This window comes from Lacerta agilis, chromosome 5, assembly GCF_009819535.1.
Source record: "Lacerta agilis isolate rLacAgi1 chromosome 5, rLacAgi1.pri, whole genome shotgun sequence".
Lineage (NCBI taxonomy): Eukaryota > Metazoa > Chordata > Lepidosauria > Squamata > Lacertidae > Lacerta > Lacerta agilis.
Window position 1 is genome coordinate 32,081,951 of NC_046316.1, and position 126,670 is coordinate 32,208,620.

At 41.0% G+C, this 126,670-nt stretch overlaps 8 protein-coding genes across 8 annotated transcripts; all 8 read left to right on the top strand.

The window, feature by feature from the left end:
- Window positions 1–3,673: 3,673 nt before the first annotated feature.
- On the top strand, window positions 3,674–8,555 carry LOC117046258 (lipase member M-like). The gene is made up of 4 exons (XM_033148057.1): window positions 3,674–3,733; window positions 6,885–6,978; window positions 7,244–7,442; window positions 8,366–8,555. Exons 1-4 carry the CDS (start codon window positions 3,674–3,676, stop codon window positions 8,553–8,555), a joined length of 543 nt encoding a protein of 180 aa, XP_033003948.1.
- Window positions 8,556–9,862: 1,307 nt separating this feature from the next.
- Window positions 9,863–12,961, top strand: LOC117046793 (putative lysosomal acid lipase/cholesteryl ester hydrolase). Its single transcript, XM_033149199.1, has 5 exons — window positions 9,863–9,979; window positions 10,984–11,130; window positions 11,966–12,037; window positions 12,287–12,352; window positions 12,690–12,961. Exons 1-5 carry the CDS (start codon window positions 9,872–9,874, stop codon window positions 12,915–12,917), a joined length of 621 nt encoding a protein of 206 aa, XP_033005090.1. The 5' UTR covers window positions 9,863–9,871; the 3' UTR covers window positions 12,918–12,961.
- Window positions 12,962–15,669: 2,708 nt separating this feature from the next.
- Window positions 15,670–25,086, top strand: LOC117046791 (lipase member M-like). Its single transcript, XM_033149196.1, has 9 exons — window positions 15,670–15,771; window positions 17,737–17,854; window positions 18,809–19,007; window positions 20,593–20,702; window positions 21,518–21,654; window positions 21,870–22,016; window positions 22,600–22,671; window positions 24,091–24,156; window positions 24,853–25,086. Exons 1-9 carry the CDS (start codon window positions 15,670–15,672, stop codon window positions 25,084–25,086), a joined length of 1,185 nt encoding a protein of 394 aa, XP_033005087.1.
- A 2,283-nt stretch (window positions 25,087–27,369) lies between these two features.
- On the top strand, window positions 27,370–44,931 carry LOC117046790 (putative lysosomal acid lipase/cholesteryl ester hydrolase). Its single transcript, XM_033149195.1, has 10 exons — window positions 27,370–27,395; window positions 28,008–28,098; window positions 34,258–34,351; window positions 36,285–36,483; window positions 37,618–37,727; window positions 40,680–40,816; window positions 41,833–41,979; window positions 42,793–42,864; window positions 44,270–44,335; window positions 44,659–44,931. The coding sequence occupies exons 1-10, from the start codon at window positions 27,382–27,384 to the stop codon at window positions 44,884–44,886; spliced, it is 1,158 nt and encodes a 385-aa protein (XP_033005086.1). The 5' UTR covers window positions 27,370–27,381; the 3' UTR covers window positions 44,887–44,931.
- A 2,700-nt stretch (window positions 44,932–47,631) lies between these two features.
- On the top strand, window positions 47,632–57,218 carry LOC117046259 (lipase member M-like). Its single transcript, XM_033148058.1, has 9 exons — window positions 47,632–47,733; window positions 49,610–49,727; window positions 50,669–50,867; window positions 51,550–51,659; window positions 52,213–52,349; window positions 52,577–52,723; window positions 53,299–53,370; window positions 55,187–55,252; window positions 56,985–57,218. The coding sequence occupies exons 1-9, from the start codon at window positions 47,632–47,634 to the stop codon at window positions 57,216–57,218; spliced, it is 1,185 nt and encodes a 394-aa protein (XP_033003949.1).
- A 2,348-nt stretch (window positions 57,219–59,566) lies between these two features.
- On the top strand, window positions 59,567–74,008 carry LOC117046795 (lipase member M-like). The gene is made up of 10 exons (XM_033149201.1): window positions 59,567–59,583; window positions 64,645–64,753; window positions 65,034–65,151; window positions 67,185–67,383; window positions 69,129–69,238; window positions 69,437–69,573; window positions 69,771–69,917; window positions 71,219–71,290; window positions 73,015–73,080; window positions 73,775–74,008. Exons 2-10 carry the CDS (start codon window positions 64,652–64,654, stop codon window positions 74,006–74,008), a joined length of 1,185 nt encoding a protein of 394 aa, XP_033005092.1. The 5' UTR covers window positions 59,567–59,583; window positions 64,645–64,651.
- A 3,641-nt stretch (window positions 74,009–77,649) lies between these two features.
- LOC117046260 (lysosomal acid lipase/cholesteryl ester hydrolase-like) lies at window positions 77,650–92,713 on the top strand. The gene is made up of 8 exons (XM_033148060.1): window positions 77,650–77,768; window positions 85,973–86,171; window positions 87,060–87,169; window positions 87,630–87,766; window positions 88,088–88,234; window positions 90,412–90,483; window positions 91,255–91,320; window positions 92,471–92,713. The coding sequence occupies exons 1-8, from the start codon at window positions 77,747–77,749 to the stop codon at window positions 92,702–92,704; spliced, it is 987 nt and encodes a 328-aa protein (XP_033003951.1). The 5' UTR covers window positions 77,650–77,746; the 3' UTR covers window positions 92,705–92,713.
- An 11,071-nt stretch (window positions 92,714–103,784) lies between these two features.
- Window positions 103,785–116,519, top strand: LOC117046796 (lipase member M-like). The gene is made up of 9 exons (XM_033149202.1): window positions 103,785–103,958; window positions 105,019–105,136; window positions 106,352–106,550; window positions 108,043–108,152; window positions 108,799–108,935; window positions 110,510–110,656; window positions 111,323–111,394; window positions 112,158–112,223; window positions 116,265–116,519. Exons 1-9 carry the CDS (start codon window positions 103,857–103,859, stop codon window positions 116,496–116,498), a joined length of 1,185 nt encoding a protein of 394 aa, XP_033005093.1. The 5' UTR covers window positions 103,785–103,856; the 3' UTR covers window positions 116,499–116,519.
- Window positions 116,520–126,670: the final 10,151 nt, after the last annotated feature.

Genomic DNA, 126,670 nt, shown 5'->3' on the forward strand with positions numbered 1-126,670 from the left:
GTGCAAAACTCAGAAATGAATGGGAATGCCACCAAAAATGTCATGATAAAGGCGGAATGGGGGCAGTGCGGTACAGAATGGGACATTCTTATATGCGCTGCACTGACATGTATGGGGCTCGCGAACAGAACCCCAACATGAAATGCGTGCAGACTGTAATAGAATTACATGTTTGGGTAGGTCTGCTTAAGCCAAGAGCGTGGAACTCGACGTTGTTGTATGGCGGACCTTCCAACTGCTTCAGCATTTCAGATTGCCAGAGGGAACAATATCCCCTATCTTCTCCCCCTGTGTGTTGTACTTGGGCTTCTCTGGACCTCCACACACCCCATGCCGATTTTGGAGGAGGGCAGAGGGTCGAAAGCCCCATCGCACAAGTGGAAGGTTTTTTTTTTTTGCATGGTTTCTGCCGATGGTGCCTGTAAGGTTAATACCACCCAGCGTTTTTAGCAGGCTCTGAAAACAATATGCTGAAGGTGCTTGCCTAATATTAATGAGCAGGATGTTCTAGAATATAAATGCTGGCAAACAGAAACCTTGCAACCATGGAATGAACATATGTGGTACTTGTAAACTGTGCTCCTAAGCTGTTAATGTTAAACCTTGAATTTGACCTGGAAATACATCAGCAGTCAGTGCAAATCTTTGAGCTGAGGTGTAACATGCAGACTCATTCTCATTCTTGTTTGGCAGCATTCTGCATTACATGCAGTTTTTGCATCAAGTAGAAGGCCCCACACAGAGTACATTGCAGTAATCCAGTCATGAAGTTACCAGTGCCTGAACTTCTGTGGCCAAGCTATCTCCGTCCACAAATGACTCTAGATGTTGTAACAGCTGAAGCTCATGAAAAGCTTTCCTAGTCACCGTATCACCTGGATCTCCAGTGATAAAGCTACACCCAGAAGCACCCTCAAGCTACGTAGCCGTTCCTTTAGAATAATTAGTCAATTTCTGAGAGGCAGGAACCCTCGTCTTGCTCACAGTGTCCTCATCTTTCCAGATTCAAGCTCAGTTTATTTTCCCTCACCAGCCCACATCTGAACAAGAACACTACAGAAGATGTGAATTGTTATTTAATGATATACGCATTAAACACCACCAGGACTTGAAGTAAAACTTGCTACTTCAGAGTACACCAGATGTTCATGGGACAATCTGAGAAAACACCATGTGTGGATACACTCCCAGGCTGCAATTCTATGCTTAGGTTCTAGGGAGAAAGCCCAATAAAACTCTGTGGTCTGGGTTGCATGTCAGGCAATAGTCTGCTAGCTTAAACAGGTACATCTGATAAGTTCACCCCACTGTTAGGTACAACACACACACCAGAAGCTGTACACATAATGAAAAAGAAAGATGTTGCACCCAGTAAATGAGCACAGCTGGATGACTTGAGGTATTTATGAAGGAAACTTTCAGGTTTCCTTTTGCATTCATCAGAAACGCTCACCTGAAGGCGCATCAACACCTGCTCTTCTATTTGGGCAGGTGTGTGTGAAATGAGAACAGTGGAAGGAAGGAAAGGATCGTTCATGTGAGTTCTGCGTTGGATTTTTAAAAATGCTAGATGTATGGAATCTAATTCCAGGGCTTCTTTTGAGGTCTAAAACTATCAGAGTCCATATTTAAACAACAAACAGTCCTGTAGTGCCTTAAAGACTTAACAAACATAGACTTTCACAGACAAAAATCTTCTTCATGAGATGCATGAAATGTTGTCCTGAGTGGCTGGGAATAAATAATAATTATTATTGCAGGTACATATATGCATGCTTTCTGTATGTGATTATATAAAAGCAGGGTCAGAGGGGAATCAAAGTACAGAAAGTGACAATTATGTTCTTAACAATACTAATTCCGATTTGCAAAGCTTTTGATGACATTCATACTGGCTTATTCAAACAGTTATTGGATAAGGTGCTGCTAAGGAATCTGGTTGGTGTGATTTTATTAAATCTGCTTAAAAAACCAAAGAAACCTTTATCCTCCAAACCCTCGGAAAGCCATCTTACTGCATTTCAACCTGCCTGTTTTTCTTGTTTAACTTTTGGGAACTCATTTTTTGTTAAACAGAAGCTGCCCTTCCTATGAAACCAACACAGAAAGCCAATAATATATGTATAAAGGTTTTTCTGAATGCTGAAGGAGGAGAACATAAAGATTAAATGCTAATATGCAATGTGAGATATATTTTCAGAATATTAACTTTGGCATATAGATTTGAAAATATTTCCCTTTCTTCAACCCTCAAAGTAGTATTGTGTGTTCAATATCTTCTTTTTTAAAGGAGACTTTTAAAAATTCGGATTTATAGCAAAACTGAGAGATTTTACTGGTTCTTAAGAAAAGGTAAAGTGGCAACAAGCAAGATTGGTTTTGGAAATGAGGACCCTGTTATCGCCAGTATTACAAAGGCATGACATACTGGAGTTCCTCAATTTTGTACTCTTCCTCCCCCCCCCCTTTTCTTTTTGCCAAATGCTTACTCAAAAAACTCCTTAGTATTTCAGGCACAAGGAGTCAGTCAGCATGCTTCTGCACAAGTTTTATTTTATTTTTTAACATGGCTAGATCTGTGTGCATGAGAGAGAGAGAGAGAGAGAGAGAGAGAGAGAGAGAGAGAGACAGACAGACAGACAGACAGACAGACACAGAGAGATTTAATTATACACTCCCCTCTCTGCACCCATAGCCTAAACCGGTATGATCTAAGAAACTTTGTAGCTCTTGATTTTATTGACTGCATAAACTGACCCAATATATGGACATTTTTATTGGGTATGGGGGTGGGGTGGGAGCCCTGCAAACACTTTATGTTAACAAAAACTACTGACACTAAAGTGGCGTATTATTTAGAAGCAGCAAAGAAGTGTTTTCTGCCTACGAATGTTGAACATATGTAAGCTTCTACTATCACGGCTTATCTTAAAACTGCCACAAAAATGAAATGTTCAGGATTTCAAAAGTCAATGCATGTTTGCAAGGTAAAGTTGTCATAGTCAACTAGGTTTGCTCTACACTCAGGTACTCTTTCAGTACTACAAACGGTCCATGCAAGTTACACACAACACTGGTATTAACTCTGTTCTCTCCAGTTTTGAATGGCACAAGTGATTATTATTATTTAGATAAAAAACCCTCTTCCCTCCTCTCTTTCCCCTTCCTTAGGTATTCAGAAGCACACTGCCTCTGACTGTGCTGAAAGCTTCTGGCATTAAGAAGCATTCTGACTTATTTTTTCTTTTTAAACAGGATCTAGGTGCCACATGCTCTGAAATGGGGCTGGAAATGCCCCTGTGAGAGATGATGTGTGATGACATACCCATAGATATTAGGCAAGCAAGTCTGCTCTGCTGTTTTCAGTGCCTGTTAAAAAAAACAACCCTTTATTTAAGCACCACTACCCAAACATGCATTGTAACATGTAATTTTATTTTATTACATTTTTGTTTTTTGAAATTCCGAAAGGTCAACTTGTTTTTAATATCTGATTTTAACAGGGTTTTAATAGATATTTTTTATTGGTTTTTGTAAACTGCTTTGCGGTTTTGATGACTGAGCTGTATAAAAACCCTCTTAAATAAGTAAGCGCAGTAAATCTTTCCCCTATATTATCTAAAATATCCAGTTGTTTTGCAGGTTCTCAAGGATGTGGCCACTGCTTATCATGATGGCAGTACATGGAGCAGTGAGCTCAGAAGACTTGAATCCTGAACAGTTTATGAATATTGTAAGTTGAATATTGTAAGTTGAATATTGAATGAATATTGTGAGCCGAGTTCTCCCAGTGTAATCTTATCCCTATTTCTTGCACAGTGAGCACCACCCTGTCCAGCTAGACTTAGGAGTGTGTGTAGAATTGCAGCCAGAAGCACTATCTTAGAGACTTAACCCTCAGTCATGCATTTGACCAAGAGTGTAGAAAAAAGCTCTGCGAGCCCTTCCCCTCTGCTATGGAGATTGATTCCTGAGTGATTTTGATGAGAAAAGGGCACAGTTGCCTCTCCCATCTTTTTCAAATGGAAGAAAACACATAAACTGTCAGGAACTCCTCTGGAAGGCCCAGCTTGTAACTGAGTGCTACCAGCACGGTGCTGGAATTGCAGGGCCATCAAGCATAGAAATTGGGGCTGTGTTGGGCTTATTTAAGAAACTCATGCATGCTTGGGGAATTATTGCCATTGATTACTTGTTTCGGAGAGCGAACCTATATCAGCTGCTTCACAAAAGAGAATGCTCCAGGGCAATTGTCAAGCCCGGACACTGAGGTCTACCTCCAAGGCCCTCACTGCAAGAAGAGAGGTTACACGGAACCTGGCAGAGTGCCTTCTTGGTAGTGCCCCCCCCCCCCCGTGGAACGCCCTCCCATCAGATGTCAAGGAAATAAACAATTATCTGACTTTTAGAAGGCATCTGAAGGCGGCCCTGTTTAGGGAAGTTTTAAATGTTTGATGTTTTATCATGTTTTAAATATTCTGTTGGGAGCCGCCCAGAGTGGTTGGGAAAACCCAGCCAGATGGGTGGGGCTATAAATAATAAATTATTATTATTATTATTCCAAAGGCATTCTTCCTCCAAATTCTGAGACTTGCTCTCTGCATACTTCTGAATGCATTTTGTTATAAAATTATTCATGAGAAAACATAACACTATGAATGCTAAATGCTGCCCATGATGGTCCTTCCTATTAGTAGATTCTGAGGGTGAGATGTACAAATGTGTTGATAAAGGTGTCCTTGTTTCTTGGAATGTTTTCAATGGGCCAATAAGAAAAAAAAGACTATTTTCTGTTTATTCATACAAGCCCCTTCACAATGGTTGAGTACCCTTTTACCACAGCACACCCTCCTACATTCCGCTGATAAAAACTGGGGTGATTGTCTTTGGGAGCCCCACACTCTGCGAGGAGCATGAGGTGGTGCTGGCACTTGCATTGATGCCGTGCTCTCTCTCAAGTCAGCTGCCACACATGTCCTTTGGTGCCTCACTGTCATGGGAACCAGCTGACTCGCACAAGAGCACGGCACCACTGCAAGTGCCAGCGCTGGCTACAAATGCTGGCTCACCCTCCTCACCGAGTTTGGTGGTGGCAGTGGAAGGGGAAAATTCAGGGATCTAATCAGAAACGAGAATAGCTTCCGTAATTATGGGGATGTCCTGGGAATGTCCAGCATTTATCCAATGAAAATAGGGACATCCTATGTAATACAGTAATAAGAATAAGAATAAGAAGAATACCCGACACATCTGATTGGGTTGCCCCAGCCACTATGGGCAGCTTCCAACATATAAAATAATAATAAAACATTAAACTTTTTAAAACTTTCCTATACAGGGCTGCCTTCATATGACTCGGGGTTTGCATAACTCCATACCCTCCAATATTTCTCCAATGAAAACAGGGACATCCTAAGGGAAAGTGGGACATTCTGGGATCAAATGAGAAACTAGTACAGCTTCTGTAAGTCTGGGACCGTCCCTGGAAAATAGGGACACTTGGAGAATTTGGGGTATGTCTCAGTTGCTTCACATGACCCATACATGGGAACATTCACTTCTTAAGCTGCCTTGGTAGTTAATCTCCTTTGAGATACCATGAAAAAATAATATGTGTGAATTAGATACCAATCCTCCCCCTATTTATGCAACTTTAATTAAGGGCAGTTGATTTGATTTTTTCTTGGTGCACTCAGCACCTCATGTGACTGCTTGTCTGAGGTACAAAACTGGGAGACTTCAAAAAGTTTCAGTTAAATTATGTATTATAAAGGAGCACCTGTATGATGAAACCCAACTTGTCTGAGAATAATTGTTCTTTCTTGGTGACAACAGCTCGTTATGTAACCTTATGCACATGTTCTGTTCATAAAAGCATGTCAGTGTAATTTGCAATACAATTTGTCCACATCGTAAACACTAGTCCCTCAGATTGGAAACTTGCCAACTCTTCAACTTAGAAAAGTTGAAGACTGAGAACATGCCAGAGCTCAAGCTGTGTTCCAAGATGGGTGGCAGCCTGAGGCATGTCTGAACACAGCAAAATAAGCCCAGTTATAATTACTTCATGGTGCTGGCAAAGCTTCTGTAAGTTTAATGCTATCTGCTGGCAATGGGTGTGTAGCTCTGGCACTGGGTATGTGGCTCTGGCATAGCTATCCTCCTCTATGTGAAAGGATTGGTCCAGAAAGCACTCAAACAGGGAGTCAATGTTGTGCTCTCCAAATCATGTTAGACTACAACTCCCATTATCCATGTTGGCTGGGACTGATGGGAGTTGGAGTCAAGCAACAACTGGAGTGCATCTCACTGGCTATTCTTGCACTGGAGCATCTCCATTGTCTTGTAAACCAATTTAAAATGAACCACCCCTAAGGAGTGGAAAAAAAAAACCATATATTGGAATATTACTGTGGTGTATTGGTCCTCTTGGCTTGCGGTATTGGGAACTATCTAAGTCATTTCTCAAGGACTGTGCTTTTAGTTTCTATTCTATTGACAAGCAGCAAACAGTTGCATGTTTTCCTCCTCAAATAAACTGTATTAAAGTTGCTTTTGTTTTTGCATCCTCTGTGTGGTCTCCCCTTCGTACTTTCCAGGGATCTTTTTGTTTCCACCTTTCTTTGTGCTGCCTTTTCTCCCAAGGGGTTGCTGATACACTTTGGAGGTATTGGCTCATTCTTCCCCAAATATCCAAAGAGATACAAATATAAATATTCAGTCTTGTACACGGCTCTCCTGGGCCATTCTGATCATGTCAGGAAGGATTCATGCTTAATGCTTAGAAATGAGCCTTTAGGTGAAAACTTCCAGCTTCCAGCTATTACTTTTAAACCTCTACTGGTGAAGAAAATGGTCTAACATGTGGCTTTCTATCCTTACAGAGTCAGATAATCCAGTACTGGGGATATCCTTCAGAAGAGTATGAGGTTCTTACAAAGGATGGCTATTACTTGAGCCTGAACAGGATTCCAGGAGGTACAGAAAAGCTCATGAGACCCAATGTAATGTAATATTGAGACTTTAGCTTCCCAACTGAACAGGAACTAGAACCTATCTTCCTTGCATCCAAACCCAACATTTAGACCCAAGCCTACTGCTTCATGTTAGATTAAGTTTTAATTGTGTATCTTGTGTTGTGTTTTGGAGGTACTAATCAGTCAGTCAGTCAGTCAATCAATCAATCAATCAACCAACCAACCAACCAACCAGCCAATCAATCAATGTCTTTTTTTACTTTCAGGCTCCAAATCATCTGTACTGCTGTTGCACTGTTTGACCATGGAAGGCAGCGTCTGGGTCACAAATCTGCCGCATCAGAGCCTGGGCTTCATACTAGCAGATGCTGGATATGATGTTTGGATTGGAAACAACAGAGGAAACTCCTGGTCTAGAAGACACCAAAACCTTTCAATAGAAGAAGAAGCATTCTGGGATTTTAGGTAAGTTCATTTGGTGTGTAATCACTGGAATTCACCATTCAATTAGATTTCTTCTTTTTCAGTTGAGTGACTGGAATTTGGCATTCAATATTATTTTGTAGTTCAAAGCATGCTCACCCTTGCCTAGCTTATTATGCATAGAATAGACTTGATGAAGGCTAATGTTGAGCTATATTCAGCCAATTAAAATAATACTATATGTGTGCCAAATGGATTTTAGTACTTATCCAGACCATAAAATTTATGGACACATCCATGAAATGATTTCACTGCAATCCCTTCATTGGCAGTCTGATTTATGGTCCAGTAAAAGTTTTACCATCTGACTTTGCTGTGATTCTGTAAAAGGAAACCTTCTTCTTAGTAAATGTGCTCATGCTTTTAGTGTTAATTTGTTGTAATGCAGCCTGGGCACAGCTGGCCCTAGTAAGTATCTCTTTCTCATCATCTTATCGCCTAATTTTAGGTATTTGACGGTAAAGTCTGCTTAATCTTCCCTTTTGTTCCTTAAATATACTTAGTAGTGCTTTCTAGAGAAAGAGTTTGTGCTTGTAACCAAAGATTATGAGTGCACTTAGAATCATAGAATCATAGAATCATAGAGTTGGAAGAGACCACAAGGGCCATCCAGTCCAACCCCATGCCAAGCAGGAAACACCATCAAAGCATTCCTGACAGGTGTCTGTCAAGCCTCCGCTTAAAGACCTCCAAAGAAGGAGACTCCACCACACTCCTTGGCAGCAAATTCCACTGTTGAACAGCTCTTACTGTCAGGAAGTTCTTCCTAATGTTTAGGTGGAATCTTCTTTCTTGTAGTTTGAATCCATTGCCCCGTGTCCACTTCTCTGGAGCTGCAGAAAACAACCTTTCTCCCTCCTCTATATGACACTTAATTCTCATTTACTTTGTTTTGTGGTTTTCAGTTTTCATGAGATGGGCACCTATGACCTTCCTGCCATGGTAGACTTCATTCTGCAGAAAACTGGACAGAAGAACATCTATTATGTCTGCCATTCTCAAGGATGCACTGTGGGTATGATAACTATAAACCTTGGCATGCACTCTATAGAATTGGACAGTCTTTTCTACAATTGGCTATGTATGCAAATTTGATTGCTACAGCTCAGATCCTGGAAATACAGAGGAAGTTAAGCCAGGGGCCAGTTTGGCATGGGATGGTCTAATGTTGAACTAGTTCTTGGTCATATGCAGAATGCAGATAAAGGCACAAAAACCACATCATTTTTTGATGGCACCAGGTATCTACTGTAGATGGCACCAGATATCTACTGAAGTTTTAGTTATCCAAGAACCTGTGATAGGTTTGCTGTCTTTATAAGAAGCACAGTACTCTTTGGATATTTATTTGAATGCACGAAAGGGGGAGTTGGATTGTGTGTTCCTGATCTCTTGCATAAGCCTTTTATAGAGCCTGAAAGTGTATGTGTGGGGAACATTTTCTACATAATTGGGAAGTGTGAGGTTTCAGGGGCATGGTTACATTGAGAGAGCCTTCCATGCGGGCTTGCTTAAAAAAAATATTTCTAATTGATGTAGAAATGAGGAGAACTGAATTTAAGATTGGAAAAATGAGAATCTGAGAGTAAATGAAATTGATATATAGGATAGAGGGCTTTCTAACTCTGCCCCATCGCAAAGCACTTAGGCTTCAAACATGCATATATTCATCTGACATAAAGCCTATGTCATTTTGTTGCAATGGTGGGAATTATGTCATTTAGTGGGGTTCCAATTCCATCCTGGGCTCTTTCCTATAAAGTAGCTGTGTATATTGCATGTAGTCTAACTCTTCCATTTTGAAAAACAATTGCGCCACATGAAATGAATGTTAATTTTGCTCAATTAAGTTTTAAAGTAAGAGTCTGCCTATAAATGCTGCTGTCAGGGAGGTCTTGTCGATGTACTGAGAGCCCAGACACCTCCTCAGTAGTGAGACTTCCTCAAGTGGGAAGAGCGGCATCTCCTCCAGTGGGGAGGGGCAGGCTGGAAACAGCCAGGCGAGACAAGGGCTTGGAGATGCTGCTGAGAGCCCCAGCACGCCTCATGAGTTTCGCTCTGAGGGGAGCACGCCACTTCTGTCACCCCAGTTGCACGGAGGGGTCAAGAGGAGATTGGGGAGGCGGCACTTTGGGGTGCCGAAATTCTTATGTTGGGGTCGCAACCGGAAACCGGCACGCCCGGATTCTGCAAGTGACCAGGACGGTCATGTTTTCACGTTCTCTGCACTGTAAACAGTCTGCACCAATAAACTGTTACAAGACAGTTGAGACTCTTGCCTGATGACTCGTGAGCGACCCTAACACAGACCTGACAGCTGCATTACTTAGATTCAAAACTATGGGATGCTAAACTGAATCTCCATTTCCCCCTCCTCTCTAGCTCTTGTGGCATTTTCTATTTTACCTCAAATGGCTGAAAAAATTAAGATGTTTTTTGCCTTGGCCCCTTCCTATACATTGCAGTACACTGTCAGCATCCCACTACAAATCATACGCTTGCCAGCAGCACTGGTGAAGGTATGTGTGCAATCATTATCTTTTCTCAGTTTTCGTAAGCTCTACTTGACATTTTGACATAATGGGAAATGTCTAATTTTATGGCTCAAGACCAGTTTTTTTGTAGTAAATTAGCTGAAAAAAACCATGGGGTGTTTGGGGGTGGGGTGGAGTAGGAGAAATTAATGATTTAGATTCCAACACCCTTAAATTTTCAGACATACTTGCAATTTGTTTTTGACTAAAATGTTACCATGGCTATCAAATGACAGAAAAGAAAACACGAAGGATAAACAATTTTTTAAAAAGTACCCTCTTGAGACTAGATATATAGAGTCCAAATTAAGAAGACTCAGGAAGACCAGAAGACCAGGCAAGATGTTTTGGTTCACCTTATAAGGATATAAAATGGGAAAGCCTGGAGGAGAATTAATAGATTTGTGGAAATGGCAGGAGTGTCTGGTCTACTGTGTGGTCTGGTGCCATTGAGCTTCTGTCACAACATTAGTGTCACTGCAGTTTACCGTGATGTGCAAGACAATCAATGGCAAGGTTTGAGCTTCATGGATATATTAGCAGAGCCAACCCACACAACACAAACCAAATCAATCAGTCAAATCAACTTGCACCTAACCTTTCTGAAGTTAAAACCTATAAAGAGTCATAGTTTTGACTTTATCCTTATTTAACTGCTCCATGGATTTTTCAAAGAAACCCCACACAACCCCCCCCCAAAAAAAACCAGTGCAACCAATCATTTGGAAGATACGTATAATATTTCTACCTTTTAACAAATAACTTATAAATTATATTAATCCAATAGATTCATCATTTTCCCCCTTGTTTTGTAATGCGAAAACTTTGCAATTTTTATATTTGGCGATTACGGTAAAACCTTTTTACAAATCAGCAACAACAACCCCCCCCCCCCTTATTATGAACCAGCTACAGGGACATTTAAACTGCCCCATTTAAGAAATGCTTTTGAGAGATTGGGATTATGAAGAATCTCTGGCTTTTTGCAGGCTATATTTGGCACAAAGGAATTTTGTCTGCTGAGTCCAAAACTGAGAGCCCTTCTGGCCCGAAAGTGCAGCTGCCGCCTGGTAGATGAGCTCTGCAAACAAGCTCTTTTTCTTGCCAGTGGATTCAATGAAAAAAATCTAAATGCGGTATGTCTCTTCAGTGTTTGATATTTATTTATTTATCATATTTATGACTGGGGTGTATGGGGTGTTAAAGGAGAGGTAGTACCTCTGTTGGGGGACACGCCATGCTCCTTCTGGGGTAGTTTGTCCACCATCGGCCCACCCCACCCAGCAGTCAGCTTTCACCTGGCCAGCTAAACCAGGTGAGGGTAAGCAATGGGTCTCAAACCCTTGGTGAGTTAGAGATTCCCCCTGCATGCGTAGACAGGCTGTGGCAGACTGAGTGGACAAGACCAGTCTTGGGTCCAATGCTCAAGAAGGCAGTTTCTGCACGTGCTGAAGAGGGAAGTGAGGGGCAGATGGGACTTGTCAAATGTAAGAAGGGGCTCTGCAGGCCCACAAGCAAGGATGGGGGAGACCCTGGCCGAATCAAGACTCCATATAACGTCAGGGAGCTCTAGACATGTAGGTCACTATGTGCACTTGGCCTCTTTTCACAGTCACTGAATGGGCAGGTGGGTGGTGGTGGGCACAGAGAGCAGGTGTGTCCTGGGTGGGGAAATAGGCCAGATAGCCATGAGCCAACTCCTTGTGGCACATAAGGGCTGTTCATTTGAAGGGTTGTTCACAGGTATCTGAATCACAAAATCCTAGAACTGTGGAGTTTGGGCAGCCAGCTGGTTCACACATCCATGATGTCCCAGTTGCTATGAACTGCATGTCAAGGTTTCCTCAGCATCAGTTTTGCACTTCAGAAACACATGTAATAACATGTATCTGCTTTTGGCCTCTGCCAACAGTCCAGTACAAAGAGTTTTTGTTAAGTGAAATGACTTCTAAATTTACCATTCCCTTACAGAGTCGGACTGATGTATATGTATCACGATTTCCAGATTATACCTCTGTGAAAAATATGATCCACTGGGGCCAGGTAGAGATACTAAGATCTCCCTTGTCTCTCTCGTTCTCTCTTTGTTGAATGTTGCCTTCCTTATAACAACTTAGATATTGTTTGAATAGAAGGGAGCCAGAATATACTGTTGGTGAGTTTCCAGTGCAAAATGACTAGACACATATGTGCCCTCTCCTAACATCTTCCTCTTGGGTTAGCTTTGCTTGCTGTTCTCTTTCGTTGGAGGGCTGTATACTCACCTATCTATTGTTCTCTTTCGTTTTCTAGACAGCTAAGGCAGGTCAATTCAGATATTTTGACTATGGCTCAAAGAACATAGATATATACAACCAGGTAGGAATTTGCTGGGTTTTTTGTGTTGCCTGCAAAGGGAATGAAAAGTGAGGGTTTGTACAAAGGGGCAGTTTAAATTGGGTTGGATCCATCCCTTGTGTCCATGTTTTGTGCATCATCCACACAACACCCTCCTTGTTCAAGTAGCAGTCCACAGTTCCCTCAAATTACTTCTGATTTTCACAATTTATTGGTAATACAATAAAAGAACCCAATTTAAAATCACTCGGTTTACTTTGGTGAAAGTTTGTTGCGTGCTGTTCCACAGATTATTTTTTTTAAGCTGCAGATGTGTGCATGTTTCTAGGTGACATTCAAACTATCTGTTTCTTCCTAGACGACTCCTCCCTTGTACAGAATAGAAAAGATCACCATCCCAACAGCGATGTGGAGTGGAGGACAGGACTGGGTTTCGCAGCCCAAGGAAATTGCAGAATTGCGGCCTCGAATTACTCATCTCATTCATGACACAGAGTTTCCTAAGTGGAACCACTGGGATTTCATTTGGGGCCTCAATGCTTTTCAGCTGATGTACCCAAAAATACTTGACCTGATGGAGAAGTAGCTGGGAAACTGTTTGGTTATTGTTGCTCTATTAATAGTGAAATCAAGGGGGTTTTCTGAGATCCCCAAAATCTTCAGAAATAAAGTTTAAATATATGTCACCTCATTTTGATTATTAAATTAGCCTTGCTTGCGAACCTCCTAGAGAGCCTTTCTCCAAGGTAGCCAGAAAGGATCCCAATGAAAATCAGCTCCAAAAAGGACTCAAATGAAAATTAGTTTTTTTAGACCCAGGCCCAGGTATGAGCACCACTAGGTATTAATGTAAGATCAGCAAGGAGATTTTATTTATTTATATATTTAAATCAAACTAGTGCTTGATTTAAATATATAATAATGTGACAAATATATGTGCCACATGTATGTGATAAAACAAATAAGCTATAATGGTTAGACATTTACAAATGTCTAGTTAGACATTTACAATGAGTCACTGAGATTTATCGCTTTGTCGGTAAATTCAAGTACATAGTCAAAATTAAGTTGCATTTGTGTACATAAAAATGCAATGGGTACATTGTGTTCTGTTTCTGCCAAAATGGAGATGTGAAGCTTTTTGAATTCATGCATCGATCACACTTACAGATCCATTGCCAAAAAGTAAACAAACACCAAAAACTTTTGAAATGTGAAGAACACTTGCTTCCTGCTGAATGCAGTTTTCCTGTCTCAAAAAAATCAATTTAACTTTTTATTATCCAAAACATTTCTATTTTCTAAAGTAAAGGAACAGGTTTTCCAACCAATACATGAAAAAATGATGGTTTCATTTGAAGCGGAGCACATCAGAACACATATGCAAAGCATGCTTCAGTCCTGAAAATGTGCAGTGATAATCTCTACTTGTGTAGAGTACATCATACTAGACAAGGCACCCCCAAACTCAGCTCCCATCATCCCTGACCACTGGTCATGTTATCTAGGGATGATGGGAGTTGTAGTCCCAAAACAGCTGGAGGGCCGAGTTTGGGGATGCCTGTACTAGACTAATCATAATTAACCTCTGCTGTGTCTGAGATTAGGGAGCACATCTTCCTCATTTGGGGACAATGTGGAGTTATATCCAGGGCAGTGTTGACCCCAAGTGGTTCGTTTCAAAAATTCACAACACTCATAAAAAAAACTAAGCAAAAATAGCAGCACCAACATTTTCCTCCATTCATTTACATTGGAGGTACTTTGAACGTAAGCTAGGTGAGGGGCTTGTTTGTAGAAGATCCACACAGCGGACAGTGCCCAGTGCAACTCCCATGGACATGGGAATGCAACCAGCATTCGGGAACGAATAAGAGTGGGCTGGAATACAGCCAAAGCTCTCCGAAAGATCAAATAGGCATGAACAGGCAAGGAGACAGTCTGTCAGAACAGGAAGAGGCTGGAGCAAACCCAATAAGTCCGAAGAGCTGACGAATGGGAGGGCTGCTAAAATAGGAAGCAAAACAAGAGAAGCAAAGGGTGATGGTTCAGTATATTTTGTAGACACCGGAAAGAGTCTTCAGAAGGGTCATCTTGAGTGATAATGCTGGCGGCTGCGTTAGAGCCATCTGGAGCTATCTGATTGTTTTTGCAATAAATCCTCCTTTTTAATTACCTACACTTACTGTGTTATCAAGCTGGGAACCTGGACTCCTGACAGAAGACTAATTTACCTCTTAAGTCCTTAAGTCACAACATAGCATCCAGAAATTCAAATGGATTTGCTGTGCCTCTTTAGTCAGCTATTATGTTCCAGGCAAATCTGGTCTAATGAATAGGCCCTGCTTTCACCTCATCATTTTTAATGCCACCACACCTGTTGTATAATTAAATGCTGCACTGCTACATTGACTTGCTTCCTTGCAGTTTGTTACATTCTAGATCTTTTGCAACATTTATTCAAGGTCCCAGCTCCATCTGAGTACCAAGGACAGGTAAGCAAAGGGATATTTTTATTTTAAAAGACGGATCTTCTTAATTTAATTATGGTGATATATTGGTTATCTTACCATTTTAGGCTGTTCTCTTAATGAAAATATAACTGATTATTAATTATCATAAGGTTCAGTTTTTGTGATGTTGAATCTCAATGAATGAATAGAATGTCATACTTACATGTTTAAGTCCCATTGAAATTTGAAGGATTAAAACACTTCACACTGTGAGATTTACAGTGGAATGCTATGCATGTCTCTACATAGAAGTAAGCCCCCTTGAGTTCAGTGGAGCTTGCTTCTTGGTAAGTGTATGTAGCATTGTAGCTCTTTGCTTGCTAACCTGTACTCACCTGTAAGTCCCATTGAACCCAGTAGGGTTTACTTCTGAGTACAAAGAACTACATGCATTATTATTTTTTTAAAAAAAAGACTGACTCAAAGAAAGCAACTGGAATTACATTTCAGTGCATTGTTTGGGCTTCCAGAAAAGAATATAGGGAAAATCTCATGCAGTTTTGTATTTCTAGAAATAAAATTAAGTAATCTATAAAAAGCATTTCTATACCGGCCTCTCACACAATGTAAGGGCAATGGACAGCCACATAAAAAACATTGAAAAGCAATACAATGCAATCATTAAAAGAATTATTTATGCCTGTGTTGTTGTATGTTACATTCTGCAAAATGATAGGATCCTCTAGAAATATTTTTAGGGAACAGATGAAGTCCCACAAGTGGAGTACCTGAATGAATGTCCGATTATGAAGTGCAAATATGATAACTGGATTAAGTATCATTGGATTCTTTGAAACTACTGGTATTGCTTTACCCAGGCCTACAATGTGGCTCGTTTTGGTAGTGACCTGCTTAATCCGAGAGGCTTCCGCTGCGGAAGAAATTATAAGTGGAAGACACTTGAATCCTCAAGAATTTATGACTATCGTAAGTTGCTTATTCAGATACATTTCCTGCAGAATTTCAGATCCTGTGTGGGTTATCCCAAAGAAACTGATGGTTCATTTGCAAGTGTTTGACACAAGCCGTCTTTTCTGGTTAGGTGAATGACTGAGTCAGGCTAATTTATGCCCTGTGGAAAGTTCAGAGGGCCTAGCTGAATGTAAATGTTGACTTTGAGCCTGCCTATGTTTACAGGACATTATTTTTTGTTGTTCAGTCATTCAGTCGTGTCTGACTCTTCGTGACCCCATGGACCAGAGCACACCTGAAGGCAAACATCAATCCATTATTAAAAGCTTGGCATACATTTTATGCATTCCTGTGTGCTGGTTTACCACACAGATTAAGCAATTTGCCATAAAGTAGCACAAAATTGTTCTTCTTTGACTTTTGCCTCAGCATGGAGAAAACCAGCAGTGATCAGCATGCCGGGTCGCTGAACACAAAAATATTGGCCAAATGTTGATTGATGCTGTTATGACAAAGACAGCTAAAATGGATTCCAAGTCCCATCAGTTCTAGCCAGCATGACTAATGATCAGAGATGATGGGGGTTGTAGTTCAAAATAAAAATTAAAAAATGGAGGGTACCATGGAATTGAATCAAAACAAGCCTCTTTGACAGCTCTAATGTGTGAACTGGGCTTTAGCTTTGATCTTTTTGTGCTTACTGTTTCTACACTTTCCCTCTTGTATTGCTGAATGTGGGGCTACCAGGGTGATGGTGGAGGAAGACCGCTAGTGTATTTCTGCTCCTATATTCATTGAATACATGAAAGTGTCCCCATGAACACCTCTCTGAATTTTGCCAAAGCTAACCCCTGCTCTGCTGAACTCCTGAAGTACACTCATACGGAAGGAAACAAGTCTAGAATCTGGAAATGTTGAGCTTGTTTCCAGCAGGAACTCACTGGAACTCAAGTGGGCACCATTGCCATTCATGGTGATTCCAGCACCTCTTTCCAGAAAAATAGTACTGTTGAGACTGTTGGCAATACCTAGCAATTAAGTTAGGGTTTAAACTGACACCTGGGATTTTTTTTTTTAATTTAATAGTAGATGTCTGGGATTTTGTCTGTACCCTGAATTTGAAATATGTCAACCCTAAATTAGATAGAACCATAGCATCATAGAGTTGGAAGGAACCATTGAGATAATCCAACCTAATCCAAACCCCCTTCTTGATGCAACAAATCCAGAGCTATAGCCCATCCTCTGCTTAAAGACCACCAACAAAGGAGATGCCACTCCCCTTCTAGGTAATTGCCTTGTTCTTGAATATTGTAAGCCATCTTGAGACCTGATGGTGAAGGATGGGTACTAAATTGAAAACAACAGCAACAACTGAAACCTGCAGATCTAATTCTGCCCTCTGTGGCAGCAGAGAACATTTCCTTTCCTCTTCTCTGTTAGCCCTTCAGTGCTTTTGAATCTTCAAAGTCTTTTAAACATGCCTTTTCATTATTTCAATAAACAACCCTTACTATAATCCTATGAGGTGTGTTAGTATTACTACCTGCTAACTGCTGGTGCAAAAACCTGATGCTGAGAGATTACCTAAAACTACCTAGTGATCTGTGATTAAGGTGAGATTTGAACCTGGCACTTTCTAGTTCAATGAAGATAGCACAGTTCTCAAAATTAAGTTCTTGAATCAAATTAGAAAGTGCTTTCTTTTGTTTTAAAATTTGTTCATTTTTAGGGGTTTTTTTTTTTTTAAAGAAAGCTAAAAGCCGGGTTGGGAAACCTGTTGGCTCTGCAGATGGAGGACTCAACAACCTCAACCAGCATGGTCCCTGGGCAAAGATTATGCAAGTTGTAGTCCACCCACCAACATGTGAAGGGTGCCTGTGGCTTAGGGGCTGGCTCGTGGAATTATTTATCTTGGCTATGCTTATATGCCTTGGGGTGTGGGATGGGGTAATGATTTCTTTTCCTCCCAATCTGCAGAATGAAGTCATTCAACATTGGGGATACCCCAGTGAAGAGCATGAAATTCTGACGGAGGATGGCTATTACTTGCAAGCAAATAGAATTCCTTGTGGAATGCACTGTTCTGGCAAGACAGGTAATTTTGGAATGTAACAGCTGTGCATTTGGATTCATATAATACCTTAACTTTTTATTGTAAGTTGTTTGAATTTCATTTTTTTTTTGGGGGGGGGGGGAGGCCCCAACGAATTAGTATAATTAAGAAATAAATAAGCTAAACTGTCCCTGTTCACTAGGGAGAATTCTTGTCTTCTCAAACCTTACCTTGTTAAAAACTGTTTCATTTATTTTATTGTATGGCCTTCTGGATCAATAATGCTCATTCCTTTGTCATGTTGTATAAAACGGGGTAATAAAAATCACACTCTGCTGTGGATTACAACTCCCATCATCTCTGACCATTGGCTCTACTGACTTGGACCCATGGGAGATGGAAGCCACAACATCTAGAGAGCACCAGGTTGGCTATCCCAGTTTAAGATTGATTTTAGCCACATGTACTTATCCTGGAATGAAAGAGAAATGAGATGTTTCCTGTTTAAATATTATGTGATATTTACTTTCTGAGTGGATGTGCATGGGATCGGGCTATAAACATTCATTCATTTAGACATGCTTAAGATAAAAACAAATATTTACTAACATATCTTGATTCTGAAGTCAGGCTATAGCTGAGTAATCTCTGAAAGACATCAGCAGCAGTATATAATGTGGTATGTGGGGCACAGGGCCAGGTTGTGTGTATGTGGGTGGGGGGGGGAGGCAGTGGTCCTTGGTGTATGAGGAGTACCATAAGAATATCCCTATTTTTATCTGTGAAATGTTAGGTGGTAAGAAGAGTTGCAAAAGAATTACAGGAACAAGTAACCATGTCTGGCCTAGAAAAAGTGACATTTGTTCAGTAACTCTGGAAGTTCAGATTTGTCCAGCTGGAGTCATCACTACAGAGCATCACAGTGGGCAGTTTTGATTCTTCAGTATAAGGCAGAGAGGTCACCCCCAGATTATATTTCTTTGCTTTCTTTTCCAGGGCCTAAACCCGTTGTTTTACTAGTACATGGCTTGCTTGCTGAAGGCAGGTGCTGGATTGCCAATCTTCCCAACAATAGCCTGGGATTCTTCCTTGCAGATGCTGGCTATGATGTTTGGATAATAAATACTAGAGGGAGCAGCTGGTCTAGAAGGCACAAGACCTTGTCAATTGACCAAGAAGAATTTTGGAATTTCAGGTATGCTAAAAGGATGTTTTGGACAATAAGGACGCTTTTCCTGGGTGCTGTTGTTGACATATAGCTATAGCAATCTTATGTTGTAGGAAAAGTGCTTCACTCTTGGACAGAGCTTTAAAGCAGTGTTTTTCAACCACTGTTCCGTGGCACACTAGTGTGCCGCGAGATGTTGCCTGGTGTGCCGTGGGAAAAATTGTGTTTATTTGATTCCTATTCAAGAGAATTACTTTATATATAGTCAATATAGGCACAGAGTTAAATTTTTTAACATTTTCTAATGGTGGTGTGCCTCGTGATTTTTTTCATAAAACAAGTGTGCCCTTGCCCAAAAAAGGTTGAAAAACACTGCTTTAAAGTATGGTAGAAGATGTTCCATTTGAGGTCTTGTAGCAATATGTATGGTTCTGTATAACTTTATACAGGGGTCCCTCTGGTTGTGAATGGGATCCGTTCCGGAGTCCTGTTCGCAACATGAGCATCACGCAACCTGAAGCGCCGCGTCTGCGCATGTGCGTGATGCAATTCAGTGCTTCTGCGCATGTGTAAAGCACCATTCAGAACTTCTGCACATGCACAAACTGCCGAACCCGGAAGTAACCCATTCTGGTACTTCTGGGTTTGGCACATTCGTATCCTGTGACAAACGCAACCCATAGCGATCGTATCTAGAGGTATGACTGTACTGTTAACCCCGTAGCAATTTCTAGACTACTCCCCTGTTACAGAATTACATGCAATATAATTGTATACACAATACATATAAAAGAGCCAATCCCCATGAGTGGTACAGTTTTTCTATGCATAATTTTATAAATATTAATACCTAAGTTGCATGTATTGTTGTATGTGTTTATGCACTGGTTACTTTAGGAAATCTGGTGTGTATATGCATATGATATCTGTATGTTATTATACATATAACCCCAGTCACTTAAGAGTAAGCCGCACTGAGGGAGGGCAGGGTGGGAGAAGTTCTGGAGCCAACTGAGGACTCCCAGGTAAGTTCCACCCTCCATTGTGTGGGCAGGGGGGAGTCCCACCCTACCTGGCCAACTCCCCTGGCAACACCCCCCGCCCCACCAGGATTGGTTAACTGTCTGAGGTTAGGCGGGAACCTCCAGGTATCCAGCGTGGGAGGGGGCAAAGCCAGGTTGTATATTAGGGAGCCGTGTAGGATGGGGGGGGGGCTGCGCACGACCACGCAAAAAACGCCACCCATTTGATGTGGGGAGTGGTCATTTCCTACTTTCCCTCAGATTTGCAGTGACCTAAGTTAAGTGCCACAAAACTGTCTGGGTTTACATAAGAACCAGTTCACTCTCTCCTTTTAAGCCGGGGTAGTGAACTTGTGGCTTTCCAGATATAGCTGGACTACAACTCCCATCACTCCTGACCTGTGCTGTCTGAGACCTATGGGTGTTTGAGTCCAGCAACATTGGAAGGTCCACAGGTTTTCCCATCCTTGGTTTACACTGTGGCAGTTGTTTGTCTAAGCGAGAAAGAGGTTCTTCCAGGATCTTCTGTTTCTGTATCTAAGTGTAGGTGGGCAAAATGCCAACTGTGTTTTGTATTGTCTGTATTTTAGTTTTCATGAAATAGCAATATACGATATTCCAGCAACTATCAACTTCATCCTAAAGAAAACTAAGCAAGAAAAATTATATTATATTGGCCATACCCAAGGTGGGACACTAGGTAAGTTATGATCAATTTATTGAAACTTAATTCATCCTTTTATCCTTCATTATTTAAGTTGGGAGTAGAAGGTGAATATGCAGTACTGGGTCTCTAGGAAGACTCATCCACTGAAACTAAGCTGAACCATTCTGTTGTTGAATCCTGCATGTATGTTTTCTTGCAAAAAGTTGGCAACTGAGGGACAGCATAAAGAGCCACTTACTCACTAGAAAGTGATAAATGCGAAAGCCAATTAGGGTTGCTCTGCTGATTAAAAGCATCTATTCGTGGAATAGGGAGGGAGAGAACTGCTGATAACCCCTCCTTTCCCTCTGCTCTGTAGGGACACCCTAAAATCCCAGAATGGCTAACAATTGCCTTCTTCTCCATCCATCAGCAGAGTTAAACCAACCACATTCTGCCCCCAGAGAAAATTGCTTCCAAAAACATGACCACCCACCAGAACTGCATACAAAAATGTGTACATTAGAATTGCATACCAAAATGCTGACAAATTTTCACAAGGACAAGCTCTGCTCATTAAAAGCATCTATTAGTGAAACAGAATCACAAACTGATGTGGAAGTGTGGAAAACTAAATTTTGGACTGAAAAAATTAGGAAGAGGGAGGAGAGAATCTGAAATTGACCAATTGGTTAATCCCTAGTGTGAGCCCCATTGCATTCTGTAGGACTTCTGAGTAGCCAGGAAAGGGGTGCACTGTTAAGGATTCATAGGGGCACAAGAACAATGCAAGTATTGTTCCCCACCCCAATGCACTGTCCCAAATATTTACTGTTCCCATTTATGGAATTCTTTGGGTTTCCCCCCAGATTTTATTACCTTTTCCATCATTCCTCAGCTTGCTCCGAAAATCAGTCTCTATCTGTCATTTGCTCCTGGCTACACATTGGTAAATGGCAAAGGGATTTTCTATAAACTTTTCATAATTCCCGAAGGACTCAGAAGAGTAAGTATTTCATATATGATTTAATTACAGTGGACTCAATATCATTTTGCTGAACAGTTTTGAATGTTGGGTGATTCTCCTTTATCCAATTTGTACTGTAAGTGAGCTGGATGAAAGAACAGATCTCCAAACACTCATCCATTTTTGTGGTATGACTGTGATAAAGACATGCTTCTATTCAGATTTGAAATTATTTGCACATTTTTGTATTTCAGCTTATATGGGGCAGTAAAGAATACTGTCTTCTTAGCAAGGAATTGAAAGCCCTCACAGCCAAGATATGCAGCTACCCAGTTATAGACAAATGGTGCCTCCGGTTCCTTTCCCTTGGGGTAGGATTTAATGAGAAAAACTTAAATGTGGTAGGTGCTTTCTCTTTATATCTTTTGACAAAGGAAAAAGAGAAATGAGCTTCTACACATGAATGCATTATAGCAGCCCAGTGCACACTACACAATTGTTTTCATGTTATATTTTGAATATTGAAGTCTAATAAAGAGCCTGGGTCCTGAGGTCTGCAGGGGAGGTCAGGCTTGCAGTTCTGCTGATTATTGTGGCCCGTTGGGTGAGCCTTCTCTATAGTGTACCCCAAGTTGTGGACCGCCCTCCATTTAGATGAGATTTCTCTGTATGTTGGAAGTTGCTATTGAATATTTATAGGATGGTGCTCTGCAACGTAAAATAAGCTATGAAAGAGGTTATTTATGAGTTCAGAATGTAAAGCATATGGGTATCATATTAAGCATCGGTATTGTGCTGGTTCATGTTGCAGTGTTGCCCCTAACCAGTCAAGGAAGAGAATTTGGAATGAGAAACCCAGGGGGAGGTTGCTACACAAAAGCTTCATTGGAAGGGGGGGGGGACAATAAGAGAGACTGTGGAATGTGTTTGCTGCTCTCACACAGCATGTAACTTAAGGCAGGACATCTTACCTTGTTTTTCCAGAGTCGAGCAGACGTGTATCTTGGAATCTTTCCTGATTTTTCTTCTGTCAAAGCAGTGGACCACTGGGGCCAGGTAGATTTTGATAACTGTCTTCAGAGCAGTGCCAAAGCCTTAGTCCAAAGCCTGGTATTTTACTGAATGTGCCATTTAGAGTAGGTGTTTATTAATAATCAAGTGGACAGGGCATACCTTCCAAATGTCCCAATTTTCCAGGGATAGTCCCATTACAAAAGCTATTCCAGCTTCAGATTTGATCATGGAATGTCCCTCATTCCCTCACCAGTGCTGCCACCACCGAACCTGGGGAGGTGGATGAACAAGTGGTTGTACTGAGTGGCAGTGGCTGCGGCTGAGAGGGAGCACCCCGATGTCTCTCCACGGTTGCTACAGCCAGCCTCCTACCATGGGCAGTTGATAGCAGCTGCTAGAGAGCAGCGAAGAGGAAGAGGGGCTGCCACTGTGGCGCCCAGCCTTGTGTGAAGTGCCTGCACTGAGGGGCAGGCAGAGGGCAGGGCTACCCTGGGTTGGAGGAAAGGGGGTTTGGAGCATAGCACAAGGAAAGGGGGTTTGGAGCATAGCACAAGGAGTCTCTATTTGCTTATTTTATAAAAAGCCCCCCCCCCAATCTACATCTTGCCCCTTTTGAAAGCTTATATTTTAGTGTATATTTTTCTTTTTGTGAATATACCAAAGAATAAAATAAAATTAGAATGAAGGGATTTTTCCTGCGCAGTAGAGGGCATGTGTACTGCATTCCATTGGTGCAGTTCTGGCACTCATCTTTCTCCTGGTAGGAAATGCTCTGCAGTGGCGAGGAAGGGCCACAAAAATGGGACATCGAGGAGGGTTGGGGGAGAGTGCGAAATATCTTTATTTTTATCTGAGGAATGTTGGAGGGTATGCAAGGTTAACCAGTGGAGTCCTTAGTTATACATATATCACACCAATATTTAAAGATCAGCACAGGCCCTAGATAATTTGGGACTAGGATACCTTTATATGCCTTCAAATGATTGCTAAGATTTCCAGCAGAGGCCTACCAACTATACCATGATCAATGGAATGGCAATTTGTGACATCTAGGAAGTGATACTAATCCTCTGGAATGCGATCCACATGCCACTTTTCTGGTGGAAACAATAGTTACAAACAATAGTTTGGCTTTTGTTGATATATGTTAAATGTTTTATTGTTTTAGTTTGTGATCTATCTATCTATCTATCTATCTATCTATCTATCTATCTCTATCCTATGTAAACCACTTAGGGATCATGCATATTTAGTGATATAAAATGTTATATATACATTTCTTAAATAAATTAAATATATTTATATTGTTTTCTAGGGGGTCCACTATTTTAGCAAGAGGTTTCATGAATATTGCATGAGGAGGAATTCTAGCTATTTACATCACCAGATTTTGAATTTGCACATGACTATGTTTTAGAATTAAGATTTTCAAACTTTGCATAACTCTTGTCATTCTTCTAGATCACTAGGACACATAAATTTAGATTTTTTGACTATGGATGCAGGAACAAAGTTGTATACAATATGGTAAGGAGAAGTATGGGTTTAATTCCACGTTAAAAAAATGCTGTAATGTTTGAATTCTTGCACACTTCCTTCAGGAACTCTAAAAGACTGAGAGAACATCAAAGAAGCACACAGAATATGCTGAAATGATGGGATGTAGCCAACACTGTGCACACAGAGTTCCACTTGCATAATTATAGACCCCCTCAATCTATAATTATGGGGGGCTCCCTCAATCCTTGGCACAGATTTTGAGAGTGTGCTGGTTGGCAGAAGTTCAGTAGTGGATGCAGAGGTCTATAGCACAACCAGATCTTTCTATGGGAGCAAACAGACAAATAACAAATACGCATTCCATTCTGACCTTTGCTTGTTTTCTTTTGATTTCTTAAAAATAACCAAACCACATCATATTTCTTTTTGAGTAATCAGTTCTTTAATTTTTAATATTGTAACATGTTTTCACATGATTAAATATGCATAAATTTACTTCATGTAACTAACATTTTAACACAGGAGGTTTTGCTATGTATTAGTGGCCCTGGGAAAGCATTCAAGTACTAAAGAGGAGGAAATGGATAAATGGAAAAATAATAGTTTTTCTGATGTCATATATCCCAGAACACTGAAGGTTCTGAATGAGGAAATGTCAGAAAGGTAAGAAAATATGTCAGCGCCATCACTGAAACCTATTTCTGTTTTATTTTTCACCCACAGACCACACCTCCATTTTATAAAATAGAATGCATGGAAGTGCCAACAGCTTTATGGAGTGGAGGACAGGACATTTTGGAAGACGAAAAGGATATTCAACTATTAATCCCTCGAATCCCTCATTTAGTTTTCTACAAGAATATCCCTGATTGGCAGCATCTGGATTATATCTTTGGTCTCGATGCTCCAAAGCAGCTATACCCTGGTGTGCTTAAATTGATGCAGAAGTTCAAATAAATTCTAAATTTAAAGTATATGTTTCCTATATTCCATATTAAAGTTGAAACTTCTTCTTAAAAAAGCTGATATAGTTACATAAGAATATGTCGACAAAGTGTAGGATCCTGTGTTTTCAGCTCACAAGCAGCACAAGGTCTCCATCCAAAAGCAAAACAAAGCAGTGTTTTGCCAGTGGTGGCAGCAAGCAGGACTCCTCTTTACTGCTGCCTTTTTTCTTCCATCCCCATCAAGTGGCCAGAAGGGGGAAACAAGCCCTTTCCCATCCCTGAGCTCTGACCTTCCCATAGTGCCAGACATGGGGCTGACAACACACTATGGGTGTGGTTCCCAAGCACACTTGAGAAAAACCTATGTAAGGGATTTTGTGCAGTTGGATGGGACAACCCACCTGCCAATTTTAATCCCATAGCACGTTGTCTTGTGTCATTATTCCGCTCGGGGGTTGCCTGGGGTTTGGGGGACTCCACCTGTGCACGCAATACATTAGAATCCAATAATAAACACTAGAATTAAACACCAGCAAGTAATAATTAAACAGTTTACACGTATTACAATAAAGAATTACTCATCTATAATTGGTAAAAAAATAACAGTGTTATCACAATATAGAAAATAACACAAATCATACAAAACAATGTAAAAGGATTAAATTAAGAAACAAGTACACATGGCTTATAAAATTATATTTTTAACTATCCCCGAACTCTCCTCCCAGCTGCTTCTGCTGTTCTCAGAGTCATGGTCTGGTAAAGGCTCCTGGGACTGGAGGGTGGGGCAAGGCAGGTGGATGCCATTGCCTGCAGACAGTCTCTGCAGCAGAGTGTAAATCAGCAATCCTTGAAGCTATCCGAGACCCAGGAAGAGGATTTCATGATTCTCTTTCCTCACTGAAGGTGAGGTTGTAATGGTAACATGGGACAGCTGAAATAAACGCTGGGTCCCTAAATTTGGATGCTGAGCTGGAACATAGTTTCCTTGGTTCTATGGTTTATTCAAAAGGTGGTTGTTCCTCACCTGGGTAACAACAAGGTGTTGCAGAAGTGAATTCTTACCACATAGACAACTTTCTCTACTCTATGTTTTTAGCTTAGAGTGGTTTTTTTGAATTTTTTATTTCCAGTTATTAACTCTGTCTTTTATTGACCATTTTAATGTTAGTTTCATTTTTGTAAATTATTATTATTATTAATTAGATTTATATACCACCCCTTCATAACAAGATCTCAAGGTGGTTCACTCGGGAACCGGGTTCGTGTCTCCACTCCTCCACATGCAGCTGCTGGGTGAACTTGGACTAGTCACACTTCTTTGAAGTCTCTCAGCCCCACTCACCCCACAGAGTGTTTGTTGTGGGGGAGGAAGGGAAAGGAGAATGTTAGCCGCTTTGAGACTCCTTTGGGTAGTGAAAAGTGGGATATCAAATCCAAACTCTTCTTCTTCTTCACACTTTCTATAGACAATAAAGCAATAGAAATTTTGTTTAAATAAATAAATAGATACATACATGCATACAATGCAGTACACCCTGTCCACTGTATAGAAACAACCCTTTTGAATTAAAGGATTTAGCCAACAAAATTGTCCTGTTCACACAAAGACTTCTGCTTGTGCAATGGAGTTTCCCCCCATGCTCCCCCAAATCTGTACTTGATCTCCACCCAACTTTCCAGAGCAAATTTCAGGGGGGGGGGGCAGGGATGCAAGGGAAGGGGGGAAAGAAACGCCGCTGGAAAGGCAGAAATCCTTGCAAAGATGAGATGGCTTGGTTGGATACGTTAGTGAACATGGAAGAATAATTTAAATATCCTATCATAGAAGATTGTGAAAGCCATGGCTGGCATGGTGAAACAAGCATTGCGTATTAAACTAGTTATACCTGACTTCTTTATGAGAATATGTCAAAACAATGAAAGCAAGTTAACATCTAACTGTGGGAAACTTTTTATATGTACTTTAAAGGTTTCCACACAGCAATCAGTATTGTTTTACATCTGTGCATGGAGAGTCGATTGGCCTTTCTCGGTCCTTATTTTGTCTTTTGGGACAATGAATTTTTTTTAAGGCATTGGAGATTTTTAGGTTTTTGCTCCTCTTGTAGCTCTTCAGAGCCTAAATATTATTGTCAGTGTATACAGTTAATAATTTGTATTTGTATTTGTACTTGGATTTGTATTTGTTTTTGGCATCCGTCTGTCTTGGGAGACAATTTAAGAGCGCACTTTTAGGAGTGAAGTCAAACTGCTGGAGAGTTAATGCACCTGCTGTGGCTGTAGAGACAAATACAGGAGAGACATGTTTTATCACAGGTAAGGCAGATGAAAGCGTCAGATTCTGTTGCAGCAGATGCACTGTGGTTTTTCTTCTCTCTGTGCTCCTCTAATTGTCATTTTCCCCTCTGGTCACTGCTGTGGATACATGACATGACTGTCTCAAGGATTTGTAGGGGGCAGCTATTGTCTGGTTTAAAACCTTTTCTGTCATGTAAAACAGAAACAAAGATAATGTGGAAAATAAATAGGGCTCTGTAAATGAAGGTTTTGGGAATACTTGTGTTATATGTGATTATTACCAATAATGTGTTATATTTAATTAAGCCCTGAAGAAAATTCCCTTCTCTAACACTTCTCTGAAAAGTGTGAGTTTATATATAGTGACAGTTCCCATTTCTCTGCTTTTCTGTAAAACTTTCATTCTTCAGTAACATGTAATTTTATTTTATTACATTTTTGTTTTTTGAAATTCTGAAAGGTCAACTTGTTTTTAATATCTGATTTTAACAGTGTTTTAATAGATTTTTTTATTGCTTTTTGTAAACTGCTTTGCGGTGTTGATGACTGAGCTGTATAAAAACCCTCTTAAATAAGTAAGCGCAGTAAATCTTTCCCCTATATTATCTAAAATATCCAGTTGTTTTGCAGGTTCTCAAGGATGTGGCCACTGCTTATCATGATGGCAGTACATGGAGCAGTGAGCTCAGAAGATTTGAATCCTGAACAGTTTATGAATATTGTAAGTTGAATATTGTAAGTTGAATATTGTGAGCTGAGTTCTCCCAGTGTAATCTTATCCCTATTTCTTGCACAGTGAGCACCACCCTGTCCAGCTAGACTTAGGAGTGTGTGTAGAATTGCAGCCAGAAGCACTATAGTGTTCTTAGAGACTTAACCCTCAGTCATGCATTTGACCAAGAGTGTAGAAGAGAGCTCTGCGAGTCCTTCCCCTCTACTATGGAGATTGATTCCTGAGTGATTTTGATGAGAAAAGGGCACAGTTACCTCTCCCATCTTTTTCAAATGGGAGAAAACGCATAAACTGTCAGGAACTCCTCTGGAAGGCCCAGCTTGTAACTGAGTGCTACCAGCACGGTGCTGGAATTGCAGGGCCATCGAGCATAGAAATTGGGGCTGTGTTGGGCTTCTTTAAGAAACTCATGCATGCTTGGGGAATGATTGCCATTGATTACTTGTTTCGGAGAGCGAATCTATATCAGCTGCTTTACAAAAGAGAATGCTCCAGGGCAATTGTCAAGCCCGGACACTGAGGTCTATCTCCAAGGCCCTCACTGCAAGAAGAGAGGTTACACGGAACCTGGCAGAGTGCCTTCTTGGTAGTGGCACCCGCCCTGTGGAACGCCCTCCCATCAGATGTCAAGGAAATAAACAACCATCTGACTTTTAGAAGGCATCTGAAGGCGGCCCTGTTTAGGGAAGCTTTAAATGTTTGATGTTTTATCATGTTTTTAATATTCTGTTGGGAGCCGCCCAGAGTGGTTGGGAAAACCCAGCCAGATGGGTGGGGCTATAAATAATAAATTATTATTATTATTATTATTATTATTATTATTATTATTATTATTCCAAAGGCATTCTTCCTCCAAATTCTGAGACTTGCTCTCTGCATACTTCTGAATGCATTTTGTTATAAAATTATTCATGAGAAAACATAACACTATGAATGCTAAATGCTGCCCATGATAGTCCTTGCTATTAGTAGATTCTGAGGGTGAGATGTACAAATGTGTTGATAAAGGTGTCCTTGTTTCTTGGAATGTTTTCAATGGGCCAATAAGAAAAAAAAGACTATTTTCTGTTTATTCATACAAGCCCCTTCACAATGGTTGAGTACCCTTTTACCACAGCACACCCTCCTACATTCCTCTGATTAAAAACTGGGGTGAGTGTCTTTGGGAGCCCCACACTCTGCGAGGAGCCGAGGAGCATGAGGTGGTGCTGGCGCTTGCATTGATGCTGTGCTCTCTCTCAAGTCAGCTGCCACACATGTCCTTTGGTGCCTCACTGTCATGGGAACCAGCTGACTCGCACAAGAGCACGGCACCACTGCAAGTGCCAGCGCTGGCTACAAATGCTGGCTCACCCTCCTCACCGAGTTTGGTGGTGGCAGTGGAAGGGGAAAATTCAGGGATCTAATCAGAAACGAGAATAGCTTCTGTAATTATGGGGATGTCCTGGGAATGTCCAGCATTTATCCAATGAAAATAGGGACATCCTAATAACAATAAGAATATATGAAAATAGGGACATCCTAATAAGAATAAGAATAAGAAGAAAACCCCACACATCTGATTGGGTTGCCCCAGCCACCCTGGGCAGCTTCCAACATATAAAAAAAACATAATAAAACATTAAACTTTTTAAAACTTCCTATACTCCTATGTTGCTGTGCAATGCCAGGTCAATGTTGAATAAAACCACTGCCATCCACAACTTGATTGTGGATGGAGGACTTGACCTGGCATGTGTAACAGAGACTTGGTTGGACGAAGCAGATGGGCCTGTCCTTTCCGCTGCTTGTCCACCAGGTTTCTCTTACGCACAGCAACCCAGGCCTTGTGGGCGGGGAGGGGGGGTTGCAGTGGTTTTTAGGAAGTCATTATTTTGCACCAGGCATCCTATTGGGAAGACCCAGTTCCCCGAGTGCATGTTCTGGAAGTTGGGCAATAGGGGCAGTACAGGATTCCTTTTGGTGTACTGACCTCCCCGCTGCACCAAGGATTCCCTGCCCAAGCTGCTTCAGGTCGTGGCGGATGTTCTCCTGGAGACACCTAGTTTGGTCATCCTAGGGGATTTTAACATCCATGCCAACACGACCTTACAAGGGGCCGCTCGGGACTTCGTGGAAAGCATGGCTTCCATGGGGCTGACCCTGAATAAGTCTGGTCCAACTCATAGCTGAGGACATGCCTTAGACCTGGTATTCACCTCTATGGATATTGGTGAACTGACATTTAAAAAAAGCGAAACTAAAAAAGTGCCATGGTCAGATCACTTCCTGGTGCAATTGGACTTCTCCGCAACCCTTCCCCTCTGCAGGGAGGTGGGACCAATTCGGATGGTCCGCCCCCGCCACTTAATGGATCCAAATGGTTTCCAGAGAGTGGTAGGGGATACTTTATCCCATGTTGATGACCTTTCAGCCGATTCCCTGGTGGCCCACTGGAATGTGGAGCTAACCAGGGCTATTGACTGTTTGGCTCTGAAGCGCCCTGTCCGGTTGCATGGAGCCCGGACAGCCCTGTGGTTTTTCCCAGAGCTAAGGGCGATGAAACAATCGTTGAGACGGCTAGAGCGCCGGTGGCAGAAAACCCATTCTGAATCCGACCGGACACAGGTTAGAGCTCAACGTCGAGCCTACCAAGTGGCAATAGCGACGGCGAAGAAGACTTTCTTCACCGCCTCTATTGCATCTGCAGAAAATAGCAGCAGGAGACTCTTTCAGGTGGTTCGGAATCTATTGGAGCCACATTCGTCATTGGGGCCTGGTAGGGACCCCAAGATCTCCTGCAATGCGTTCGCAAAGTTTTTTTGCAGATAAAATCGCTCAGATTCGGAAAGAGGTAGACTCCATCGTGGGAGCAGGGCCAGGGCGGGAGAGTGCCAGAGTCCTGTCTAGTCCAGTTGCGTGGGATCAATTTCAGTCTGTTACCTCCGAGGATGTGGACAGGCTGCTTGGACGAGTGAAACCAACTACCTGTCTTCTTGATCTTTGCCCATCCTGGCTTATAAAAGCTAGCCGGGAGGGGCTGGGCGATGGGCTCCACGGAGTGGTGAATGCTTCCCTCTGTGAGGGAGCATTCCCAGACCCGCTGAAAGAGGCGGTCATTAAACCACTTCTTAAAAAAAATCTTTAGACCCGGCCAATATGGCCAACTATCACCCAGTCTCAAATCTACCATTCTTGGGCAAGGTGATTGAGCGGGTGGTTGCTGAACAACTCCAGGCATGCCTGGAAGAAGCGGACCATTTGGATCCCTTCCTATCGGGATTCAGGCCTCATCATGGGACTGAAACTGCCTTGGTCGCGCTGGTCGATCTCCGGCGGGCTTGGGACAAAGGTGAGAGCTGTTTCCTAGTTCTGCTGGATCTCTCAGCAGCCTTTGACACCATCGACCATAACATCCTTCTGGACCGGCTAGAGGGGTTGGGAGCTGGAGGCACTGTTATACAGTGGTTCCGCTCCTTCCTCCTGGGCCGTGTTCAGAAAGTGGTGGTGGGGGGTGAGTGTTCACTTGTGGGGTGCCTCAGGGTTCTGTCCTCTCCCCCATGCTTTTTAATATCTATATGAAGCCGCTGGGAAAGATCATCAGGGGGTTTGGGCTGGGTGTTCATCTGTATGCGGATGATACCCAGCTCTACCTCTCTTTCAAATCAGAACCAGTGAAGGCCGTGAAGGTCCTGTGTGAGTGTCTGGAGGCGGTTGGAGGATGGATGGCGGCTAACAGAGTGAGGTTGAATCCTGACAAGACAGAAGTACTGTTTTGGGGGGACAGGAGGAGGGCTGGTATGGAGGACTCCCTGGTCCTGAATGGGGTAACTGTGCCCCTGAAGGACCAGGTGTGCAGCCTGGGAGTCATTTTGGACTCACAGCTGTCCATGGAGGCGCAGGTTAATTCTGTGTCCAGGGCAGCTGTCTACCAGCTCCATCTGGTACGCAGGCTGAGACCCTACCTGCCCGCGGACTGTCTCACCAGAGTGGTGCATGCTCTGGTTATCTCCCGCTTGGACTACTGCAATGCGTTCTATGTGGGGCTACCTTTGAAGGTGACCCGGAAACTGCAATTAATCCAGAATGCGGCATCTAGACTGGTGACTGGGAGTGGCCGCCGGGACCACATAACACCGGTCCTGAGAGATCTACATTGGCTCCCAGTACGTTTCCGAGCACAATTCAAAGTGTTGGTGCTGACCTTTAAAGCCCTAAACGGCCTCGGTCCTGTATACCTGAAGGAGCGTCTCCACCCCCATCATTCAGCCCGGACACTGAGATCCAGTGCCGAGGGCCTTCTGGCGGTTCCCTCACTGCGAGAAGCTAAGCTGCAGGGAACCAGGCAGAGGGCCTTCTCGGTAGTGGCGCCGGCCCTGTGGAACGCCCTCCCATCACAGGTCAGGGAGATAAACAACTACCGACATTCAGAAAATACATGAAGGCAGCCCTTTTCAGGGAAGTTTTTAATGTGTGATATTTTTGTATCTGATTTTTGTTGGAAGCCGCCCAGAGTGGCTGGGGAAATCCAGCCAGATGGGCAGGGTACAAATAATAATAATAATAATAATAATAATAATAATAATAATAATAATAATAATAATCATTATTATTATTATAATACAGGGCTGCCTTCATATGACTCGGGGTTTGCCTAACTCCATACCCTCCAATATTTCTCCAATGAAAATAGGGACATCCTAAGGGAAAGTGGGACATTCTGGGATCAAATGAGAAACTAGGACAGCTTCTCTAAATCTGGGACTGTGCCTGGAAAATAGGGACACTTGGAGAATTTGGGGTATCTCTCAGTTGGTTCACATGACCCATACATGGGAACATTCACTTCTTAAGCTGCCTTGGTAGTTAATCTCCTTTGAGATACCATGAAAAAATAATATGTGTGAAATAAATACCAATCCTCCCCCTATGTATGCAACTGTAATTAAGGGCAGTTGATTTGATTTTTTTCTTGCTGCACTCAGCACCTCATGTGACTGCTTGTCTGAGGTACGAAACTGGGAGACTTCAAAAAGTTTCAGTTAAATTATGTATTATAAAGGAGCACCGGTATGACGAAACCCAACTTGTCTGAGAATAATTGTTCTTTCTTGGTGACAACGGCTCGTTATATAGCCTTATGCACATGTTCTGTTCATAAAAGCATGTCAGTGTAATTTGCAATACAATTTGTCCACATTGTGAACACTAGTCCCTCAGATTGGAAACTTGCCAGCTCTTCAACTTAGAAAAGTTGAAGACTGAGAACATGCCAGAGCTCAAGCTGTGTTCCAAGATGGGTGGCAGCCTGGGGCATGTCTGAACACAGCAAAATAAGCCCAGTTATAATTACTTCACGGTGCTGGCAAAGCTTCTGTAAGTTTAATGTTATCTGCTGGCAATGGGTGTGTAGCTCTGGCACTGGGTATGTGGCTCTGGCATAGCTATCCTCCTGCATGTGAAAGGATTGGTCCAGAAAGCACTCAAACGAGGAGTCAATGTTGTGCTCTCCAAATCATGTTAGACTACAACTCCCATTATCCATGCTGGCTGGGACTGATGGGAGTTGGAGTCAAGCAACAACTGGAGCGCATCTCACTGGCTATTCTTGCACTGGAGCGTCTGCATTGTCTTGTAAACCAATTTAAAATGAACCACCCCTAAGGAGTGGAAAAAACATATATTGGCACATTACTGTGGTGTATTGGTCCTATTGGCTTGCGGTATTGGGAACTATCTAAGTCATTTCTCAAGTACTGTGCTTTTAGTTTCTGTTCTATTGACAAGCAGCAAACAGTTGCATGTTTTCCTCCTCAAATAAACTGTATTAAAGTTGCTTTTGTTTTTGCATCCTCTGTGTGGTCTCCCCTTCGTACTTTCCAGGGATCTTTTTGTTTCCACCTTTCTTTGTGCTGCCTTTTCTCCCAAGGGGTTGCTGATACACTTCGGAGGTATTGGCTCATTCTTCCCCAAATATCCAAAGAGATACAAATATAAATATTCAGTCTTGTACATGGCTCTCCTGGGCCATTCTGATCATGTCAGGAAGGATCCATGCTTAATGCTTAGAAATGAGCCTTTAGGTGAAAACTTCCAGCTTCCAGCTATTACTTTTAAACCTCTACTGGTGAAGAAAATGGTCTAACATGTGGCTTTCTATCCTTACAGAGTCAGATAATCCAGTACTGGGGATATCCTTCAGAAGAGTATGAGGTTCTTACAAAGGACGGCTATTACTTGAGCCTGAACAGGATTCCAGGAGGTACAGAAAAGCTCATTAGACCCAATGTCTCAAGGACTCTGTTGTGACTTATTTCATTGTACAGTAATGACCACTAGCATGAAGTCTGGCCTGGGAAAGAAAACATGGGGAGGAATGTACCCTTCTGATCTTTCCAACAGCGTAAACATTTCTTTTCTTTTTTTAATTTTTTATTTTCAAAGTTTCAAAAATAAAACACAGGGTGTTTTTTACCCACACATACACACACACTTTTTTTAAAAAAAAAACCATAATCAAATCCTCACCTTTATGGGGTTCCCTGAACTCCGCCCTTGTCTTTCGAAGTTCTTCCTCTTTTAACTGCATCTAATTAATTTATCCCAATTTGTTATACTTCATTTTTATCCTTTGTTGTTTTAAATTACAAGTGTTATGTGAATCCTACTACTATTTTAAAACTTTTACAGTGTTCTTTGATATATTCAATCAAATTGTGCCATTCTCTGCTAAATTTGTTATCCTCTTGGTGCCTGATCTTCCCAGTTAGCCTTGCTATCTCTGCATAGTCCATCATCTTCAATATCCATTCTTCTTTCGATTGGGCTCTTTCTTCTTTCCATCCCTGGGCGTATAATATTCTTTTCGCTGCTGACGCATACATAAACAATACTTTCTTATTTTTCAGTAATTCTTCTCCTACTTTTTATCAAAAGTTATTTTGAACATTTTTTCCAGTTCACTATAAATCATTTCCCAGAAGGCCTTAGCTACTTTACACGCCCACCTCATATGATGGAATGTGCCCTCTTTAACTTTACACTTCCAACGTATGTTGGTTGTGTTCTTATACATTTTCGCAAGTCTTGTAGGGGTCAAATACCATCTATACACCATTTTCATGAAATTCTCTTTAACTCACAGAAAGCAGTAAATTTTAGGTCCTTATTCCATAACTTCTCAGCAACGTAAACATTTCTAATTGTCAGAGAGAGCAATTTCTCCTCCCTCTCTCCCTGTGTGCTTTTCTTGAGGTTCTCCACAGATGATTTTGGGAAGACACAGAGTGTTTGGGTGGGGAAAACCCCATTATGCTAATTGGATGCCTTGAGCTGGCTTACACAAGCATGCTGGGTTAGTTGATTCCAGCCCAAATGCTCTATCTGCAGTTGTGAGCAGGAAGAGAGCCTGATGGCTAGAATGTGTGGCAAGCCTCCTTCAGTGAACACTGATTTCCTGTGCCTCATCCTCTGCTAACTCTGTGTGCCGCAATGGTTAGCGCTTTGGCCCAAGATTGGGTAGACCCAGGTTCAAATCCCCAACTGGCAAAGAAGCTTTCTGGGTGACCTTGGACACTCTCTCTTACCCTAAACGACTTCATTGAATTGTTGTGATTCTAATACAAATGCGGGAGGCGGGACTTTGACAATGCCTAGAGCTCTTCAGAAAAAAGGTGGCATATAAAAGTTTTAAAGAAATAGATAGCTGCTTCAGGAGGAAGTGGTATATAGATAATTCGTCCATGGTATTTGTGGGCAGCAGAACTGGGGAAACGAAGATTTTTTCCAGAAGGACTAAAATTCTCAAACTATTTATGAGGTGCTCTAAAAAAGAAAGAAAGAAAGAAAGAAAGAAAGAAAGAAAGAAAGACAACAACAGATTGAACGTTCTTTCCTGAGAATTTTTGGGTTAGCTCTTTTTTTATATATAAGGGGTGATGGTTTGGATTTCAAGGTTCAGTTCCAATGTTTCGCCATGTAATATTGAGACTTTAGCTTCCCAACTGAACAGGAACTAGAACCTATCTTCCTTGCATCCAAACCCAACATTTAGACCCAAGCCTACTGCTCCATGTTAGATTAAGTTTTAATTGTGTATCTTGTGTTGTGTTTTGGAGGTACTAATCAGTCAGTCAGTCAGTCAGTCAGTCAGTCAATCAATCAGCCAATCAATCAATGTCTTTTTTTACTTTCAGGCTCCAAATCATCTGTACTGCTGTTGCACGGTTTGACCATGGAAGGCAGCATCTGGGTCACAAATCTGCCGCATCAGAGCCTGGGCTTCATACTAGCAGATGCTGGATATGATGTTTGGATTGGAAACAACAGAGGAAACTCCTGGTCTAGAAGACACCAAAACCTTTCAATAGAAGAAGAAGCATTCTGGGATTTTAGGTAAGTTCATTTGGTGTGTAATCACTGGAATTCACCATTCAATTAGATTTCTTCTTTTTCAGTTGAGTGACTGGCATTTGGCATTCAATATTATTTTGTAGTTCAAAGCATGCTCACCCTTGCCTAGCTTATTATGCATAGAATAGACTTGATGAAGACTAATGTTCCCTGATGTTGGGGAAGATGGAGGGCACAAGGAGAAGGGGATGACAGAGGATGAGATGGTTGGACAGTGTTCTCGAAGCTACTAACATGAGTTTGGCCAAACTGTGGGAGGCAGTGAAGGATAGGCGTGCCTGGCGTGCTCTGGTCCATGGGGTCACGAAGAGTCGGACATGAGTGAACGACTGAACAACAACAACAACAACAACAACAACAACAACAACAATGTTGGGCTATATTCAGCCAATTAAAATAATACTATATGTGTGCCAAATGGATTTTAGTACTTATCCAGACCATAAAATTTATGGACACATCCATGAAATGATTTCACTGCAATTCCTTCATTGATTTTATGGTCCAGGAAAAGTTTTACCATCTGACTTTGCTGTGATTCTGTAAACGGAAACCTTCTTCTTAGTAAATGTGCTCATGCTTTAAGTGTTAATTTGTTGTAATGCAGCCTGGGCACAGCTGGCCCTAGTAAGTATCTCTTTCTCCTCATCATATAGCCTAATTTTAGGTATTTGACGGTAAAGTCTGCTTAATCTTCCCTTTTGTTCCTTAAATATGCTTAGTAGTGCTTTCTAGAGAAAGAGTTTGTGCTTGTAACCAAAGATTATGAGTGCACTTAGAATCATAGAATCATAGAGTTGGAAGAGACCACAAGGGCCATCCAGTCCAACCCCATGCCAAGCAGGAAACACCATCAAAGCATTCCTGACAGGTGTCTGTCAAGCCTCCGCTTAAAGACCTCCAAAGAAGGAGACTCCACCACACTCCTTGGCAGCAAATTCCACTGTCGAACAGCTCTTACTGTCAGGAAGTTCTTCCTAATGTTTAGGTGGAATCTTCTTTCTTGTACTTTCAATCCGTTGCCCCGTGTCCACTTCTCTGGAGCAGCAGAAAACAACCTTTCTCCCTCCTCTATATGACACTTAATTCTCATTTACTTTGTTTTGTGGTTTTCAGTTTTCATGAGATGGGCATCTATGACCTTCCTGCCATGGTAGACTTCATTCTGCAGAAAACTGGACAGAAGAACATCTATTATGTCGGCCATTCTCAAGGATGTACTGTGGGTATGATAACTATAAACCTTGGCATGCACTCTATAGAATTGGCCAGTCCTTTCTACAATTGGCTATGTATGCAAATTTGATTGCTACAGCTCAGGTCCTGGAAATACAGAGGAAGGTAAGCCAGGGGCCAGTTTGGCATGGGATGGTCTAATGTTGAACTAGTTCTTGGTCATATGCAGAATGCAGATAAAGGCACAAAAACCACATCATTTTTTGATGGCACCAGGTATCTACTGTAGATGGCACCAGATATCTACTGAAGTTTTAGTTATCCAAGAACCTGTGATAGGTTTCCTATCTTTATAAGAAGCACAGTACTCTTTGGATATTTATTTGAATGCACGAAAGGGGGAGTTGGATTGTGTGTTCCTGATCTCTTCAAGCAGTACCAATGAGACGAAAACATGGAAGGTGCATAAAGAAGCCAGGGTGGCTATCTAAAGAACTTTTAACTGATTTAAGATTTAAAAGGGATATGTGCAAAAAAATGTAAAAAGGGGGAAATCACCAGAGAGGAATTCAAACAAATAGCCAGCACGTGTAGAGACAAAGTCAGAAAAGCTAGAGCACAGAATGAACTCAGGCTTGCTAGAGAAGTTAAAAGCAACAAAAAGGGCTTTTATGGGTATGTCCGTAGCAAAAGGAAGAACAATGAAACAGTGGGGTCACTTAGAGGAGAAAATGGTGAAATGCGAACAGGAGATAGAGAAAGGGCAGAACTCCTCAATGCCTTCTTTGCCTCAGTCTTCTCCAAAAAAGAAAACAATGCCCAACCTGAAGAATATGGAGCAGATGAATCAGCAGGGGAAACACAGCCCAGAATAAGTAAGGAGGCAATACAAGAATACTTGGCTAGTTTAGATGTATTCAAGTCTCCAGGGCCAGATGAACTACATCCAAGAGTATTAAAAGAACTGGCAGAGGTGATTTCAGAACCACCGGCAGTAATCTTTGAGAATTCCTGGAGAACAGGCGAAGTGCCAGCAGACTGGAGGAGGGCAAATGTTGTCCCTATTTTCAAAAAGGGGGAAAGAGAAGACCCAAACAATTACCGCCCAGTCAGCCTGACATCAATACCAGGAAAGATTCTAGAGCAGATCATTAAGCAAACGGTCTGTCAGCACCTAGAAAGGAACGCTGTGATCACTAAAAGTCAGCATGGGTTTCTGAAAAATAAGTCATGTCAGACCAATCTGATCTCATTTTTTGACAGAATTACAAGCCTGGTAGATGAAGGGAACGCTGTGGATGCAGCCTATCTTGATTTCAGCAAGGCCTTTGACAAGGTGCCCCATGATGTTCTTGTAAAGAAGCTGGTAAAATGTGGGCTAGACAATGCTACTATTCTGTGGATTTGTAACTGGCTGACTGACCGAACCCAAAGGGTACTCAGTAACGGCCCTCTTTATCCTGGAGAGAAGTGACTAGTGGGCTGCCACAGGGTTCTGTCTTGGGCCCAGTCTTATTCAACATCTTTATCAATGACTTGGATGATGTGCTTGAGAGCATCCTGATCAAGTTTGCAGATGACACCAAATTGGGAGGGGTGGCTAATACCCCTGAGGACAGGATCACACTTCAAAATGACCTTAACAGATTAGTGAAGTGGGCAAAAGCAAAAAAGATGAATTTTAAGAGGGATAAATGTAAAGTACTACACTTGGGCAAAAAAAATGAAAGGCACAAATACAGGATGGGTGACACCTGGCTTGAGAGCAGTACATGTGAAAAGGATCTAGGAGTCTTGGTAGACCATAAACTTGACATGAGTCAACAGTGTGATGCAGCAGCTAAAAAAGCCAATGCAATTCTGGGCTGCATCAATAGGAGTATAGCATCTAGATCAAGGGAAGTAATAGTACCACTGTATTCCGCTCTGGTCAGACCTCACCTGGAATACTGTGTCCAGTTCTGTCCAGAAGAGGGCAACCAAAATGGTCAAAGACCTGGAAACGATGCCTTATGAGGAACGGCTTAGGGAGCTGGGTATGTTTAGCCTGGAGAAGAGAAGGTTAAGGGGTGATATGATAGCCATGTTCAAATATATAAAAGGATGTCATGTAGAGGAGGGAGAAAGGTTGTTTTCTGCTGCTCCAGAGAAGCGGACACAGGGCAATGGATTCAAACTACAAGAAAGAAGATTCCACCTAAACATTAGGAAGAACTTCCTGACAGTAAGAGCTGTTCGACAGTGGAATTTGCTGCCAAGGAGTGTGGTAGAGTCTCCTTCTTTGGAGGTCTTTAAGCGGAGGCTTGACAGCCATCTGTCAGGAATGCTTTGATGGTGTTTCCTGCTTGGCAGGGGGTTGGACTGGATGGCCCTTGTGGTCTCTTCCAACTCTATATTGCATGTAGTCTAACTCTTCCATTTTGAAAAACAATTGCGCCACATGAAATGAATGTTAATTTTGCTCAATTAAGTTTTAAAGTAAGAGTCTGCCTATAAATGCTGCTGTCAGGGAGGTCTTGTCGATGTACTGAGAGCCCAGACACCTCCTCAGTAGTGAGACTTCCTCAAGTGGGAAGAGCGGCATCTCCTCCAGTGGGGAGGGGCAGGCTGGAAACAGCCAGGCGAGACAAGGGCTTGGAGATGCTGCTGAGAGCCCCAGCACGCCTCATGAGTTTCGCTCTGAGGGGAGCACGCCACTTCCGTCACCCCAGTTGCACGGAGGGGTCAAGAGGAGATTGGGGACGCAGTGCTTTGGGATGCCGAAATTCTTATGTTGGGGTCGCAACCGGAAACCGGCACTCCCGGATTCTGCAAGTGACTAGAATGGTCATGTTTTCACGTTCTCTGCACTGTAAACAGTCGGCACCAATAAACTGTTAAAAGACAGTTGAGACTCATGCCTGATGACTCGTGAGCGACCCTAACACAGACCTGACAGCTGCATTACTTAAATTCAAAACTATGGGATGCTAAACCGAATCTCCATTTCCCCTCCTCTCTAGCTTTTGTGGCACTTTCTATTTTACCTCAAATGGCTGAAAAAATTAAGATGTTTTTTGCCCTGGCCCCTGCCTATACATTGCAGTACACTATCAGCATCCCACTACAAATCATACGCTTGCCAGCAGCACTGGTGAAGGTATGTGTGCAATCATTATCTTTTCTCAATTTTCGTAAGCTCTACTTGACATTATGACATAATGGGAAATGTCTAATTTTATGGCTCAAGCCCAGTTTTTTTTTTTTTTTTTTTTAGGTAAATTAGCTGAAAAAACATGGAGTGTTTTGGGGTGGGGTGGGGTGGGGTGGGAGAAATTAATAATTTAGATTCCAACACCCTTAAAATTTTCAGGCATACTTGCAATTTGTTTTTTACTAAAATGTTACCATGGCTATCAAATGACAGAAAGGAAAACACGAAGGATAAACTATTTTTTAAAAAAGTACCCTCTTGAGACTAGATATATAGAATCCAAATTAAGAAGACTCAGGAAGACCAGAAGACCAGGCAAGATGTTTTGGTTCACCTTATAAGGATATAAAAAGGGAAAGCCTGGAGGAGAATTAATAGATTTGTGGAAATGGCAGGAGTGTCTGGTCTACTGTGTGGTCTGGTGCCATTGAGCTTCTGTCACAACATTAGTGTCACTGCAGTTTACCGTGATGTGCAAGACAAGCAATGGCAAGGTTTGAGCTTCATGGATATATTAGCAGAGCCAACCCACACAACACAAACCAAATCAATCAGTCAAATCAACTTGCACCTAAGCTTTCTGAAGTTAAAACCTATAGAGAGCCATGGTTTTGACTTTATCCTTTTGACTTGCTCCATGGATTTTTCAAAGAAACCCCACACAACCCCCCCCCAAAAAAAACCCAGTGCAATCAATCATTTGGAAGATACGTATAATATTTCTACCTTTTAACGAATAATTTATAAATTATAATAATCCAATCGATTCATCATTTCCCCCCTTGTTTTGTAATGCGAAAACTTTGCAATTTTTATATTTGGCGATTACGGTAAAACCTTTTTACAAATCAGCAACAACCCCCCCCCCTTAATATGAAGCAGCTACAGGGACATTTAAACTGCCCCATTTAAGAAATGCTTTTGAGAGATTGGGATTATGAAGAATCTCTGGCTTTTTGCAGGCTATATTTGGCACAAAGGAATTTTGTCTGCTGAGTCCGAAACTGAGAGCCCTTCTGGCCCAAAAGTGCAGCTGCCGCCTGGTAGATGAGCTCTGCAAACAAGCTCTTTTTCTTGCCAGTGGATTCAATGAAAAAAATCTAAATGCGGTATGTCTCTTCAGTGTTTGATATTTATTTATTTATCATATTTATGACTGGGGTGTATGAGGTGTTAAAGGAGAGGTAGTACCTCTGTTGGGGGACACGCCATGCTCCTTCTGGGGTAGTTAGTCCACCATTGGCCCACCCCACCCAGCTAAACCAGGTGAGGGTAAGCAATGGGTCTCAAACCCTTGGTGAGTTAGAGATTTCCCCTGCATGCGTAAACAGGCTGTGGCAGACTGAGTGGACAAGACCAGTATTGGGTCCAATGCTCAAGAAGGCAGTTTCTGCACGTGCTGAAGAGGGAAGTGAGGGGCAGATGGGACTTGTCAAATGTAAGAAGGGGCTCTGCAAGCCCACAAGCAAGGATGGGGGAGACCCTGGCCGAATCAAGACTCCATATAACGTCAGGGAGCTCTAGACATGTAGGTCACTATGTGCACTTGGCCTCTTTTCACAGTCACTGAATGGGCAGGTGGGTGGTGGTGGGCACAGAGAGCAGGTGTGTCCTGGGTGGGGAAATATGCCAGATAGCCATGAGCCAACTCCTTGTGGCACATAAGGGCTGTTCATTTGAAGGATTGTTCATGGGTATCTGAATCACAAAATCCTAGAACTGTGGAGTTTGGGCAGCCAGCTGGTTCACACATCCATGATGTCCCAGTTGCTATGAACTGCATGTCAAGGTTTCCTCAGCATCAGTTTTGCACTTCAGAAACACATGTAATAACATGTATCTGCTTTTGGCCTCTGCCAACAGTCCAGTACAAAGAGTTTTTGTTAAGTGAAATGACTTCTAAATTTACCATTCCCTTACAGAGTCGGACTGATGTATATGTATCACGATTTCCAGATTATACCTCTGTGAAAAATTTGATCCACTGGGGCCAGGTAGAGATACTAAGATCTCCCTTCTCTCTCTCGTTCTTTCTTTGTTGAATGTTGCCTTCCTTATAACAACTTAGATATTGTTTGAATAGAAGGGAGCCAGAATATACTGTTGGTGAGTTTCCAGTGTTTCCAGTGCAAAATGACTAGACACATATAAAAAAAAACGCTGTGAAAATGCTTTAAAAAAAAACACGTTTTGAAAAATGTACTGAATTTGACATAAGCTCACCATTGTCATCTAGTGTCAAATTTGTATAATGCACTTAAAACACACTTTAAATGTTATATTTGCAGCTGTATAGCTGAGTCCCCAATTTAGCAGTGACAAAACCAGAACCAACAATCCATTGTAACCCTGACACTGCCTAAATTGGCCTTACCATGAGGTAAAGTGAAGCTGTCAACTTAGGTGGTGGGTGCTGGAGGTGCAGCAGCAGAAGCCCACCCCATGTTTAAGCCAGTGCCCCTCTCCTGAGCCTGTGCCCCAGTATCAGTAATGCTTGCTTATTGCTAAACTGGGCGGTATGGAAGTCTTGCCTATTTACTTTCTCCTATCACATCAAAGAGAACACCATTAAGAAAGGTCCTTGGCTGAGTGAGCAAGAAAAGAGGCAGCTATTAGCCTGGCCCACAGCACTTGTCAGAATGGGAAGGGTGCAAGAATCAAGCAAAGTGCTGGAGGAGAGAGCTGTGTGGGCTGCCTTGTGGCCCTTAAGCTAGCCTGCTGCCCTCATGTGCAGCATAAGTTGCTCTCCATTGCTAGTGTTCCAGCAAGATTCAACTGCCAGTGCAGTCACTACCGTTCCACCTGCCTTGCCCCACCCTCCAGCCCTTGGAGTCCTCATAAGGGAGGAAGAACTGTGAGGGGAGAGACTTCCAGCCATCCACCAGGCAAGGCCTTCTTCCACCTGCCTTGCCCCACCCACTAGTCTCTGCTTCTCAATTTGTATTGTATTATTTTATGCACTGTGACTTGTCATTGTTGTTTTTATTATTATTATTATTATAGTTTAGAAATTATTTATTGTAATTGTTAAGAGTGGATTTCTGTTTAATTTTTATATGCTGATATTTAATATTCGATAATATCCTAATGGATTGCTGAATATTACTTTATTTGATATTAAGTTGCTTATTTTAAAGTTATGTTTTATTATCACATTTTTTGTATTGGATTAGATTGTTATAAGGTGAACATTCTTTGTTTCTTCAGCTTGTAAACCGCCTTGGGTATAGTAAAATAGAAAGGGGGTATGCAAATTAAATGTGAAACGAAATGAAAGTGAAATATACTCTCAGTGAGTGCCCTCTCCTAACATCTTCCTCTTGGGTTAGCTTTGCTTGCTGTTCTCTTTCGTTGGAGGGCTGTATACTCACCTATCTATTGTTCTCTTTCGTTTTCTAGACAGCTAAGGCAGGTCAATTCAGATATTTTGACTATGGATCAAAGAACATAGATATATACAACCAGGTAGGAATTTGCTGGGTTTTTGTGTTGCCTGCAAAGGGAATTAAAAGTGAGGGTGTGTACAAAGGGGCAGTTTAAATTGGGTTGGATCCATCCCTTGTGTGCATGTTTTGTGCATCATCCACACAACACCCTCCTTGTTCAAGTAGCAGTCCACAGTTCCCTCAAATTACTTCTGATTTTCACAATTTATTGGTAATACAATAAAAGAACCCACTTATTTTACTTTGGTGAAAGTTTGTTGCGTGCAGTTCCACAGTTGTTTTTTTAAGCTACAGATGTGTGCATGTATCTAGGTGACATTCAAACTATCTGTTTCTTCCTAGACGACTCCTCCCTTGTACAGAATAGAAGAGATCACCATCCCAACAGTGATGTGGAGTGGAGGACAGGACTGGGTTTTGCAGCCCAAGGAAATTGCAGAATTACGGCCTCGAATTACTCATCTCATTCATGACACAGAGTTTCCTAAGTGGAACCACTGGGATTTCATTTGGGGCCTCAATGCTTTTCAGCTGATGTACCCAGAAATACTTGACCTGATGGAGAAGTAGCTGGGAAACCGTTTGGTTATTGTTGCTCTATTAATAGTGAAATCAAGATGGGATTCTGAGATCCCCAAAATCTTCCGAAATAAAGTTTAAATATATGTCACCTCATTTTGATTATTAAATTAGCCTTGCTTGCGAACCTCCTAGAGAGCCATTCTCCAAGGTAGCCAGAAAGGATCCCAATGAAAATCAGCTCCAAAAAGGACTCAAATGAAAATTAGTTTTTTAGACCCAGGCCCAGGTATGAGCACCACTAGGTATTCATTTAAGATCAGCAAGGAGGTTTTATTTATTTATATATTTAAATCAAACTAGTGCTTGATTTAAATATATAATAATGTGCCAAATATATGTGCCACATGTATGTGATAAAACAAATAAGCTACAATGAGACATTTACAAATGTCTAGTTATACATTTACAATGAGTCACTGAGATTTATCGCTTTGTCGGTAAATTAAAGTACATAGTCAAAATTAAGTTGCATTTGTGTACATAAAAATGCAATGCGTACATTGTGTTCTGTTTCTGCCAAAATGGAGATGTGAAGCTTTTTGAATTCATGCATCGATCACACTTACAGATCCATTGCCAAAAAGTAAACAAACACCAAAAACTTTTGAAATGTGAAGAACACTTGCTTCCTGCTGAATGCAGTTTTCCTGTCTCAAAAAAATCAATTTAACTTTTTATTATCCAAAACATTTCTATTTTCTAAAGGAAAGGAACAGGTTTTCCAACCAATACATGAAAAAATGATGGTTTCATTTGAAGCGGAGCACATCAGAACACATATGCAAAGCATGCTTCAGTCCTGAAAATGTGCAGTGATAATCTCTACTCGTGTAGAGTACATCATACTAGACAAGGCACCCCCAAACTCAGCCCTCCAGCTCCCATCATCCCTGACCACTGGTCCTGTTAGCTAGGGATGATGGGAGTTGTAGTCCCAAAACAGCTGGAGGGCCGAGTTTGGGGATGCCTTTACTAGACTAATCATAATTAACCTCTGCTGTGTCTGAGATTAGGGAGCACATCTTCCTCATTTGGGGACAATGTGGAGTTATATCCAGGGTAGTGTTGACCCCAAGTGGTTCGTTTCAAAAATTCACAACACTCACAAAAAAACTAAGCAAAAATAACAGCACCAACATTTTCCTCCATTCATTTACATTGGAGGTACTTTGAACGTAAGCTAGGTGAGGGGCTTGTTTGAAGAAGATCCACACAGCGGACAGTGCCCAGTGCAACTCCCATGGACATGGGAATGCAACCAGCATTCGGGAACGAATAAGAGTGGGCTGGAATACAGCCAAAGCTCTCCGAAAGATCAAATAGACATGAACAGGCAAGGAGACAGTCTGTCAGAACAGGAAGAGGCTGGAGCAAACCCAATAAGTCCGAAGAGCTGACGAATGGGAGGGCTGCTAAAATAGGAAGCAAAAGAAGAGAAGCAAAGGGTGATGGTTCAGTATATTTTGTAGACACCGGAAGGAGTCTTCAGAAGGGTCATCTTGAGTGATAATGCCGGCAGCTGCGTTAGAGCCATCTGGAGCTATCTGATTGTTTTTGCAATAAATCCTCCTTTTTAATTACCTACACTTACTGTGTTATCAAGCTGGGAACCTGGACTCCTGACAGAAGACCAATTTACCTCTTAAGTCCTTAAGTCACAACATAGCATCCAGAAATTCAAATGGATTTGCTGTGCCTCTTTAGTCAGCTATTATGTTCCAGGCAAATCTGGTCAAATGAATAGGCCCTGCTTTCACCTCATCATTTTTAATGCCACCACACCTGTTGTATAATTAAATGCTGCACTGCTACATTGACTTGCTTCCTTGCAGTTTGTTACATTCTAGATCTTTTGCAACATTTATTCAAGGTCCCAGCTCCATCTGAGTACCAAGGACAGGTAAGCAAAGGGATATTTTTATTTTAAAAGACGGATCTTCTTAATTTAATTATGGTGATATATTGGTTATCTTACCATTTTAGGCTGTTCTCTTAATGAAAATATAACTGATTATTAATTATCATAAGGTTCAGTTTTTGTGATGTTGAATCTCAATGAATGAATAGAATGTCATACTTACATGTTTAAGTCCCATTGAAATTTGAAGGATTAAAACACTTCACACTGTGAGATTTACAGTGGAATGCTTTGCATGTCTCTACATAGAAGTAAGCCCCCTTGAGTTCAGTGGAGCTTGCTTCTTGGTAAGTGTATGTAGCATTGTAGCTCTTTGCTTGCTAACCTGTACTCACCTGTAAGTCCCATTGAACCCAGTAGGGTTTACTTCTGAGTACAAAGAACTGCATGCACTTAAAAAAAAAGAAAAGACCGACTCAAAGAAAGCAACTGGAATTACATTTCAGTGCATTGTTTGGGCTTACAGAAAAGAATATGGGGAAATTCTCATGCAGTCTTGTATTTCTAGAAATAAAATTAAGTAATCTATAAAAAGCATTTCTATACCGGCCTCTCACACAATGTAAGGGCAATGTACAGCCACATAAAAACATTGAAAAGCAATACAATGCAATCATTAAAAGAATTATTTATGTCTGTGTTGTTGTATGTTACATTCTACAAAATGATAGGATCCTCTAGAAATATTTTTAGGGAACAGATGAAGTCCCACAAGTGGAGTACCTGAATGAATGTCCAATTATGAAGTGCAAATATGATCATTGGATTAAGTATCATTCTTTGAAACTACTGGTATTGCTTTACCCAGGCCTACAATGTGGCTCGTTTTGGTAGTGACCTGCTTAATCCAAGAGGCTTCCGCTGCGGAAGAAGTTATAAGGGGAAGACACTTGAATCCTCAAGAATTTATGACTATCGTAAGTTGCTTATTCAGATGCATCTCCTGCAGAATTTCAGGTCCTGTGTGAGTTATCCCAAAGAAACTGATGGTTCATTTGCAAGTGTTTGACACAAGCCATCTTTTCTGATTAGGTGAATGACTGAGTCAGGCTAATTTATGCCCTGTGGAAAGTTCAGAGGGCCTAGCTGAATGTAAATGTTGACTTTGAGCCTGCCTGCCTGTGTTTACAGGAGATTATTAACTGAAGGCAAACATAAATCCATTATGAAAAGCTTGGCATACATTTTATGTATTCCTGCGTGCTGGTTTACCACACAGATTAAGCAATTTGCCATAAAGTAGCACAAAACTGTTCTTCTTTGACTGTTTTGCCTCAGCATGGAGAAAACCAGCATCGATCAGCATGCCGGGTCACTGCACACAAAAATATTGGCCAAATGTTGATTGATGCTGTTAGGACAAAGACAGCTAAAATGGTTTCCAAGTCCCATCAGTTCTAGCCAGCATGGCTAATGATCAGAGATGATGGGGGTTGTAGTTCAAAAAATAAAATAAAAAATGGAGGGTACCATGGAATTGAATTGAAACTAGCCTCTTTGTCAGCTCTAATGTGTGAACTGGGCTTTAGCTTTGAGCTTTTTGGTGCTTACTGTTTCTACAATTTCCCTCTTGTATTGCTGTTAGGGGACTCCTTTCTCACAAGACCTGAATGTGGGGCTACCAGGGTGATGGTGGAGGAAGGCCGCTAGTGTATTTCTGCTCCTGTATTCATTGAATACATGAAAGTGTTCCCATGAACACCTCTCTGAATTTTGCCAAAGCTAACCCCTGCTCTGCAGAACTCCTGAAGTACACTCATACGGAAGGAAACAATTCTAGAATCTGGAAATGTTGAGCTGTTTTCCAGCAGGAACTCACTGGAACTCAGGTGGGCACCATTGCCATTCATGGTGATTCCAGCGCCTCTTTCTCCAGAAAAATAGTACTGTTGAGACTGATGGCAATATCTAGCAATTAAGTCAGGGTTTAAATTGTCACCTGGGAATATTTTTTAATTTAACAGTAGGTGTCTGGGATTTTGTCTGTTCCCTGAATTTGAAATATGGCAACCCTAAATTAGATAGAACCATAGCATCATAGAGTTGGAAGGAACCATTGAGATAATTCAACCTAATCCATACCCTTCTTAATGCAACAAATCCAGAGCTATAGCCCATCCTCTGCTTAAAGACCACCAACAAAGGAGGTGCCACTCCCCTTCTAGGTAATTGCCTTGTTCTTGAATATTGTAAGCCATCTTGAGACCTGATAGTGAAGGATGGGTACTAAATTGAAAACAACAGCAACAACTGAAACCTCTTCTCTGTTAGCCCTTCAGTGCTTTTGAATCTTCAAAGTCTTTCAAACATGCTTTTTCATTATTTCAATAAACAACCCTTACTATAATCTTATGAGGTGTGTTAGTATTACTACCTGCTAACTGCTGGTGCAAAAACCTGATGCTGAGAGATTACCTAAAACTACGTAGTGATCTTTGATTAAGGCAAGATTTGAACTTGGCACTTCCTAGTTCATTGAAGATACCACAGCTCTCAAAATTAAGTTCTTGAATCAAATTAGAAAGTGCTTTTTTATAGATATGTTCACTTTTACGTTCTTGTCTTAAATCTAAAAGCAGGGGTGGGAAACCAGCTGGCTCTGCAGATGGAGGACTCAACAACCTCAACCAGCATGGTCCCTGCGCAAGGATTATGCAAGTTGTAGTCCACCCACCAACATGCGAAGGGTGGCTGTGGCTTAGGGGCTGGCTCGTGGAATTATTTATCTTGGCTATGCTTATATGCCTTGGGGTGTGGGATGGGGTAATGATTTCTTTTCCTCCCAATCTGCAGAATGAAGTCATTCAATATTGGGGCTACCCCAGTGAAGAGCATGAAATTCTGACGGAGGATGGCTATTACTTGCAAGCAAACAGAATTCCTTGTGGAATGCACAGTTCTGGCAAGACAGGTAATTTTGGAATGTAACAGCTGTGCATTTGGATTCATATAATACCTTAACTTTTTTTGTAAGTTATTTGAGTTTCATTTTTTTGGGGGGGGGAGGCCCCAACGAATTACTATAATTAACAAATAAATAAGCTAAACTGTCCCTGTTCACTAGGGAGAATTCTTGTCTTCTTAAACCTTACCTTGTTAAAAACTTTCATTTATTTTATTGAATGGCCTTCTGGATCAATAATGCTCACTCCTTTGTCACGCTGTATAAAACGGGGTAATAAAAATCACACTCTGCTGTGGATTACAACTCCCATCATCTCTGACCATTGGCTCTACTGACTGGGGCCCAAGGGAGATGGAAGCCACAACATCTAGAGAGCAGCAGGTTGGCTATCCCAGCTTAATATTGATTTTAGCCTCATGTACTTATCCTGGAATGAAAGAGAAATGAGATGTTTCCTGTTTAAATATTACATGATATTTACTTTCTGAGTGGATGTGCATGGGATCGGGCTATAAACATCCATTCATTTAGACATGCTTAAGATTAAAACAAATATTTACTAACATATCCTGATTCTGAAGCCAGGCTATAGCTGAGTAATCTCTGAAAGACATCAGCAGCAGTATATAATGTGCTATGTGGGGTACAGGGCCAGGTTGTGGGATCGTGGGGGGGGGGAATAGTGGTCCTTGGTGTATGAGGAGTACCATAAGAATATCCCTATTTTTATCTGTGAAATGTTAGGTGGTAAGAAGAGTTGCAAAAGAATTACAGGAACAAGTAACCATGTCCAGCCTAGAAAAAGTCACATTTGTTCAGTAACTCTGGAAGTTCAGATTTGTCCAGCTGGAGTCATCATTACAGAGCATCACAGTGGGCAGTTTTGATTCTTCAGTATAAGGCAGAGAGGTCACCCCCAGATTATATTTCTTTGCTTTCTTTTCCAGGCCCTAAACCTGTTGTTTTACTAGTACATGGCTTGCTTGCTGAAGGTAGGTGCTGGATTGCCAATCTTCCCAACAACAGCCTGGGATTCTTCCTAGCAGATGCTGGCTATGATGTTTGGATAATAAATACCAGAGGGAGCAGCTGGTCTAGAAGGCACAAGACCTTGTCAATTGACCAAGAAGAATTTTGGAATTTCAGGTATGCTAAAGGGACATTTTGGAGTTTAGACAAGGTATGTTAAAAGGACGTTTTGGACGAAAAGGACGCTTTTTCTGAGTGCTGTCCCTGACATACAGCTATAGCAATCTTATCTTGTAGGGAAAGCGCTTCACTCTTGGACGGGGTTTTGAAGCATGGCAGAGGATGTTCCATTTGAGGTCTTGTAGCAATATGTATGACTCTGCATACTGTTAACCCCTTAGCAATTTCTACACTACCCCCCTGTTACAGAATTACATGCAGTATAATTGTATACACATTACAAGTAAAAGAGCCAAGCTCTACGAGTGGTACTGTTTTTCTATGCATAATTTTATAAATATTAATACCTAATTTGCATGTATTGTTGTATGTGTTTATGCACTGGTTGCTTTAGGAAATCTGGCGTGTATATGCATATGATATTACACAGATAACCCCAGTTACTTAAGAGTAAGCCCCACTGAACTTACTTTGAATTGACATGGTTAGTATTATGCTGTTAGATTTAAAAAGGAAGGGGCAGAGTAACATGGGAAGGCCTACAGGTTTCCCCATCCTTGTTTTATACAGTGGCAGTTGTTTGTCTAAGCGAGAAAGAGGTTCTTCCAGGATCTTCTGTTTCTGTGTCTAAGCGTAGGTGGGCAATAGAACAACTGTGTTTTGTATGTCTATATTTCAGTTTTCATGAAATAGCAATATATGATATTCCAGCAACTATAGACTTCATCCTAAAGAAAACTAGGCAAGAAAAATTATATTATATTGGCCATTCCCAAGGTGGGACACTAGGTAAGTTATGATCACGTTATTGAAAAATATTTTATCCTTGTATCCTTTGTTAATTGAGTTGGGACTAGAAGTTTAATATGCAGTACTGGGTCTCTAGGAAGATTCATCCACTGAAACTAAGCTGGACCCTTCTGTTGTTGAATCCTGCATGTATGCTTTTTTGCAAATGGTTTGCAACTCTGGGACAGCATAAAGAGCCACTTACACACTAAAAAGAGATAATTGCTTAAGGTGAAAACCAATTAGGGTTGCTCTGCTGATTAAAAGCATCTATTCGTGGAATAGAATCACAAACTGATGTGCAAGTGTGGAAAATTGAATTTTGGACTGGAAAAATTAGGAAGAGAGAGAATCTGAAATTGACCAATTGGTTAATCCCTAGTGTGAGCCCCACTGCATTCTGTAGGACTTCTGAGTAGCCAGGAAAGGAGTGCACTGTTAAGGATTCATAGGGGCACAAGAACAATGCAAGTATTGTTCCCCACCCCAATGCACTGTCCCAAATACTTACATCTCCCATTTATGGAATACTTTGGGGTTGGTTTTTTTGCAGGTTTTATTACCTTTTCCATCATTCCTCAGCTTGCTCCGAAAATCAGTCTCTATCTGTCATTTGCTCCTGGCTACACATTGGTAAACAGCAAAGGACTTTTCTATAAACTTTTGGTAGTTCCTGATGGACTTAGAAGAGTAAGTATTTCTTATATGATTTAATTACAGTGGACTCAATATCATTATTTCTGAACAGTTTTGAGTGTTGGTTGATTCCCATTTGTCCAATTTGTAAGTGAGCTGGATAAAAGAAGGGATCTCCAAACACTGATCTATTTTTGTGTTATGACTGTGATAAAGAGCTAAAGGTAATTAGACATGCTTCTAAGCTGATTTGGAATTATTTGCACATTTTTGTATTTCAGCTTATATGGGGCAGCAAAGAATACTGTCTTCTTAGCAAGGAATTGAAAGCCCTCACAGCCAAGATATGCAGCTACCCAGTTATAGACAAATGGTGCCTCCGGTTCCTTTCCCTTGGGGTAGGATTTAATGAGAAAAACTTAAATGTGGTAGGTGCTTTCTCTTTATATCTTTTGACAAAGGAAAAAGAGAAATGAGCTTCTACACATGAATACATTATAGCAGCCCAGCGCACACTACACAATTGTTTTCATGTTATATTTTGAATATTGAAGTCTAATAAAGAGCCTGGGTTCTGAGGTCTGCAGGGGAGGTCAGGCTTGCAGTTCTGCTGATTATTGTGGCCCTTTGGGTGAGCCTTCTCTATACTGTACCCCAAGTTGTGGAACGCCCTCCATTTAGATGAGATTTCTCTGTATGTTTAAAGTTGCTATTGAATATTTATAGGATGGTGCTCTGCAATGTAAAATAAGCTATGCAAGATGTTACTTGTAGAGTATAGGTTCAGAACATAAAGCATATGGGTATAGTGCTGGTTCATGCTGCTGTGTTGCCCTTAACCAATCAAGGAAGAGAATTAGGAATGAAAAAAACCCAGGTGGAGGTTGCTACACAAAAGCTTCATTGGAAGGGGGGGGGGGACAATAAGAGAGACTGTGGAATGTGCTTGCTGCTCTCACACAGCATGTAACTTAAGGCAAGACATCTTACCTTGTTTTTCCAGAGTCGAGCAGACGTGTATCTTGGAATCTTTCCTGATTTTTCTTCTGTGAAAGCAGTGGACCACTGGGGCCAGGTAGATTTTGATAACTGTCTTCAGAGCAGTGCCAAAGCCTTAGTCCAAAGCCTGGTATTTTACTGAATGTGCCATTTAGAGTAGGTGTTTATTAATAAACAAGTGGGCAGGGCATACCTTCCAAATGTCCCGATTTTCCAGGGATAGTCCCAGAATTACAAAAGCTATTCCAGCTTCAGATTTGATCATGGAATGTCCTTCATTCCCCCACCAGTGCTGCCACCACCGAACTTGGGGAGGTGGATGAGCAAGCGCTTGTACCTAGTGGCAGTGGCTGTGGCTGAGAGGGAGCACCCCGATGTCTCTCCACAGTTGCTACAGCCAGCCTCCTACCATGGGCAGCTGATAGCAGCTGCTGGAGAGCAGCGAAGAGGAAGAGGGGCTGCCACTGTGGCGCCCAGCCTTGTATGAAGTTTCTGCACTGAGGGGCAGGCAGAGGGCAGGGCTACCCTGGGTGGGAGGAAAGGGGGTTTGGAGCAGAGCACAAGGAGTCTTTATTTGTTTATTTTATAAAAAGGGTCCCCCCCAATCTACATCTAATCTTGCCCCCTTTGAAAACTTATATTTTAGTGTATATTTTTCTTTTTGTGAATTTACCAAAGAATAAAATAAAATAAAATTAGAACGAAGGGATTTTTCCTGGGCAGTGGAGGGCATGTGTAGTACATCCCATTGGTGCAGTGCTGGCACTCATCTTTCTCCTGGTAAGAAATGCTCTGTGGTGGCGAAGAAGGGCCAATAAATAAATAAATAAATAAATAAATAAATAAATAAATAAATAAATAAATAAATAGGTATCAAGGATGGTCAGTTAGGGGAGAGTGAGAAATGCCTCTATTTTCATCTGAGAAATGTTGGAGGGTATGCCAGGGTGGTTAGTGTAGTCCTTAATTCTACGTATATTACACCCAGTGCTTTTTTCGGGGGGGGGGAGCAAAGGTATGCATACCCCTAAACATTTTGTGTTGCCCCGAACGACTGACCGACAGACAGACGGACCGACATGACAGCTGTCTCTGCAGTAAGAGCGCAGAGCTCTTTCATTCTCCCCATCGGTGCCTGGGGAGGGGAGTTTGGGGTGGCAGTGGTGGAGGCAACGGTGGTCGTCCTCCTCCTCATGCCAGGCTAAAGCCAGCTGGTGAGCGCTCACCCCTACTCACTTAAGCTGACCCTCCCACCGCCGTGGGCTTTTCCCATGTTCTCAGCCTCGTTGCCTCAAGTCCCTCGTTTGGGGGTTGGGGGGGGGGGGAGTTGTAGGAGAGGAAGGGGGCTGAGGGGGAGAGGGAGCAGCCAAAATGAGAGTACCCCTAAATATTTGTTAAAGAAAAAAAAGCACTGATTACACCAATATTTAAAGATCAGCACAGGTCCTAGACAACTTGGGACTAGGATACCTTTATATGCCCTCAAAAGATTGCTAAGATTTTCAGTGATATTCACCATCTGGAATATGCTCCACATGCCACTTTTCTGGTGGAAACAACAGTTACAAAAATAGTTTGCTTTTATTGATATATGTTAACTGTTTTATTGTTTTAATTTGTGATAAATATTTCTATTTATCTATCTATTCTATGCAAACCACTTAGGGATCATGTATGTTAAGTGATATAAAATATTATATATTAATTCCTTAAATAAATTAAATATTTTTACACATATTTTTAAGGGGCTCCACTATTTTAGCAAGAGGTTTTATAAATATTGCATGAAGAGGAATTCTAGCTATTCACATCACCAGATTTAGTATTTGCACATGACTACGTTTGAAAATTAAAATTTTCAAACTCTACATAATTTTTTGTCCTTCTTCTAGATCACCAGGACACATAAATTTAGATTTTTTGACTATGGATGCAGGAACAAAGTTGTATACAATATGGTAAGGAAAAGGATGGGTTTGGGTTCTCTTTTATAATTCTGTGTTTAAAAAATGCTGTAATATTTGAATTCTTGCACACTTCCTTCAGGAACTCTAAAAGACTGAGAGAACATCAAAGAAGCACACAGAATAGGCTGAAATTATGGGTCGTATCCAACACTGTGCACACAGAGTTCCACTTGCATAATTAGAGACCCCCTCTATCTATAATTATGGGGGGCTCCCTCAATCCTTGGCACAGATTTTGAGAGTGTGCTGGTTGGCAGAAGTTCAGTAGTGAATGCAGAGGTCTATAGCACAACCAGATCTGCAGGGCTGGATACGATCCAATGGTTTTATTTCTATGGAAGCAAACAGACAAATAACCAATATGCATTCCAGTCTGGATCCTGACCTTTGCTTCTTTTAATTTCCTTACTTGATGTCCCTCTTCTTTCTTACAAAAAAAACAGCAACACCCCATCATATTTCTTCTTGAGTAATCACTTCTTTTATTTTTAATATTGTAACACGTTTTCACACGATTAAGTATGCATACGTACTCTACTTTTGCATTCTGTACCTCCCATGATTGTTATTCTCATTAATGTCTTTAGAATTCTTTTCATCTTGTCAGCAGCATCATTTTAACTGTGATGTGTTCACTAAATAGACCTTGTTTGTGGGAATCAACAGAGATTCTTGTACCATTTGTTAAGAAGCTGTTTTCCCCCATTGGGGAGCAGAGATGGTTTGTTTAATATGACAACTTTTGTTGAATTCAGCATGCAGAAATTATTGTGTGAATCTGATTGGCAGCCTTAGAATGGTCCCCTCTGCATATTAGAGAAATCATTTTCTCTTCTAAATATTAAAATGCAGAATTTCCTGAATAGAGGAGCCAGTAAAATTTCATAATGTCCTTCCTCATGTTGTAGTAAACTAATGTAGTATATTCTTAACTGCCATTAAGTAAATGTTGATCAAATATGAAATACAGTGGTACCTCGCGTTACATACGCTTCAGGTTACATACGCTTCAGGTTACATACTCCGCTAACCCAGAAATAACGCTTCAGGTTAACAACTTTGCTTCAGGATAAGAACAGAAATCATGCTCTGGTGGCACAGCAGCAGCAGGAGGTCCCAGTATCTAAAGTGGTGCTTCAGGTTAAGAACAGTTTCAGGTTAAGAACGGACATCCAGAATGAATGAATTACGTAACCAGAGGTACCACTGTATGTAAATTAAATTCTTGCACTGTAGAGGATGAGATGGTTGGACAGTGTTCTTGAAGCTACTAACATGAGTTTGGCCAAACTGCGGGAGGCAGTGAAGGATAGGCGTGCCTGGCGTGCTCTGGTCCATGAGGTCACGAAGAGTCAGATACGACTGAATGACTGAACAACAACATTTATGGGATCATAATGACAGACATTCCTTTCTGATCTTGATTCACAGGGTCCGGAGCATAATATATACATTAGAGTAATTAATCTTCAACTACCAAATTAATGGATCTGCAAAAATGTACTTCATATAACTAACATTTCAACACAGGAGGTTTTCCTTTGTATTACTGGCTCAGTGCAAACATTCAAGTACTAAAGAGGGGGAAATGGATAAATGGAAAAAATCCCGATGCCATACATCCCAGAACACTGAAGGTTCTGAATAAGCAAATGTCCGAAAAGTTTGAAAAGATGTCAGCACCATCATTGAAACCTATTTCTGTTTTATTTTTCACCCCCAGACTACACCTCCATTTTATAAAATAGAATGCATGGAAGTGCCAACAGCTTTGTGGAGTGGAGGACAGGACATTATGGAAGATGAAAAGGATATTCAACTCTTAATCCCTCGAATCCGTCATTTAGTTTTTTACAAGAATATCCCTGATTGGCAGCATCTGGATTATATCTTCGGTCTCGATGCTCCAAAGCAGCTATACCCTGACGTGCTTAAACTGATGCAGAAGTTCAAATAAATTCTATAGTTAAAGTATATGTTTCCTATCTTCCATATTAAAGTTGAAACTTTTTTTTTAAAAAAAAGCTGATATAGTTACATAAGAATATGTCGACAAAGTGTAGGACATAATCCTGCATTTTCAGAATGGCTAACCAGATGCATCTGAACAGCTCACAAGCAGCACATGTTGCTTTGGTCTCCATCCAAGGGCAAAACAAAGCAGTATTTTGCAAGTTGTGATAGCAAGCAGGACTGCGGAAAGAATTTGCGCAACATACCTACACACTGCAGCCAACACAATAATGTGTCGCAGCACACAGTTTGGAGAGCTCTGTGTAGTGTTTATAATACAGAATAGAGCCATTGCTATTTGGAGATAAAAGAAGTTACAGTGGTGTGAATCATAAACTGCTCTGCCAACAAGTTGCAACCAGAAATTCAGGTTTCACAGATATTCCACTGCACATGTCATCACTGATTTCTCGCACAAGTGACAATAGCCATATGAGGTCAGCTCCACTGAGAGCTGTCAGTGTGAACTGAGGCAAATAAGAAATCGATCAAAAGCTTTAAACTGATCACAATGATGGAACAGGTAGGTGCACATCTGAAAAGTACTTTCATGTTCTGTTTATCAGTGTTTGTGAAATCCCTGCTGGTTTCATACACATTTCGGGGCCCAGCCTGAAGGAGCGAGTGACAGAGTTCAGGAGTACATCTCTAAAACATTTCAGCTTCTGCATATGACACATGTCTCTAGGATAATATAGATGCCAAATGTAACCTCTGTAGTAGAGAGGTTACTAGCATGTAAAAATGCAAACTAACACAGTTTATGTAGTCAATTGCATAGTGTTAACTTACTAAATGAAAGGAAAGTATTGTGTCAGTAGATGAATCCTCAAAGAGACTCCTGTTCATCATCCAAGACTCTTCAAAGCTTCAAAGTATGACTTACCCCACTACTCCTCTGGATTGGTGGGTGGGAAAATGGAATTCTGGCAATCCTATACATGGAAAGGATCACTTGTATGAGTAACAATAAATTAATCAATATAGTAAGGGACCACAGGAGAAAATTTGGGGCCAGCAGACAAAGACTGGTGGAGAGGAGCTGGAGAGGGAGTTGAGAGGTGATGATGAGTAAAATGAGAGTAATGTAAAAAAGGGCTTCTCAGAGGAGAAAACAAATTGCAGGAAGGTGTGATTGCTTATGGAAATTGTTAGAGTAGGTGAAGAAAACTCTTTGTTTTGCCAATAACTTTGATGCCACAACACCACCCGTGAATATAGCATTCAATAATTCACATTATTATAATTTAAGTTGCACTATTAATTGTGAACTTGGTTAATGGGGGGGGGGGGATGAAGCCAACTGCATAAATTTCACAAAAAACCCCCAAACATGTTCAGGTCAAGTTAAAAGCTTGTTTGTGAGGATAATGAAGAAACCAGCTGATTTTGCCCTAGGAAATTCTTTAGACAAGCAAACAGAAATTCCAGTGAACCCTGAGTTCCACTCCTGAAGCTCTTAGTCTGTGTGAGAGCTGCCTCCCTATCCTCATACAAGTGTGCACACAAGAGCTTGCAAGCCATGAATCTTCATAAAGTAACAGGCCTAATTAAGACACACAGGTTACATAGGCACAGGTTTTGCTTAAAGCAGGACAGCAAATTCTAAATCACATAGTCCAGGGGAAAACACAGTATCTATAATTGCGTTTTGTTTTCCCCAAATGTAAACTAGGGTCAAGAAGGATTTAAAGCCTGCTTCATGGGGGCTTGGAGATGTTGGGAAGAATATTGTTTGTTTGTTTGTTTATTAAATTTGTATGATACGCTATACCCGCAGGTCTTAGGGCAGTTCACAGGATAAAATCACAATATTAAAACACAAAATACATAAAATAAAAAACAATTTCCTCCACATTTTGTATTATTTAAAATACGCTCTGCTTGGTCCAGGCAAGTGGATATTCATGTTGTGTGGAATCTACAATTCTTCAGAACTTTCTAACTTACAAGGACTTTGTTCCTCTAGTTCTCATCTAATTTGAATCTAGAAAGGAACAGTAGTGAATTAAAGCATGCACACAAAGCAATCATATGAACGCCAACCTAAAAGTAAGATCAAGCAGATTAGGGTGGCCTAAAGGATTGTAGAATTACACCCACATTTACCAAATCCATGTATGTCTCATAAGTTGGAGATGTAACTAACATATTTCAGAGGTACAGTGTGTAATAGTATCCAAGATACTGTGTTCTCAGCGTATTGCTAATAGCATCACCATAATTATTCATGGAACATAGGCAGCCAAATTCCCTTCAAGCTTCTGCAGCATTCAGTTGCGATTCAGACGCTGTTGGGAGAGGAGACGGTAAGCAATACCCTTCAATTTTATTTTGGTGGTGTATTCCCCCCCCCCCCATAGCGACAACTTTTTTTAAAGCCTGTGTTTTAATATAGCCTGCATTTTGAGCAGAGCTCTCTATTAATGTACTGTACAACTGAATAATAGTTATACCTGCACTATCCTATAAATTGAACAATAAGAATATAATATATTCTCACTTGGATCAGGCCAAAGGACCAGAGGTGGGGAATCTATGACACTCCACGTGTTGCTGGTTTCTGGCTCTCCTAGTCCCTGGCCAGCCAGCTTGAGGTTGATGGGAGTTGGAGTCTAACAACATCTGGTTTCCCACCCCTCTCATTAGATAATAAGCTAAACATGAACAGGTTTTTGAAGGACTCTCTAATTTGATTCAAGAACTTACTTTTCGAGAGCTGTGAAATCTGCATTGAACTAGAAAGTCCATAGTTCAAATGTCACCTCCATCATAGATGATTTTAAGTGTCTTTAGGTCATCTCTCAGCATCAGGCTTTTGCATCAGTAATAATAATAATAATAATAATAATAAGAAGAAGAAGAAGAAGAAGAAGATACTTCACAGGTTGTTCATTGAAATAACACAATTGAAAGACTTTGAAGACTGGGGAGGGCGGGGGAATGAAAGGTTGTCACAGAGAAGATGGAATGAATCCAGAGAGCAGGATTAGATCTATGGTCTTAAATTGGATGAGGATTATATCCTAGTTCCCCCTTCTTTTTTATTCATGTGGGTACAAATAATACTGCCACACATAGCCTGCAACACATAGCAAGGGACTATGAGACACGGGGCAGAGAGCTGAAGAGACATGGAGCATAGGTAGTCTTTTTATCACTCCTTCCTGCTGAAAGTCACGGACAAAGAAGAGAGAGGAAAATACAGAGGTAAGCCACTGGCTGCGCAGGTGGAGTCGTCAGGAAGGATTTGGCTTCTTGGAGCATGGTCTCTGCTTCCTTTAGTTAGGACTTCTTGTGAGAGATGGGCTGGACCTCACAGCAGTTGACAAGAATGTGTTTGCCAAGAGTCTTGAGAATCTGATCAGTAGAGCTTTAAATAGATATTGGGGGGAGGGAGAAAACAATACGAACAACAAAAGAGCACCTGGCACTGGGGATAATAGCTTCATTGATGCACAAAAAACTGAGGTGGTGGTCCAGAAACCTGCTAAAGGGCAAGAAACTGCAAGAAGAAAGCAGCTTCAGAGAACAACTCATGGTTTCAGTTGTCTCTACACAAATGCACATGGGAAACAAACAAGATGAATTGGAGCTTTTAATACAGGATGGCAAATACGACCTGGTGGGCAAAACTGAATAACTGAAACCTGGTGGGATGAGACTCATGGAGTGTAGGAATTGAGGGGTACAACCTGTTCAAAAGGAAAAGACCAAATAGGAAGGGGGGGAGCAGCATTGTATATAAAGGATGTGTACACTTGCTAACAACAAGGCCAGTGGAAGTGATGATATTCCAGCTGAACTATTTAAAATTTTAAAAGATGATGCTGTTAAGGTGCTACACTCAATATGCCAGCAAGTTTGGAAAACTCAGCAGTGGCCAGAGGATTGGAGAAGATCAGTCTACATCCCAATCCCAAAGAAGGGCAGTGCCAAAGAATGCTCCAACTACTGCACAATTGCACTCATTTCACACGCTAGCAAGGTTATGCTTAAAATTCTACAAGGCAGGCTTAAGCAGTATGTGGACCGAGAACTCCCAGAAGTGCAAGATGGATTTCGAAGGGGCAGAGGAACCAGAATTATGGTGCTGGAGGAGACTCTTGAGAGTCCCATGGACTGCAAGAAGATCAAATCTATCCATTCTCAAAGAAATCAGCCCTGAGTGCTCACTAGAAGGACAGATCCTGAAGTTGAGGCTCCAGTACTTTGGCCACCTCATGAGAAGAGAAGACTCCCTAGAAAAGACCCTGATGTTGGGAAAGATGGAGGGCACAAGGAGAAGGGGACGACAGAGGATGAGGTGGTTGGACAGTGTTCTTGAAGCTACTAGCATGAGTTTGGCCAAACTGCGAGAGGCAGTGGAAGGATAGGCGTGCCTGGCGTGCTCTGGTCCATGGGGTCACAAAGAGTCGGACATGACTGAACGACTGAACAACAACAACAACACTTGTGAAGAAATCCATGGCCTGGAGCATGAAAAGCAGATTGCGAGTATATGGGTAAAAATTGTAGGAGAGAGAATGAATAGTGACCTTACTGTGGGTGTCTGCTAGAGACCGCCAAGTCAGACTGAAGACTTGGATGATACCTTACTAGAGCAGATTACTAAACATTCAAAAAGGAGAGAAATAGTAATCATGATGGGAGACTTCCCTGATATCTGTTGGGACTCAAACTCTGCCAAGAGTGTAAGGTCTGACATATTCCTCCATTGCCTCACTGACAATTTCATTTCTCAGAAGGTGGAAGAACCAACAAGGGGATCATCTATCTTGGACCTGGTCCTCACCAATAGCGAGAAACTGATTTATAAAGTGGAGTACTTGGAAACTTGGGAGGAAGTCATCATGTTCTCCTGGGTTTCAAAATACAGAGGCAAGGGAAAATTGAGTGTAGTTAAGACATGCACTCTGAATTTTAAGAAGGCCAATTTCAAAAAGCTGAAGGAGCTACTGGGTGTGATCCCATGGTCAGAAATACTCAACGAGAAGGGAGTCCAAGAAGGATGGGGTGTCTAAAAGGAGAAATATTGAAGACCCAAATACAGACAATACCAACAAGAAAGAAAAGTGGGAGGCATCTAAGGAAATGGGTGTGGCTGCATAAGGAGCTTACAGATGAGCTGAGAGTTAGGAAGGGCATGTATAAGAAATGGAAGAAAGGGGAAATCACTAAGGAGGAGTATACACAAGTAGCCAACAGTTGCAGTGGTCCCTACAGACTGGAGGTGGGGAAATGTTGTCCTCATCTTCAAAAAGGAGAACAAGGAAGAACCAGATAACTACTGACCAGTGAGCTTGACATCGATATCAGGGAAGGTCCTAGAACAGATAATTCAACAGTTGATCTGTGAGTATTTAGAAAAGGCTGTTGTGCTTTCTAAGACCCAGCATGAGTTTCTCAAAAATAAATCATGTCAGACTAATCTGATTTCTTTTTTGGATGGAATTACAAAATTGGCAGATCAGGGAAATGCTGTGGACATAGTGTATCTTGATTTCAGTAAGGCTTTTGACGAAGTCCGTGTGATATTCTTGTGAAGAAGCTGGCAATATGTGGGTTGAATGAGGTAACTGTTAGGTGAATTTGTAGCTGGTTGACTGATTGAACCCAACGAGTACTCATTAATGGTTCCTTGTCATCATGAAAAAAGTGACAAGTGGGGTCTGCAGGGTTCTGTCCTGGGCCCATTGTTGTTCAATGTCTTCATAAATGACTTGGATGAAGGAATTGAGGGGATGCTTATCAAATTTGCAGAAGACATCAAACTGGGAGGGGTAACTAATGCCGCAGAAGACAGAATCAGAATTCAAAATGACCTTAACAGACTGGTGAAGTTAAGACATCACTGAGCTAGGTGGACTGATAGGAACATAAAGCAGTCTTCTATGTTGCTAAATTACAGGAATCATACCGTAGAACTGTAGAGTTGGAAGGGACCCAGAGGATCATCTAGTCCAGGGTTTCCCAAACTTGGGTCTCCAGCTCTTTTTGGACTGCAACTCCCATCAACCCTAGCTAACAGGACCAGTGGTCAGGGATGATGGGAACTGTAGTCCAAAAACAGCCAGTGACCCAAGTATAGGAAACCCTAATGTAGTCAAACCCCCTGCAATGCAGGACTATGCAGCTGTCCCATATGAGGATCAAACCTGCAACCTTTGTGTTATCAGCATACATAAGATCAGCACAAACAGCATACACAAGAACAACACCCTAGTGTGTTATACTAAAATATACAGCCAGGCAATTATCCCTGGAGTTATCTGGCAAATTAGGGAGATGCAGCTGTATATTTAACAAAGCCATCATTGAAAGCAATTTATTCTGGCATATAAACAGTATGCAAATTACAATAATCATAAAAACCACTGTGGTGCATGATGCAATATAATCCTGGTGATGCATGAGGGTATCTAGTTGCACAGCCTTCTCTTGCAAGGCAGAGATTAGTCTCACATCCAGGGAGTGGCAGGCTTCTGCCAATCAAGGTTCTTACCCCAAGAGCATCTGCTAGTTTCCTCCTATTGCATGATTCACTGCATAGGCTTTTATTCATGCAGGAAAACGTACATCTTTATGTCCTCATAACGCCTCACTATCCAGCCTCCAGCTGTTTCAAATGAACTAAGATAACACTACTACCCTTGGAGCTTCCATGGAAGCAAACCTGATTCACCCAGGCACTGATGTAAGAGCCTGCCATATATCGCTCCCATGGGCAGCTTCTCTGGTCTGGGTGAGGGAAGGTCACACACAGATGGTCAGATACTGTATCCCTCAGTGTTATGCAATTTACTGAAATGCAAACTACAGGGCTACTATGTTAAGTTGCACAAAGCCTGAAGCCTAACAAAAATGTTTGCTTCAGTTTGCTAAGCAAACTGGCTCCTTATTTTTGAAAGCTTTTTATAGAAGAACATTTTAAATCCCAGCAGGCAGGTATAGACAAATCTGGTTCAGATTGGGGAGCTGCCTCCAGAAGCTCAGAGCCAGAGCCAGCAACTAACAAAATTATTTTTCCTTATATGTCTGAAGCACCTCAAGAATGCCATGTCCAGCAAAAACATATCCCCCCCCCCAGTGATCAGGAAGCTGCTTCCCTCAGAATACAGCATGCTTTCACTTACATCAGAGATAGCCATACTTTTCCTCATGGGGCAGATCTGTTTTCATTTTTTCCTCACAAACCATCCATCTCAGTTACTAATACTTCTAGAAGACAGAAACATTATTTCTTCCCTGCACAGCACCACCCAAACTAAAATTGCACTCCCTGCCCTCAACCCTTATAAAAACTTTTTTTTTTTAAAAAAAACTTCCCATCTTTGCTAAGGAGTTTGAAACAAAATTGTTTTACACAGGTCAGCGATGTGGCTGTTTGTGGCAGTGGTGTGCTTAATGCAACAGACAACAGAGTCAGAAGAATTCCTCAGGAAACGGCACTTGAATCCTCAAGAATTCATGACTGCTGTGAGTTGCTTGTTCAGTTGCATTTGAAAACAACAGGCTATTGATAGGACAAAATAATTTGGTTATTATGATTTGTACATATTTCTTTTAACTGATATTCCAAAGCATTTGCTTTTCACAGAAGGATTTCCAGGCCTGCCTGAGTTACTCCAAAGAGGGCTTGATGGATTACAATGGATGGATTTAGCTGACCCCAAGGCTAAACATCTAGACTTAGGGGAAAAAAGTCTCAATTTGCTGAGGGTTTTTTTTTTTTGGTTTTGTTTCGTTGTTCTTGCAGAATGAAATAATCCAATATTGGGGATACCCCAGTGAAGAGCATGAAATCCTGACAGAGGATGGCTATTACTTACAAATAAACAGAATTCCTTATGGAATGCACAGTTCTGGGAAGACAGGTAATTTTGGAATATAACTGACATTTTTGTAGCATTTTTTTTTAAAGTAAGAGAAGGGGCTTAGAACTCTTCACCCTCTGTTCCCCAGTCCTCATCATCAACGGGCAGGTACTCTCATGCCAGGCAGGGGCGGTTGCAGAAGGCAAATGACAGGGATCTCTGCGTAGGGTGCCTGGTTTGCAATCCCCAAGATTGTGTGCCAGGCAATCCCTCCCACCCCCACCCCCCGTGCTACGCCACTGAGGAAGAGTATTGGCAGGATTCCACATAGCCCAGAAGAAACAAATGTCTGTGTATAATTGCTCAGAATGAGCTAGTTCAGTTTAATGAAGTTCACTGAATTAGTTCAAAAATCTTTGAATCACACCTGGCAGTTGTTGCCATAATTGCTGGGTGAACTTAATGCGAATTAACTTTATAGGGGGGTAAAATTTTGAAAGAAATTCCAATTAATATTCAAGTTCATAATGGTTAAAGAAAGGAAGAAAGGAAGTCGTATCCCACTGTGTGTGTTTTGATGTCTCCTTTACCTATTTGTTATATGTCAGCGTAGCAGTTTATAACATTCTGAAAGCTGAGGAGAATTTCAAGATAATATGAATTTAACTCTGAAATGAACATGAACTGAACAAGTTCATTTTGTAAGTGGACAAATGTGAATTGGAACTACAGTCATACCTCAGGTTGCGTTTGCTGCTGGTTGCGTTCGGCACAGGTTACGAACGCGCCGAACCCGGAAGTACCGAAACGGGTTACTTCCGGGTTCAGTGCTTTGTATATGTGCAGAAGCGCCAAATCACGCCACATGCGTGCACAGATTCGGTGCTTCAGGTTGCAGACCTTTCAGGTTGTGAATGGGGCTCTGGAACGGATCCCATTCTCAACCAGAGGTACCACTGTAGTACCTTTCTGGTCATGTTCAACCTGAACTAGAATTAGTTCCTTATCTAAAAAGACTTTCAAAGCTCTGATATCTATTTCTCTATGTGATGTTGTGTAAGAATGAAGTGCTTGGATTAAGCTTTAGTGTGCAGAAGTGGTGAATTAATTGTAGAAACAGGGTACAATCTTCTGCCCAATTTTTCCTATCTGGGCACATCTAATCACCTTTGTCTTTCACTACCTTGCCATGATGAGGTGGCATGAATAAATGATTTATTTATGCCATTGAGTCAGGCCCTGCTCAAGACATTTCGCTGCTTGATGTGAAGGCCAAGAGCCCTCTCCAATCCATTCCATGAACAGAAGCCATCCAGACAAGTCAAGGGACAGCATCCTCCATTCATTTTAGGATAACAGGGTTGGGAGCAGCAGAGCAAGTCAGATGGCAATTATGCCACTCTGTCCTCACTCTGCCTATCAGTAGGGCCAGCCCTGTATGGAATCTTGCCATAGGAAAGCAGCTACTGATTTTCAGCAATGGAGCTGAAGAATTTGCTGCTTTCTCATCTGATCCATACTGCCTTTGTATTGGCTATGATTTCCAGGAAGCATTTGTTCATATTTTTTAATAGTGCCTAAAGGTAAACCACAGAGCCTAGGGCTTGCTGATCAGAAGGTCGGCAGTTCTAATCCCCGGGACGGGGTGAGCTCCCGTTGCTCGGTCCCTGCTCCTGCCAACCTAGCAGTTCGAAAGCACGTCAAAATGCAAGTAGATAAATAGGTACCGCTCTGGCGGGAAGGTAAATGGCATTTCCGTGTGCTGCTCTGGTTCACCAGAAGCAGCTTAGTCATGCCGGCCACATGACCCGGAAGCTGTACGCTGGCTCCCTTGGCCAATAAAGCAAGATGAGCGCCGCAACCCCAGAGTCAGACACGACTGAACCTAATGGTCAGGGGTCCCTTTACCTTTTAAAGGTAAGACAGCCATGGGACACCACCTAATTACAAGCAATTATCTCTGTCCTATATATAATTATGCCTTTCCTGGAACAGATGAAAGCATCACAAAGAACAATGTTGATGAAGTGAACACAAATAAACTAAAAGGTAGATTGCCCATTTTGTTTCTGTTTCTCCCCCCTCCTCCCCAGGTCCTAGGCCAGTTGTTTTACTGGTACATGGTATTTTGCTTGAAGGTAGGTGCTGGATTGCCAATCTTCCCAACAATAGCCTGGGATTCTTCCTAGCAGATGCTGGTTATGATGTCTGGATGATAAATACTAGAGGGACCAGTTGGTCTAGAAGACACAAGACTCTGTTAATTGACCAAGAAGAATTTTGGAATTTCAGGTATAAAGAGGCAACTTGTAGCTTGGATAGTTGAGACAATTGTAGTGACTGCTGTCTCTGAAGTACAACTGCTAACAACGTATCTTTTTTTCCTTTTGTTGTGTCAGAAGTGCTTCAGTCCTGGAAAGACTTCCCAAAGATGGGAAATGGTGGATTGTGGTTCCTTTTATTATTATTTTTAGAGACAATGGCGACATTATAAAATTCACGACCTTCTCTATCTTCATGCTGACTGAATTTGTGGGTCTCTGATGATGATAACTGGGACTGTGCACCCACTCTGCACAAATACCAGATCCTGAACTGAATCAGGCTAATCTGAGATTTTCTGGGAATGTGTAGATGAAGTCCTCAATTGCCTGGGCCTCATTCCACCTGGACCGCTACCAAAATATCAAAGGGTTTGTTGTTGGTGGAGAACCACATGTTTAATTAGGGGTTTAAACCATTAGTTAAATGTGTTTGGCAGCAAGAAGAGGGTGGGTGAAGAAGGAGATGCAGGCAAAGGCTCTCACCTGTCCTACTTCCCCCTGCCTCTGCTGATGTCACAGGAGCATGCTTGTCAGTAATCACACAGTTCAAAGATAGAGTTAACTCTTTATTAGCAAAAATGCTGGGAATGTGTAGATGAAGTCCTCAATTGCCTGGGCCTCGTTCCACCTGGAGCACTACCTAGATACCAAAGGGGTTGTGGTGGGTGGAGAACTCATCTCTGCCTCTTTGCCTTCCTCATCACACCCTGCTGCTACAGCTTTTGCATCTGATCCTGGACTTCTTTCTGCCACAGACTCTCACAGCTCACTAAGCCTTCTTACTGCTTCAGAGTCTGACACCTCCTCTTTCCTGTCCATCTTCTCCTTCTGACCACTCGTTGTCATTCCACCACCACTTCCCGGGCTCTGAGCCTTCTTCCCTGGTGACTCCCCAGCTGGTTCCTCGCACCATTCCTCTGCATCAAACAAGTCCATGGAAGCTGACTACATGCTTATTTAAAACATGACTGAACATGAGGTTGGGGAGGGGGAGAGAAAGAAATGATGAATTCCCTGTTGACCCCTGAAGACTGTACTATTCTTTTGGAGCGGGTGGGAGCAAGGAAACAGAGCTAGTTGGAATTTCTTGCATTTCCCCCTTACAATTTATATATCACTTGATTACAATTCTCACGAAGTGGTGACATACTAAGTAGTTAACATGCATTTTTAATGGCACAATCCCGTATAGCAATGGGGAATCACAGCCCAAATCACCTCATTATTTGAGGCAAAGTCCATGCATACTTCTAATAGTGTGCTCTAGTAATGAAACAGAAGGATAAGTGGAGAAAACTTCACCTACATTTTGAATGTTTAACGACTACACAGCAGGTGGCGCTGTGGTCTAAACCTCTTGGGCTTGCTGATCAGAATGTCAGTGGTTCGAATCTCCATGATGGGGTGAGCTCCCATTGCTCGGTCCCTGCTCCTGCCAACCTAGCAGTTTAAAAGCACGCCAGTGCAAGTAGATAAATAGGTACCGCTGCAGCGGGAAGGGAAACAGCGTTTCCATGTGCTCTGGTTTCCGCCACAGTGTTCTGTTGCTCCAGAAGAGGTTTAGTCATGCTGGCCACATGACCCGGAAAGGTGTCTGTGAACAAACACTGGCTCCCTTGGCCTGAAAGCAAGATGAGCGCCGCAACCCCATAGTCACCTTTGACTGGACTTAACTGTCCAGGGGTCCTTTACCGTTACCTTAATGTCTTACAGCTTCCATGAAATTGCAATATATGATATTCCAGCAACAATAAATTTTATCCTGCAGAAAACTAAGCAAGAAGGATTGTATGTTATCAGTCAGTCTCATGGTGGGACACTTGGTAAGTAATATGAAATGAATGGAATGTGTTTACTGCCTGAGGCCCCCCCCCCTTTTAAAGCCTTCTTACAATCAAAAATTCCCATCACTGGTATAGTTCAAACCTAAAAAAATTGATTGAAGGAACAATAAGTAGGGACTTTTGACTCCCATGTGTTTGGCACAGCTGCTGAATTTTGGAATTCTTTCTCTTTGGCAGGTTTAATTGCCTTTTCACTCTTGCCACAGCTTGCTCAGAAAGTCAAGCTCTTTATAACTTTTGGTCCTACCTACACACTTGTTGGCACCAGTGGACCTTCTGTGCTATTTCTCAATCTTCCTGATGCATTAATAAGCGTAGGTATTTCTTATAAGTTTTTTATAGTGTGTTAATGTGGCCTTCTAACATAATCAGTTTAGTGATATGGATTGTTCAACCCTCAAGTTTATCCATTTGTCATTATTTTGGGGGAGGTCATGCAATACCTGGCTTAATTAATCCTCGCATATTAATCCTAAAGAGAATCACAAAGATCTCTGTGTTTATTTTACAGCTCATATGGGGGAAGAAAGAATTTGTCTTTTTAAGTAACAAACTGAAAAGACTGAATGCCAAGCTGTGTAGTTATCCATTGATAGACAAGTTTTGCCTCCAAATTATTTTCCTTAGTGTTGGACGCAATCAAAATAACTTAAATGTGGTAAGTTGAATCTTTATTTTTCTACATATATTGACAAAACACAGTACTCCATGTTTTCTCTCCAACCAGCAATATAGTTTGTAGAAAACTGAATTCATTTTAATAGATAAAGATAAATTAGCAATGGAATCCAAAATATATGTATTCAGAAATTAATATTATGGAGTCCAATGGTACGTGCTCCAAGATATGCATGTATGGGATTCTAGCCCTAAAGGTGCAATTGACTAACCAAGTCTGTAAATGTTGCAGCTAGAATTGAGAATACTCTTTGTGGAAGAGACCCTGGTATATTACAGAAAGAATAAGCTTTATGGTTTTTGTTGTAATTTTTATTGATGAAGTTGATAACAGATGAAATATGTTAACAATTTTTTTTGAATATTTATAACATTTTTTTTAATTCCAAGAAATTCACAAGATGGCTTTCAAGCAAACAATAGAAAAAAAATATGCACCATTAAAATAGTATAAAAATAAAAAAGCAAATGAGCACAAAGCTCCCAAACTCTGCTGCCACATCTTTCCTGAGCTGTATGCAGCCTCAGTCCAGTATACCTGAAGGAGCGTCTCCACCCCCATCATTCAGCCTGGACACTGAGGTCCAGTGCCGAGGGCCTTCTGGCGGTTCCCTCACTACGAGAAGCCAAGTTACAGGGAACCAGGCAGAGGGCCTTCTCGGTAGTGGCACCCGCTCTGTGGTACAGCTTCCCACCAGATGTCAAAGAGGAAACCAACTACCAGACTTTTAGGAGACATCTGAAAGCAGCCCTGTTTAGGGAAGCTTTCAATGTTTAATAGATTATTGTATTTTAACATTCTGTTGGAAGCCGCCCAGAGTGGCTGGGGAAACCCAGCCAGATGGGCGGGGTATAAATAAATAAATAAATAAATAAATTATTATTATTATTATTATTATTATTATTATTATTATTATTATTATTATTATGCTTTCCTATGTAATTTCCCTTTCCCTTTCTTCAAGGTTTATATATATATTGTATTGCTCTGGGCTGGATCTAGACACATCGAAGAAGCATTTCAGTTAAACACCTTGTAAACTTTGTATGAGAAATTGGGTTGGCAAAAACGGAACTCCACAGCGCCATCTGGTGTCACAGTGTTATAATGCATATACAACACATATAAAGCGCTTTTTCTTTGCCAATGTAGTTGAGTCCCAAATGCTTGTGACCTTTTTGCTAGTGTAATTCATCCCTTTCCCTAACTCACTGAATATTCAGAGAGGATTCTTAAAAAAAAAAAAAAAAATGTTTCCATGCCTATTATTTCTCCCCTAGAGTCGAGTAGATGTGATTCTTGGAATTTTCCCTGATTTTGCTTCTGTAAAAAACTTGATCCACTTGGCCCAGGTACGGTTTAATGCATGTTTTTCCTTATTTCAAAATTCAGAGGTCATTTGATATTCAAATGCATGTTTAATGTGTGTGAATAAGGGTTTTCTTTTTTAATTTTCAGAAGGTGGCAGGAAAGTTACAGTAAATGAAAAACAATATAGCAATAAATGGTACATGCTATATATGATATATATGCATCTACAGGGGTCAAAACTGGCAAGAATAACATGCAAATGAAAGCAAAAATATCCTTAAATAGGTTGCATGAAAGAAGAACGAAAGAGAAAGTTTTCTATTGCATTGTCTAAAGAGTAGTTCTTAAATTAAAACATCAAGCAATTTTTTTGTTCATTCTGTTTGATGTGATAGTTAAGTTTGAATTTTCACACTGCAGTTTCTCATTACCAGGGTGTTTCCCCCCCCTCCCGGCCCCACTTTGTTGCATTCTGCCACCTCATTGGTGCGTTCTGGCTGATCTGTAATGTTCTGGTACAGTCCCTTGCAGAGGGCTGTGCAACGGTGGTGTTGGGCGGCATGGCGATTTGGGCTGCTTGGCGGAGGCGGCGGTTGGCAGGATGATTTGGGCGGTGTGGTGGAGGTCGGTGGCGAAAGTTTGTATTTTTTCCCTGCAAGGGTGCTCCGCCTAAAAAAAAGAGAGAGAGAGTTCTGGCACCTCTTTTTCTTGAAAAATAGCCCTGCTCATTACCTTTTACAATTTGGCAAGAAATGGCATTGTGAATATTGCAAATTATTCCTCCCTGTGGAATGCCGTCCCTTCAGATATGCAGGAGATAAAGAACTATGCAACTTTTAGAAAGTATCTGAAGGCAGCCCTGTATAGGGAAGTTTTTAATGTTTCATGTTTGATTATGTTTTTATATATGCTGTAAGCCGCCTAGAGTGTCTGGGGAAACCCAGCCAGATGGGTGGGTTAGAAATAATAAAATTATTATTATTATTATTATTATTATTATTATTATTATTATTATTATTATCATCATCATCATCATCATCATCATCATCATTAAACCAATTATATGACTAGAAACAGAAAAATACGTAATGGACTCAAATATTTAGGGTGGATCTACACTCATAGTTTTTAACGTTAAGGAAGGGTTAAGGAATTGGTTTTGGTAACACAATACATCCTACTTTTTACATTCATAATGCATTATTGCCTTGTCTTTTTATTGCTTAATTTGTAACTGTTTTATGCTGTTTTATCAGTGAAAAACTGCTCATATATCTCTATGTAGCATTTTACATTTTTTTTAAAAAATGCATTCAGACTCTGCTCCCCTCCAATGGAATTTGAGAGGTGGTGTTCAGTTTCATTTAAATTTGAAAGGCTTACATGCACAAATAACAAAGGGCACAGAGGGACGTAGGGAGGGAGGATTAAATTGTGACACGAGGGTGGATCAGAGCAACCAGCAACCAGCAGCAAGGAAAGAAAAAGCATTTTGGAAAATTGTGTAGTTAGGTACTACTTACATTTGGGGAAGGAAAAGAAAACACCAACCCAAGGTAAAAAATGTTTTAATTAATAGGTATGCCCTGTGGCATTTTAGAATGACATGTCTAATATTGTTCCAATAGGTGGAAATAACATTAAAGAGGTCAGTGTAGATGCAACCAAAGAAATCATCAAGCAATTTGTTATTCATTATGTGCAAGTTATAAATATGTCAAAATTAAAAATTCAAATATTCAGTCCCTTGCCTCATCTTTTTTAGGTTTTTAAATCAAAAGAACTGAAATATTTTGACTATGGCAGTAAGAACAAGGCTATATACAATACGGTAATTATAAGGGTTGTGGTGATGGGGATTTGTCATAGATTTCAATGTGTTAAAGCTGCATATTTATTTGGGACCAGCTCTCATTGAACTTAGTGGGTCATGAAAAGAAAAGAAAAGGCTAAGGAGTAAACCCTGCACAGATGTGGAGTGGAGTCCCTGAGATGGTTGGCTGGCACCTTGTATGCATCCTTCCAACAACTTCTGCAGCCAAGCTGGTGCCAAATGTATTGTTCTTATTTCCTTTGGAATTTCAGAAATAGACTGGAAAGAGAAGTTACTGAATTGCAACTCATTAACAAACTTAAAACCATTGAGAGACCTGGTCCAAATAGAGACATTGGATTCTAATCTCATTATACATGACAAAGCTATTTTTAACCTTCTCACCCCTTGGCTTTTCCTGTAAGACCAATTGCAGTCATTAACAGTCGTCAACAGGTTTACCACAGCTATCAGCCTATCACCCATTCCCACCACCCTTCTGAGTCATACCCCTCCCCACCCTCTCACTATATATAAGGGTCTGGTGACTTCTGTTTCAGTGTATCTGAAGAAGTGTGCATGCACACGAAAGCTCATACCAAGAACAAACTTAGTTGGTCTCTAAGGTGCTACTGGAAGGAATTTTAAATTTTTTTTAATTATGATTGATAGGTGAAACCCATTTTAATCACTCTAATCTTTTCATCCACAGACCACTCCTCCATTTTATAAAATCGAAGACATGGCTGTGCCAACTGCTGTGTGGTATGGTGGACATGATATTATAGCAGACATAAAGGACATTAAGCTTTTGCTTCCTCGGATCCCTAATTTAGTTTTCCATAAGTATATTCCTGAATGGCAGCATTCAGATTCTTTATGGGGTCTTGATATTCCAAAGAAAGAATTCCCTGATGTATTGTATCTGATGCAGAAGTACAAATAAAATGTTATAAAAGTCACTAACTGCATGTATTCCATATGACTGTAGATGCTTCAATGGGTTTGCATAATGTGTATTCATGATCAATTTGTAAACTGAGGTGCCCCCCCATTACCTATTGCTCATCATCAAATTAATTCTACCTGCTAGCAGTGAAACAATTGATAGTAGAATTCCTTGATCTTGCATCTCTCTTCTGACATTCCAATCTTACTTCCCTGTTCCCAAAATATGTCAAGGAGCTTCAAGGAGAGATGCTGGATTAAGATGCAGGCGCTAACTCAGTACAGCAGCCAAGTGACATGGTGTCTCTGGAGAGTATGCTAGGGCTCCCTCCTTCCCTCAGGTCTCAGAGTAGAAAGCTAAACAGGCACAAAGGGATTTCCTTAGAAGCCACCGTAGACGGCAGGAGGAGTCTGAGGACTAGGAGGTAACAGCCAGGTGGAAGGCAGAAGCATCATTCTGAGCAACTTCGGTTCAAGTGTTGAGGTTTACATTCCATGTCTCCGTGTGTGTTCATTGGTTGAAATTGTTAGGAGTGTCCTACTCTCATCTAGGACCCTGGCAGAGACATATGCCCGGCTGGCATGTTCTCTCCCTCCTGGTCGATTGTTCAGGAGCTTCAAAAACTTTCTCCAACCCAAACATCACAGTGACTGATGCCTTGGAGACATCAGCACACTTAGGGATCCGCAGAGTCTTTGCAGTTTGCACAACAAACCCAATAGCACAGCATTTTGTCTAATCTACTTTATTTACATATAATACACTCGGAGCATTCTGACTTAGCTCCTGCCTCTTTCTCATCAGACAGCAAAGAGAGAAAGAACAAAGGACAATAGTCCCACTTCACGGAACACAGTAACACAAACATCCTGTCTCCGTCACTTCCCACTCTGTGGAATGAAAACATACACTGTCATGTGATAGACAACAATCCCATGACTGAAGACACGGGGAATGAATATCCAACAGAAATAGAGCACTGAAAGAAACTCTCCGGGTCTCTGATTTTGCTAGGTACCTAGCCTGTGAGCTGTTGCAGGGAAGCTCCTGTCAGCCACTGGCCTAATCCAGCAGGCTTTTATTATGTTCTTATTAAATACAGGCATCTCTATCCCATTTAGAGGTTACACTAGGAGGCAGGATTTTGGCTATGTGCCCATGGCTCAATGGGCATAAACAAGTACTGTGGGTTCTCTTCTGAAGACTGGAGTGGGTGCAGCTGACTCTTGCATTTCTGCCAAGGCTTTCAACATGACCACAGTCCATTTCTTTTTGCCATATAATTTTTTATTAATTTTATAACAATACACTATTAAGATCTATCATATTATTTTCCAAATCTTAACATTTTGACCATTTATGGCCTTGACTTCCATCAAACCCTACATATGATATCCTAACATTCATCTCTAACATCTATATTTCACAAATCAATCACTGCTTGACCACAGTCCATTTCAAACAGGGTTTGGGCCTGGGTTTGGCACAGATACTGCTTTGGTTGCCCTGTATGATGACCTCTGTTGAGAGAGAGACAAGGGACACCTGTCCCTGTTAATTCTTCTCAACCGCTCAGCAACTTTCGCTACCATCAACCAACATCAATCACCAAACTAAGGCTGGGTGGCACTGCTTTGTGGTGGTTCCAGTCCTTCTTGGATGGTCGTTCTAAGAGGATGTTGCTGGGGGAATGCTTTTCAGCCCCGTGGAACCTTCAATGTGGGGTCCTGCAGGGCTCAATCCTACCCCCCACATTGTGTAACATCTACATGAAACCGCTGGGTGGGGTTATCTGGAGGTTTGAAGTATGTTATCAGCAGTATGTTGATGACACTCAGCTCTATTTCCTCTTTACATCTGCAGGTGAGGCAGTGGAAGTGCTGTACCAGTGTCTTGCCTCAGTAATGGACTGAATGAGAGCCAACAAACTGAAACTCAATCCAGTTAAGACCGAGACACTGTTAGTGGGTGTGAGGAGATGGGTGGGAGATTGCCTGCTCCTGATGGGGTTACACTTCCTCTGAAGAAGCAGGTTTGTGGCTTGGGGGTACTCCTGGATCCTTTGCTATCACTCGAGGCTCAGGTAAAACTTAAGTGGATACAAAATAATGACGATGACACACAAAGGACGAAAAAAAATGTAGACATACAATTTATATACCACTTAGTATAAACATAAATCTCTAGGTGGGTTATATTTTTTTAAATATGCAAGGAAGTGTAATCTACATTTCAATGCTTTGTAGAGACTTGCCTTGCCACTAGGCATATGATGGTCCTTTTGTCATAACCATTTTGCTTACTCTGCATCTGTTCCATAATTAACAATGCACCCAGAAAGACACGTGTTGCATAATTATATAGTAGTTGATGAAAGTGATCATATTTTCTGCAGTTTATTACAACCTAGGTCTTCTTCAGTGTGTATTAGAGATGTGGTTGCTATTGACGAACAGGAACAGGTAAGCAAAAATCTTTTCTTCCCTGTATCTTTTTTACATTTTAATAGTTTGCATTTAACAAAGTTTGACATTACTATCATAAAGTACAACCTAGTAATCCAGTAGAAATTAAGGCTACTTGCACAAAGTCTGCTGGCACGGAACTGATGCAGCCATGGGGGAATCACAAACTGCATAAATGTGTACAGAATCATTTATACATTACTTTCTTCATTGCATTTGTAGCCTGCCCTTCCTCCATAAGGAAAATACAATTTTAAAAAATGTTTAAAACATTCAAAACTGCTAAAAATATCTAAAAAGCAAAAAATATTTTTAAATCAAATTTAAAAACAGGTATAACAAACAAAAATGTCTTATATTTTGGAATACTTGCTTGTTCTTTCCCACCAGCGTAATGGTTTCATTGTGGGGCAGAATTGAGCCTGCTTAGCCTTTTTTCCAAGATAGGCATGACTTTTCCTCATGGGGCAGATCTTTTTTCAGTATTTTCCCACAAACCATCCATCTCAGTGACTAATATTTTCAGAAGATAGATACATTATTTCTTCCCTGCACAGCACCACTGGAACTAAAATTGCACTCCTTGCCCTTAGCAAATCTAGAACAATTTTTTTAAAAAGACTTCCCATCTTTGCTAAGGAGTTTGAAACAACAGATATTGTTTTGCACAGGTCAGCGATGTGGCTGTTTTGGGCAGTGGTGTGCTTATTCCAACAGACAACAGAGTCAGAAGAATTCCTAAGGAAACAGCACTTGAATCCCCAAGAATTTATGACTGTTGTAAGTTGCTTGTTCAGATGCATTTGGAAACAACAGGCTATTGCTAGGACAAAATAATTTATACAAATTTCTTTTAACTGATATTCCAAAGCATTTGCTTTTCACAGAAGGATTTCCAGGCCTGCCTGAGTTACCCCAAAGAGGGCTTGATGGATTACAATGGATGGATTTAGCTGACCCCAAGACCAAATCACATGTTCTTTTTAATGTTTAATACATGGTGTGTAAATAGCTCCTCCTGTTTGCTTTTGTTCATTACAGTCAGAAGGGGAGGAAGGCAGGATCCAGGACTTTTTTCTCTTCTCCTCAGCACCATTGTAACTAAAATCCCCTGCCACACATCAAGATTTAGAATAAAGGTCTCAATTTGCTGAGCATTTCTTTATTCTTGCAGAATGAAATAATCCAATACTGGGGATACCCCAGTGAAGAGCATGAAATTTTGACAGAGGATGGCTACTACTTGCAAGCAAACAGAATTCCTTATGGAATGCACAGTTCTGGGAAGACAGGTAATTTGGAATGTAACTGAGTTTTATAGGGTTTTGTTTTTTTAAAGGAAAAGTACTGGCAGGATTCCACATAGCTCAGAGAGAACAAATGTGTGCATATAAATGTTCAGTATTAACATAGTTTCTGGGTTCGGAATGGTTGAAGACCATAAGTCACATCACACTGTATATGTTTTGATGTGATCTTAGTCTTCTTACCTATATTTTAAATGTCAGCACAGCAGCTTGTAATATTTTGAAAGCTAAGAAAAATTGTGAAGGATAATTTGAATTGAACTCTGAACCAAACATGAACTGAACTACTTCATTTTGCAATTGGAGAAATGTGAGCTGGAACAAGTTGTTTTCTGGTCGTGTTGTACTTGAACTAGAATTAGTTTATTTTCTAAAAAGACTTTCCAAGCTCTAGTGTCTATGTCTCTGTGTGATGTTGTGTAAGAATAAAGTGCTTGGGTTAAGCTTTCGTGTGTGTGGATAAATGGTGATTTAATTGCAGAAAAGAGATATAATATAAATGGTGGATTGAGTAAAATATTATCTAATGTCCTTTTTTGTTTTTCCATAAGTTTATTCCTGAATGGCAGCATGCTGATTTTTTATGGGGTCTGGATGCTCCAAAGAAACTATACCCTGATATATTTCATCTGATACTGAAGTACAAATAAAATGTTACAAAGGTCATATATACGGCATATATTCCATTAGGACTTATGGCAACCCATGTCGGAGGTGTCATTTTTGGTGATTTTCCTTCAAAATAGCTATCTATGCGAATTTGCGGAAAAAAGCTCAACAACTTTTCTGCCTGGATTTTCACTGTTGGAAATATGCCAGCCCTAATTCCATGTGACTGTAGATGCTGCAATAGGTCTGTACAACATGTATATATGATCAATTGGTTAACTGAGTTTTGTTTCTATTACTTATTGCTTGCCATCAAATTAAATCTATTTGCACTGACACAATTGATGGTAGAATTTCTTGATCGTGCATTGCAAAAGCATATTTCTCTCTTCAAATGCCTCATCTTTTAGGCACAACATAGATATTACCTGTTCTAATTTGACGGAGTTTCTTGTAGATTAGAGGTACTTAACCTTTCAGTGGAGGGGGTCATAGGCCCTTTTGAGAATCTGATGGAAGAAATGTCTCCCCCTTGCAGAATTCTCTTCACAAAGACAATTTTCTAAGGCACAAGAAGGAAATAAAGGGAGGGAGAATAATTTTTTGTGCCTGGTTCACACATGGAAGCCTAGGGATCCATGGACCCCAGATCAATAACCCTGCTGTGGATCATTGTCCTGACAAAGAAATCATGATACCAAACGTAGGAGAATGTACACCATTTCTTCCGACAACTCCTGAGCTTTGCACCCATGGAAGCACCAGAAGTACGGTGCTTTTTTTCCAACTTTGTGCTCATAATAATCTCACCAATCCACCAGGCAATTGTTGGGCAGCTCAAATGTAGCCCAGGAAGTGTTCTCTTCCAAGTCACAGTCACAATTGGAAAGTGGTTCACGTTGGGGTTCTGGTTTCAGGCATAGCCCAGGACACGTCCAGGGATGAGCAACCTGGTTCCCACCACTTGTTGGACATCAGCCCCAGCCAGCATGGTCAACCGTCAGGGATCACAGGAAATGTAGTCTAGCAATAATTAGCACAGGTTGCAGACCACCTCTGATTAAGATTCAGAAACCAAGGCATAGGACTGTCTATGTTATAACATAGAAAGTGTTAAGTATCTGTTCCCTGGGATGTTTCAGAAGATGTTTCACTCTTATTACCTATATACGCCATTTACCTTAAAACCCCCGAAAGCTCTTGAACAATTGGAACAGTTGGAAATAATGATTATCACCAACAGCAAGCTCAACAGATCCAGCAGGAACCCAGTTTATTAAAGCTATTGCAACAGGACAACCTCACTAACCAGCAGAAGTGCTGGTTGGAAAAGACTGCCACAAGTCACACTAGAGCAAAGCTTATATAGCAGTTTCAAACACAGCACACAAAGAGCCATAAAACTTAAAAACATCCTTCTACATACAGCTCATAGTATGTAAATGTAAAGGGGGTGTCTCCCCTTCGCATTAACAGCCCGACTTAGTCAGCTTGATATTTACAGTCTTTATTACATATGTGTAAGTGTGTTCAGTGGCTGCTCATGAGTAATCAGGCTGATGCAGTCTATCTGCCAATCAGGCTGATGCTGTCTATCTGCCAATCTTAAGATTCTCGAAACAGTTCAATCAAAATTTCTTAGAGCCTTATTTGGCACTCCTAAGAGTACTTCTAATGTAATATTAAGACAAGAGGCAGGCCTTCCCAGAGTTGAACTAAAAGTCTGGGAACAGGCAATATCCCTCTGGTTGAAAATTCATTATAACCCAAAGGGAATGCTGTCTCATTTCCTGGCTGCAGCCCCTTATCCACCTTGGCTTTCGCAAATTGCTAACAAGATCAAACAAATTGGTCTAAACCCCGAAGATCTCTTTAATGGCACCCTGAATAAGGCAAAAACAACGATCACTCAGAGGCTCCTTGACACTGAATTGCAAAAAGAAGATGCGTTAATCCCTGAGAACTACAGGTGTCTAAAATCTTGGCCCAGCTTTTCAGCTGCCCCTTATTTATCTAATATGACTTATGAATCTTATAGATGGGCATTCTCCAGAGCCCAATTTGAGGCACTACCTACAGCTGTACTATACGGTAAATTCCTGCGGGTTCCAATTCAAGAGCGCTTATGTCCATGCATGACCAATAAGGTGGAATCTGTTACTCACATTCTCCTATTTTGTTAACTTTACAATGAAGAACAGTCTCGACTCATATTACCCCTTTTATCAAAATTCATACCTTTGCAATATTATTTGGAATTCAGCCCCGAAATTTTACGCAAATTCCTTTTGGAAGACTCTATGAGCTCAGTATCTTACGCTGTGGCCAATTTTTGCACCTTAGCTATTAAAAAACGTAAATCTCTTTTAATGAAAAATACATTATAAACTTTTTTTGCGCCATTGATCTTTTGTCCTGGCTCTTGGGATTTTGATTTCTTGTGGGGGTGTTGCTGTTGTTGTTTTTTAACTTATGTTGTTTTGTATTGCTGGCTCTTGCTGTAATAAAATTGATTGGTTGAATTTATATACCACTTAATATAAACATAAATCTCCAGGTGGGTTATTTTTTTTTTAATATGCAAGGAAGTGTAATCTACATTTCAATGCTTTGTACAGACTTCCCTTGCCACTAGGCATATGATAGCATGTGACGATTCTTTTGTCATAACCATTTTGCTTGCTTCCTGTTCCATAATTAACAATGCACCCAGAAAGACACGTTTTGCATAATTATATAGTAGCTGATGAAAGTGATCTTATTCTCTGCAGTTTATTACAACCTAGGAGATGTGGTTGCTATTGACGAACAGGAACAGGTAAGCAAAAGTCTTTTTTCCCCCGTACCTTTTTCATTTATTTTCTTGTGACATACCTTGGTCTTACATTTTAATAGCTTGCATTTAACAAAGTTTGACATTACTATCATAAAGTACAACCTACAACCCAGTAGAAATTAAGGCTACTTGCACAAAGTCTGCTGGAAAAGAAAAATAAGATTTTTTTAAAAAATGTTTAAAACATTAAAAACATTTAAAAACATCCATAAAACAAATTTTAAAAAGCAAATTTAAAAGCAGGTATAACCAACAAAAATATCTTATGTTTTGAAATTCTGGCTTATAGTTTCTCACCAACGGAATGGCTTCATTGTGGGGCAGTGGGTGTGGGAAAGAGCTCAGCATTGACAGGTATGTGTGTATGTTTCAATGTTGGACAGTTTGCTCATGACAGAGGCTCTGAGTGAGCTCAGGTTTGTGGGGGGTTCACTGTGCGGTGGGTTGCATAAGTGCTGTTCCTCCTAATCGTGAAGAAAGCTGGAAACAGTTACAAACTTATGACATGTTTAATTTCGTTTTTAAAAATACATGACCAACCTTCCAGCTTCTGCTGTTTCTAACTCTGCTCTTGCCACACCTTTTCAGTCCTTGTTCCTTCCAGCCCAGCTCTAAATAAAATAAAATAAAATAAAATAAAATAAAATAGTAATAAATTAATCATTTATATGCCACCCATATAACTGGGTTGCCTCAGGCACTCTGGGGGCCTCCAACAAAATATTAAAAACACAATAAAACATAAACCAGTAAAAACTTCCCTAATAAGGGAAGCCTTCAGATGTCATCTAAAAGTCAAATAGTTGTTTATCTGTTTGACATATGATGGGAGGGTTTTCTACAGGGTGGGTGCCACTACCAAGAAAGCCCTATACCTGGTTCTTTGTAACTATGTACACTTCTCCCAGCAATGGCTGGATCTGTTTAGGGCTTTAAAGATCAGCACCAACACTGAATTGTAGTCAGAAATGTACTGGGAGTCAGGGTAGATCCTGTAGGACCGGTTATTTTTGGCCCCAGTGGCTTTTGTATGGCACCAGTCTGGCTGCTGGATTCTGCATTCGTTATGGTTTCTGAATCATCTTCAAAGGTAGCCCCAAATAGACTCATAGCAGCAATCCAAGCGGGAGATAAGCAGAGCATGTACCACTCTGGAGAGACAGTGCGCAGCCAGTTTGTGTTTCAGCTGGCATAGAAAATGGAGCTCTTACTGTTACCTGAGAGGTGACAGAACCACACTCTGGTGTGCTCTGACTGGGGGGGAAAGCACCGCTTTTAAAAAAGAACTATTTTTAAAAACTTCCCATCTTTGCTAAGGAGTTTGAAACAACAGATATTGTTTTACACAGGTCAGCGATGTGGCTGTTTTTGGCAGTGGTGTACTTAATCCAACAGACAACAGAGTCAGAAGAATTCCTAAGGAAACGACACTTGAATCCTCAAGAATTTATGACTATTGTGAGTTGCTTGTTCAGATGCATTTGAAAATAACAGGCTATTGCTAGGACAAAATAATTTGTATAGATTTCTTTTAAGTGATATTCCAAATCATTTGCTTTTCACAGAAGGATTTCCAGGCCTGCCTGAGTTACTCCAAAGATGGCTTGAATGGATTGTAATGGATGGATTTAGCTGACTCCAAGGCCAAATGACATGTTCTGTTTAATGCTTAATACATGGTGTATGGGTAGCTCCTCCTGTTTGCTTTTGTTCATTGGAGCCAACAGGGGAGGAAGGCAGGATCCAGAACTTTTTTCTCCTCTCCTCAGCCCCATTGTAACTAAAATCCCCTGTAGCAACTCTAGATTTAGAATAAAGGTCTCAATTTGCTGAGAATTTCTTTGTTCTTACAGAATGAAATCATTCAATATTGGGGATACCCCAGTGAAGAGCATGAAATTTTGACAGAGGATGGCTACTACTTGCAAGCAAACAGAATTCCTTATGGAATGCACAGTTATGGCAAGACAGGTAATTTGGAATGTAATTGGGTTTTTGTTTTTTAGTTTTTAATAAGAATTTATTGGATTTTAATAATAATAAGCATACACAAAATACAAATACAAACACTACAAAAATACAAAACAAGATACACACAAACAAAACACTTATTCATCCATTCTTATCCTTTTTATAATCCTAAATTTGGGACTTCCTCACGTCCTCTCTTCTGCGTTCATTTCTAATATTCTTTAGTAACTTTGTAACCTTCTAAAATCTTTCTTACACCTAATCTTAATCTTACAATTATAATCAACATATCTTAAATCTTATTCTTATCAAACAAAACATCAAATTCCACATCACAACTTCTTATATCCTCTCTTAACTTAACTTTCTAATACTGTAGCCTATATTCCTTCTGATTCCAATTTCAGATATTAATAAATCACATCTTAACAAATACCTAAATGTTTCTTCCAGTCTCATACACCGTTTTCCCTCTGGTTTCGGAGTGCGGTCAGCGTTTATAATATCCCCTTTAAATAATCATCCTTTACCCCACCCCCTCCTATCCATCGCAACCCCTCCCATTACCTTTCCCATCCCCCACAAGTCCCCCCCACCCAAAATCCACCCTTTCCAACTCTTTTTTCTTCTTCCATTATTTCCTTCATGCTCAATTTTATACTTAGTATTCTTCGTTGTAGCTTCTTCTCCTCCAGATTGTAGCTTTCTTGGTAGTTGCTCTGGCATCATCATAAAGTATCTCTCCTCCACTCTCAGCTACATATTGCATTTTCCATGGTTGTTGTTCTTGAGCCCTTGGGCTCTCACCCCCAGAGCTCAGTGTAGTGTCCAGACTATAGGCTCCCAGTCTCTCACACCAAGGGAGCCTTTCTTGTTTTCCAACTTCTATGTCCTCCTCTTCCAAAAATTCCTCTGGATCTGCCTCCTTTCCATCCTTTCCATCGAGTGGGTTTAAAAAGCAGTTCGCTAAAACAGCTCCAATCTGGGTGAATTTATCTGAAACTCTCTGCTGAAGCAATTGACATTCCAACAATAGCCTTTGCTGAAATGGTGTCAGTGTTGAGTCTAGCATTCTTTAAGCTTCGGGGACACCGTGGGATTTGAATAAGCAGGAAGTGGTGAGATCTCAGCAATTTTCTAACTGCGCAATCCAGCCCGAAGCCACCATTCCCCACCTGACCCAGTCTCCTTAGCCAGGGGGATTAACGGTATCTTCCCTTTTAGTTTGTAATCCACAAGAAGAAATAAATCAAACTCTCAGACTACCCCTCAAGCAGGGGTTTTCTAAGGTATACAAAATCAGCTCTCCACTTGAAATAAACAAATCTTTCACAGCTACAGTTTCTAGGTGTTACTTTAAACTTGCCACTGTCAGAGAGAGACGGACTTCCTCTTTTGATCTCTCTCTGTAAGCCGAATTTCAATAGAATTTGCAAATCAATCGTTCTCAGTACTTACAGAGTCCTTCTTTTGTAATCCAAATTAGGGAAAAGCAAAGCGCTCATCTAGCCATCAGCCTCCGCCACTTTGTGTTTTCAGGCAATTGATAGGTCTTCAGAGCCGTGCCAGAGCCCCACTCGCTTGAGCAAACTTTACTAAGTTTCCTCAAGAGCAAGGAAAGCACTTCTGGCTTCCGCTAGACCCCAAGTCCTCAGGACGCTCTTCCTGAGGTTTAAACGGAGCCCACAGCGCGGTTGTGGTCGCTCCTGACCCAAAAACACCGGACCCCCCTCAGAGCTGAGAGAGGTCCCGACTGAGCGGAATGGCGCTCCACCGGAAGTCCGGAATGTAATTGGTTTTTATAGGGTTTTTTTTTTTTAAAGGGAACGTATTGGCAGGATTTCACATAGCCCAGAGAAAACAAATGTGTGCATATAAATGCTCAGAATTAACTAGTTCAGTTAAATGAAGTTTACTGAATTAGTTCAAAAATCATTGTACTACACCTGACAGTAGTTGCCATAATTGCTGGGTGATCTGAATGTGAATTAACTTCATTTTAGGTAGGGTAAAATTTTGAAAAAAATCTAATTCATATTCAAGTCCATTCTTTTACTTGTGTTTTTTATGCTTTAGACTCTTTGGACTCTAAAGTTTGGCATGCTTGAAGACTGTGTGTTCTGATGTGATCTTCTTTCACATACCTATATTTTATACAAGGTGTGACCGAAAAGTTTGGTGTGCATAAATAGTGATTTAATTACAAAAAAGGGATACAATCTTCTGCCCAATTTCTCCTATCTGAGCTCAGTTAAACACCTTTTTGTTTTTCCCTACCTTATTTCTGAGCCAATCACAACGATGTGGCATGAATAAATGATTTATTTCTGCCATTGAGTCAGGCCCTACTCAAGACATTTTGCTGCTTGATGTGAAGGCCAACAGTCCTCTCCAATCCATTCCATGTACAGAAGCCATTCAGGCAAGTCAAGGGACAGCATCTTAGGATAACAGTGTTGGGAGCAGCAGGGCAAGTCAAATAGTAATTATAAAACTCTCTCTTCAAACTTCCCGCTCCAGATCCTCTGCTACCTGAAGCAACTGCCTCACTTGCATATAAGTAGGGCTAGCCAAACTATGTTTAAATAGTGCAAAAAGGTGGGGCAGCCATGGCACATCACCAAATTACAAGTAATTATCACTGCCCTATACATAATTGTATCTATCCTGGACTAGAGGAGATCATCATGAAGCACAACATTGATGAGGTGAACTTACATGAATGGTAGAATGAGTACAATATTATCTAATCTCCTTTTTTGTTTTTCCTCAGGTCCTAGGCCAGTTGTTTTACTGGTACATGGTATTTTGAGTGAAGGTAGGACCTGGATTGTAAATCCTCCCAACAGTAGCCTAGGATTTGCTCTAGCAGATGCTGGCTGTGATGTTTGGTTAATAAATACTAGAGGGACCAGCTGGTCTAGGAGACACAAGACCCTATCAATTGACCAAGAAGAATTTTGGAATTTCAGGTATAAAAGGACAACTTGTAACTTGGATGGTTGAGACAATTGTAATGACTAGTGTCTCTGAAATGCAACTACTACCAACATATCTGTTTTCCTTTCGTTGTGTCAGATGTATTTCAGTCCTGTAAAGACTTCCCAAAGATGGGACATGGTGGATTGTGGTTCTTTTTCTTCTTATTTTCAGAGACAACATCAACATGACAATATTCATGACTTTCTCTGTATTCATGCAGGCTGAATTTGTGGGGCTCTGAGATGTAGACAAAGATCCTAACTAGGACTGTGCATTTGTTGTAGACAAGTCTAGATCCTGAACTGAATCAGGCCAATCTGGAATTTGCTGGGAATGTGTAGATGACGGCATAGATTGCCTGGTCCTTTGTATTGCTCCTGGTCTGGAGCAATACAAAGATGTCAAAGGGGTGCTGGTGGGTGGACAACAATATGTATAATTAAAACCCTTAATAAAACATGTGTTTGGCAGCAAGGAGGCACTGGTAGTGGGTGGTTTCCTAGACTGCTCTTGATGGGGTTATCCCCATTCTCAAGGAGTGGGTACGTAGCTTGGGGGTACTTCTGGATCCTTTGCACTTGCTTGAAGTTCAGGTGGCCATGAGTGCCTTTCACTAGGTGTCCCAGCTGTGCCCCTATGTGGACAGGCATAGCTTATCTTCTCTTGTCTACGTTCTGGGAACCTATAGGTTGGATTACATCAGTGCATAATATGTAGGGTTACCTCTGAATATGGTTTGGAAGCTTCAGCTGCTGCAGAATTTGGCAACCAGGGTGCTCACTGGGACAAGATGGTTTGAATCTAATTCTGGATGAACATGTCCTTCAATGACAAAGTGGAAAAAGTCACCTGCGTTTTGTTCGTGTAATGTCTTACAGCTTCCATGAAATTGCTATATATGATATTCCAGCAACAATAAATTTTATCCTGCACAAAACTAAGGAAGAAGGGTTGTATTATATCGGTCAGTCTCAGGGTGGGACACTTGGTAAGTAATGTAAGTGAATGGAATCTATTTACTGCCCGTGTCCCTTTTTTAAAGCCTACATACAATTCAAAACACTGCTATATTTCAAATCTAATAATTCAGATTGAAGGAACAACAAACATTGACTGAAGAGCATTTTTTGGTGTTGATTTTGAGACATTTTGCCAGCTGGATGCAGATAAGTATATAAGAACATAGAGAGAGAACATAGTACCAAGTCAAACAGTTGATCCCTCTAGCTCAGGATTGTCAACACTGACTGGCAACATCTTTCCTGGGTATCTGACAGGACTGTTTCTCAGCCCTACCTTGAGATATCTGGATTGAGCACACATGAATGTGCTCTTCCTCTGGGACAAGACCGTTCCCCAGTATGAGAGACCCAAAGACTCAATTTGCATATAGGCTCTGGTATTATCTGGAATAGCTGCTGAATTCTGGAATTCTTTCTCTTTGGCAGGTTTAGTTGCCTTTTCACTCAGGCCACAGGTTGCTCAGAAAGTCAAGCTCTTCATGGCTTTGGCTCCTACCTACACATTTGTGGGCACCAGTGGACCTGCGGCGATATTTTTCAATCTTCCTGATGGATTAATCAGAGTAGGTATTTCTCATATGTTTTTATAGTGTGTATAATCAGTTCAGTTATATGGGCACTTCATTCCTCAAGCTTTAGGGGGAGGGCCATGCAAGATGTTATGTATGTTCCTTGGTGTCTGGCACAAAGCAGCCAATCAAGTACTAGGTGGCTGTTGCCAGGGGGTGGGGGAGCAGAAGTGTATATAAATCAGACTCATTTCCATGTTCCCCCCAGTATGTTGCTGAATCACTGCCTTGGGTCTTGCTTCAATACTTGGTATTTCCTTAGGAAATTAATCCCAAAGAGACTCACCAAGATCTCTCTGTGTTTTTATTTTACAGCTGATATGGGGGACGAAAGAATTTGTCGGTTTTAGTAACAAACGGAAAAGACTGAATGCCAAGCTCTGTAGTTATCCAGTAATAGATCAGATTTGTATCCAAATTATTTTCCTGAACAGTGGATGCAATCCAAATAACTTAAATGTGGTATGTTGACTCTTTATTTTGTTAAATATATTGACAAAACAGCATACTCCAGTGTGTCCCCCCAACAGCAATATATTTTATTCTAATAGATAAAGATAAATTAACCATGCAATCCAAAGCATGACTATTGAGTAACTAATATGATGGAGTTCAATAGTGCATGCTTCAAGTTATGCCATGTACAGGATTGTAGTCCTAAATGTGCAAATGAGTGACCAAGTCTGCACATGTTGCAGCTAGAATTGAGAGGGATTGAGAAGAATCTTCGTGGAAGAGACCCTGGTACATTACAAAATGAATAAACTATATGTGTGTGGGTTTTTCCCCCTCCTCTGGTTTTTGTTTTTTGGAGTGCAGTAAAAAAACCAAGACTGTACAATGATAATGGGATAAAATCAAGCCATTTTTTTTTTATTATTATTTACAGCTGCAGACAGGATAAGGGTTGGAATGGATTTTGGTCCCTGTATCAGTTCATCATTCCACAAGCCCCATATTGATGGAATGGGTCTGCTGAGTATTTAGCTGTATGTCAAGATTGACATGAAAGTTGTACAACTGGGGGCGGGTGGAGGAAAGGGGATGTAGGCTTTTCTTTTCTGTCTTTGTATTAAAAATGCAAATAAAAATATAATAAGAGAGAGAGAGAGAGAGAGAGAGAGAGAGAGAGATCCTTTTTTGGCACAGTCAGCCAGTGACCCAAATTGCTCAGTGAATGCCCTAACCCGAAGGTGGAGGGTGGGAAGCTCTCAAAGCAAAATGGCCCTGAGTGCCAGGGGAAGCAGCCTTCGATTTTTTCCCCTCCCCTTTGCAAGGGCTCATGAGACAGCTTTTTCCCATGAGCCCCATGCACAGACAAGATACTGGGCAAAGGTGTCCCGTGCTTATTTGTCAAGGAATGATGCTTAAAATAGTATAAAAATAAAAAATGCAAATCAGCATGAAACTGAGAACCACATATTTCCTGAGATGGATGTTTTCCTATGTAATATCCCTTTCCTTTCTCTTTTTTTTGGAATAATTTTTATTGATTATTTTAGTTAAACAAAGAAAAAAACATCTTAATCCAACTGTATTGTATGACATTACAAAATAAGCTTTTACATACAACATTGTCTTGTCTATAAAAGAAAAAAGAAAAAGAAAAAAGAAAAAAAAGAAAAAGAAAAAAGCACAAAAAACTAACAAAACCCCTCTTTAACACTCCTATATATATGCATACGAGTATGCATAATACATGCGTATCTTCCTGTTCACAAAAGAAGAAGAAAAAAAATATAAAAAATAATTCCACAAATCTGACCTCCTGTCAAGTCCCTTTGCATCTGCATTTCTTGATGCAGAATGTGATCCAAACAATACACTTTCCTCTATATATTTTCCAGTACATTTTTAACACTTTATACATCCAAAATTTCCTGACTCGTCTTCCTTCATTTAGCACTCAAAAGCTGGCATGGAAACAAAACTATTATTGTATTTTTGTACATATCTCGTGTATATCCCCCATTTTTCCACAAATTTTTGCTTTGACTTTCCTCTAATATTGTTAGTTAACCAAGCCATTTCAGCATATTCTGTAATTTAGTCTGCCATTCTGAAATTTTTGGGAGTTCCTGATCTTTCCATCCTTTCGCTACCAATACAGTATTCGGGCTGCCGCTATTGCATATAAGAACACTTCCTTTGAATTGGTTGGAATTTCTTTATCCACCATACTTAGTAGGAATATCTCAGGTTTTTTAGTAAAGGATATCCCCATCATCTTTTTTAGCTCCTCATATATTTCCCCCCAAAAGACCTTAATATTTGCACATCGCCACCACATATGAATCATGTCCTCATTATTCTTACCACTTCTCCAGCACACGTTTGCTACGCTTTTATACATTTTGGACAATCTGGCAGGTGTGAGATACCAACGGTGGGCCATTTTTAGCATATTTTCTCTTATGTTATAGTTAGCGGTGAATTTCTCAAGCTTTATTTCTGGGTTAGCGGAGTCTGTAAGCTGAAGCGCCGGTAACCTGAAGCATCTGTAACCCGAGGTACCACTGTATGTATGTTGTATTGCTCTGAAGCTTGCGATTTTTTGCTAGTGTAATTCATACATTTCCTTCCTCAGAATAATCAGAGGCGATTCTAAAAGATATTCTTATTATTTCCCTCCATTCAAGAGTCGAGTAGATGTGTATACTGGAATTCTTCCCGATTTTGCTTCTGTAAAAAACATGATCCACTTGGCCCAGGTGGGATTTAATGCACATTTTCCTTATTTCAAAATTCAGAGCTCATTTGATGTACAAATGAATGCTTAATGTGTGTGGATATTTAAGGGTTTTCTTCTCTTAATTTTCAGAAGGTGACAGGACAGTTACATAAAATGAAAAGCAATATAGCAATAAATGGTATCTGACAAGCTGCCACTCACAGGAGCTTGGTTGCTCTGAGTTATTGCTGGTGTAGTTGCCCAGTTACATGCAATATATGATATATATACTTATTAATTTGCAAGATATGCAAAATATTGGGGGGGGGGAGATTGTATTTTAAAAAAAACCCAGATAAATTTGAAAAGGTTTCAAGATAAAATAATAATATATTCTTACGAAACCACACACAAATTTATGAAAACCATCTAGTAATCTATTGTAGACATCCTTGATTGGTTGTGTTCTTTAAGGATACAAAGAAATTCCTGACAAAATAGTTTATATATATTTCAATTGCTCAAAATTTATAGCAAGATCTTTGTTGATTATATATGCAAATTATTTCTCCTCCTCCTCCTCCTCCCCCAGGAGACTAGGATGTCTATCTATAGCCATGAAATACAACCAATATAGTAACAAGAATAAAAGTTTACATTTATCTATTTAAATAAATGTTTTCACAAATTTGTAGGGATTGGGGACAAGGTTCTGACAATTCATATCTCCATTTATTAAAAATCTATGTGTATGTTATAAATATGTCAGCATTAAAAATGAAAATTCAGTACTTTCCCCCTTCTTTTATAGGTTTTTAAATCAAAAGAACTGAAATATTTTGACTATGGCAGTAAGAACAAAGCTATATACAATACGGTAATTATAAGGGTTGTGGTGATGGGGATTTGTCATAGATTTCAATGTGTTAAAGCTGCATATTTATTTGGGAATAACTCTCACTGAAGAGTTAAAGAAAAGAAAAGTTTAAGGAGTAAACCCTGTGCACAAATCTAGAGATGGTTGGGTGGGGCCTTGTATGTCTCCTTCCAGCAACCTCCTCAGCCAAACTGTTGCCAAATGCATTGCTCTGCTTCCTTTGGACCACATCAGTGTGGCCGAGATGGAGGACTTGTTGTCTGGGCAGCCCTGGACGCCCATACCCACTGCCCAGGCCTGCACCCCACAGAGGTCACTTTGGTTCTGCTAATGCAGTGACAGATGGATACCAACACTGAAAACCTAGATCCCATCCCTCTCCTGGTAAACCCTTGATGCTTCCAAGTGTTCCTTGTGCAGCCATGCCTGGTCCACATGGCTGAGGTCCCGGATTCCACAGCCCAAATGATCACCTAAAGAGCACCAGGTAGCGCTAGCAGTCTCAAACCAGCCTGAGTCCAGCACCTCGGCCAGCATAGGAAGTAAATATGTTTAGCCCTAGAGCAGCCGAAGCAAACTCAAAACTCAATTCTTTCTTTTAGTCTTGATTGTTACATGTTTCAAGTGCTTTTAAAAATGTTAAGCCGCTCATGCTCAGAATGTGTGTTTTTATGTTTGTCCATATGTACGTGAATGGCTGTTGTGACGCCATGCAATGGCAGTGGGAAAGAAATATTCTGAGAACTTCAAAACTGAAATCATATGTGCAGCTTTCCCAAACCTGCTCACTCCTGCATGCAGGACGGTTTAGTCCAGAGCTTAAATGTGCCAAGCCGAACCATTGCCCACTTTAGCAGACATGCACATTAACTCTGATACAGATCCTCAATGTCATTGTACATCCCACAGTGTTGGTATATCCTATGCTCAATCCAGTCACACATAAGTCAAGAATGCACAGTAAACAATTAAAACATCACAGTTTTGTTAATACATTGGAGAAGAAAAGTTGAAACTAATACTCAAGGAACCATTTCCCCATAAATTTGATGATATTGCATATGAACCACCGGAAGGCTTAGAAAACAGGTAAAAGTCTAAGGTTGGTAAGTAAAACCTGTTTTAATCATTCTGATATTTTCATCCACAGACCACTCCTCCATTCTATCAAATCGAAGACATGGTTGTGCCAACTGCTGTGTGGTATGGTGGACATGATATTATGTCAAACAGAAAGGACATTCAGCTGTTGCTTCCTCGAATCTCTAATTTGGTTTTCCATAAGTATATTCCTGAATGGCAGCATGCCGATTTTTTATGGGGTCTGGATGCTCCAAAGAAACTATACCCTGATATATTTCATCTGATACTGAAGTACAAATAAAATGTTACAAAAGTCCTATATATGGCATATATTCCATTAGGACTTATGGCAACCCATGTCGGAGGTGTCATTTTTTGTTATTTTCCTTAAAAATAGCTATCTATGCAAATTTGCGGGAAAAAAGCTTAACAACCTTTCTGTCTGGATTTTCACTGTTGGAAATATGCCAGCCCTAATTCCATGTGACTGTAGATGCTGCAATAGGTCTGTACAACATGTATATATGATCAATTTGTTAACTGAGTTTTGTTTCTATTACTTATTGCTCGCCATCAAATTAAATCTGTTTGCACTGACACAATTGATGGTAGAATTCTTTGATCATGCATTGCAAAAGCATATTTCTCTCTGCAAATGCCTCATCTTTTAGGCACAACATAGATATTACCTGTTCTAATTTGCCGGAGTTCCTTGTAGATTAGAGGTACTTAACCTTTCAGTGGAGGGGGTCATAGGCCATTTTGAGAATCTGATGAAAGAAATGTCTCCCCCTTGCAGAATTCTTTTCACAAAGACAATTTTCTAAGGCACAAGAAGGAAATAAAGGGAGGGATAATAATTTTTTTGTGTGACTGGTTCACACATGGAAATCTAGGGATTCATGGACCCCAGATCAAGAACCCTGCTGTGGATCATTGTCCTGACAAAGAGATCATGATACCAAAGGTAGGAGAATGTACACCATTTCTTCCGACAACTCCTGAGATTTGCACTCATGGAAGCACCAGAAGTACGGTGCTTTTTTCCCAACTTTGTGCTCATAATAATCTCACCAATCCACCAGGCAATTGTTGGGCAGCTCAAATGCAGCCCAGGAAGTGTTCTCTTCCAAGTCACACTCACAACTGGAAAGTGGTTCATGTTTGGGTTCTGGTTTCAGGCATAGCCCAGGACACGTCCAGGGATGAGCAACCTGGTTCCCACCACTTGTTGGACATCAGCCCCAGCCAGCATGGTCAACCGTCAGGGATCACAGGAAATGTAGTCTAGCAATAATTAGCACAGGTTGCAGACCCTCTCTGATTAAGATTCAGAAACCAAGGCATAGGACTGTCTATGTTATAACATAGAAAGTGTTAAGTATCTGTTCCTTGGGATGTTTCAGAAGAAGAATCAGCTGCAGCACTCTTATTTCCTGTATACGGCATTCACCTTAAAAAACCCGAAAGCTCTTGAACAATTGGAAATAATGATTATCACCAACAGCAAGCTCAACAGATCCAGCAGGAACCCAGTTTATTAAAGCTATTGCAACAGGACAACCTCACTAACCAGCAGAAGTGCTGGTTGGAAAAGACTGCCACAAGTCACACTAGAGCAAAGCTTATATAGCAGTTTCAAACACAGCACACAAAGAGCCATAAAACTTAAAAACATCCTTCTACATACAGCAAGAAAGGTTATAGCTCATAGTATGTAAATGTAAAGGGGGTGTCTCCCCTTCGCATTAACAGTCCGGCTCAGTCAGCTTGATATTTACAGTCTTTATTACATATGTACAAGAAACAGCTACAGTTCAGGATTACGCATCCGAAACCGTTGAGTCAGATTTGGGGAGTGGCTTCCTTCGATTCCCGCACCAACAAAGTAGGTGTGGGAATCACACGAGATGTCTTTGATCCTTACGTTTCATTTCCCACCTTGTCTGTGCTGATTTGAAAGCCCCCTCCCTTCCAGAGTCTGAACTCCCTTCCTGAGCCTCTGTGCGGTTGAAGGGCTCTGCAGCATCCCTGAGCCCTTCCTCCTCCTGGCTAATCTCTGCCCTCTCTTTCGCTTCCTCTGTCTCTGGGCGGTTGAAGAGCTCCATGGCATCCCCGAGCCCCTGCTCCACCTCTTCTGTCACTTGCTCCTCCGAATTCTTCCAGACAGTAAATATGCTGGTATCAATTTCCTTGGAGTGCCCCAATACATTTGGTCTCAACTACCTCACTTTAACCCCAGCTACCTTGGCAACCAAGCCTTCAGTAGGGGCCATCTTACTTCCCTGTTCCCAAAACATGTCAAGAAGCTTCATAGCTCAAAACACCATACAAACTTCTCCTTATGCAATGATTCAGAAAATCCCTTGTCATACCATAGGTAAGCATGCCACCCCAAACTATTCCCTTATCCTTCTAAATCCAACACTCTTGTATTCTTTAGTAATATCCATTTCTTTAACCAACTAATACATGCTGATTCATAGTATAATTTTAGATCTGGCAGTGAGAATCCACCTCATTCTTTTACATCTATTAATTTTTTTTATTTAATCCTTGGCCTTTCCCCGTCAGATAAATGTAACTATCTCTCTTTGCCATTGTTTAAAGCAGCTCACCGGAATTGTCTGAAATATTCATTTATACCACTCTCATCCTATTCCATCTTTCTTTGTCTTGCTTAGTCTTACTCTACACAACCCCATAATTGTTCTAAATCAGATTCATTTATAATCCTTATAAAGTCCATTTCTCATATAATTGTGTGGTTCCTTTGTGTCTCACTGTTCTTCCTCCAACTCGTCTTCTTGTTATACTTCTGTTACCTCCACTTTCTCTCTCTCCCAGAAATCTTGTGCTCTTTGCAGATCTGTACATATATGACTTTCAGCTTTGTAAGTGGAACTCAGTCCTTCTGGGTATTCCCATCTAAATGATATCTTCTGTTTCTTTAATGCCTCAACCAAAAATCTGTATTCCTTTCTCTTATTTGGGATTTCCTTAAGAATTATAATCCTTTGATCTTCTATGCTTAGATTGTTTTGAAAACAAGTTTGCAAATTTTTATCTCTCATTGCTCTTGAAGAAAATTGCACCAAAAAGTCCACTGGGAGTTTCTTAGCTTTTAAATGTGATGATTTAATTATATAAGCTCTGTCTATTGAATTCTCCATTATCTCTTGTTGTAGTTGTAAAAAAAGATGCCAATTCCTTTGCCAATCTTTTTAAATCTTCCTCCCAAAGCTCCAGTATACCTCTAAATCTCAAAAAAATAAAATAATAATAATAATAATAATAATAATAATAATAATAATATAGATCTCAGAGACTGCAATCTTGTCCTCTAAGGTTTATTTCTCAGCTTCCAGAGCTGACACCTGACCTTGAACTTCCCCTATACACTTTTTTTTTGGGGGGGGGTATCTTGGCTCCCTTCAGAAAGTTTTTTAACTGACCCTTCCAATGGTGTTGTCCTTTTAGCCAAATCTTTAATGTCACTGGTACAATCCTTAATGTTCTTCAATAAATCAGCCAATGCTAAAGAATTTTGTTCTACAGATAAATGAATTCACATCAAAATCTCACTGAAATCACCTTCATCTGGCAGTGACGCTTTTCTGCCACAAGCCTTCACCATCTGTCATATCCCTTTTTCTCCAGCAGTTGGTAGTATACCTTCAAAAATATCTTTATTGCTTTCCACACCTATCTTCTCTTGTCATGACCTTATTTTGCCACAAGATGGTATTTTCTTAAAGTGTATACCTGTTTACATTCCAAGATGCTCTTTTCCCATGGTCCCAATCCTCAAACCATTGGAATTCAGCAAAGGATCCGGGGGGGGGGGGCTCGTTGCACCAAATTCAAGTATTTATATTGTATCCAACAGAGTCCATTGGCTACAACTATAAATGGAAAATAATTGTGGTAGAAACAGTCCTTTATTGAATTATTAATTTATGTCCTTCTGTTTCACATTTCTCTATCCACTCCTTTCTTCAGCAAACCAAAGCTCCCTCCCCCCCCCCAAAAAAATCCTCTTAAATCAGCATACAATCCATTTTAATAGTCAAGTACCTTTCGGTATAATTTTAATCCACAAAGGAAATTGAGGTTGAGATTGTCTTACCAGTTATTCTTGGAGTGAACCTTCCTGCGTCATTTGCTACCCCCTTTTTACTCAACGCGGCAAGATGTTACTTTGCAAAGTAAATTAAAGCCAGCACATAGATTTGTTTTGCTGCTTGTTACTTACCATTTAAAATGGGTTGTCATCCTCGCTGTGTTTCTGTAGTTTTATAATCCAAATTTAATGGGATAGAAGAGGAAAGACAGCCACTATTCAAGCAGCCTGGCATGGCTACTCCTGAGGAATCAGCAAAGGAGTCCCCGCATGGCTCCTTCTACTCATCTTGAATGTCGCCCTACACCGGTACCACTCGCAATAGGGAGAGGCTCTCTTTCTAGCGTGGGCTCTCTATGCAGCCCCGGTACCCCCCCCCCGGGGGAGATCGGGGACGCGGTGCCGTCACAGCCCCCTTTAAATTCCTCATGGAGTTGCCCTTTAAAAAATGTGCTTTAAAAAGGACAGCAAATTCTAAATCACATAGTCTACAAGAAAACACAAACAGTATCTATAACTGCATTTTGTTTTCCCTAAATGTAAACTCGAGTCAAGTAGGATTAAAAACGTGCTTCATGGGGTCCAGGAGATTGAGTCACTGGGGAAGAATTCATGAAAGCTGGAAGGGAGAATTTCCTCTCACACTTTGAATTATTGGGGGAAATGCTCTGCTTGGTCTAGCCAAGTGCATACTCATGTTGTGTAGAATCTACAATTCTTCAAAACTTTCTAACTTCCAAGGCCTTTGTACCTCTAGGTCTCATTTAATTTGAATCTAGAAAGGAACAAGAGTGAATTAAAGCACACACACAGAGCAATCATATGAATGAGAACCCCAAAGTAAAATCAAGTGGATTAGGGTGGTTTATTACCAGGTAAATGTGTGTAGGATTACACCCACAATCAGTCACTTACAAAATCCACGTAGGCCTCATAGATCAGGTGTGTAACCAACATATTTCAGAGGTTGAATGTGTAATGGTGTCCAGGGTGCTGCACGTCACCATAATTATTCACAAAACATATGCAGCTAAATTCCCTTCAACACTTCTGCAGCATCCAGTTGAAATTGAGACTCTGTTGGAGAGGAGCAGGTAAGCAACAACCTTCAGTCTGCTTTTGGTGGTGTATTTTTTTTCCCTGTTGCAGCAACTTTTTAAAAGCCTGTATTTAAGCATAGCTTGTATTTTGAGCAGAGCTCTCTATTAATGCAACATGCAAGTGAATAAGTTATACTTGCACTACCCCCTAAATTGAACAATTAGAATATAAGATCAAGTTTATATCCTTCTAACCACTTCGTGTCCGGGTCACGAAGAGTCGGACATGACTGAACCAGAGCCGAAATGTGCCAAGCTGAACCATTGCTCCCTTTAGCAGACATGCACATTAATCCTGATATAGATCATCAATGTCATTGTACATCCCACAATGTTGGAATATCCTATGCTCAATCCAGTCAAGCAGTTGTCCTACACATAAATCAAGAATGCACAGTAAACAATACACGACAGATTCATTAATACAATGGAGAAGAAAATCTGATACTAATGCTCAAGGAAGCATTTTACAGAAACATAGGTCACACATCCCAGAGTTTAGATGGTCCTGCATATGAATCATCAGACTGCTAAGAAAACAGATAAAATCTAAGACCATTTTAATCATTCTGATATTTTCATCCACAGACCACTCCTCCATTCTATCAAATCGAAGACATGGTTGCGCCAACTGCTGTGTGGTATGGTGGACATGATATTGTAATAAACAGAAAGGACATTCAGCTGTTGCTTCCTCATATCTCTAATTTAGTTTTCCATAAGTATATTCCTGAATGGCAGCATGCCAATTTTTTATGGGGTCTGGATCCTCCAAAGAAACTATACCCTGATATATTATATCTTATGCAGAAGTACAAATAAAATGTTATGAAAGTCACTAACTGCTTGTATTCCCTGCAACTGTAGACACTGCATTGGGTCTGTATGACTTGTATTTATGATCAATTTGTTAACTGATGCTTGTTTCTATTACCTATTGCTCATCATCTAATAAAAATCTACATTTTGGCATTGACACAAACTACCTGCCTGCACTGACACAACTGATAGTATAATTAATTGACCTTGCATTGCAAAAGTATACTTCTCTCTGCAAAGGCCTCATCTTTTAGCCACAGCATAGATGTTTCTTGTTGTTCCTTGTAGAACAGTGGTTCTTAATCTTTGAGCACAGGTGCTCATAGGCCCTTTTTAGAATGTGAAGAAAGCAGTGGAGCCCCTTTGCAGAATTCTTTTCACAAAGACAATTTTCTAAGGCACAAGAAGGAAATAAAGGGAGGGAGAATAATTTTTAGTGTTTGGTTCATGGGGCCCCTGAAGTTCATACATGGAAGCCTAGGGGTCCATGGACCACAGATCAAGAACCCCTGCTGTGAATCATTGTCCTGACAAGGAGATAATGAGGCTAGGGGTGGGAGCTGGTACACAATTTCCTCCAGCAACTCTGAGATTACATCCAAAAATTTATTGTGTACCCTTGGATGCAGCTCATCAGGCCCTGGAGATTTGAATTCATTTAAAGTAGCTATGTTATTGTCCATGGAGAGTCACAAATTGTTGGACACAACTAGAAGAAGAAGAGTTTGGATTTGATATCCCGCTTTATCACTACCCGAAGGAATCTCAAAGCGGCTAACATTCTCCTTTCCCTTCCTCCCCCACAACAAACACTCTGTGAGGTAAGTGGGGCTGAGAGACTTCAAAGCTGCATGTGGAGGAGTGGAGACGTGAACCCAGTTCCCCAGATTAAGAGTCCACCACTTTTAACCACTACACCATACTAAACGACTAAACAACAACAAAGTAGCTAGCTGTTCCCTTACTACCTCTTTACCTATCTTGGGCTGTAGCTCCCTCCTTACATCATTTATTCTGCTATCTCCAGGTGGCCATGCAGGAGTTCTGTGTGGAAGGGGGTTGTACAAAAGGCAGGGAGGAAGGACCGGTGTGCGTAGGTGAAAATGGGTGCAGAATAGAAGACATAAGTGGCTTCCCCCCCCCCAAAAAAATGGGGATGTCCAGATGTGAGCTTAGAAGTTGCACAGGATGGGAAAGGGAAGCACTAGGAGGTTCATGTGAGGGGAGGTGGTTGGCGACTAGAGTGAGTAGGGCGAGCAGGGGGGCAGAGCCTCCTAGTTAGGCAAAATTGCATAGAAACATGTCAGGTCAAATTGACACTAAATCACTGAAGAATGTTCAGGAGCATTTTTTTTTTAATGCAAACTGATGTGAAGAATTGAAATTGAGTCTTTTAAAAATGAGAAAATGAAAACAATCTATACCCTTGGCAAGGATTCTCTCAACCTGTGGTCTGTGAGCTTTATTTAGGTGGTCTGCAGCAGACTATAACACTATTATCAATTGAATTCTACAGAATTCTATGGCATACAACTATAATACATTAAAATGTGATATAAGTAATAAACGAAGCCATCAAAATATAACGAGCAACTATCACAGCACAGTACAACTGCTATCAGAGGCAGGAAAAAGATAATTAAATGGTCCACCAGAAACCTCAGCAATTTTCAAGCAGTCCATGGTCGGGAATTTTGAGGAATGGCTGCGCTGGGGTTTATGCAGATTTTGAGAGGCTTTACATTTCTGGTACCAAAGCTGGGGAAGATAAACTATGGTCTTTGTATGAATACCTCCCCCTCCCCCTGCATTTCATAGAAAATAAGTTTTAAGTTTGAGAGATCCGTTTGCCCTCCTAGGCAGGCGGTTTTGCAGATGGGCTCTGAGCCACTCTAGGTAACCAGCGAATGGCTGTCCGGATCAATTGCCTCCCGCATATTGGCCTATGGCAGGAGGTCTTGGGCATTCCCTTGGGTGGGGGACCAACTGACCAATAGGGGCACTTGGCCCTGTGTCCAGGGACAGGATATATTATCTCTTCCTTTTGACTTTAGTCAAAACAAAATCGAAAATTCTTTCTAGTAGCACCTTAGAGACCAACTGAGTTTGTTCCTGGTATGAGCTTTCGTGTGCATGCACACTTCTTCAGATGCATGCACACGAAAGCTCATACCAGGAACAAACTCAGTTGGTCTCTAAGGTGCTACTAGAAAGAATTTTCGATTTTGTTTTGACTATGGCAGACCAACACGGCTACCCACTTGTAACTTTTGACTTTAGGTTCATAATGAAAAAAATCCCCTCGGATGGCCAGGATTTCCTGGGTGTATGGCAGCCCTATTAATCACTGAAAACCACATTTAAAAATGTTCATATACAATTTATATACCACTTAATATAAAAATAAACCTCTAAGTGGGTTACATTAAAAAAAAAACAAGGAAGTGAAATATACATTATAATGCTTTGTACAGACTTGTCTTATCATTAGGCAAATGTTGCGTGTGTGATGTTCCTTTCTTTCTCAACTGCTTTCATGGTTTCCAGAAGCTCCTAGCTGGTTGCCCTGGAAAGTATAAAGACAAGGAAAAGTTTCTTACAGTCCTTTTTCATTTTGAAGAAACAGAGAGAGGCTATAGAACCCAACCTCTTGGATAATGGTGTTGTTCTCAATTAATCTGCACCCCCCCTTCTCTCCCACTTCCTCATTCGTCGTCATCGTCATCATCATCATCTGCTGTACAGGTGCTGCTAAGTGCTCTCTGTCTTTGAGATCTTTCTCTCCTACTTTTAAGGCTCACTGGGTTCTGGTCTGTAATGCTTTCTAATAACATGTTAGCAAGGTGTTGCTCCTCCTCTCCCATTATTTCCCAACTTCCCCCCTCATCTGCCTCTGAACTGCCACCTCCCTCAAAACCCTGTTGTAAATCGATACTGTCTTCCACTTCCTCCTCCCTGGAAGGGTCAGGAAGCAGAGGCAGTCTCCACCACTCCTCTGCTCACTCCCTGACACAAAGGTCTTCTGCTGTGTCTATTTGAGAACTAGTCGCTACAGATACACAGCAACAGGTAAACAAAATTACTTTCTTTCATGTATCTTTTAAATTTATTTTTCGGTGACATAGCTTTGGTCTTGCATTTTAAACTTGCATTCTTAAGTTGTGCATTTGCGTGTTGAGGTCCCCAACCACCCTCCAGTAAATAACTCACACCGGAAACATTAATTTTGGTTTGGTTTTTGGAATAAATTTTGGCCACAACTTTATTAAAATACAAGATATGTGAGTGGTTGTGTAGGCATTGGTTTAGACTATCTGATCCACTGGGGACAGAACTGACGACAGTCAGTAAGGGAAAGCAAATTGGGGAGAGAATAGGAGCTGGAGGGTCAGACACTACGACTCACCCCAAATGCTCCCAGGGGCTCTTGCGTGGCCCTGGCCCCCGACCGGGGGATACGGACAAAAGCATTGCGAGCCCCTGGATACCTTTAACGGAATTCCCACGCAGCAGCAGCAGCATTGGAGGGGCAGACACAGCCAATCATTACCCCTCCAGCAACGAACACGAAACCAATGCCTAACCGCCAACCTTACAAGTTGTGACTAATTGCTACGCAGTAGGCGAAAACCAGAGGGCACGAGCCAATCAGCCAACTGGAAAAATTCCTACCAGGCCCCTGTACCAACGGCAGACGACCCCATGACAGGCATAGCAAGGTCAACGCAGAGGCCTAAAACGAGGGAGGGGAGGGCGGGCGATCCGTTGCAAGCAGCAAAGAGAATAATACAGGGCGTGCCAAGGATTTAAATCCAGTAACTGTCCATCAAATAAAATTGCAACGTTAGTTTCTCCCCAACAACAAATAATGCCCCAATCAATACAGCGACTAACTCAGAACCAACCCACACTGGAAGGGTGGATTTTCTGGCCCCCACCGCAACCCGTGCTCTCTAGGAAGGAGAACACGCATTAACAGTGTTATACACTGCTGTATCGAAGTACAATCAATAAGTTTTTTTTAGCAGACTTGCATCCCATTGTAAATAATGGTCTGTTTTACAAATTACCAAAGCAAACATAGTTCCAGTTACAGGTAGATAGCCGTGTTGGTGTGCCATAGTCGAAACAAAATGAAAAATTAAAAAAAAATTCCTTCCAGTAGCACCTTAGAGACCAACTAAGTTTGTTCTTGGTATGAGCTTTCGTGTGCATGCACACTTCTGAAACAAAGCAAACATGTTAGCTAAGCCTACACAGTTTGATGGATTGAGTCATCAGGTGTTGCAGACCACATTTCCCAGTATCCCAGTCAGCAACAGCACCTTCTGAGCCAGTGGTCCTGGGAACAGGAATTCCCAGCATCTCCAGACTCAATATTTTAAACTGGGAGAAAACTTTATTTCCCAGATAGAATTGGTGTCTGAAGGGTGCAGCAAGACTTTTAAAAAGTACTGGGGTTAGGAGGGCATGCTATTTGGTGTCATGACTCACTTGGCACTGTTGGGTCTAGCTCTAGCATGGCAGATACTGGAGGAGGATTAGGAGGAATGGAAGTGGTAGGCTGCCTCCACCTCAATCCCTGGCTCTGTGTGGAGATAGGACTTCCAGCTACATTCCTTCCAGAGGGAGGGAGAGTATTGTCAGAACCTGGAGAGGTGAAGCAGGCTGGGTAGGGAGGAGGTAGGTACAGCACTCTCTCCTTGAACATCAGGAGAAGGGACAATATATGCCTGCTTAGACACAGTGTACGCCTGCAGGTTCACCCAGGAATAGAGACTCGCATGAATAAGGGTGGCAGTCATGATGGCTTTTAGCTGTATGAGTGGGCATGGAGAAGTGGTTGAAACAACTACTCAGCAGTCTCAAGCTTAATGTAACGGACCCTGAACCCACGTGCCTTGGCCACTCTTCATAGATCAGACCCATCCCAGTCAACCCTTTGTCGTGTGGGAACTCTGAGACTGAAATAGCTCTTTTCCTTTGCTGAGTCTGTACCATTGCTCTCCCTTAAGGAAGAGCAACATTTTCCTTACTTACAAGAAAGAGAATCTGAGGACATGATTTGGGATCGGAGCCAGGACATTTGGGCTTGGCTTCAAGGATCAAAATCCCCCGGGACAGTACAGGGGAAGCAATTGGAGCATATTGAGCAACAACAACCAGTGTTGTTCTATCTAGGGTAATGCCACAAGTTCGCTACAGCAGTTCTCCCTGCTGCTAGTATGAGAAGAACACTGCTGGATCAGGCCAAAGGTTCATTTAGCCCTTTTATCTCACCTTTCAACACCCATCAGGTCTCCTCAAGACATTTCTTCAATATATTGAGCTTTCCCCTGAAATCTTTTCCATTAAGGACTCATGTTTTCAGACTAGAGATACTGTTGTTCTGTTTTATACATAGGTCCAAGATGTGGCTGTTTTGGGGAGTGGCCTGCTTAGTCCATCAGGCTCTGACATCTGAAGAATTCAGCAGCAGAAGACATCAGAATCCTCAAGAATTTATGACTATTGTAAGTTAATAATTTAGATGGCCTTGAAAACAGTGGGTCATGATCCTTATAATTTCATTTTTAAAACAGTTTTCAAGAGCACATGCATTTCCAGGAAGAAACTCCATGCTTGGCAGGGTTATTTCAAACTGCAAATTAACCAGATAGTGTTTGAAACAATACTCTCTTGGCTAGATTAACTGATCTAGAAGACACAGTTAGCTTTGATAAATCCTTCTTGGAGCAGAGTTTTAGGAGCCTGGCTCCTTGATATAAATGTTGACATTAGCTGCATATGCATTAGCTGAAGCCTTAGGCGGCAGATTCGTTATATTTCTCATGGTGAGACATTTCTTTGTAGTTGCTTACAATACAGATTTGGTGTTTTGCATCATATCAGTACAGATTTCCTTTTTCTCTTTTTGTTGTGGAATGGAGAAAACCACAATCAATCTGTGGTTATATACCGTACACTTCAGACAAATATACTCAGATGGGGGAAAGGGGGAAGGAATTTGATTCAGTTCGCATTTCAAGCTGAATCTACATGATTTGCATTTTCTGGAACAATACAGAAACCAGAACAAAGCTGTCCTTCAAAATTGGCACTTCTCCAAAATTTGCAGTGCTGTTCTCCAGCCAAGTAATGGAACTAGAAATGCATATACCAGGGTAAAGTGTTTTTTAAAAAAATGCATTTACAAGTGAAAATAGCATACAAAAAATTCATTTTATTAGGCAAAAAAAGGGTGTGTTTTGGGCAAACTTGCATACAATCATATGTACATTATGAGAGTTTAGGGGACAGATGGGGAACCTAAGGCCCTCCAGGTGTTGTTGGACTACAACTCCCATAATCTTTTATCCTTGGCAATGCTGCCTGGCACTGATAGGAGCTGGAGTCCAGCTATAGCCACAGATTTCCCATTCCTGGTGTAGGGCTAGTAAAGTTACTTAAAAATAATCTTGGCCCTGGGAAGATTTTGTTCTTTGAGATATTCAAGCAATTGTCCCAGAAATTGAATGATCAGATTCTTTTTTTAAATCTAGCATTTCTCTTTCCATTCCTCTCCACTCACAGCCTGAAATCATTCAATATTGGGGATACCCCAGTGAAGAGTATACAATCCTGACAGAGGATGGCTATTACCTGCAGGCAAACAGAATTCCACATGGAATACATCCTTCTGGGAAGACAGGTAATTTTGAAATTTAGTAGTAAATGCAGTAAAATGCCACATGCCCTACCTGATATCCCTTTGTTCAACTTTAAAAATGTTACCCAAACTTCACTGTTTTTTCTTTTATTCAACTTTACTTGGAAGCAATATTATAAATAAAGGTAGAAATTGTTACAAGTTGGCTGAAATCACTTGAGTTGTGCTCAGTTGTAAACACACTTGACGATTCCTTGTTCATTATATCTGAGCAACAAGATTTCCCAGGTTAAGCAATAATTCCAAATTATCAACAGTTAGAATAATTATCCAGTCTTCCATTCATAGCAGAACACTATGAAGTGGCGTGGGGTTTGGTTGAGTGGCTTTTTATGCCTTTTCAAAAATCAATGCAAATATTAACTATCTCCTGATTCTTAGGAGAGTTGTTTAGAAATAGCAGCAGCAGTTGTGGCTCCTCTTCAGCGGCAGACAGCACTCACCTCAGAGGCACAGCGTTTCAGCCACAGGAGAGGCAAGGCCTGCCCACCTTCTGCTACCTTTTGCCAATACTTCAGCACTGCCTCTCTGGATTGCCTGGGAAAAGTAGGCAGGGACATGTTGGCAGAAGAGAAAGTGGGCGGGGAAAGAAGTGTCACAGCGTTTTATGTAGGCTTACACAAAACATCACTGCTAGTCTTCACACAATCTATGAAGACATTTTCTGAGGTCCTAGGAAACTTCTGGCTCACCTCTTTTGTACCCCCTGCACCCTACTCTGCTTGGCCTTGGGCTAGATACCAGTGGGTATTGGAAAAATGCCCTGGGGTGCTCCTGCACCCCCCGCTGTCCGAGCGTTCTGCAGTATGAGCAGCTCTGGAAAAGTCATTTTCCTACTTCTCCAGATGGTATATGCACACTAATCTTCTAGCATTACACAGCAAGAAGCGTGAGACATTGTAGAGCTAATCTACTGTACGTATTTATTTACACACTATGTACAGACAAATAATTATGGCATCCTCTCTCATCAGCTCCACGAGAGAACACAGAACGAAGTAAAAGCAGAAGTACAGTCCAACAGTACACACAACGGAAGAGAGATAAGGCTGTCTTCCATTCCTACAGTCTTCCCAGACAGGCATGTGATTTAAACCAATTGCATCTGCAGCATCGGATGCATGAAATACTAACAGTGGGAAATTTTGGTGCTCTGTGAGTGCCAATTCTCTATCTAATATTCTCTTTGTTTTCCAGGGCCTAAGTCAGTTGCATTATTGGTACCTGGTGCCCTTTGTGAAGGCAGGAGCTGGATTGCAAATCTTCCTAGCAATAGTCTGGGATTTGTTCTAGCAGATGCTGGTTATGATGTCTGGATGATAAATAACAGGGGGACATCCTGGTCTAGAAGACATCAGCACGTCTCAGCAGACCAAGAAGAATTTTGGAATTTCAGGTAAGTACAAGGGACTATTGTTGCTTGGATGGAAGGGATGCTTTTCCTGAGAACTATCCCAGGACTCAGCTAGATTGGTAAAGAAAAGGTGTTGTAGATGCGTTGTAGATGCAATATAACACTGTTACACCAGATGGTGCTGTGGAATTCTGTCTTTCCCAACCGGATTTTCCTGTATGAGTTTACAATGCGTTTAACTGAAATGCTTCATAGATGTGTTTATATCCAGCCCCATATTGTAAGCATCTACCTTGAGTCCTTAATCATTTCCTATACACATTCCTTCCTTTTATATTCTTTCTCCTCTCTCTTTTTCTTTTGTTTTCCTTTGGTGTTCTCTGTTCTGGGATTATACACACATGAAAGTGGACTGTGGGTGAGAGGCAGGGCAGGGACAGCCTCCCAGCTTGAGAGACTGGGAGAAGAAAGAGAAGAAAGAGAAGCTCCCAGGTGAGACCTGGGAGTCCACTACTTTCTGCGTGAGACAAGGGTCAAGAGCTACCTTTGAGAGAGGGGTCTGATTTTTCCTTACTCTTTCTTCTTCTGGCTTTGTTTTCATCTAGATCAGTTTCATTTATCTTATCTGAAGGAAGCTCTGTATGGGGAAGTTTTTAATTATTGATGCTTATTATGTTTTTATATTTTGCTGGAAGCCACCCAGAGCAGACCATTTTGGGGAATTTTAATTGTGGCACCACACTCCACATAATATCAGAGGGTAGTGACCCCCCCAAGGCATTTCCTGCTCTTGACCCTGCACTATGGAATGCCCTTCCCTCTTCCATATGTAAAGCATCATCAGTTTGATTTCGCGCATCGTTCCTGATGCAGATACTCATTCCCCACTTGGTCGCAATGAAGACATTTATTGCCACATTGTCCCAGGTGTAGATCTTCACTCACGGCTTCCTCCCTGAACGGAAGTGGTCCAATTTTGTGGTTCACCTCCAGTGCCAGAATATCTTAGGTTGGTCCTAATACTACTAACATATAAGACCCTGAACATATAAGACCCTGAACAATTTGGCATTTTGATAACCTTATAGATGCCCCGCTCTTGTACAGATCTGTTAGTTCCTCCAGACATATTGTGAAGACACACCTTTTTGCCCAGATGTTCCAGGATGTCCACCTCTTAGACTGTGGAAAGGGACTTCTGAATTACAATTTAAATTTAACACAGTTGTGTGATTTCATATAATTTCATATAATTATTTAAAATTATCCTTTAACATGTGGACAATGTACATATTTGAGAACCTATTGGGGCTTGTTTTAGATATAGATATTTGAATAAATCATAAATATATATTTACTCTTTCTCTCCTTACTCTTTCCATGGGAAAATTAACTTGCAACGTAATCCTCCAAATGCAAGGTTATCATACTGTATGGTACCTTTTGTATTTATACATTAATGTCCACAATTGAAGCAATTGTATGTAATTGCAGACAGGCAAAATTTCACCTATATTCTGTGTTTGTCTTTCAGCTTTCATGAAACAGCAGTTTACGATATTCCAGCAACCATAAACTTTATTCTGCAGAAAACTAAACAAAAAGGCTTGTATTATATTGGCCATTCCCAGGGAGGTACATTGGGTAAGTTAAGAAGAAGAGAATGAAATGCCTTTTATTTTCTCCCCTTCTTGTATTATCAGGGACTTACTGGGGATGTGGTCCAGTCTCAGGACTATTGGGAAGACTAGTTCAGAAAAGAAAAAGAAAGATTAAAGCATAGCTTTTAAAAAAGAAACAAAAGGCAGAGTTCACATATGTTCCATGAGAAAGTCTTTTCAGGATCAGGACTTCAGTATACAGGATCAGGCAGTGTATACAGCTGTTATCAGTTCCACAGTCATGAATAATCTCCATTTGTGGTGCAAGGGAGCAAAGACCAGCAGGCATGAAATAACTGGATCCTGCTCAGAACTTATACCTGACACATACTCGTGAAAACTCCAGTGCCTAATTTAAGGCAGATGGACACCCAACATCCCAAAAGAAATCGCCCCAAATTCTTTGAATGACAGGCATTTCAAAAGTAGAGAGATGGGAAACCTTTAACCTTCCAGATATTTTGGACTCCAGCTCCCATCAGCCCCAGCAAGCATGGCTGATGGGTTCCAGGTCCAACAACACCTGGAGAACCATAGTTGGTTTTTTTTTTAAAAAAAAAAAACAACAACAACTCTTATTTGTTTGTTTGTTTGCAGGTGCTATGTTTAGAATTCTTTCTTTTTTCCAGGTTTTATTGCCTTTTCAACCATGCCACAGCTTGCTCAAAAGGTTAAACTCTTCATGGGTCTGGCTCCCGCCTACACAATGGAAGGCATTAAGGGACTCTTTTCTATAATTCTACGCCTTCCTGAAGAATTGACAAGCGTAGGTATTACTCAAGACCCATAATTTTAATATATATATTATCTTCTGCATATTTATGGGGAGTTAGTCTTCCTGCCATCCACTTTGTTTCTTTATCTCAATATTGAGTGTGAGCTTGAAGAATTAGAAGGTTTGGATCACATTGACATTTGTGGTATGATAAGGTCAGAGCCACCATGGACTTTAAAAACAATTTCATCAGACATATTATATTGAGAATCTGGAACATATATAAATATAAGTTATATATGAAGATAACCTTATGAATCTCAGCACTAGAAGCCTTTCATAGAAAAGGGTCTATAGGCAAAGATAAATGGTTAATGGAAATTCTTCTTCTTTTTTGGCATTCACTCGTAGCTGAGTAATATTGTCTTCCATGAACACGGTCTTAACAGTGAGTCCCTAAGTGACTGTGGAGGTCAATTCTGGATCCAAACGTCCTTCCACAATGCTTATTGGTGGCTGCTCCTAAACAGGATGAAGACTGTCACAGTCAGGGAAGCTAGAAAGGAATGGTTGACATTCCAGCCTGCATGCATCACAACCAGCACCATTTGCGTTCTGCTGCTGTTCATCTTCTGCAAAATACTCTGTTATTCATCTTACTGCCCACTATTGAGAATGCCCTTTTCCAGGACCCCACTCCCAAACTTTCTAGGGATCATCAAGAAGGCCCCATCTGCCAATCTTAACACCTGAAAGGTTGTGTTGAAAGGAGGTGGTTGCGTGGCGATGTCCCGACCCCCTGTGGTAAATATATGACACAAGACGCAATATATAAGGTTAATGGGCAGAAAAAGGCCACAACTTTATTGGTTGCAGAAGATGAGCAGTATTGGCTTAGGCATTGGATCTAACCAACTATATCTGACTCCAGCCTGTCCGCTGGGAGTCTGGGAAGGGTTAACCACCAGTAGGGGGAGTCCTGCTGATGCACATCAACTAGGAGCTCCCCCTGGGGTCACCGATAGGGGGCATGCCTTAGGCCCTAACCGGAATCCTTTAACAGAATACCCTTCAAAATGCGGGGCAGGTGATGGCGCTACCTCCCCTCTTCTCTTCTACAGAAATATTCCAATTACTAAGCACCACTGGAAGCCGGGAACAGGAAGATTTCCCAGCTGCGCCCTGCTTAAATGGGGCAGGCCACACCCCCAGGCTGATCAGATTGGTCGGCCTGGAGAGCACACAGCCAGGATTCCCCCTATCGCACAGGGGCTGGGCACCCACCCCCTGTGCGTGTGCAGAGGCCATGACCACCCGCAACACCACCTCCTTCTAAGGACGGAAGTGGCTTTGTTCAAGTGGTTGGAGTGCACCCCCTTAGAAAGCTATCCAGAGCCAGGCCTACATCAGGACCTGGAGGCAAAATTGCCTAGAAAGCCCAAGTATATCATCTTGAGCAAAATTGCCTAGAAAGCCCAAGTATATCATCTTGAGCGTGCTTGAAGCAAAGTGGTATATAACTGTAACATAAAGGAGATCTATTCCTAACAGGAACCTCAATGTTTCCTTCAAAGAAAGGATGATTATTTAGTAATGCTTCAGATTTTTTAATTTTATTTTTACAGCTTATATGCAGCAATAAAGAATACTGCTTTTTCTTTAACGAACTAACAGCCATCGATGCCAAGTTGTGCAGCTATCCGGGGATTGACAAAATTTGCCTCCAAATCATGTCCTTATTTCAAGGACGCAATGAGAAAAACCTAAATGTGGTAGGTAGTTCTATTCTCTATCATTTATTTCTTTTTGAATGATCTTGCTGTGTACATATACAAAACAACAAAAGAAAATCAATCAAACAAAATATAGTATTTGTCATAATTCTGAGTTCCTTTACACAGTTCTTCCATGGTGAAATTCTAGAGGACTCATTTAATAAATGTTAAACTATCTTTTAAAATTTATTTTCAAAATTGACTTCACCTCCAGTAGGTAGGTGGTCACTTATGTGTCGCTATAGAGGAGGAAATGCACCACACTCCAAAAATCAAAGAAGTCTCAGAGTGGCTTATTTTAATTGATTATGCTAATTTCCAGATGCAAAGTTAGAAGGAGTTACTACGGTAGGGCAGGCTATGACCAGGTGACCTCTATGCCTGCTCTGTGTGCTGTCCAGGTCTTCCCTGTTGAGAGGCAACTTCAAAGCCCCTGTTCTTCCTTGTTATGTCTCTTTATCAGCTGGATTCACTATGGGTGGGGGATTCTCATTTAGGTACCCAGACACCTTTTCATCAGAAATCTGCTTCCTTGTGCAGCATGGGAAGTGTCTGTATGCTGTACTGCCTTGAATGTCATGACCTTGTGAATGTGGGTGTTCCTTGAAAACTCTTCAAGAATGTGAATATAAAAAAACATTTTCTTTCCTATCATTCTTCCAGAGTCGAGCAGATGTGTATCTTGGAATTTACCCCGATTTTACTTCTGTAAAAACTATCAGACACTGGAGTCAGGTACATTCTAACAAATACCTTCTGAACATTTCAGAACATGGGAGTCAAAACCCTGCTGTTTCGACTTGCCTGTTTAGTTTCTCATGCTTGTGTTTTCATACTAAGTTTTCCATTTCATTTTATAAAAGTGTAGTTTTCAAGATTACCGGACCACTCAAAAGTTATATTCTAGATACTTCAATATTCAAATATGAGCTGTAACAACTCTTCGGATCTCATGGGAAGAACACAGAAAGCTGCTCTTTACTGAATCTGAACATTGCTCCTTTCAGTTCAGTATTGTCTACTCCGACTGGGAGCAGATGTCCATGGTTGCAATCTGTAGTATCTTTCAGCCCTATCTGGAGTTGCCAGGAATTGAATCCGGAACTCCCTGAGTGCAAGGCAGAGACTCTATCACTGTTCTATGGCTCTTTCAATGAATATACATATTCCTGAATATTTAATTTTGATATTATAATTCTTCCTTATGTTCTTTCGCCAACATATGCGGGAATGGGGCTGAACCCCCTCATTTTTGAGGGGCCAGGCTCAGTTCTTTAATATTTTCTCACAAATGAGGTTGATAGATATGTTAATACCTGACTTTCTAGAGACACCACTATTTCAACCAGAGCTTTTGGTCCTATCATTGGCCAGGGTGGATGGGTGGGAATTCTGATAACCAAGATCCCTAGAGTTTGAAATTTTCATTGTGTTCTCCATCTTTCAAGAGGATTTTGTATTTTGAACATGCACAAAATTTCAAATTGTATCTTTTTAGGTTGCTAAAACCAACCAATTTAAGTATTTTGATCATGGATCAAAGAATGAAGCTGTCTACAACATGGTAAGTGTTTTGGATTTTAATGAGTGATTTTGGTGGCAAGTTAAAAAATTAAATGTGAACCGTGTTGCGATTTCTGAGTTCTTATATAATTCCTTTGGGAAAGAGTGAGATAACACCAAAGATACAGAACTGGTTGTAATTATGGGTTTATGTATGAAAGTGCATGCATTTAATGAGTAGGAACATAGAAAACTGCCTTATCCCAAGTCAGACTATTGATCCATCTGTCTATACTGATTGGCAACAGCTCTGATTCCAAGCCCTGCTAGAGAACCTGAGGGACCTATGACCTTCTGCACACAAACCATATGCTCTACCAGTGAGCTACCATTCTGGCTGCCTCTGCTGTGTTACTCCACCTGTCGGCTGTTTGGGGGTGGGGGTGGGGGGCTGAGCAACATCATCAAAGCCCTACTGCCCCTCAGGCTCACAAGGGGACCCTCCCTCTATCCTGAAGAGCACATCCTCCTCATGAGCCATGAGGACTCCCATTCCTTTTGCTATTCTTACTGGTCCAGAGTAAGGAGTTGGATACTAAATAGATAGTTAAAGAATGATTTTCAAGGGGCAGATGTTAGACATTCAATGCATTTGAAGATCCAAAAGATATCTTTAAATAGATGGGGGGGGCTAAATAAAAGTGAACCTAATTTTCATATTTCTGTTCTTTTTATCAACAGAGTACGCCCCCATTTTATAAGATAGAAGATGTTATTGTACCAACAGCTGTGTGGAGTGGTGGGCATGACATTGTTGTAACCAAAGAGGCTATTGAACGGCTGCTCCCTCGGATCCCTCATTTAGTTTTCTATAATAATATTCCTGATTGGCAACATTCAGATTTTCTCTGGGGTCTTGATGCACCAGACCAGTTGTTTAAGGATGTGCTTTCTCTGATGCAAAAGTTCAAATAATGTCTTAATATGAGGGGCAAACTATATATCTGATATTATTATAATATATATTTATATTATATTACATTGTGTAACCATGCATTAAAGAATAAACGTGCTTCTGTTCTGCAATGAATCATGGAATTCCTTGCCAATACGAAGGGCCTCCCAAAAGGCCAAAGAATATGCAGCTCGGAATAACTGGACCTCAAAACTGGACCAACAAACACTGCCTAACTTGCCCCAGATCAGCTGCAAAGTCTCAACAGTAATAGGCTTCCTTGTGTCTGGCAAAGCTGGGTGTACCCAACACCAGCCAGCCATTAGCTTCTTTTACGTGGAAGGTATTACAGGGGTCAGGCAGTCAAAAACATTTGCTAGAATAAGAGACAGCTGCCCTATGGAGGCTCATGGTCTTGATAGCCAAACCTGAGCAAAGTGTGACATTTCCCTCACTGATCTCTGGTTGGGTGGGTTAGTCGGAATCGGAGTACCTTCCGCTGGAATACAAAAACCTTCCTGAAATCCCTCCTCCAAGTATTTAGCCGCCTCCCTGTTGGGGTATATGTGCAAAAGAGGTAACATAGCTACAAGAGAGACAGGGGAGGGAGCTAGAGAGAAAGGTGTGTTGGCTTCCTGTTCCACTGTACCTTAATAGAGGCAGACCCCATGACAGCGGGACATCATTGGCAAAGGAAAAACAAGGATGATTGAGGGTAATTATCATTGCAAATCCACACCCCCCCCCCCGGGACAGGGGGGAATGGGCTTCACTCGCAGTTCATCTCAGTACCTGGCTCTCGGTCCAGCATGGAATGCGGGGGGCAGGGAGGCCTGCTGATAACCCTCCAACAGCACCATTAAGAAGCAGAGGTTCTCCATATAATTGGATCTTAATCGGACTAAAGCACAGGCGTGTGCTAGAAGAGATGAGATCACAAACTGCGGAACAAAACCAACTAGGGCAGTGATGGCAAACCTTTTAGAGATTGAGTACCCAAACTACAACCCCAAACCCACTTATTTATCACAAAGTGCCAACACGGCAATTTAACCTGTATATCTCATTTGTTCTGTGTGTTTCACATTTCTTCTTTATGATTGCTGTTGTAATAAATAATCCTTCATAAATGTTATTGCGTTACATTCTTCATTGAATTATCTTTCCATTGATATATACGGGTAACTTTATGGTATAACTCAGTGCTTTTTTCTTTAAAAAACGTTTAGGAGTACTCTCATTTTGACTCAAGAAAATGACCCCGGGGGGGTGGGGGATAAATACAGTTCAAATTGGGAAAAATAAATACAGTGGTATCTCAGTTTTCAAAAAGCTTAGTTCTCAAACTACTTGGAACCTGAACATTTCAAACCCGGAAATGAGTGTTCTGGTTTTGGAACTGTTTTTCAGAAGCCGAACGTGCTCTCTTCTGAGTATAACTTCCATTTTGAGTGTCTCACTTCTGTTTTCCAATGAGGGAAGGCAGGCCGGGCGGCAAGCGAGCAGGCACCTGTCGCCCTCCAGTGCTGCGTCCCTCTGTCACCGCCACAGCAACCACCCCCTTCTCCAGCTCTGGTGGCCGCGGAGCTGAGAGAGGGAAGCTGGGCCGGGGAGGAAAGCGAGCAGGCAAGGGATGTTGCCGCCACCCCACCCCCACAGCCTGCTCCTGCCTGCAGACAAGTAGGAGCGGGATTGGGCTGCTCAGCTAGGCAGTATTGCTGCTTGCACGGGAACAGGAGCTGGATTGGGGCTGCTCAGCTGGGGAGGTGCAGGCTCCACCACACTTTCTGTTGAGGAGTTCAAGGCTGCACTCCCCTCAAGGGAGAAGTTTAAAGGAGCCCCCACCTCCGCATCAGAACCCCTGCACCACCTGAAGGCAGCCAGGCTGAATAGTTGCTGGGGTTGGGGAAGGTGGAGGCAGCCCGGAAGCTGTATCTGAGAGCCCCTGCACCACCTGAAGGCAGCCAGGCACTCCTCAGCTGAGCTGCCTGCTCCTGCTCCTACTTGCGGGCAAGCAGGAATGGAGGCAGGGATCTCTCAGAGCAAAGCCTCCACTCCTGTCTTCCACTGCCTCCTGCAGTTTGGTCAAACTCATGTTGGTAGCTTTGAGAACACTGTCCAACCATCTCGTCCTCTGTCGTCCCCTTCTCCTTGTGCCCTCAATCTTTCCCAGCGCCAGGGTCTTTTCCAGGGAGTCTTCTCTTCTCATGAGGTGGCCAAAGTATTGGAGCCTCAGCTTCAGGATCTGTCCTTCCAGTGAGCACTCAGGGCTGATTTCCTTCAGAATGGATAGGTTTGATCTTCTTGCAGTCCATGGGACTCTCCTTCATGGATCACTGCCTTGTCGTGGCAAAGGGGCTTGAATAACTCAGAGAAGTTATGAGCTATGCTGTGCAAGGCCACCCAAGATGGACAGGTCCACATGCAGCTGCTGGGTGACCTTGGGCTAGTCACACTTCTTTGAAGTCTCTCAGCCTTACTCACCTCACAGATTGTTTGTTGTGGGGGGGGGAGGGAAAGGAGAATGTTAGCCGCTTTGAGACTCCTTCGGGTAGTGAAAAGCGGGATATCAAATCCAAACTCTTCTCTTCTTCTTCTCCCCACTTATGGGCATTTCCCTTATGCATGTGGAAGCCTGGAATACAATTGCTGTGTAAGTGGGGAGTGGCCTGTATTATATTACAAAAAATAATAATGTTTACAGAAATATGTATATTACTTGAAACTGAAGAACTGAAATATGTATTGGGCAAAATTGCATGTAGCAATACACGTAAAAGGCGACATATGCAGGCAAATGTGTACAAAAAAACCAATGCAAATTGTTGCAGAAATGGTACAAACTGGAAAAATGAAAAACTAGTTGAAACCATAAATGACAGATTAATCCAGCTCTACTAAAAAGTAAACCTACCAGGTTTTAGTGCTGTGTAAATGACTATATGATTCCAAGTTAAATCTTTAATAAAATTAATTTTGCTGGTCCAGAGAACAGAATTAGATACTGAACAGACAGATAAATAATGATTTACAAGGGACAGATGTTAGACATCCAATACATTTGAAGACCTAAATGATGTCTTAAACATGAGAAAAAGATGTGAAAGGTGAACCTCATTTTCATGTTTCTGATCTTTTCCTCAACAGAGTACACCCCCATTTTATAAGATAGAAGATATTAGTGTGCCAACTGCTGTGTGGAGTGGTGGACATGACATTGTTGTAACCACAGAGGATACTGAATGGCTGCTCCCTCGAATCCCTCATTTAGTTTTCTATAAGAATATTCCTGATTGGCAACATACAGATTTTATCTGGGGTCTTGATGCACCAAAACGGTTGTATAAGGATGTGCTTTGTCTGATGCAAAAGTTCAAATAAAGTCTTAATGTGACGTCCAAACTATATATCTGATATTAATGCAGACTCTTATTTTAAAGAAATGCTACATAATTTGATGTATTTATTTATGTTCTTCCTTTCTGCCGCAAAAATATTAAGGTGGCTATCAATAGCAAAAGGATCTAAAGAAGAAAAATACATAACAAAATTGATGGTAAAAATGTAACAACAAGCAAGAGTGCAGCCTCTAGTACTACTTATTGTTATATTTCATCTTATATTTTGTAACCATGCTTTATAGAATAAACTTGCTTCTCTTCTGTATAGAATTATGGAACTCCCTATCCCCTTTAAATTGCAATCGAAAAATTAACTGCAAATTGAAATACACTCTGAATTTAGTGGCTGATGTTTAGCTGCTGTATTCTCATATTGAACAGGATCCTAAATCTCTAAAGTGATTGGGCAGCAGACGCTAACTTGGATTTGAATCCAGATATTAAAGATCAAACACCAAATTAAAAAATAAAAGTGTGGAGTACAATTTGTCAATTACTGCCGGTAAAAACTAACGAGGTAGTTCTATTTGAAACCACAGAACAGTTGCATTTCTAGAAATCACTTTTGCTGATTGTTTAAGCTGAAATGCTTCATAATACTTACAAAGGGTTAAATAAAATAATAAATAAATTTTTATTACGGTCGAAGACCAGCTCTTAAAATAAAATAAAAGATAACTACAAAAAGAATACAACAGATCCCTTTGACGGAACAATTTCTGGGAACGATACCTATAAAAACGCTTTAAACAAGATTTAGAGGGAAATTGTTAATTACATTACAATATTAAAAGTTTAAAATAGTTGGGTTGGGAAGCCTGGGCCACACTGTAAACTGTGTCTCAGACCTTCCATGTGCTCCTATATTCCAGGGATAGCCCCGCATTTACAGAAGCCATCCCGTTATCTGGTTTTCTTTTGTTCCTGTTTTCTTTTTCTTTCTTTTTTAAAGTTTAAAATAGCTTTATTTAATTTCAAACTTATAAAATACAATCATATCAAATCAACCAAAAGAAACAAATAAACAATAAACAAAGAACGAAAAGCATATAATCTAGACATAATAATCCACAAAAAATAATATATGAAAAAACAAAGCACACAAAAAAGCAAAGAATTATAAATAACAATTAAAAATTAGCTTCCAATTGTCTGTATATCGCTTCCCTTAGTAATAAAACAAAACTTGCTATACCTCATACAATAACTGAAAAATAAATAACTAATTAAATAGCTCACATTTTGATATAAATCTCCCCACGTATATCTCAATCTAAGCAAATCACCAAATCCATTCTTATACCTTCTTTTTTCAGATAGTCTTCCACTTATTTCCACTCAGCCTTAGATCTTTGTTTTGATATATTTCTAATTGCTGCCGTCATCTTAGCCAAATTCATGAATTCCACCAATTTAATCAACCATTCTTGAATTGTTGGTATTTTCTCCCCTTTCCAATTTTGGGCTATAAGTAACCTGGCTGCTGCGCACACATACAAAAGAATATTTTTTCTATCCTCCGGAATATTTTCAGGAGTTATACTTAATAAGAAGACCTCTGGTTTTTCCCCAAACGTACACTTAAGCATCTTTTTTAATCTTTCATATATTTCACTCCAAAAACAAAAATCTTTGAACATTTCCACCAGCAGTGAAAGTAGCTGCCTATTATTTCATGGCTCTTCCAAAAATCCATCGATTGTATTCTTAGAAATTTTTGCTATTTTCTCTGGGGTTAAGTGCCATCTATACACTAATTTCATCATATTCTCCTTAATTCCGGTACAGGCTGTAAACCTCATATTAACTTTCCATAACTTATCCCATTGCGCTCTATAAATTGGCCTACCTAAATCTTGGGCCCATTTTGTCATCACACATTTCACTTCCTTGTCTTTTAATTCTCGTTCTAGCAGATATTTATAAATTTTCGCTAGCGATTTATTGGGACTATCGACTAAAAGCTCTTGCAATTTAGACTTGTTTTCCAAAAAACTTATCTCTTTATGTTTTTTAAATAAGCTCTGTATCTGGTGGTAATGTAGCCAGCTTGCACAATGTTGTTTAATTTGTTCATTTGGTTTTAACACAAGTTGATCTTTCCCCTTCATTATTAGTTCCTGATATGTTAACCATTTTCCTTCCTCAGCCCACCTATTTAATGCAGTCATCTCTAACAGTGATGCCCACTGTCTTTGGTTCAAGTAGATTTTTATAATCCTCCCATATTTTAAACAGTGATTTTTTAATTATATGATCTGTAATTTTTTTGTAATTTCCTTTCTTTTCTTGTAATAAATATGCGTGCCAACCACTTTTGTTGCTGTTTTCATCTAGAAAGCCAATAAATCTGGAAAACTCTTAAGAAAAACTCCTCAATGGCTTGCCTGTCTTGTTTTTATCTGCTGGGTGTTTGTGGTTGTTTTCTTCCGCTGAGACCAGGGCTTCACTATTTTTCTCTTCAACACGATGTTTCATAATCAAAGAAAGTCCAAGCAAGTTCTGTAGGACATATTCCCATTGTTTTTGGCCAATGTGTCCCGCTGAAACCATACAGCCCAAACTTTTCATTTTCATCATAGCCATCTCAGTTCCTCCTTGGTCTGGTTTTCTGTGATATTGCTGACCTCTTTTAGTTAGAGACTCAGCTTTAACTAAGAGCCCACGTCAGCGGTTGGCTCTTTGAACCAGTCCTGCAACTGGATATAGGATATAACCACAACATGATTTGCCAAACATGTGAGCTGAGCTGCCATCCAGCAGTCTGACTGGAGAGATTAGGCTGATGTTTCTGCCCTCACGTGCTAAAGCTACTCACAAATATGCCTAGCAAAATTATGACACAGCTCTGTGTCACAAAAGCTTTCATTCCCCCGCCGCTCTGCCTCTGTTTCCACTGCAGGCATAAAATGGACGTCATTCAGGAAAAACAAAAATCTTGATGTTTCTAGATTCAATTTATATGAAGCTCAGAAACGAAGTTGCAAGACAGCATCATTGATATTACTAGTTGTGAGGATGATATTATTTATAATGTGTATATGCTGTGGAGAACTAGCCTCATGCCAGGTAGGGGTTAAATGTTCTGACAGTTAGAACCCTCAGGGGCGGGCTTAGCCTGGGTATAAAACACCCCTCCCAGTGGACAGTAAGGGAGTTGAAGTGTGGGCAGGAGATGTTGAGGAGAGTTGTAGTTGGAGTTGAAGTTGAGGTGTGAGTCAAGAGATAGAGCTGGGAGTTTAGAGTCTTAGGTGGAAGTTAGCAGAGAGGATAAAGAGATTGTGAAACGTGTTGTTATTGATATTTAGTTAACTATTAGAGGTAATAGGCCGGTAACATTTAGAGGTATTAGGCCGGTATAGGACAACTGTTATAAGCTACTTGAACAACCTTTCATTTATCAGCAACCACAAGCTTTGTACTCAATAAACAACTTTTTAGTTCACAATATCCTCGTCTGTGGTGAATGAAGTAAGCAGGATCCAGCTAGTAGTCTGAAGGGCTGCAGCTGGGGACTGTTTGTCGTTGGTGCAGCACTCATAGACCGTAAAACGTCCGGGGGTGGGCTGTACAGGGCGAAGGGCCCGCGACATTAAAGTGGTGGCAGCGTCGGGACGAAAGATAGACATAAAGTGGTGGTCACGTCGAGATCAAAGATAGATCTAAAGTGTTGGCAAGAAGTGCCAAGGTACAAGAAAGATTTAAGGGTGACACATTGTGTGAAGTGTGAGGCTTAAAGAGGATTTAAGCAAACTTCTGTGAGACTCTACAATCTAGTCAGGAAGGGGGATCGCATACACCTGGAAAGGGAGAAGGGGAATTCAGAGAGGAATTACCTGGCCCTAGGGTGTGGTGTGATAGCGCCTAAGACTGTGAGATTGTGAGAGAATTACAAAGATACTTTGCGTTTAAAACTATTTCAGGCAGAAAGGTTTATAGTGAGAGGTCGGAAAAGTACGCTGGACAAAGTGCACTGAGGTAACTTTAGGCGTGACTTTGGACCTAAACTGTGGAAACTAAGCCTGGAGAAATAGTTTAACTGAAACATCCTTGATTTAAGTACAGAAATAATACCACCAAATAAATAGAAAATGCCACCTAGAAAGACTAAAACAGCTCTTAGGGACTCACAAGTAGAAAGCTCTGAAGAAGAAAATGGGGTTTCCCAGATTGAGGAAACCAGTACTGAAACAGTTAACAAAAATCCTGCTGAGGGGACTAGTTTTAAAGCCTCAGAGGAATTTGAGAAATGGAAACTTGAGAAGGAATATAATTTGAAAATCGAACTAGCTAAGTTAGATCTTGAAAGAGAAAGGGAGGCAATGGCACTGAAAGAGAGAGAATTAAAGTTACAAGCTGAGGCAAAAGAGAGAGAATTAAATATTGAGAGAGAAAGAGAAAGAGAGACAAAAGAGAGAGAACTGAAAGAGAAAGAAATGACCTTAGCTATTGAGAGAGAAAGAGAACGGGAGGAAAGAGAATATTTATTAGAAATGAAAAGACTTGAATTATCAGCTGTAGATAATAGAAACAACAACAATAGTTCCACACAAAATCCTAGCAGGGTGGATTTAAAAAGATTCCCTGACTTTAGAGATAAAGACGACCCTGAAGCGTTTATCATTTCTTTTGAGAGGGCTTGTGAGGATTTTGAAGTAAAAGATGAGGAAAAAATGCAAATACTGAGAGCTCGTATTAGTGGGACATTAACAGAGATTTATTCTCAAATGCCATCTGATCAATCTAAAGATTTTGAAGCATTTAAACAGTTGGTTTATGTTAGATTCGGAATTACTGCAGAGCAACTGAGACAAAAGTTTAGAACCATAAAAAAATTGCGTGAGGAAACCTTTGCTCAATTAGGAGCTAAAACTACAAATTATTTAAACAAGTGGCTAGAACAGGAGGGTGCCGATTCTGTGGCGAAAATAAAAGAGGTGATCGCATTAGAACAATTTTATGACACGATTAATAGTCATCTGAAGTATTTAATTAAAGAAAGACGCCCTAAAACCATCCTGGAAGCTGCTAATTTGGCAGATGAAATAAATGAAATCCGAGAACATGCTTATGATGCCCCAAAATATAAGGACAAACATTGGGAAACAAATAAGTTTAAGAAAACGCAACAGCCCACAAAATTTACCACAGAACCTGCCAAGAAAAATTTTCCCGCCAATGCAAATGCTCCCCATAACACGCCTATAACAACGGGGGTGACTGAGGGAAAAATAAATAAGTATGGTGAGGGTAAAAGGCCAGACTTAACCTGCTGGCAATGTGGGAGAAAAGGCCATCGACAGGTGGACTGTAGAACTGAACTCAGAACTAGGAGTGCAAATACTATCCCTCAGAAGCAGACATATTGTGTCCAAACTGTGGAGACAGAGTCAACTGCCAACATGGTTGCCAAGGCAACCGAGGCCCAGTCTAGACCAGAGCCTGACGAGTTACCAGTGGCCCAAGTTGTGAGGTGCTATATAATTCAACAAGATGACATGCTATTACACAAAACAGGAGAAGAAATTTGGGTGAATGGTAAACAATATAAAGGCTTAAAAGACACAGGGTCTCAGATTAGTATTGTACATCCTGATTTATTAATGCCAGAAGACTTTATTAAAGGCAAAACAATCAGTTTGAAAGGAATATCAAAACAGCCAGAAACCTTGCCAGTAGCATTAGTTAATCTGACATATAAACAATGGTCTGGAAAATGGCAAGTAGCAGTTTCACCAGAAATCCCAGCTCCAATGTTAATTGGGTGGGATCTACTTGACCATGTACAGAGTGCATTTGTGATTACTAGGCCACAAAAACTGCGACAGTTACCTCAGGAGGAAAGGCCTGATACAATTGTTGAACTGACACAAGATACAAGTATAATGCCAGTTACAAATAGTCAAGCAGCTAGTTTTGCAGCCAAGCAGAAACTAGATACAGATTTACAGAAATATTTTCAAGCCACAGCCTTGAATACAGTATTAACCCCGGAAAGCCCTGAGCGGTTTATAGTCAATAATGAGTTGCTATACAGAGAGACTCTTTTAAAGCCTAATAGAGGGGGTAATGAGATCCACAGGCAACTAATAGTACCTACTGAATTTAGAAACAAAATAATCCAACATGCACATGGCAGTATATTTGGAGGTCACTTGGGAATCACCAGAACCAAACAAAGGGTGTCCCAAAATTTCTTTTGGCCTGGGATGGGCAAGCAAATAAAGTTATTTTGTCGAACGTGCCATACTTGCCAATTACAAGGACATGGGCAAGATAAAACGAAAGCACAATTATGCCCCTTGCCCATAATTTCCCAACCTTTCCAACGTTTAGCAATTGATATAATTGGACGACTGCCAAAAGCCAGCCGCAGGGGACATCATTATTTATTGACTATTGTGGATTTTGCGACTAAGTATCCGGAAGCGATACCGTTACGAAACATAGAGACTGAAACAGTGGCTTCAGCTCTAATAAGTTATATGTGTCGGCTAGGGTTTGCAGAACAGATCGTGACAGACCTTGGAGCCTCATTTACCTCTAAACTTATGCAGCGTTTGTGGGAGAGGTGTGGGATAAAACATATCACCAGTAGTCCCTTTGAATTACTGTTTGGAAGAAAAATCAAGGGTCCCCTAGATTTATTAAGATTTAATTGGGAAGGACGGCCGGTTGGGGATTCTGAGAATGTAGTTGATTACCTATTTAAATTGCAAAACACTCTCAAACGATCACTAGAACTGGCAGGAGAACATTGCAAGGTTGCTCAGCACAAACAGAAAGTTTGGTATGACAAAAAGGCACGTGTGAGATCTTTTGAGCCAGGACAGGATATTTTATTAATCAGACCAGTAAAAGGGAATAAGTTACAACTGACATGGGAAGGTCCTTTTAAAATCATTTCAAAAATGAATGATGTAAACTATATAATTCAATACGGTGAAGGCAGGCGGGTCGTGCATGTGAATATGATAAAGCCTTATTATAAAGCAGAAGGGTGGTCATTATTTGCTATTAAAGAAGATCCCCAAGACATGCCAATACCTTGTTGGGAAAGGGAGAAGAAACCCTGTCCAATAACTGACATTAAGTTGGACCCCCAACTAACGCAGTCCCAACAAGAAGATGTAAAACAGATTTTGACACACTATGCACCCACGTTCAGCAATAAACCAGGTATTGCTAAAGGGGTAATGCATCAGATTGATACGGGCGATGCCAAACCCATTGCATTGGCTCCGTACAGGATTACAGGCCATTATATAAAGACTGTAACCGAGGAAGTTCAGGAGATGTTAAAAGCTGGCATTATTGTTCCTTCGAGTAGTGCATGGGCAGCCCCTGTTCTTTTATTAGATAAGCCCGATGGAACTATAAGATTTTGTCTGGATTTTCGTCGTCTTAACCATGTGACAAAGTCAGATGCTTATCCAATGCCTAGGCTCGACAATTTAATCGAGAAAATTGGAAGCTGTAAATACATATCTAGTTTGGACTTAACAAAAGGATACTACCAGATTCCAATGGACCCAAAAGATAGGGAAAAGACCGCTTTCAGAAGTCCTATCGGTTTATATGAATTTACAGTCATGGCGTTCGGTCTAAAAAACGCACCAGCCACTTTCCAACGCCTCATGGATAAAGTTTTAAATGGGTTATATGACTTTACAATTGCGTATCTTGATGATATCGCCATATTTAGTAAAACTTGGGAGGAGCATAAAGGGCACTTAAAAATAGTGTTACAAAGAATCCAAGAGGCAGGTCTAACCATCAAGGCGGCAAAATGTCACATTGGGGGCAGTTCTATCAAATATTTGGGTCATATGATTGGGGATGGCCAAATTAAACCCTTATCTGCAAAAGTAGAAGCCATCGCTACCTGGCCGAAACCCACAACCAAGAAGAAAGTGAGAGCATTCTTGGGACTGGTGGGGTATTATCGTAAATTCATTCCCAATTTTAGTGAAATAGCTGCTCCTTTGTCTAGTCTGACAGGGAAAAAAATAACAGACCCCATCACGTGGACAGCAGCCTGTCAAACTGCTTTTGACAAGCTGAAGAACGCACTGATATCCCAACCAATACTAGCTACACCTGATTTTGGCAAGCCATTTACGGTCTACACGGACGCGTCTAATGATGGACTGGGCGCTGTGTTATGCCAGCCGGGAGCTGAGAACGAACTACATCCGGTCGTCTATCTCAGCAAAAAGTTGTTGCCTCGGGAGAAACATCTGTCAACGATCGAGAAAGAGTGTTTGGCCATCATCTGGGCTCTGCAACGTTTGAAGCCGTATCTGTGGGGACGATCATTTGAACTTTGTACGGATCACTCACCGCTGATCTGGCTACGATCCATGAAGACCAACAGCAAGTTAATGAGGTGGGCATTAATCTTGCAAGACTTTGATTTCACCATCAAATCAGTAAAAGGAACCCTGAACATTGTGGCTGATGCGTTGTCTCGAAAACCAGGGAGCCACGGCTGATCCGAAGACAAGCCATCACCACAACGATATTGCATGTCACTGGTACTATGTAATATTGCATGTATATAATGTTCACAACCATATGTACTTTTACTGAAGATGTAACTGTTTATGCTATAGTTAGGGAAATAAGGATAGAGTTATAAAATGTATTGTTTATGTTAATGTTTAAAAAATGTTGTTTGTATCAGAGGGATACTTTGGCTAGTAACTCCTCTGATACAAACCTAAAAAGGAGGGAGGTATGTGGAGAACTAGCCTCATGCCAGGTAGGGGTTAAATGTTCTGACAGTTAGAACCCTCAGGGGCGGGCTTAGCCTGGGTATAAAACACCCCTCCCAGTGGACAGTAAGGGAGTTGAAGTGTGGGCAGGAGATGTTGAGGAGAGTTGTAGTTGGAGTTGAAGTTGAGGTGTGAGTCAAGAGATAGAGCTGGGAGTTTAGAGTCTTAGGTGGAAGTTAGCAGAGAGGATAAAGAGATTGTGAAACGTGTTGTTATTGATATTTAGTTAACTATTAGAGGTAATAGGCCGGTAACATTTAGAGGTATTAGGCCGGTATAGGACAACTGTTATAAGCTACTTGAACAACCTTTCATTTATCAGCAACCACAAGCTTTGTACTCAATAAACAACTTTTTAGTTCACAATATCCTCGTCTGTGGTGAATGAAGTAAGCAGGATCCAGCTAGTAGTCTGAAGGGCTGCAGCTGGGGACTGTTTGTCGTTGGTGCAGCACTCATAGACCGTAAAACGTCCGGGGGTGGGCTGTACAGGGCGAAGGGCCCGCGACATATGCCTCCCAATTTTGAGAAAAGGTCTTCCTTGGATGCTATATAGCTATTTAACGAAATGAAATAAATCACTTAAAACCACATCTTAAAAATGTATTTATGCAATTTATATACTACTTAATATACCGGTAAATATAACTCTCTAAGTGGGTTAATAAAAAAAAAAAGCAAGGCAGTGTAATATACACTTCAATGCTTTGTACAGACTTGTATTGCCACTAGGCATATGCTGATGATCCTTTTTTCTTAACCATTTTGTTTCCTCTATATCTGTGCCAACATTTAAAAGATACCCACAAAGATGCATGATGCACAATTATATAGTGCATAATGAAACCAACCTTATTCTTTGACGTTTATTACAACCTAGTTTTTCTGCAGTGTCTGTCTGAGATCTGGTCACTACTGACGAACAGGTACAGGTAAGCAAAAGTATTTTCTTCCATGTATCTTTTTAATTTATTGTTTGGTGACATACCTTTGGTTTTAGTAAACTAAATGCAGGTTTAAAGTATATTTTACCTTTTTTTTTAAAAAAAAAAATCAAACATGTTAGCTAAACCTACACAGTTTAATGAATTGAGTTATGAGGTGTTACGGCTCCATTTCCAAGTTTCAGGCACAGGAATTCCCGGAATCTCCAGACTCAAGCTGTTAATCTGGGAGACAATGAGAACTGTATTTTCCAGGTAATAATTGGTGTCTGAAGGGTGTAGCAAGACTTTTAAAAAGAACTGGGGTTAGCAGCAGTGGTGTAGCATGGGTAGCCAGAACCCAAAGCAAGGCAAGTATTGCACCTCCTAACTTGTGGACCATTAGCACTTCCTCAGTTCCTTCCAGCGCTTCAGAATTGAACCTCTTACCG

What these genes read in the sequence shown, in the direction of transcription:
- LOC117046793 (XM_033149199.1), top strand. Translation starts at nt 9,872, where the DNA reads ATGGCTGAAAAAATTAAGATGTTTTTTGCCTTGGCCCCTTCCTATACA. An exon ending in TGCCAGCAGCACTGGTGAAG is followed by an intron (nt 9,980 to 10,983) that starts GTATGTGTGCAA and finishes GGCTTTTTGCAG; the next exon opens with GCTATATTTGGCACAAAGGA. An exon ending in ATATGATCCACTGGGGCCAG is followed by an intron (nt 12,038 to 12,286) that starts GTAGAGATACTA and finishes TTCGTTTTCTAG; the next exon opens with ACAGCTAAGGCAGGTCAATT.
- LOC117046259 (XM_033148058.1), top strand. Translation starts at nt 47,632, where the DNA reads ATGTGGCTCGTTTTGGTAGTGACCTGCTTAATCCAAGAGGCTTCCGCT. An exon ending in TTCCCAAGGTGGGACACTAG is followed by an intron (nt 51,660 to 52,212) that starts GTAAGTTATGAT and finishes GTTTTTTTGCAG; the next exon opens with GTTTTATTACCTTTTCCATC. An exon ending in ATGAGAAAAACTTAAATGTG is followed by an intron (nt 52,724 to 53,298) that starts GTAGGTGCTTTC and finishes TTGTTTTTCCAG; the next exon opens with AGTCGAGCAGACGTGTATCT.
- LOC117046796 (XM_033149202.1), top strand. Translation starts at nt 103,857, where the DNA reads ATGTGGCTGTTTTGGGGAGTGGCCTGCTTAGTCCATCAGGCTCTGACA. An exon ending in GAAGAATTTTGGAATTTCAG is followed by an intron (nt 106,551 to 108,042) that starts GTAAGTACAAGG and finishes TTTGTCTTTCAG; the next exon opens with CTTTCATGAAACAGCAGTTT. An exon ending in ATGAAGCTGTCTACAACATG is followed by an intron (nt 112,224 to 116,264) that starts GTAAGTGTTTTG and finishes TTTCCTCAACAG; the next exon opens with AGTACACCCCCATTTTATAA.
- LOC117046795 (XM_033149201.1), top strand. Translation starts at nt 64,652, where the DNA reads ATGTGGCTGTTTGTGGCAGTGGTGTGCTTAATGCAACAGACAACAGAG. An exon ending in GCACAGTTCTGGGAAGACAG is followed by an intron (nt 65,152 to 67,184) that starts GTAATTTTGGAA and finishes CCTCCTCCCCAG; the next exon opens with GTCCTAGGCCAGTTGTTTTA. An exon ending in GTCTCATGGTGGGACACTTG is followed by an intron (nt 69,239 to 69,436) that starts GTAAGTAATATG and finishes TCTCTTTGGCAG; the next exon opens with GTTTAATTGCCTTTTCACTC.
- LOC117046790 (XM_033149195.1), top strand. An exon ending in CCTGAACAGGATTCCAGGAG is followed by an intron (nt 34,352 to 36,284) that starts GTACAGAAAAGC and finishes TTTTACTTTCAG; the next exon opens with GCTCCAAATCATCTGTACTG. An exon ending in ACATAGATATATACAACCAG is followed by an intron (nt 44,336 to 44,658) that starts GTAGGAATTTGC and finishes GTTTCTTCCTAG; the next exon opens with ACGACTCCTCCCTTGTACAG.
- LOC117046791 (XM_033149196.1), top strand. Translation starts at nt 15,670, where the DNA reads ATGTGGCTCGTTTTGGTAGTGACCTGCTTAATCCGAGAGGCTTCCGCT. An exon ending in GCACTGTTCTGGCAAGACAG is followed by an intron (nt 17,855 to 18,808) that starts GTAATTTTGGAA and finishes TTTCTTTTCCAG; the next exon opens with GGCCTAAACCCGTTGTTTTA. An exon ending in TACCCAAGGTGGGACACTAG is followed by an intron (nt 20,703 to 21,517) that starts GTAAGTTATGAT and finishes GTTTCCCCCCAG; the next exon opens with ATTTTATTACCTTTTCCATC.
- LOC117046258 (XM_033148057.1), top strand. Translation starts at nt 3,674, where the DNA reads ATGGCAGTACATGGAGCAGTGAGCTCAGAAGACTTGAATCCTGAACAG. An exon ending in CCTGAACAGGATTCCAGGAG is followed by an intron (nt 6,979 to 7,243) that starts GTACAGAAAAGC and finishes TTTTACTTTCAG; the next exon opens with GCTCCAAATCATCTGTACTG. An exon ending in GAAGCATTCTGGGATTTTAG is followed by an intron (nt 7,443 to 8,365) that starts GTAAGTTCATTT and finishes TGTGGTTTTCAG; the next exon opens with TTTTCATGAGATGGGCACCT.
- LOC117046260 (XM_033148060.1), top strand. Translation starts at nt 77,747, where the DNA reads ATGCACAGTTCTGGGAAGACAG. An exon ending in GTCTCAGGGTGGGACACTTG is followed by an intron (nt 87,170 to 87,629) that starts GTAAGTAATGTA and finishes TCTCTTTGGCAG; the next exon opens with GTTTAGTTGCCTTTTCACTC. An exon ending in TTCCTGATGGATTAATCAGA is followed by an intron (nt 87,767 to 88,087) that starts GTAGGTATTTCT and finishes TTTATTTTACAG; the next exon opens with CTGATATGGGGGACGAAAGA.